This window comes from Argentina silus (genome assembly GCF_951799395.1).
Source record: "Argentina silus genome assembly, chromosome: 18".
NCBI classification, from domain to species: Eukaryota; Metazoa; Chordata; class Actinopteri; order Argentiniformes; family Argentinidae; genus Argentina; species Argentina silus.
This window is the reverse complement of record NC_139672.1, coordinates 12,980,930-13,125,108: the sequence shown is the minus strand read 5'-3', so window position 1 is coordinate 13,125,108 and position 144,179 is coordinate 12,980,930. Positions and strand designations below refer to the sequence as shown.

Sequence of the window (144,179 nt, the reverse complement as noted above, 5' to 3'; positions counted from 1 at the left end):
ATTAACACAATCATTCTTGACAAACCCGACCCGAATCACAAATGTAGCACCATAACACACAGTATTTCAAAACCTGGGTTGAGTTCCCCAAAAGCTTCTTGTCATAGAGTTAAAAGACTAGAAGGCGCACTCCCCTAAAAAAAACAAAACAGTGAACTGTCTTTATCTTCTGTGTTTTGAGTGGGCGTAAATCCAATGCTAGTGATTCACTGATCTGCTGTGCTGGAGACTTGGCTTGCATCGTATTAAAACAGCTCCAGTGTCTCAAACCCCCTGAAAGCCATTCACAGTCTACAGATCGTACATTGGTCATTGTACATTGTTACATCGTGGGCGATGGGAGGCCGTGGCGGGCCGTGGTTTGTGAGTGCTCAGGGACCTACCGGAGGCCCGGGTGGCGGCGCTGCCGTTGCTCTGGGGTCTCTCCAGGTCCATGTGCAGCTCGTCCGGGTCGTTGGGTCCGCCGGCGGCGGCGGCAGGGTATGGGGTCTTCTCTCCCCCATGGGGGTTCCGGTGGCCCGTGGCCACCCCTCTGCCAGGCTCCTTGACCCCCACTGGGGACACATAGGAACAGGCCAGGCCCACCTCCTGCTCCAGGGCAGTACGCGTCAGATAGCTGGAGTCGATCAGACGCAGGTCACAGTACTTTAGTGACCTAAAAGGGGGAGGGGGGGACGACGACAAGGGGTGTAAAGGGTGAGGCAGGGGATTTGTGAGGCAGGCTGTGACCAAACACCAAAGAACTGAGCTGAGAATGCTGATAATGCTGAGAATGCTGAGAATGCTGATAATGCTGATAATGCTGAGAATGCTGAGAATGCTTTGTAGCACTAATATCGTCTTTTGTACATCGCCTACAGTGCAATCATCAGTCCGTCAGTCATATCCGTGCTACTGTACAAGAAGAGCAAGCGTCGGGAGTTGTTACATGAACTGGCCACTAGATGTCAGTATCGTCTCAGTATCATGTCAGTATCATGTCAGTATGTCCTCTCCCCCCTGGCCATAAACATTCCATTGCTGAATTCCAGAAATCAGCCCTAGCCACTCCTGTACGTCTGAAAAGGTTGGATAGGTGGAAGCAACATGATGACATTTCCACCGAGCATACAGAGTTGAAGCTTACTGTATTGTTTGTTAATATCAATCAATCCAATCCTTTTAGATCTACAAAAGTGCCTCAGTGGAAGAGGCTAGTTGTGTGTGTGTGTGTGTGTGTGTGTGTGTGTGTGTGTGTGTGTGTGTGTGTGTGTGGTGAGTGCGTGTAAAGCACCTTGGGAAGGTTTCTCCGAGCGGGTCTTTTCCCGTGAGGATGACGATGCAGGGCAGACCCTCCAGATGTTCATAGGTGTGTGGAACCCACTCTTCGCTCTCACAACCCCGCCAAGCCTGCAGCCAAAACACACACACACATTTTTTTTTCAGTATACTGTATAAGGATTAATGCAGACTATTGCGACATAATGCATACCCTTTTGTACATAACACAACATGTGTTATACAGAGCTGACTCTTCAAATAACAATACATTTATTGTTTCAATAATGACACATTAAACACTAGTGTTGACCAACAAGACTTGATGTTCCCTGGTCCCTGCCTTTGAGGAAGTCTGTCACCCACTAATCTGGTTTGCCAAGACCAATGGACTCCAGACCTGAGTCGAAATAGTATTTAAAATTATAGCATTGAGTCTTCCTACAGGGAAGGAAGACTGTGTTTCCCTACACCATTGGTTCCATTGTACCAGGCAAACTCAATCGAGCAAAGATATCTATTTACAATGATTTGAAATACTATTTGAACCCTGGTCTAATGGGCTCTACCTATGCACTTAAAACACAGTGGCTGTGAAAGACAGAAACAAGAGGAAAACAATGTCCCTCATGAGGAGAGCGGCCTCCCTGCAATCTCTAGATAGAACCATCATGTCATCCACATACAGTATGGCCCCCCCTCTCCACCCTTCATTTATACAATGTTGACCTGATTTGTTTACATTTGAAAGCAAGTAAAACTGCTTGTACCAGTTTACCTGACAAATAAGCTTTGCTTTCTCCTGGTTTATATAATATATATTCAAGATTTCTGTGCATGCAGTGTGTGTGTGTGTGTGTGTGTGTGTATGTGTGTCTTGTGTGTGATTTAAAAAAAGGGTTAGGGTTAGGGTTATAATAATTTTGTGTCCTCACCCTCAGGCGGTTGGCGAAGTGTCGTGGCAGGCTGAGCTCGGCGGCGGGACTCCCCAGAAGCACGGCGAAGCAGAACTGGAGGCCCAGCTTGTCCCTGACGTCCTCCAGGCGCTCACGGGCCAGCATGGCCAGCTGCAGGGAGGGCACCCGCACCAGCAGCATGTGACCCCGGCCCCCAGTGCCCTCCCTGCCCGGAGCGCTGATGAGGTCCTCCACCATAGCCAGGGTCTCAGGGGTGATGTGGTCTCGCAGCGAGGGAGAGGAGGTCAGGGCCATCATGGCCTCTGTGTACTGCTGGATCAGCAGGTAACTGCGGATTACCATGCTGTGCAGGTGGGGATGTCTACAACAGAATGAGTTGGTGTTTGAGTTAACCTTTATTTCTACAGGGGGAAACACACTGAGACCAGGTGCATCTTGTCTCACAGCATCTATAGAATTACAAAACAATACCGAAATCAATACATCATATAAAACCACAATGTTATGTTATACCAAGAGAAACAATCACATCCTTCACCAAAGAGGTACTGACACCGTAAATTGCCCGAGCACCAGACCAACTGTAATGTATTTTATAGATTGTTCCAGCAGTGAAGTGCACCACAACTAAAAGCGGATTTACCCAATTCGGTGGAGACCCGAGGAACCTCAAGAGTTAACCAACTCTGAGAACGAGTTGGTTCTACGGGAATTTAACAAGGTCCAGCCAACCTTTTGATAAAGTATGCAATGACGAGTATTAAACCTCATAATACTTAACATAAACCTGTGATACAGTGAAGGGCGCTATGGCAGATGGCATCCAAGGGAGGGAGGGAGGGAGGGAGGGAGGGAGGGAGGGAGGGAGGGAGGGAAAGAAAAAATCCCTCTCAGGTAGAAACAAGTGAACTATCCGTCTTAAACTTGACAGGTGTATAATCAGTGTTAAACTTGACCTATGACCTTCCCGGGAGAGCTCGTAGCCTCTGGTGACTGACCTCTGCAGAAGTGTGTTGACCATCTTCTCAAAGGCGTCGTCACAGCGCAGGATGGGGCTGGCCACACCCCACTGCAGAGAGCTGCTGTAGTCCCTCAGGCCAAAGTACACCTGCTCCTTGGGAGACGACTCCCCCTGTGGACGTGGACAGAAGTACACACACACACACACACACACACACAGACACACACACACACACACACACACACACAAATACATACACACATCAGCTGCTGAGCTTAAAGTGTGTAAAATCATGTGTTCTATGGGATCAGTGTTTGCTCTGAACTAATTAGTAAATGTGTAAATGAATGAATGAATGAATTATGTATCTATTACTAATTGTCCTTGGGTCCTTAAAAAAAATGCATCCCAAATGCAATGTATTATTATTATTATTATTATTATTATTATTATTATTATTATTATTATTATTATTATTATTATTATTATTATTATCATGATCGATATGTATCAGTATCAGTCACATCTAGGGGTCCTATGTAGTTCTACAAGTAGTGCCATATTCGTACCACCAGGTGGCGTACAGTGCCCTCCATAAGTATTGAAAAGAAGAAGCCTTTTGTCTTCTTTTAGCTCTATACACCAATAGTTTGTTACTATGGGGTCAACGTATAGATTCTCTTTTTTTAAACATACTCTCCCATTTCAGGGCTCCAAAAGTATTTAAAAAATCACATAACGTCCAAATAAAGCACTCATGTTTAGTATTTGGTTGGCAATCCTTTACATGCAATAACTGCCTGAAGTCTGCGACCCATTGACCCCACCAGACGCTGGGTATCTTCTCTGGTGGTGCTCTGCCAGGCCTGTACTGCAGCCATCTTCAGTTGTTGTTTGTTTTTAGGTATTTTTGCCTTAAGTTCCCTCTTCATCAGATGGGGTAGTATGCTGTAAATCTTGGGCAGATCCTTTTTTCACCAAAATGTCTACTTGCAATCTCTCTGGTACATGATAATATTCATCTTATCTGTCCACAATACCTTTTTCCAGACCTCTGCAGGCTTTGTAGGTACTTTTTAGCAAACTGTAATCTGGTCATCCTTTTTGAACTAATAGTTTGCACCTTACAGTGAAGCCTCCATAGTTGGCTGGTGACATATTCTGCAGACGGTCACTGGACACATTCACGCCTACCTCCTGGAGAGTGTTCCTGTTCCTGTGTTGTTTTGGGTTATGGTGACCATTCTTCGGTCATCCACTGTAGAAGCTGTCCTACCAGCCCATTTGCGATGGCTGAGCGCACCAGTCCTTTTTTTCCCCTTTTAATGATGTTCCAAATTGTTGATTTTGGCAACCCTTGGTTTTGTCTATGTTTTGATTTTTTTTCCAGATTTTTCTGCCTAATAATGGCTTCTTTGACTTTCATTGGCACCTCTTTGGTCCTCATGTTGACAGACACCAATAGCAAACTCCAAAGGCAAACACAAAGCCTAGAATCAATACTAGACCAGACTAACCAGAAACACCTGTCAAGCTTTTTCCAATACTACTGGTTCCCTGAAATAGGGGGACTATGTATACAAAGGGTTGTAATTTCTAAATGGTGAAACCAATCTGAACAATGAAAACATTGAATTAAAGCTGAGAATCTGTAGATATCCCATAGTAACCGTTTGATTTCAAATCCAATCTGTTGGAGGATATTGTATAAGTATTGAGTACTTCCTCTAGGCTTAATCTGTGTCTCCTGGACACAGATTAAGCCTAGTCCAGGACTAAACCACACTTTCAATGGAAAATCCTCATTGAAGATGCATTTTAGTCTAGGATTAAGTGTAATCCATTTATAATCTATAGTTTTGCATTTGTACCTCTTATAAGCCGAGCTAACATATGCAACTGGGTTGGCCCACCCTAGATCTTTGCTTGAGCCAAGTGGCTGAAGTGGGCCAGTGCTGACCGCTACACAGTACAGTACCAGCACTTCACAGCTTGTTTCTTTAAAAAAACGACAACTAAACTTTTAACTACAATGAGCACTGGCACAGAATTCTACCAAGTATGGTCATTCTGAAGTGAGTACCTGCATCTTTTATTTCAAATTCGAGCATAAATAACTCCAATAGACTCTTTCTGGAAAGTGCATTGCATTGCATCTGTGTATGAAATGTTCAATATACAGTACCAGTCAAAAGTTTGGATACACCTTCTCATTCAATGGTTTTTCTTTATTTTTAGTATTTTCCACATTGTAGATTAATATTGAAGACATCAAAACTATGAAGGAACACATATGGAATTATGTAGTAAACAAAAAAGTGTTAAACAAACCAGAATATGTTTTATGTTTTAGATTCTTCAAAGTAGCCACCTTTTGCTTTGATGACAGCTTTGCACACTCTTGGCAAGGTGTGTCCAAACGTTTGACTGGTACTGTAAATAAAGTTGGATTTGATTTGGATTGGAGGGCGACATCTACCCTGGATGGGGACGCTCTGACTCACCAGGCTGGCCTTGGAGGGCCAGTGCACCTCGTTGGGGACGCTGATGCGGGATTGGCGCGTCTGTAGGGTGAAGGGGAAACAGCTGACCTGCAGCACCAGGAGGTTCATGGCCTCCAGGACCTCCTGGCAGTTGACCACCCTGTCTGCCAGGCCCTGCAGCTCCCCATGGCACACTGAGCCAGACAGGGCACTGGAGGAGAGGAGGGCAAGGGAAAAAGGGAGGAAGAGACGTTTGGGGGTTTGGAATATGCCGGGAGTCTAAAATCAAGATTGCTTAGGGACAGTATGGGTTAGTCTGGTCAGTTTGGCTTGGTTGGGTTAGTTCTGGTCAGGTCTGTTGTGGTCTGTTCTGGTCTTTTCTGTTCTGGTCTAGTGGCTCTGCTTTGCTCTGTTCTGCTCTGTTCTCGCTCATTCAAGATGCAACCAGGTCAGATTATGTAGCCAGTAGATTCAATAGGTTTAGGGGACAACCTATCAGAACCAACAATATCAGGTACCAGTGTACTCACATTTTGAATCTCTCTCAACTGTCCCAGTTTGTGTGTATGTGTGCGTGCGTGCATGCATGTGTGTGTCCTACCTGGTGAGGTCGACATGGGAGTTGTCGTGGATGAGGACAAACAGGGTGTAAGGATTCTGTTTGACCTTCCTCATGAAGGCCTCCATCTTGGCATGAACGTCTCCGTCCAGACGCACCACGTACTTGTCTGACTTCAGGTGGGCAGTCGAGGCGTCCTCTACACCCAGGTCCACCAGCACTCCTGTGTTTGAGAGAAGAGATTTGGATGAAGAAAAGTGATCACATAAGTGACTTATAAGAATAGTCTAAATACCTCTTCACCCCACTCCAAGTACCTGATTGGCGGATGCGCTGTGCCGTCTGGTGCACCAGCACGTGGGAGGGCGGGACCAGGACCAGGAAGTCCACCTTGCAGAAGCGTCCCAGGTCCAGACTTTGGCTGCCTGAGTCGGCTATGGAGCAGACCTGGGAGAGCAGGCTCCGGGCCACGCTCAGCTGAGGAGGGTGGATCTGGAACACCTCGCTCAACATATCTGCCATGGACGGAGGGGGAAGAGGGACACACAGGCATGGTCCCATAGGCATATGTTAGAAACTTCAAATGCAGGAGTATGTATCGGTAATGTGTTATTTGACAGTCCTATTACCACTGGTAATAATTAACCCAGTATTAATTATGCAATAACTTTGTAACACATGGTACTTTCTTGTAATTTCTTGACATTATTTCACAAAGCTGGTTACTTGGTATTTGTTATAATGGATCTCCAAGTAACTGAAAAGTTATTGTTAGGTAACTACCATGTCATAACGCTACCACAATGTGGTTTCTAAGGAATTGCATGGACGTTTCAAAGCACTTTCAAAGCAACAAAAAACAGGGCCAAAAGCACTCACCAGGCTCAGGCGGTGGCACCATGCTGGCAGCTTCCTGTGAGTGGATGTGGTCGGTGACATCGCCCTGGAAAGGCTGGATGACCTGGCCTTTGCGTCGCCGCTGGTAACGCACCAGCTGTTTGTCCAGGTTGTCCCCTAAGTAACAACAAGAGGCCACCAGGGTCAGTCACAGTCACACTCACAGCCTCACAGACTGAAATACTGCCTCATCAAATATTAATGTCTGTTTGTGGCAGTGTCCTGTTTCAGCCGGTGCCAAACAAAAGCTGGTGGGTATGATTTGCCTGTAGTCATGGAGATGCATGGAAATACACTATTGTGAACTATTTGTAAAATAGATAGAGTTACTGTATGTGAATACAATTGACTTACAGTACAGTGAGTGCATACATTTTAAGTATATATATACACTCACTGAGCACTTCATTACACCTGTACACCTTCTCATGGTGGAGGTGGTGTAATGGTGTGGGGAATGTTTTCTTGGCACACTTTGGGCCCGTTAATACCAATCAATCATCGCTTGAATGCCACAGCCTATTTGAGTATTGTTGCTGACCATGTGCATCCCTTCATGGCCACAATTTACCCATCTTCTAATGGCTACTTCCAGCATGATAATGCACCATGTCACAAAGCAAAAGTCATCTCAAACTGGTTTCATGAACATGACAATGAGTTCAGTGTTCTTCAGTGGCTTTCTCAGTCACCGGATCTGAATCCAATAGAACACCTTTGGAATGTGGTAGAACAGGAGATTCACAGCTTGAAAGTGCACCTGAAAAATGTGCAGGAATTGTGTGATGCAATCATGTCATCATGGACCAGAATCTCAAAAGAATGTTTCCAACATCTTGTAGAATCAATGCCATGAAGAATTGAGGCTGTTTTGAGAGCAAAGGGAGGCCCTACCCAGTATTAGTATAGTGTTCCTAATAAAGTGTTTGGTGAGTGTATACTGGAAACTAATTGCTTGCTGTTCAGCACAGTCTGAGAGAAGCACAGGGTCACACACACATTTTAGAGTCAGACAAAGCTAGTTTTGGAGATCTGAGACCAGCACCCATTCAGTCCCTGCTTTTGTTGCCTGGCCTCGGATTTGAACCAGCAACCTTTTAGCAATATATCCAACTCTTTAACCTCTAAGCTACCAACAGCCTCTTTGACTATGCCATATACAAACATATGTTCTTTTTATATTACAAACTTCCTTAAAGAGGAATACTGTCCTAAATTGCCCTAATACAAAAAGTACACATTGACTTGACAATTGTCTTTAAACCGTACAATTATAGAGGTTCACCTCCACCAACGACCAAGTATATAGAGTTGAAATGACCTTTGATGGAGTGTTCTTTCCGAAGTGTTCCTGTTCCTTGGATGGGGTACTCACCCAGTGAGGTGGTTTTAAAGTGAGATGTCAGAATACTGACTTTCCCAGTGATGAGCTCGTAGCTGATCTCCTTCAGGAACTCATTGGTGGTGAGCATGCCCTCGGCTAGGGCCCGGGCCTGGTATTTACCTGTGGTACACAGACAAAGAAGCTCTTAGAAATAGTACATTAACACACACGCCACCATGTGGTTTCTCTGGGAATCAAGAGGGTTAGGGGCTAGGGTGAGGGTTAGGGTTAGGGTGAGGGTTAGGGTGGGTTAGGGTTAGGGTTAATTCCTGTACACACCATTACTGCATACATTTATTAGTAATTCAATTTGTGCAGAGGTAATGGTACCTGCAGGAATGATTTTACAATAATGAATGTACACAAATGGGTGCATTATCAAACATGAAGACACACCACATCAAGGTATTTGTATGCAACAAAAAGGTGAGATGAACAGAGGAGTCATCTTCTCTATCTCCATGTCTATATTTTATTGATATCAAGTCTTTCTAAACGGGTGCTTGGTAAGACCCACACACTGTCGTTGGTCTAACATTGAACAACAGAAGTTGACAGCAGCCCTAGGCCGAATACATCCAGTATAAGTATTCAAAATGTCCGCATGATTTACATGATTAGACTTCGCAACTATTCTATTGGTTCCGTTGTACCACCGGGCAAACCAAATCAAGCACAGACCAAGTATTTGAAAGTATTTGACTAACAGTGTGTAATCTGATAGCGGACTGGACAGGAAGGAAGCTCTCTTACCCAGGACGAGCACGCAGAACTCTGTACCACTCATCTTGGAGGCGCACACGATCACCACGTAGGTGGGCCGGCGCTGCTGGTGGGGCGGCCCCTCGCACAGCGAGCGCAGGGACTCCGAGATGCCCTCCCCCAGGGAGTTATGGGTAACCAGGACTTGGACGCTGCCCCCAGACACGCTGGCTTCTAGACGGGCAAGCCAGGGCAGCTGTGCGGGGGAAATGGCAGGACCCCCGGGGCAACACAGCATAGCCTTGAGGACTATCTGTTCAAACTCCTCCCTCAGTGGGATCTGCTCCGAGCCTGCGTAGAAGGAATAGAATAGATTAGAAGAGAAAAGAACAGACGATGTTGAATAATCTTGGTCGTACAATGTGGACATTTGCTTGTTGGCTGCAGTGTTTAACATTTCAACAAGGTGTACTGCATTACCAGTTTTACATTTCAACAGGGTGTCATAGTATTGGCTTGAATCTTTTGGTCCCTAAGAGTGTCTTATGGGCATAAAGGGTCTCAGGTCATAGTAATAGTAAGAGTAAGGTCTGTGTGAGTGTTTTATTTTTTCTTATGAGGTAGCATGTAGAATATGAGGAGAGAAAGAGGAAGTGTCGTCAAATGTGATATTCCTCTGTAACAATCAGGTAAGGAAATAGTCAACAGCAACAGTTTTTGCATGCCTATTTATTTGAGTCTGTTTTGCTGGTGAATGCTATATTTGGTAATGCTGACAAAACAACAATGAATTCAAGGTCATGCTCCTTTTCTGAGCCTCAGTTAGCTTCAGTTACGCAACGGTGAGGATGACAGGCAGCACTGAAAAATCACATTGGTTGAAATGGGGGAGGGGGGTCTGCCGTATTACCACTTCTCATCAGGCTTACGAAACTTTAACCCCCTACATAGGGACACACCAGGTCACGGCTTAGCCTGTCAATCATTAGCATGTGCTATCTAGGAGAAATGAGGAGCAATCAATGTCTAATTCAACCACCACGCAAACAGAACCATCGACAAACTAAATAGCTTTTCGTTGTATATAGAGCAAGAGGGGCAATATCATAATTCAACCATTAGGTGTAGCCTCTGAGGGTATCAGTTGCATGAGTTTGAAATGACACTGGACGTTATTTGCATTTGAAGTCATTGTGTGTGTATAGTGTGTGCGTGCGTGCGTGTGACCGTGCGTGTGACCGTACGAGTGACCGTGTGTGTGTGTGTGTGTGTTTGCTGGACTTTACCTAGTCGTGCGAGGTACTGTAAGGTGAGCAGGATCATTGTCTCCACACTGAGGAGTTGGCTGCTGGTCAGGCCCAGGCTCTCCAGGGTCTTGTCTGTCAGCAGGCTGCTCTTATAGCAGCTCGCCAGCAGGGGGCTCACCACAATGTCCCCCACGTTCCCATAGAAATACGGTAATGTGCCGTGTCCTGCAAGCCAAGGAACCCAATGTTAAATACATGTTGGTATACCTGCAATAATCATATGACAATGCAACGCAATTCCTTTTTTCCTTTTTTAAAGAGTAGAATCACAGAGAGGGGAGATAGCTGATTCCATCCCCGGCATGTTGGGGCATCGTTCGTACCGATGAGGATGACGGGGCGAACTCCCGAGGTGGCAAGCAGGTTGTCAGGGACGATGACAGTCTCTCCAGCGGTGATGGGATGGGGTTGAACAACCCCCGCTACGGTCGGTGGAGGGGTAGTCATTGCCAGCCCCGAGCCTGATAGGTAAAAACAAACACACACACACACACACACACAAGTCAATACTGAGATAAGAGAACAGCTGGAGATCTGCTCAACTGAGCAGAAGCTGGAGGTAAGACACAGTTGGTTGACATTAAGTCCCCTCTATCAAGGTCATTCCTCAAGTGAAAAAACACCAAGGAATACTGTATAGAAACTAAATGTTTTGTTGCAAAATGTTATATCCACCATTTTCAAAAATGTACTCTCTTTCCTATTAAATGATGCTATCATGACACAAAAAATCTCTGTGATACATTTGTATCAGAATCAGAATCAGAATCAGAATTATTTTATTTGGCCAAGCACATACAGGAAATTGACTTGGTGACTTGTAAGGACAATAGCCATGTTATGTTTTTTGCTTATACAAATAATCATAATCATGTTATGTATTTCAGTTTTCATCTTTGATCTTGACTATTTAGAATTTTGATGAAAGGCCTAAATGTATTGTAACATGACCAAACATTTAGCAAATGGATATATAGTGTTTTGAAATTAAACTCGTCAATCACAAAAGCCTCCTTACAGCCTCTTGCTACTGCAAGCCTGGTAGAGATACTCCTCTGATTAGCAATTTTGGCTCATATCACCACCGACCTCCGTGACCTTATCTCCATGGAGATACTGAATGAATCACCCCTGACAACAGCGAATGTCACGGATCTCGTGTCCTTATCTCAAAGACGGAGGATAGCGTATCTTGTCAACATCACAGTGGTCCAAGCACAGACACAACACCGATGGTCCAAGCACAGACACAACACAGACACACAACCTACACCTACAAACATATACACACACAGACACACACGCCCACGCCCACGCCCCCGCACCTGCACACACGCACACGCACACACACACACACACACACACACACACACACACACACACACACACACACACACTCCGGCAGACAATGTGTGGTAAACAGCGTGACCTATCACAGGGTGCAATGGAGCTGCTGTTGATATCTGACCTGTGGTGCAGACGATGGGTCGGAGGGCTGGTACAGGGACAGCTGTGGTCGGGACCAGAGAGCTGGGGTGCCAACTGCGATGGCGCTTCTTGGGCGGGGCCGAGGTCATAGCAGAGGAGACTGGACAACAAATACAAAAGGGGGGGGCACACGTTTGAAACAGCAGATCTACAAACTATTAACCTTCACATGAAAAACAGAACGTAAGCTTGCGATACAAAGCTAACAAACTATAGTAGTACGAATATAAACAATTGTTGTACCTCTATATACAGTAGAATAGACACACACACACACACACACACACACACACACACACACACACACACACACACACACACACATACACACCACTAGAATATGCACAAAACAACAGGACATTTCCTTTCATATTTCCAGTTTCAGCGTGATGTAGGAGGGGAGGAGCAGGACTGACCAGGGCTGTCTCCTGGATCAGGGGTTCGGTACCCTTGAGGCCCCATAGAGACCTGGGAGGGGGTCAGTAACGGGGGCCGGGCATCAGCGCCAAGTCCGTTGGTCGGGCCGTTCACTCTCAGAGCGGTGGGCACTGGCCGGACACACAGACACACAACATGTTACTGGAAGATGACTTGAACACTGTTTCATTTCTGAAGATTCAAAACTAACTGCTATTGTCTAAAGTAGGAATGCACCGTATTATTTAAGCCATGATGGCTGATATCGATGTAGAAAAAAGCAAAGCAAATGACTGCAACATCGTTTTTGCAATCATTCTGGGGGCATTATGAACGTTGCACACATTTTCACTCAAAGGCTTACGAGTAAAATTTAACACAGAAAAATATTTCCCCAGAATATCAAATTGATTATATGCTGATCCACAAATATGAGACGAGAGTTTCACACTCTTTCAGAATTGTCATTTAAATCAGTGTAATGTGTTAACTTTATGTAAACAAACCAAAATGCTGAATAATTTAAAAGCTAAAGAAAGCCAATCTCCCTGACAGTCATACATAGATTGAGCAATATATAAGGCTGAGTCAGGCCTAACACTGAGTTATTGATTTCCTATACATGACTGGCGATTGCCAATGATCTGAGGCAGCACTTTCCGATCTCATATCCACTGTGTTACGCTTAAACATTGATTGCTATGTGCAGTCTTTTGCCTGTCAATCTCGCAACCTTGTAAAGAGCTAATGGATAGGAAAGGCTTAAAAAATCATTACAGGATTTTTACTCATTATTGAAGTGAGTGTGTGTGTGGAGTGTGCGGTGTACGCACTGTGTGTGTGTGTGTGTGTGTGTGTGTGTGTGTGTGTGTGTGTGTGTGTGTGTGTGTGTGTTTGAGCATGTGTGCGTTAAAGCGTGTGTGTGTGCATGTGTGTGTGCACGTACGTATAGTATATAGAGTATGTATGTATACAGTATAGAGGAGGCTAATCTAAACTTCACACAGCTCCATCTGCCCTCTGCCCCGGCCACATAAACAAACATGTAGCTAGGCAACACCGTCTACCACATAGGCAAAGGTAGGTAGCGGTCGCCAAGGTGATGGCTAAGGCTAACCCTGTTAAAAAATACAGTACCAGTCAAATGTTTGGATACACCTTCTCATTCAATGGTTTTCCTTTCTTTTTTATTATTTTCTACATTTTAGATTAACATTGAAGACATCAAAACTATGAAGGAACACATATGGAATTATGTAGTAAACAAAAAAGTGTTAAACAAACCAGAATATGTTTTATATTTTAGATTCTTCAAAGTAGCCACCTTGATGACAGCTTTGCACACTCTTGGCAAGTTTGTGTCCAAACTTTTGACTGGTACTGTACATGTTGATTAAAAAATCATGTCATCAATAACTGCAACACATCTTGTCTTTGAACATCTTCACTTATACATGGTATAGTCTGTATGCAACTGGAAATCATTGTCCATATAAGCATGATTTAAAACACCTTAATCACCTGGAATAAGGTGAATCACACTCTTACGGAAAAAAAGTGCTACTATACCTAGAACCTTAAAGGTTGTTTGGCTATCCCTGTAGAAGAACCACTTGAAGAACCCTTTTGGGTTCCATGTAGAACCTTTTTGGGTTCCATGTAGAACCCTTTTCACAGAAGGTTGTAAATAGAACCCAAAAGGGTTCTAAATGGTACCATAAGGGTTTGTCAAAGGATTCTCTACCAGGGACAGCTGAAGAACAGTTTTGGAACCTGTTTTTTTCCTAAAGAGTGTAACTGTGGGTGATGATGGATATTCTACAATGACGCTACAAGTGACATAAAGCCACTCTGGAATTGTGGTGAATGATGTGGTTATAGTTTCAGAAAAATAAAAAGAGACTGCACCTATTGGCAGAGTCTTGGACCCCGGGGTGGAGGAGAGAGGCTTGAGGAAGCTGCAGTCTCTTGACAGCTCCTGTCCCCCGAAAAATACGGAGGAGGAGGACGTAGTTCTGGTTGGGGGGGAGTCTGGGGGGAGAAGCAACAACAGGCATTAGAGCTTCAACCTTCCATCTTTATTTTGAAATAGGATACAATGAATATACTGAACAAAATCATTATAAATATATATTTTATTTTTTTGGGGGGGGACGACGACTTGAGTTGTCCTAGAGGATCTTAACCCCATCCCTAACCCTAAATTAACCCCTAGTCCCTACACCCTAAGCACTTGTGGAGATCTGAGAAGCTACATGATGGTTAGTTCCATCTTACCCTCTAATCGGCTGGGTGAAAATGCATAGCCTGTATCTATCCATTCATCTCAGATCTATATGCAGGTGCATGGGGAGGGTGATTTGGGATTCAAGGGATATAATCTCTGTGGGACTAAGCCACATCTTCTACCCCTCTGAACGGTTCTTTGATCAGTTGAGCCCTCATGTTCTAGAGGCTACCGATGAGGTAACGATGACTCAACAGCAACAAGAGGTAGCATCTGGTTAGAGGTGGGAACTCAACACTGCATTATGTAAAAACAGTCTGATGGTAACGTCAGCCGGACCCTATGATGACGAGTTCATCCCTATGAGGGCTCTAAAGGTCTAAAAGGAAAACAAACAGGTAAAACTACGGTGAGCTCCTTAGGTAATAACAAATACTAAATAAACACCGCTTTATTCCGAAATGCATCCAAACGAATCAACAATAATACAATGCAGCAAGGCATGTAGAAAATGTAACCTTTGGGCAGTGAGAGGTGTATGATTGTTTGTGCGAGCCAAGCCCTACTTCACCTGAGAGGGAGAAGGGAGAAGAGCTGTGACCGTTGGTGCCTCCGTTCTCCTTACTGCTCAGAGAGGATGAGGAGCTGGGCTTGGCAGTGGACACGCTGCTGGAGAACTGCCTTTTACAGTCTGGGGGAATCCAAGTACAATATAAGACACTTTTCCAAAATACATTTGGAAGACATTGAAACTCTACATCAACTAAGGGACTATTTCTTGTTACCGACTGATAGGCTTTTCTGGTCAGAAACAACACAAGTCTACCAATATAACATGTTCTGTCCAGAAGCACTGTATTTTATAATATAGATTAGAAATGACCAATATTTACTTTGAATGTACCGAATACAAATCATATAACAATAAGCTATGAATCCCTTGTTTGTTTCTTTAATTTAAAGGAAATAAATAGCTTAGGTAATAACATTAGCAGTATAAATGTGGTAACAATTTACAAATGTATGCAAGAACGAAACAAATGAATAATAAATGATCTATCAATGGCATATTAAAGAGAGTTATAGTAGAGTGTTACAGTTATAAGTCTCTCGGCATGGACTAAGATATTTTAGAGTAAGACATGCAAGACTATTCCAGATAAAGACAGCACCTTTCCAGCAGATGAGAGGCCCTTTGCACAGAGCACCCTGAGAGTTCTTCACCAGGTAGTACTTTAAGTGCTTCTGCTTCTTGGGCTGTGTGGCCAGCTTTAGGTTGATGTGGTTAGAAAACTCTGTAAAATACCGGAACCCTTTCTCCCCGCAACCGACACAGTTTCCTGAAAACCCTGCAAGAAGCAACACAGTCTGAGTTAGGGAATCCAATGGAGAAAACAAATATTCTATACTGTAGTCCTAATAAAGGGACTGATACTTCAGAGCGCCGACTGCTCTCTCTCCCTCTCTCTCTCTCTCCCTCTCTCCCTCTGTTTTAGTCAGTGAGGGATGCACATCAGCAGCACCTGTTAAATTAATTCCCCATGTGCTCTGTCATGTTCTCTTGGCCTGCTCTCTCCCACCTGACCGAGGGTATCAGATCAATAGATAGTAGAACAAACTGTGATGCATGAAGCCTTCTTTTATGGAGCACTATTGATATGGCATCAATGCGTACACATTACAAACACACAAAACAGACACCAACAATATCTAGCTCATTTCTGGAAATGTATATATTCTATAAAGACAGGTGCGGTAAATATAGTTGTTGACTGTAACTTATGTGAGTTTTCCAGCCTCTCTTTCTCGACTCTTCTCCGCGAGTGACTTCCTCCTCTCCTCACTCCTCTGCGCTTCAATTTTAGTGTTGTGCGCAATATATGGGCTTTTTCTAGAATTCTGGCTTTTTTTTTTTTAGCTTGAGCTCGTAAATGTCTGCGATGTCGTGCTTGGGCCTCATCTCAACAAGGTCGGGTTGGGTCAGGTTTGAATTTTCATGCCCGACCAAAACTCTAGTGAAGTCCAGTCTCTTGCTGATCAACAACACACACACACACACACACACACACACACACACACACACACACACACACACACACACACACACACAGACTAACGCAGACTCAATACCAGTGGCATTGAACAGGCTATCTATTCTTTTTTGAATGAATCAGCAAAGCGCATTTCAGTATCAATGCATCAAATCATTAATAGACAGTAGCCTATGGCAATATGCCCATTTGGGGTAGAGTTGTTTTGCAGGCAGAGTTATTTTACAGGTTCCTGGTTGGGCGGAGTTTGGTCATTTTGGGTATTCTGTAGGGTCCAATTAGTGAAAACATCAGCCACCCGGGAGCAAGACGCTTGCAAAACAAGTCCACCCTTTGATACAGATGGACTAAGAAGTAAACCAATGATGAGGTAGGAAAGTCCCCATCCAAAGCGGTGGGCTTTGGCAAACAGAGAGAGCAAACGGAACATAGCGTTGAATTTTGAAGCATTGAAAGATATTGACATTCCAGTTCCACTGGACTGAAATTGGAAATGCATCCAAATCCCTCCATGTACCCCTCATCATAAATGATTCTTTTTCGCTAGTTTGATAATGCAGTAAATTAATAGAAAAAGGCATAACAGGGATCATCTAATACTCAAACATTGCAGCAAGAATGATAGTTCAGGGATCATTTCAGGGATTTTACTCGTCCCTCTGAGTGGCCAGTGGGCAAAATATGTTCCTATAACCACATCCTGCCTTTCAGAGGCTGGCTTTGCCTCCAGTGTGCTGCTAGTCAGAGTGGTATGGACTGACCTAAAAGTGCATTTTTCCCATTCTCGTCAGGCAGAAAGCGCCGGTCTACGGCACACACCAGGATGTGCTCGGGGACGTTGGGCGACTTGGCGCCGACCAGCTCGAACCCAGCTGGGACCTCCATTGTCTCTGTTGCCATGGAGACCAACCGCAGGTCCTTGCCGGCCTGACAGAACCCTGTGGGAGAGGAGAGACACCTCTGGTTAGTCAGAGAGAGAGAGAGAGAGGAGAGAGAGGGAGAGAGAGGAGAGAGAGGGAGAGGGAGAGAGAGAGAGAGAGAGAGAGATAGAGGAGAGAGAGGGAGAGAGAGAGAGAGAGAGAGAGAGAGAGAGAGAGAGAGAGATAGAGGAGAGAGAGAGGGAGAGGGAGAGAGAGAGAGAGAGAGAGAGAGAGAGAGAGATAGAGGAGAGAGAGGGAGAGAGAGAGAGAGAGAGAGAGAGAGAGAGAGAGAGAGAGAGAGAGAGAGAGAGAGAGAGAGAGAGGTAAACATCCTACGACAACATCCCTATAGTTTACTGAGGTGAAGAAAGCATCGTTACAACCGGACCCTAGGGTTCAAATAGTATTTGAAATGATTACAAATACTTTGCTGTGCATGAGTTTGCAAGCGCAAAGGAACCAATGGATTTGTCCAAAATTGCAAAAATCCCACACATCTGGCACTCCACGCAGACTCAAGCAAACGCTCAAAGTATTTGAACAAATGTGAAGTAGTATTTGGACACAGGTCTGGCTATTACCACTATATGTCCAGCCACAGCAGCGAGCTGAACGTCGTGTCATTAATTATCCACCCCGTTCACGCTTCAATGAAGGATTGTGGTCACAGGAATTTTTTCCGGTCAACAAAGATGGATGCGGTCCCTCAGCCTTACCGTCCATGGTGCAGCATCCATCCGGGGTGGGGCCCTGCAGGTAGGGCAGCGGGGGGCTGTTGGTGTCAGAGTCCTCCTCCTCCTCCATCTCTTCCAGGCCGTTGGAGTTGGCCTGGCCGTTCAACAGCTCCGGACCAGGAGGCTCCGAGCACCGCAGGGACAACTCCAGCTTGGGCTTTATATCTGAAGGACAATACAATACGGTGTTGTTCAATTCGATTCAATACAACTTTATCAACATCCTGTCATGGTCAATTGAGAAGACTATGTCAGAGAACATTTAGATCAGTGATCCTCAATCCTGATCCTGGAGAGTCAAAGTTTTTGTCCCAGTTTAGGACTGACACACCTGATTCAGCTAATCATGGTTTTAAGGATTCAAGAGGTAAAACATTGACACCCGTCACTTGACAAATACGGGTAGATGTTGACATTGGCGGGTAAACCTGTCAATCTTACCAGCCACTTTGGCAGGAGCCAACAAAGGTTTGCGAGTATATGCTTCAATTTAAAAAGATGGTGCGATCTGAAATTATGGTCACCGTTGATTCAACACTCTACTTCTGACTCCTCCAGCTGACTGTAAATACATCTCACTCACGCTTCTCCTGACTTTCAAACAAACCCCTATGACATTTCTTAGTTACAACCAAAAATGCATTTACATAAAGCATTACGCTTAGTAAAGTTAAGCATTAAGTTTAGTAAAGTTAAGTAAAATTCAACTACACGCGACATCACAAGATAGCAGCTTGCATGCGACCATGTGAGAGAAAACATGCATGGGAAAATATTTAGAGATATTTTGACGCAGGGATAAGCACGATAAACCTACTACAGGAGGTTCCTTCTGTGTAGGGAGCAATTTTTAATATGTCAGGAGTCATGCTAATGTTTTTTTTTTGTGATCTCTGCCTTAATATTGCTTTAAAAAAAAAAAGGGTTTATATATATATATTATATAAATTGTGTGCTTTTAAAATGTACTTTTAATACAATGAACAGGACTCACCCTCGATGTTGCCAGGATAGTGGTCTGGCTCCAGATAGAGCTGTGTAAAGATTGGCTGCGGGTCTCCAGTGTTTGAGCGCAGGGAGGCCTCTATAGAGTTGTGGAGGGCCTCCTCAAAGCGTGCAGACTTCAACTGCCCTGCATACGAATTCCCCATTATCCTGTAACCACAGGGAGAGCGTGAACAAAGAACACCCACTCTTAGCACTTTCCATTCGTGAGAGAGGAAAGAACAGTCCTTTCAAGGACTGATGTTAAGATTCAGAAGAGTCTGGAAAAAAATATTTAGAAATCTGAGATTTGGCATACTGTAGATGTATTAACCCAACCATCCGTGCTTGCATGTACATGCGTGCACACCCGTACACACACACACACACACACACACACACACACACACACACACAAATAACTCTCTCTTCCTCCGAGTCTATCTTTCTCTTCCCTCTCTATTGCTCTCTCTCTCTTCCCCTCTGTCTTTCCTCTGTCTCCCTGTCCTGGCCTCCCTGTCCTGCCCCAGCAGCCAGCCCCCACCCCTGGCCCGCTTTGGGACATCTGTTGGGGTCGGCAGCGTGGGCAGTCCTGGGGTTGGGTGTATGTGGCTCCACTGTGGCAGGTGGCAGCTGGACAAAGGGACACACATGCTGCCCGGTGGCTCAGAGATAAGGGGGGGTGGGGGGGTAGAAAGAGAAAAGGAGAGGTAGAGAGAGGGGGTGAGAGTGAGAGAGAGAGAGAGAAAGAGAGAGAGAGAGAGAAAGAGGGTTACAGGAGAAAGAATGTGAGAGCGTGAGAGATTGAAAGAGAGAGAGAGAGAGAGAGGGGAAGAGAGAAAGAGAGAGATGGAGAAAAGCAAGGAAGAGAGAGGAGAGAGAGATGGAGAGGAAGCGAGAAAGAAAGAGAGGGAGAAAAGCGAAGAAAAGAGGAGAGAAACATGGAGAGGTGGAGAGAGAGAAGGGGCGGTTGGTGGTTTAAGTGGCCCTCTGAGCTTAGTGAATAGCCCTTGTTCAAATACAGCAGCGTTGACCAGGGGCAGGGACCGCAAGTTAGGGAGAGGTGTCTGTCATCCTAGAAAAAATAACTGACATATCGCATCCACCAACTCTCATTCTCTCATCATCATCACATCTAGAAAGGTCTCCCTGAATATACATATTCCCTAGTCAGACATTATAAACCAGGATTACCAATGTAAGAGCTTGAAGAAAAAGTCAATGTTCTCCCCTGGCACATGGTCACGATCTGAGAAAACACTCAACCTTCCTGCGTTTATCCTTGGGCTACAGTTGGCTGTTTGCTAAGTGTTGTATAAACGTCAACCCAACAGCCAAGGCAAGCCCCAGGTTGAAGGCTTATTTCAACTGTTTGGTAGCAGATTCCTAACCTTAACCCTGTCTGTCTCACAAAGACCCTGTGCAGCTGTCCTGTGTTCATGGCTCTTTTTGTGCCCAGATTATTGTGCGCTATCAAGTATCATTCTGAGTAGGAGTGGCCTCTAAAAAGATGGGGAAACAAAAGTGTGTCTGTAATAGTGAACAAAAAATATTTTGTGCCAAAGCACATATTATTCAAACACTGCATTTAAACATAAATAACTAATCTGTATCTATCTTTGATGGCCAGCATATTTCAAAATTGCCTTCATTCTAACGCATATGCCCATGTTTAAATAACTTGAGTTGCCTCCAATGTAGCTAACACTAAAACAGACAACACTATGTTAGGTAACCATTATCAAATACAACCAAGACATAACTGGGTCAATGATTAAATCAACAATCTCTGTTGGAGAGATCCTAATAGGAATCAATACAGTCATGATATTTAGGATCTGTTTTCTGTTGATTCCTCTCAAAAGTTTTTTTTTTGTTAATATTTTTATGTTATTATTAATTAGCATGAACAAGCACACAATTCAGTACAAAGCAAAACATATCTAGGCACTATTCAAAGTGACACATTTTAGCCCCTTGGGCATTTTAGGTTGCTCTTAGGTAACCTGGTTACAGTGTTCATGTTTTGTATGAAATTGTATGTTGTCTTTGTTTTTGTTTATTTTGTTTATTTTCTTGTTTGTATCCTATGTATTTGTATCATTTGTATTGTAGGGCTTCCATGAAAAAGACTCAATAAGACTCGCTGTTAAAATAAAGGTTAAATAAAAAATAAACATTCTTCTTAATTGTTCATTACTGTAATGCATTCCTTTCTCTCTGTAACTCAGAAATTGAGAAACCCTGAGCCTATTTATTTAGTCAATAGCAGGCAGACTTGGGAAAAGTTAGAGTGTCCCTCGTCCTCCTCCAAGGTCCTGTTCTGCCCACGCCTGGACAGGTTCCAGGTTCCAATGTTTACCGAAGAATCTTCCCAGAGGGCCGAGGGGGTTGGAGGGGAGAAGGAATCTGCCCCTACCCAGACAATGGAACAAGATTAACCGTTCCTGATTGTGCTTTGACAGAGATAAGCAGCTTAGCATAAAGAAGTATTTCTTACTCAACCAGGGGAGGCTGGTACAGGTAGAAACTGGAGGACGGGCTCATTGTATTGCATGGATTTGACACCGTTCCTTAATCCATTCCAAGCATTACTATGATTTCTACCTCTACCAGCCTCCCCTGTACTCAATTGACGGGAGGAAGGTGGGGAGAGACAGACGTGGGGGAGGTAGAAACACTGCCTGAGGTGTGTTTTAGGTGTTGCCTGTCTGATTGTGAAACAGATTTGTCATGAACCTCTCACAAGAGAGAGGTGAACACGGAGGGGGCCTGTCATCACCCGCCCCCCCCGCCCCTCTTTTTCCCCCCTTCCCCCCTTTTCCCCGCCTCCCCCCGACAAAGCGTGGCGGAGGTCAGAGGTCGCCTAACGGATGGGTCTGCGGTTTGAGCGGGGCAGCGGGCGGTGGCTAAGGTCAGCTCACTACAGGGCCTTAATCTTTTAACTCTGTTTCGGGGGGTAAGGTAACTGCAGGACACATTCTGTTGATTGATGGTCAAACAGTGGCTGATCTGATCTGAGCTCCAGGTACAGGTGGACTCCCGTCTACTGAGGCCCGGGCTGAGGCCTTCACGCTTCTCTGAGGCTACCTCGAGCACAGAACGTGCCTCTCAGAAGTCCACTGTACAGCTTGGGTGGCATCACCAGATGGGTTAGGGTTAGGGTTATGAATTTGACCTCAGATCACAATCTGTCTGGTCCTCTGTCCAGCAAAATTCCAAAGGAACACATGGGCCAAAACCGATATGAAAAATCGAACACACTCACACTCACACTCACACTCACACTCACACTCACACCTCACAATAACTCTGTCATTCACTCTCCTGGTCTTGCAGGGGACTGCAGGAGATGCTGGTGGCAGTTGGATACCATTCCTTATTCCATTCCATGTATTACGATGAGCACGTCCTCTGATTTCGACCTCCACTAACCTCTACTGGTTAACAGAGAGTAAAGGGTAAAGAGTAAAGTGTCCCATTATGGTGAAGTTCTGCTGTGGCAGTGTTTGCTTACTTTGTGTTTGTTCCCAGGCGTGAAGGGACTTGTCGACCTCTGCTACATGCTGGGTCAGAAGAACCGCTGCGTGGAAAGTTCCGTCAGTGACATCGCTCTCAGCAGCACCGCTTTAAACCTACGGAGGAGTTCAAATAAAGACACAAACGTTTAGGAAGCTTCACCAACACTGAAGAACACGAGTCCCCTGAACATTTCTAAGCTGTTGTGTTTTACATTGTTGAAATATTTAGCCTTATTCAGTTCAAAGATGCACATTGCAAGGTATTCCACGCTTTTTAAAGGGACACTGATTCAGATGCTGTGTCAGATGCTTTCAGACATCAAAGGTAGTCCAATGTCAAAGGTTTGCACTGTATAACTTCCTGATCTTATTTGGTGTCAATCTTTTCAATTTGATTGGGGTTGAAGCATATAGCTGGATCTACACAACTGATGACACAGGACATGTACTACCTTTGCCATTAGGCTACCTTTGGGGTCTAAAAGCATCTGACAAATTACCATTTTTGAGTGTAATGTCCCTTTAAATGAGTGGTGTCGTCCGCCAAAACAATTTCACTCATGAAATTAATGACTGCACTCAGAGTTGTTAAGAGTGGCCACTCAAATGTTAAGAGTGGTCGTAACAGATTGCACAAAACCGTGACATATGTAGTAACCGTCTTGGGCGAAAAAGGGTTATGTGATACTACGGCCCCAGGGGTATTTTTGTAAAACACACTGGGGTGTTGAGGGTTATGGTCCCTTCACACGCACACGTGCAAACACACACACACGTGCATAAACGCACACACACACACACACACACACACACACACACACACACACACACACACACACACACACACACACACACACACACTAACACTACTCTAAATGGGTACTTCCACTTTGACCTCTAGCATTGTTTGCCTACTCAGGCCCATATAGAACTGAAGCAAAGTTCCCCTCAAAACACAAACATGACATGTCATGTGTCTATCATCCCAAAGAGTGGGATTTTGTGGGATTTCTTTTTGGGGTATTTTGTGAACTAATCCACCAAGGTTCCAAGTCCTTTCAATGGCATTATATATTATAGATATATATAGACCTATATATATATATATATATATATATATATATATATATATATATATATATATATATATGTCTATATATAATATGTTATATATAGACCTATGAGTTGGTTCAACCCAGATTCTGCTGAGCACATGTTGTGAATGATTACCCGACCTGGTAGAGCCAATCAAACCACACAGCTCTATAGTCAATGAAGGGGGCAGATGACACCACAGAAAATCTATACAGTCATTCCTAGCAGCAAGCTAGCAATGTCAAAACATGAAGTTGGCCATTATAAAATCAATTCCAATCACGTTAATCTTAAAATATGAGTATAACTTCACAACAGCTTTCATAAGACAGTGATAGATCATCTAGTGCTCAGAGTTCTGTATCTAAAACACATGAATACATCAAAAATGTAATCAATCAAAGCATTGGCCTCCAGTCGTTTCAACAGAGAGTAGAAATATGTGGATCACTATCTAGCAGTGAAGGGTGGACAGTGCATACAGAAGAAGACACAGATGGCCACTGAGATGAGGTTGACGGAGCCATAAATCCAGACATGCACTCCCGGGGCACTTTATTAGGAACACCTGTACACCTTCTCATGGTGGAGGTGGTGTAATGGTGTGGGGAATGTTTTCTTGGCACACTTTGGGCCGTTAATACCAATCAATCATCGCTTGAATGCCACAGCCTATTTGAGTATTGTTGCTGACCATGTGCATACCTTCATGGCCACAATTTACCCATCTTCTAATGCAAAAGTCGTCACAAACTGGTTTCATGAGCATGACAACAAGTTCAGTGTTCTTCAGTGGCCTTCCCTGTCACCGGATCTGAATCCAATAGAACACCTTTGGGATGTGGTAGAACGGGAGATTCACAGCTTGAAAGTGCACCTGAACAATCTTCAGGAATTGCGTGATGCAGTCATGTCATCATGGACCAGAATCTCAAAGGAATTTTTCTAACATCTTGTGGAATCAATGCCACAAAGAATTGAGGTTGTTTTGAGAGCAAAGGGAGGCCCTGCCCAGTATTAGTATAGTGTTCCTAATAAAGTGCCTGGTGAGTGTATATTCAGCCCCAGGCGCCTAACAGTTTTTCTGGTAATTACATTTGAGGAGCCTTTCAGCCTGACATGCTGGCATAGATCTTTGCCTAAAGGCATATGGGGGAATTCAAGGCGGTGGCCACTGAGGTAATACACACACACACACACACACACACACACACACACACACACACACACAGACACAGACACAGACACAGACACAGACACAGACACAGACACAGACACAGACACAGACAGACAGACAGACAGACAGACAGACAGACAGACAGACAGGCACGCACGCACACACACACACACACACACACACAAACTTTTTGGAGACCTTAAAAAATATGTTGTACCAACGATTGACATATCAATAGAATTATTCTTTAAATTAGATTGATATGAACATGACATCATACCGTATGTACACTACAAGCTCAGAGGAGTGTGTCAGACATGCCCTGTTTCTAAAACTAAAGTCAATGACCACCAGAACGTAATTTAATTTCTGTTTAGTTTTACAGTTAGTATGTCCAACAGAAGTTGGGCTGCACTGCAGCTAAGCACAGTAAAAACATTTGTTGCAGTACCGACAAAACCATTGCTGTAGAACAGATGTTATTGCACTTTCTTGGGCATATTTCAGAAATGAATGTCATTGTATAGGTTCTTGTAAGAGAATTGCTTATTAACACTGCAATGTCACCTGGCAAAAGAGTTCGTCACATTTACAGAACCGCAGCAAAGTATGAAAAAAAAAACATATTTTTCAGGACACATACAACAAATGTAAGTAATTACTCATTGACCGTGCTTTTGGCTTTGAGAGAGCTGCGTCATTGATGAACAATCAGGTGAAAATGAAGACCATCTTCACAGTGATATCATGGACTGAGATCCTCAGAAATGTTAGAGTTGACCCTTGCTCCCCAACCCTTCCTGTCTTCTTTCTCTTTCCCTCTCTCTTTCGCCATACCAGCCCACTCTTCCTTTTGTTCTTCCTCTCATCTACATAATTACATTACACTGCTGACAATGGTCAGAGTGAGGCAGGATTAAATCTACTTCCCTTCACAATCAGTTTCAGGCAGATTCTTGTCAATCCTGTAGCCTTTACTTCAAAGCACTGGGGCAGCGTTGTAAATTCACAGAAGTGTTACATGTTAAGAAATCCTGCTACTGTTATCCACACACACACACACACACACACACACACACGCAGACACGCATCCACACACGCACCCACCCACGCACACACACACAGAATAGGAAAAAAAGGGAAGCCAGGATAGACGCAGTAAAACTTGACCCTAGGTTACTTTTAGACACATCAGGTGTACTTTTACAGAGTGTACTTTTGTACAGAGTGTACTTTTAGCCACACCAGGTCAACTTTAAACCATCACAATGATGACAGAACATGTTTTTTTTGGAAAACCAAAGCTTGCATTTTGTGTCATTAAAGTAAACTGACATTGATTCTCATTAACAGAAGCAGTTGCAAGTCACTGTAACTTGCAGCAAAGCATAATAAAACAACACTAGTACTCACACAAACCTTCTACAACATATCACAGATTGATAAGGCTCACAGATATGCAGGAACAATGATGTTTTAACATTAGAAAAGCCAGAATGAGGAAGAGAGAGGGAATGCCTATTAAGAGAGGGGGGGGGGGGGGGCTGGGGGTTTAGATGCAAAAGAAACTAACATTTGTAAATGAGGTGTTAAAAGCCCAATTCATCAACGCTATGCTCGGAGCAAATCCTGCAGAGTGACAGACCAAACACTTCAAAACGCTCCCGTTACCTTCCACGACTGCACGGCCAGCAGGCACCACCGACAAACAGAAAAATGCGACGAAATAAATTCCACAACGTAAAAAAAAAAGCAAGTTTTTCAGGAATAGTCCGTTTTGGGTAGTATGTCCGCAGGAGTGGAAGTAATGTGAGAATATCCAAGCAGAAACGGGTTTATGTCTCGTGTGGTTTTATTCCCAAATTACCACCAGGTCCTCGGTCATCATACTCCTCAGTGTGGAAGGAGAATACTGCTGCTTCCCTCAGTACAGCTGAACCCCTCTGTCCTCTCTCTCTCTCTCTCTCTCTCTCTCTCTCCCTCTCTCACACACACACACACACACACACACACACACACACACACACACACACACATACAAACACACCCACACACCTCTCACATACACACACACACACACACACACACACACACACACACACACACAGAGACCCCCCCCCCACTCCAAGTCCCCTGTCCCCTCCCCTGTTTTGTGTGCCATTTGCTGTGGAGGGGTAGAGGGGGGAATCCACTGGGGACTCATTCATCTTGGCCTGCTGACCCCCCTTGGTGACAGATGCTCTTGGTAGGCTGGAGAGGGGGGGGGGGGACAAAGAGAAGAGCAGCATCTCCCTCCTGCCACACGGCAGCAGTGCCCTGACACGCGTGACCCCCACACCACGTCACACACCAGACCCACCGCTGACACTGGAACCATAGCACAGGAAAACAAATCAAACAAAAAACATTTTTTTCTTCCACCCCTCACTCTCTCTCTCTCTCTCTCTCTCTCTCTCTCTCTCTCTTTCTCTCTCTCTCTTTTTTTCTCTCCCTCTCTCTCTCTGCCACTCCCACTTTTTTTTTCTATTTTATTGGGGGCCAATTTAGAGATTGGGAGAACCCTTGGCAAAATGGGGACAAGAATGTCAGGTCAGCTCCAGCATTTTGTCCCCCCCCCCCCCCCCCCCCTTTGCCTGGGATTGACCCCACACTGGGGGCTTTTACTCCCGCTATAAATACCAGGGACTCATCTGGTCAAAATAAATAAACCGGGGATGCGCCGCAAATCAACTGGCCTGGGCAGATGTTTGGGATTACATGTCATTGTACCCCCCCCCCACGGTGAAATGCCTTATCATTACAGTGACGAACGGAGCAAAGAAAGTGGAAGGGTTGACGAAGAAATACAAATATATAACAAGAAATATTTCCCCCCTCAAATACAAAAAAAACCCCAGAGCGCTACATTTTTCAGTGACTTTAGTGACACTATCGAGACTAATCAGTCTCAGAAAATGTTCTTACAGTGATTTCGACCATATCAACCACATACTGAGTGAGAGGAAGAGAAACTATACTCTCTCTCTCTCTCTCTCTCTCTCTCTCTCTCTCTCTCTCTCTCTCTCTCTCTCTCTCAGTAGTGTTATGTCACAGTGTCATTCACACCAAAGCCCACCAAATCAAACTCTATCTACACCGGTCAGATCCTGTTTAGGCTGCAATAATAATAATAGACTTTGTTAATAATTGACGGTAGCCTTGTCCATGGAATAAAAGGTTACTGTGTACAAAAACAACACTTCCCAGTGAGCCTGCAGTCCTCAAGTTTCTGTTTTCTGGCCAAGTAATTAATTTGTCCGTTAAGTAAAGTCAGCAAGAATTTGTCAAGTCAACAAAGAAAGGTTCGAGTCAACACAGCACCACATGTACTCCTCATTCACAAACGGCAGTGAGGTCTTCAGTCCATTTTTCATTATCGATATTTCACCTCATAAACATTAGCCTAGAACACTAGCAGAACATCACATAACCATTTCTTTTTACATTTTTCTTTTCAGTTTTTTTTACTGTTTTCTGTTCTCCGATTTGTTCTTGCTTAACTCCTACAAACATGGCAGTGTTTGTCTACATCTGTCTAGAAACAACATACTGATACTTCATTAAGTTCACACATTACTAATAGAGACCGTTTTGTTAAGCTGCCATAAAACGTATCATAACGAGTCCGAAATAGAAACGCATCATGGCATCGATGAGCATGAGTGACGGACCTTCCAGTTCATTAGGTCCTAGATACAGTCAACAGTTGGTTTAATCTGGTCATATACCTCTTCTCACCTCCTCACCAATGACTATAGTGGGGCTCACACAGTGTGAGGGGCAGCTGTAAACCATCAGGAGCTCCTCTGGTCCTACAGGGTCCCTCTGGCCCCCGTTCCTGTAAACCAACCACCGCTGTCTGGACATTGGGCTTGAGTTTGGCTGTGAAATGTGTCTGCGTTAAATTGAATGAAACCACACAACTTCACGGAATGTAAAAGTAGGAACTCTTAAAGGGATGCGCTCTATTTGAAACGCAGTTGTGAGGTAAAAGAGGTAGATTTGTGTTCTGAGGAGACTGGTTTACTTTGGATTTGCGGACATCTTAGTTAATCTTAGACAGATGAACAAAGTGAAATGGTAGCAGCAGCGGCAGCAGCAAGTTCAACTTGGGGGGGGGGGGGGGTGGGGGTGGCAGAACCATGTCTGTCACTGTCAGTCATGTGATTGATGGCCGAGCCCCTGACTTTGACACGGCCAACTCTAAATAGCCCCATTTGAAAGGGAGATAATGAGTAAACCCAGAGGTTTCTTTGGCCTCAAAAGAGCCCTGCGTGGAAAACAAAAGGAGCCTTAGTCTGAATGCTGGACTGACCCGCTACCCCCCCCCCCCCCCCACCTCCCCCTCATCCTTCAGCGCTGCATTGAGCCCAGGCCAAAGGCCCCCTTGACAAAGGGGAAGTAGCCCTTCCACCACTGCTGCCACCTGATGAAAGACGAGTCACGTGACAGGAGGGGGGCGGTGGGGCGGTGGGGGGGGGGGTTCTCCCCCTCTGTCTTCAGGTTCCCGGAGGAGCGCTGCTTTGTCTTAGCTCAGCGCTGACTCAGCGCCTCACTGAGACACACATGCAGTTGAATGGAGCCGCCGGGGACTCCAACGGAGGTCCATTGTCCTTCAGTTAGATTATGCGATTATGGGGGGTGATTGAGACTGGAATCGATGTTTTCACATGTTTGTAGGCTTATTGTTATGAACCTAAAAACGTTTTATTATTCGTAGAAGGGAGAACCTGAGGGTTCCAATATATGCGGGGACGTAGAGGGTGTCTGCATGCTCATGGACTAGAACACACTTTCAATGGAGGTTGTCGAAAACAGGCGGATTTAATTAGAAGCTCAAATAAACTTTTTGACTGTGAAAATGAACATATGTATTCAGGCGATACAACACCAGCTGGTGTTGGAGAGGTGTGCACCAAAACACCTCTAAATGAAAACACAACACATGTGATATGACTAATATGGCAGTAAAACATGACATTGGAGGTGAGGAATGAGAATGGGGCGGGTATGACAGCAGGAGCAGAGGTGCTAAACCATACAAACATGTGGCCCAACCGTCGCAGGAAAAACAGGAGCAACACAAAATGGCCCCGAAGTGAAAACCCCCGCTTCATCTACCCCAAGTTGGCTACCTGGCGGTGTGAGGACTCGCGCTGTCATTTACAAGCAGGGTAGCAGTCCCCCTGGTATAATTTCCTTATAAATACCTCCTACCCCCCCCCCACACACACCCCTACTACTACCTGCTGAGCCCTGAAGTGCAAATCTGCGCAAGTGAGGAAAGTAGAGGAGCAGAGGCCATTCAGGCCGCCTCTCTCTGTACCAGGCCCAGGCAAACAATAGGCAGCATTCCAGCTGAATGCCATTGCTGAAGTAGGCAGGCAGCAGCAGAGACAATCTGCGCCTGGAGAGACAGAGAACAGCCTGGGGGTAGGTGTGTGTGTGTGTGTGTGTGTGTGTGTGTGTGTGTGTGTGTGTGTGTGTGTGTGTGTGTGTGTGTGTGTGTGTGTGTTTGTGCGTACGTGCATGCATGTGTGTGTGGGGTGTTTGTGTGTGTGTTGGGGGCAGGGGGTATTGGCCCTGGAACTATAAAGGGGGGTGAACCAGGGTTTAAGGCCTGGTGTGATGAGGGGGAGTTGGGGGGGGGGGGGGACACTGGGGTAGGGTGGCTTGGGGGGAGGGGGGGGCAGGGTGGGGGCTGGGTTGGGGGGGTGGACAAAAGGAGCATTTGGGCAGATGAAGAAGTCATCATCATTAACTGGAAGTTTACTGTCCAGTTATAAAACCTAATTTCAAAATTAGGGGCGGTTGGGAGGGAGGTGTGCATGTGAAAGGGGAGGGGGCCTGAGAAGGGCCCTGTGTGGGGCTGGAGGGCCCTGTGTGGGGCTGGAGGGCCGTGTGTGGGGCTGGAGGGTAGTGTGTGGGGCTGGAGGGCAGTGTGATGGCTGGCTACAGGGACCGGGGAGCCAATTCATTAGGGACAGCCCTGCCTTTGTGTTCGCACCAGGTTGATTGGAGTGCTGACCTTGCCACACACTCTGGCCCGGTGGATGAGTTTAAGGGCAAGGCATTTAACCTTAAACTAAATCCCAGCCACAGACAAAGGACAGCATCATTTATTAACAAAGGCCTCTCAAACAGCCCCTATTAGATGCTATACAAATTCAACACTGAGCTCAAAAAACTCTTTCCCCTACGAGGAGCTGCCAGCACATGGTGAAAAGCGGTTTCTGGTTACATCCAATTCTTCAGAGCGGAGAAAAAAAGTTAGTATTTGATGACGGAAAAATACTGATAAGTTTAAAATAGTTGGAGAATACTCTGATAGGGGATGCATAGGCAGCAAAATATCCACAATGGAAAAAACTATAATATCAACAGATTTCCATAATGGGAAAAAAACATAACACATAGATACATAACACAAAAATCCAGCACTTCTTTGTAATGCCTAAACTTGACAAGACTGGCAAGGCTGCTAATATTCCTCATTATATTTCTGTCTGACAAAAAAAATACATTATGCAGATGAAAAAGCGAGATTTGATTTTTGAGATCTGAGAAGGCTTCAGTATGATCTACTATGGACACCTCTTACACACTGCTGCAGCTCTCTAGAATGACAGAAAAAAAAGAACAAACTTCAACATTGCCGTTTTGTTTGCTATTTCAATGTTGCTAAAATGATGGAAATGTCGGGATTCTAGAGAACAAGGCCTGGAGAAAGAATGCAATCGTTGTAAGGAATGAGTGATCATTTACAACGCTGTTCTGTTCATCGCTACGTAATAAAACGAAAGGCCTGCAAGTGAACCCGCTATGCATTTTACAACGTTGCCCTGGGTTGAACGCTAGTTCAACTCCAGCCCAACAACAGAATAGGACACATAGGAACCGTAATGTATTTATGGAGTTATTCAAGGCTGCCATATTGAATTTGTAAACAATAGCTTTCTATTTCATAAATCTGTCAACAGTAACGGTCAATGGACGGTCAATGGACAAGGAGAACGGTCAATGACCAGTCAAATGGAGAAAGAAAATGATACTATTCCTATACTACCTCCTATGATGCTGTAATTGTTTTATTGAATTACATTCTCCACAGTTTCTCCTTCGAGCGACAAAATGTTGTATTCAACAACATCCTCACTTGTCACACAGCTTTACCATAGTAATGCTGCTGATACTACTACAGCATCAATACAGTGTTACTACTAATATTAATAGAAGTGAATGTGAATATAAGTCTTTAAAACATGAATGTACAACATGAACTAAAAACACTAATTATCCGACCAATAAAAAAACAAAACAACTAAATTTTCCATGTCAAACTACCCTACTGGCAAACGTCTAATAATATCACTCACATAACTTCAGTTCACACAGGAGAGAAATCAAATCATTCGACACGCACTTTGGGTTTACGTCCGCTGATAGCATCATCACAGCTAACGTCTTCCATTTGGGCATCTGGTCAACACTTCATGACCCCCCCCCCCCCCCCCCCCTTTCATGGTCAGCCAGTTTGCCAGGCCCCTGGCCTATAGCCTTCAATGGTTATTAAGGCAGGGCCTATTTGTTAGAGGGTGTAAAAAAAAATCATGGTGGGGTGGAGGGGAGCAATACTATCAAAACACTCTGCCTTATCAGATGACGGGTTAGGGTTAGGGTTAGGGTTAGGGTTAGTGAGGGGTCGAGTTCCGTTTCTGTTCGCTTTTCTCCCCTCCTCACATCATGGAATGACGTTCAGACAAGGGTGGGGGTGAGTTGACGAGGGGAAGGCCAAAGAGTCTTCTCCTATTCTATCTATATAAACAAATAGGTTTGACAGACCAATCAACTCAACACTAGTACCAAGCTGTCGCACTGCTGCACGCAGACTACTGCACACTAACTAGAACAGTCTAGAATGTATACAGTTTGTGTAATGTATGTTGTTTTCTCCATGTTTAAAATAGCTGCAACAATTTTGTTCTGATGCCATTCAAATTGTACAGAAGAGCCTCCAAACAGTGACATACACAAGAGCAAAAATCACACAACACCTCTTTCTTGAAAAAGATCAGAGACAAAGAGCTAACTTGAGATTCCCCACATTGGACCACTGTGAGCACATTTAATGAATAAAGGCCTCAAGACAAGAGACTCTTGTGAGGGAGCAAGCACAGAGAGAACCCCTCTCACAATAGGAGCCCTCCATTCTCTTCTCCCCGACCAAACAAAAAGAGTCCCAAAGCCACCTTGAATTCATTTGAGTGACACATGGACAAAGAAGGTCCTGAATGTCCTAAAGGAAAGAGTGTCCCCCCCCCCCCTTTAACTTCCTCGCGGAGCGATCAGCTGTATCCATCATGCCCTTCTTCCTGACCTCAAGGCGCCTCTGATGCATCAGCGACCCCCCCCCCCCCCACACACACACACACGCACACCACCACCAACTACGTCCCCCCCTCCCGATTAATAAGAGCCCAGGTTGCCCACGGTGACAGGACCCACACTTAAATCCCATCAATCCCATGATCCCCCCCCCCCCCTTACATCAGTGAGACCCATGGTAGCTAGGGCAGCTAACAGCAGCAGGACTCTTTTTTTGTCTTTAACAGGACAATAGGAGGCATCCTTTGTGGTGGGGTGGAGGGGTGGAGGGGGGTGACGCTGACACCAACACAAACCTGGTTGATGAGAAAAGTGACAGTAAAAGGCCTATTCAGAAGGCCAGCGGGCCATCACACCCACTAGGATCCTCTCCCGAGACAAGATATTTTCCCGGCAGATGTGTCGGCTGAGCTGAGCTCTGCTGGGGTCTCCTCGTCGTGGATGAGGGGATAGAGACGTCTGTTAATTAGTGAGTGTCAGGAACTCGGTGGCGTGTCCTCTTTGATCGGCTTTTGTTCTCAACTTTTGCTAAACAAAGTTACTTTGAGTCGATTTAGACAATCCATTTGGACCCTGGGGGGGCCACAGCTGATGCTAACTGTTAGCCACGTGGTGGCTGAAGCAAAATATTGAAAGGCTGATACTGTCAATGTTGGTCTATAGACCAACTTGGAAAATACTTTATAGACTTAATAGAAAACGTTGAAGAAAGAATTTCTAAAAGTTGCAGCATGCATAGGCCTATATGTTTCAAACAGCACAGAAGGTACTTCTCCGTTACACACAGCCCAACACCGGAGTACAAACGTGCTTTACTCCAGACACAACTACTTTGTTTACCAAATAAACTCTTGGACTGTTCTAGAGACACGACCGTAAGATTCTGTGGAATTGAAACCAGAACCAGTCTGCGATTGTCTTGTTCATGTCCCCTTGCATCACCGTGGTAACGAGGCCAGATGTCAGCAAAGATGGCGGGTCTGAGAGATCAGTCCCTGCTCTTTTCGGGTCAATATTTGCTCTTGGTCTTATCAAAGCAGGGGAGCTAGGAGTCCGGATGCCCTGTGCAACTAGTATAGAATTTAGGCCAGATGACACACACACACACACACACACACACACTCTCTCTCTCTCTCTCTCTCTCTCTCTTTCTCACTCTCTATATAGTCATAACACCCCCACCACCCCAATCCTGCATCACTGTCCTTCCTTCATCCACAGAAAAGAGTCACAATTGGTGGATTTATCTGCCAATCATTTCAGTGGCTTGATAGACATCAATCAAAAATCCGATGGGTCTTTCTTCTGTCATGCTACTGATGTGTTTATTGATATAATCTGCCAATTGATGGTGACCATATACGCTACAAACTTTAACGTGGGTGTAGGCTGGAAGTCTTCATTCCATCTGTGTTTACGTGTGTGTGTTTATATATGTGTGAGTGTGTATTTACGTGCTATCTGGGTGTGTGTATAGAACTGAGAGGGGAGAGGGAGAGAGGGTGAGCTGACTATCCCAGAGAGGTTGACCTTCCCCAGACAGGAAGAGGAATGTGGCGTCCTGGTGGAGGTGGGGCTGGGTCCTGGTCACCGTGGCCTTGGCCAGTCTGTGACAGCCCACAGCCTTCTAACAGAGCTCTGCTCTCTCCCCCACAGACCTTGGCAGCCTGACTCTACTGTGACCTTGGGCTCTGGTACACACAGAGGGAGAGAGAGAGAGATGGAGGGAGAGACGTAACGTAACATTCTGTGGAATCGAAACCAGAAACAGTCTGCGATTGTCTCGTTCATGTCCCCTTTCATCACCATGGTAACGAGGCCAGATGAGGCCCAGAAAGCTGTTATCTAAGTCAGCCAAGATGGCGGGTCTGAGAGATCAGTCCCTGCTCTTTTCGGGTCAATATTTGCTCTTGGTCTTATCAAAGCAGGGGAGCTAGGAGTCCGGATGCCCTGTGCAACTAGTATAGAATTTAGGCCAGATGACACACACACACACACACACACACACACACACACACACACACACACACACACACACACACACACACACACACACACACACACACACACACACAGTTTAGGAGACAGCTTTATCATAATCAAAGGCTGTGAGATAAAGGGGTGGATCATGGGCTGCATACAGAGGTTTGTCTTTGCACCCACACACCCATACACACACACACACTCTCTCTCTCTCTCCCTCTATTGTCATAACAACCCACCACCCCAGTCCTGCATCACTGCCCTTCCTTCATCTACAGAAAAAAAAGAGTCACAATTGGTGGATTTATCTGCCAATCCTTTCGGTGGCTTGATAGACATCAATCAAAAATCTAATCCGATGGGTCTTTCTTCTGTTATGCTATGTGTATCTGATGTGTTTATTTATATAATCTGCCAATTGATGGTGACCATATACGCTACAAACTTTAACGTGGGTGTAGGCTGGAAGTCTTCATTCCATCTGTGTTTACGTGTGTGTGTTTATATATGTGTGAGTGTGTATTTACGTGCTATCTGGGTGTGTGTGTAGAACTGAGAGGGGAGAGGGAGAGAGGGTGAGCTGACTATCCCAGAGAGGTTGACCTTCCCCAGACAGGAAGAGGAATGTGGCGTCCTGGTGGAGGTGGGGCTGGGTCCTGGTCACCGTGGCCTTGGCCAGTCTGTGACAGCCCACAGCCTTCTAACAGAGCTCTGCTCTCTCCCCCACAGACCTTGGCAGCCTGACTCTACTGTGACCTTGGGCTCTGGTACACACAGAGGGAGAGAGAGAGATGGAGGGAGAGAGAGAGAGAGAGAGAGAGAGAGAGAGAGAGAGAGAGAGAGAGAGAGAGAGAGAGAGAGAGAGAGAGAGGTAAACATCCTACAACAACATCCCTATAGTTTACTGAGGTGAAGAAAGCATCGTTACAACCGGAGTGTATGTATGTGTGTGCGTGCGTGTGTGTGTGTGTGTGTGTGTGTGTGCGTGTGTGTGTGTATGTGTAGAGATGCGTACACGTGTGTGTGTGTATGGTGATCACCAGAATATGGGGGAAAGGAAGGATCAGCAATTTCAACAAGATATCATACTGCTGAAAACCATTTGAAATGAAGCTATCTCACCCACCCCAAGAAGGGCAGAGAAGCTGTTCCTGCTGTCCACACATTTATGAGGTATTCAAAGAATGTCATGAGACTCGAAATTAAATAATTACATTAACAAGTTCTAATACACAGTAACTCCACTTGAGCACCAAGCAAACCATCACTATTGTGATCCTTTAATAGATGTGTAAAACTACAGTTGTATAATATATATCATGGATAAAATAAAGAACAGTCAGGGACATCTACATTAAGGTTGATAGAAATATCTCTTCAAAGGCGGAAAAACATGACAGCAGTTTGAGAATCAGACGTCTGAATGGTCCAGTTCAACCGACAAACCTTTTTCCACTGAAGTGTTGTGTCATAACGTGGGTTGTGCTAGCTCACACTGTACTCGGTCGAAGTAAACTGAAGGCATCACTTTTTGGCTGGAGGGGAGGCTTTGTTCCTTGGGGATTGGCGTTTCTACACAGTGTGAGTAGTACAGTAGAGCCCGCTAGAACGTTCTGTTCCTAAACAGTATGGAGTGAAATTCTCTGCTGGTTACTAATTTGAATTCAAAACCCACGAGGCAACTGTGCTTTGAGGACCTAATTCTAGCTATTCATAAACGTATTGCAGGTGGAGCATGTTTTGTTTTTGTAATGAATATAGAAAATGGAAACACAGCTAATATGCCTAGATTTGAGCTTCTCCCTGCTATACGAGACTGCTATACATGTTGAAGCAATGTTATTTTATCTGAAGGGTTTTAAAGCATTGAAACAATGCCTCTCAATAAAACCAAGCTGACAACAGAAGAAATGTAACGACTGAATAAAACAGAGTAGGATTATAGATTCATCCTTCACCTTGACACACACACACACACACACACACACACACACACACACACACACACACACACACACACACACACACAGAATTGGAATTGATGGGAACCCCCTGCTTTGTTCTGGGGGACACTTCCTGATGGATGACTCAAGGGAACATAAGTTCCTTTAATTACAACTGGAGGGATATTCCAGGGGATCTCCCCTCTGGAAGGTTGCTGGGGGAGGGGGAGGGGGGGGGGGATTCCATTGGCGACAGATAAGCCCTGTCCTCCACGTAACAGCCCAAGAGATAACCAGCGGGACAACAGGAAGTGACATCAATCAACGCCACGCTCCGTGGACCAATCCCCCCCCCCCAGAAACAGACTGGAATGTTCAGGTTTCGGCTTCAGGGATGTGCTCCTCAAAGCTACCACATGTTCTACCATTCTCACTGTATGTTCCCCCTAACCCCACGCATCACAAAAGCCTAGTGTCAGCAATGTGAGAGAGGGGTTGTGGTTAGCAGGGAGGGCTGGTGGAGGTAGAAATCGGAAGACAGGCTCATTGTAATGCATGGAGTGGAATGAGGAATGGTATCAAATCATGTTTAATAGCATTCTCCTAATATGTGTGTTTGATACCATTCCTCATTCTATTCCATGCATTACAATGAGCCAGCCTCCACCGGTGGCTAGCTGAGTTCACAGAGAGGCTCTCTCTCTCTCTCTCTCTCTCTCTCTCTCTCTCCTTCCTCTTCACTCCTGAGCAGGTCATAAACACCAAGGCGTGAAGTGGACTCGCACCCAGGAGAACAACTTCATGGTCAGACATTTGGGAGAAACCTGGCACACTGTGCTGAGGGGGTAAAGTTGTTTATTATAACAACATTAGCATTAGCTATAGTTAGCGACTGGAAACATTGCTGGTTACCAAAAGGTCTACTACCTCATCATCGCCTCAGCTATCAAGCTTGTGTGTTTTAGAACGCAAGTGTCTTTGAGCACCACCCTATGATCGGTTGCGTTCGAGCAAGTTCATACAAAGTTAAGAAAAATATGATTATGATTATTCCCACACTAATCTGATCTCTCTGATAAATGCAGGTCCATACAGATTCATGAAATGTCGAAGCATTATTATTTTGAAAGAGTTAATTTTTTGCACATTCACATACAGTAAACACAGACCACGTTATTTCACATTTATAAAGGTTGCTGTTAAAATACACAGTACTGTAGTATGTTTGGGGAAATATTTGTTACTTTGCTGTCCTCGGTGAAACTAAGATATAACAGCTGATCCTGGAGGGCTTTGGGGAGGAAGCCCCACCTCCAGCAGAGGATCAATGCACATAAATGGACCAGGTCAGCGACCTTTGACATCACCATTCAGAGGGGGGAGGGGATTGGGCCTTTGTGAGATTGGCTTTAATGATTCAATTGTGCAACTGTGTCATACAGCCTAATACAGTACAAGCAGTACAGTTACGCCCCCCCTCTAAGAAATATCTCAACCCCCCCCCCCCACACACCCATCCAGCTGTCTCGATTCATTCCCACTCACTCCCACATCTGTTTAACCTCCTCTCCCTCGCACCCCCCCCTCTTACTTATCCCTCCCTCCCTCCCTCCCTTATCCTTCTCTCCTTCCCTTATCTATTCACTCCCTCTGCTTTCATGCTGCATTTTTAGGAGGGGCTTGGCCGCTAACAAGGCCTGACACGTTTAGATCTGCTCATGGAAATCAACTCTGTTTAATTCATTCTGAGGTGTATTGTAAGATCCAAATTCTTAGCTAATCTTTTTTTATAGATTTGTAAGATGTCTAATATGCATAATCCAAAATGCTTGAGAAGGGGAAAAACATTTTCATGCAATCACCAAAAAAGACCAAAATAACCAAGATGAGCAATACAATTTCCTATTGTGAAAATGACTAAATAAAACCAGCTGTAAGGCGTGAAGGTTAAGGATATGCTACATTGAATTCTCAGATTTAAAACAATAAAACAAATGAAGACAGGAAAAAACCCATAAGAAAAGAGCAAATGTACTCATTCTGATCTTTGACACATCTGGCTTTTACAAAGACTATCAGTGTCAATGTTTTTCTTTCACTCTCTTTTTTCGCCCCCCCCCCTTTTTTCTTTTTTTTTTTACACAGGGCTGACAATGCAGATGGGGTTCCTGGCATTCTTGACCCCCAATAAAAAGGACAGGTTAAAAGTTTACAAGCATCCATGCAGAAGACGGTCAGGCCTGCAGAGCAGCAGTGAAGTGTCGTCAACCACATGACTGATTCTGAAACATTTTGGTGGTGGAGGGCAAAGATGGTTATTGATTCTTGGTGAACGAAGGAAACATCTCGGACTTCACTCAAGATCAGCTGACCTTCCTTGCTTGATGAACTGAAAACAGTCTTGTTATTATCATGTTATTAAATATTGCTGGCATTTCAAGAAGGGTAGGAGCTTCAAGTCATAAAATGCCAAAATGACTACAGCATCGATCACTGACCAACAGAGGTTTGAGTACCAACGTTTCTGTATGTATTATACAATATACCAAACAGCCATATCTAAATATTCAATGATCATACAATGAAAAGTGTTTGATTTTCAAAAAGATTACTGTAAACACCAATTAGGAAGTGTTATTATCTGGTTTAAGAGTGATGAATGATGAAATGATTTTGATGTGCCATTTGTTGTGAAAAAGGTACTACTCTACTCATGTATTATGGAATCATATTGTAAAGATGTTGTTTGTTCACTTGACTAAAATAATGAAAACAAATATTTTTTAAATGGTACCTCTACTAGAAATTAGTTCTACTCTTCCAGAATTAAGCATTTATTATGTACTGATATTGCAATTCCATGATCCATTTCTTTGCTCATCTCTCCACACCTGGTGTGATCAATCCTTCTGCTTAATCTCTGGTTTTCATGTCACTGTGTCACAATTCAAGGTAATAAATAAAAGAAAATACAATTTGATTCCCTGTTGAGAGAATGACAAAAATACTTCAATCCACAATCCATGATTTGCAAAGCCATTCTGACACTGACCAAAGATCTTCTCCTAAAGGTTACCACAGATTCACACAGATTTATCCAAGCTGAGGACCACCTGTTTTCAAGGTGCCGTCAGATCTCGGTTAAAAGGTGTTAATTTCTCCAGCTAACTGGGAGTTTGTCTCTCCTATATCATCTGCACTCTTCAGAAGACTGTTATACAGCCTATAAGTCTATGTTTATGGTTAAGGAGATGTTATCTGGGGGCACAAAAAAGCTTCTTTTTTTATTTGCTTATGCCTTGTTACAGCGTTCATCATTTTGACAATGCAATGGGTCTAGACAGAACGACACAGAGAATTCGTATTAACCATGTTTTTAATCGTTTCCTTATGGCCAAATGGATTTCCTCTTCTTGTTCCTCTGAGAGCTCATTCCCGCTGCAAATTGTTACATGTTCTAGAGCTGGTAAGTGGTACACTCTGTACTCAAACCCCCGCATTCTGGACATCAATGCTAATCAATTGCTATATATGGCCTTTTGTCATGACACTGTGTATCTGAGAGACATATCAAGCACTGGTCATGGACATAACAGATAGTGATCGATGGGGAATTGTAAGTAAAATGGTTCTAATTCAATCCAAGGATTAAGAGCAAGGCAAACTGTGTCTGTTTATCCCAATTGCCGAAACCTGATCAATAAAGGGGTATGAGGAAAGAAAGAAAAGGACATTTACAGTGCAGATGAAGGCCAGCAGACCTTAAGTCCTCATCAAACTGTTACCTTGGTAACAGCGGCCTAAAATAAGCATGAATTCCCAATAATGGTTTTCATTTCAATTAGAGGAGGGTTCTCAATGCTAGAAATGTCAGGCAGATTTCAAATGAACCACTGTCCCTCCTGGTAGGTCTTCTGAAGCCCTGAGAAACAGGGCTGGTTAATCTTGTTGTGACCACTCACAGTATCAAAACCATTGGTAAATATGATTATATCTCTCTATATATAATATAGAGAACATTTCCAATTTGTTCAAACAGTGCAGCAGGGCCTATGCTGTGAGACAGTAAGGAATCAAGTACACCAGTACACAAGTTCTGTTTTTGCATAAAGATGTGTTGTTTTGACAGATACATGGTGGCAGAAAATACTATCAGGCTTGTTCAAGTTCATAGTTAATCAATATATCTGTGCTATTCTGCCATGAATACTCATATGTTTTGTGCACAGTGCTACACGAATGAAAAACGTGTGATTCCAAAATCTTATAACTTTAACTTTAGCAACACAAGCTGCGGCAACAAACAGGCCTATGGCAATTATGGTATGTTTCTGTGTGTCACTAAAACAGGTAGACCTATCACGTAACATAAATCTGATGGTTATGTGAATCCCCGTAGTGATGGATGTGCAGAGGACGATTCAGAATAAAAAAGAATCACTAAGGGGTCAAATGTGTGGACGGAGGGCTGAGGCGAATACTTCTTTCGCAACTTTCAAAGAAAGATATCTCATCTCTGCCTAATTTACCTTTGAGTAACTTGCTTGCTTCTCAAATTAATCCACTCTAAAAGAGGACTAACAGTTCACGATTCGTCACCATTCAGTCAAGAGAAAAGGGGACTTAAAAAGCCCACACAGCCTAACAAAAACAAGAGGTGTGGGCCGAGGCTGAAGAGGAGGGAAAGAGATGTCTCCTTCAAGGCTAGAGGAGAAACCTGTCCAAAGGCAACAGGAGTGTCACTGGGGCTATTCTTATCCCCCCACCCCCCTCACCCGGGATTAACTTCCAATTGTTCCCAAGGAACAAAGGCGGCCAGTGAGGAAGCCAGACCCCCGAGGGCCAGATGGTCAAACCCCCGAGGCCCCCCCCCCCCAACCCCCTGACCCTACCGGGGTCTTGCCCTCTCTGACATGGCTGCACGTGCTCAGACAAGACAACAGAGGCCACCCTGCAAAGTTCACCGTTCACTACACGACGGGCTGAAGTGGGCGCTGTCTTAACTATGAAGTACGCGCTGCAAGCCCGACAAAACAAGCTCCTTGATCATGTGACCTTGGTTTAGCTCATTTTGTTCGTTTTGTGATACTGCTGATTGGCTAGATTTCTGACTGAGATGGTAAAACCGTTGAATGCGCTGGAACATGGAAAATGTGCAGGAAAAAAAGGCAGCATTTTAATAACCATAATTGCCTTAATTAAGTATGCCAACTGCAAGGCAGCAGCCAGTTAGAAATAAAATTGTTGACAACACAATAACACTGATGGCTGGCGGTCGAATTTAAGGGCAAGAAGCTTTTAGCTTCATTTTCAAACACACTTTCAGGGTCTGTCCTTGGTTCTAAACTGTCTGTACCTTCCAGAAAGATTGAAAACAGAAGTTGGGGATAGGGGAGAGGAGGTTCTGTGGAGACACAAGGAATGCAACCTCTGGGACATGAAACATGAGGGACAGGAGATTAGAATCTGGTCTGGATAGACAGGTTTGTAAGGACCTTCTAATTACAGTGACTCCTCACAACACATCCCATGGTCACTCTCTCATCTGATATGACATTATCTATTAGCTGTTCAAATGTCACTCAGCTGTGGGCATCAAACTCAACTGTAGTCTACGTAACAGTCTACATAACAGTTGATAGTTAATGCCGGTTTTATTTGCAGTTTCCAAATTGATTTTTTGGAAATGGCTGGGTTGTATAACATGGGTTTGATAAGCAGTTGGATTTCAACTTATATAACATGGGATCACTGAAATCTACCTGAAATTCAACTTGATTGTTCAACATGATTGTACCCATTCACATTGTTTTTTGAGGTTTGCTATTGTGGATGAGAATGACAAAACATTTTCAACATTAAAAACTAAATTTTTGTTTAATTTACATCATAATCGTTTTTCCAGCAATAACACTGTTCGCACAGGTGTACATTCAAAACCAAGCCAAATCCGAATAGGCCTATTTCACACTGTTTTCAATTTAGATTAATGATTAAATTACACATCATTTCAAAAGGATGAATAGGCAACACAATGTTGGCTGGTGATACGGCATTTGGACTTGGTAATAAGATAATTACTTGAAGTAATCGAAAAATTTAAGACCAAAGCAGAGCCACATATTGAAAGTGCGTCATGTGAAAATGCACCATCACTTCAGAGTAAAAACAAGCAAAATATTGTGAAAACTGAGATGAATAATGTTCTCACAAATACTATATCACTGTTATTTTTACTACGACAATCTTAAACTGTGTGCAAAATCATCAAAAGCTATATTAATTTGAAAGTTGATGTTGTGCCAGTCTATGTCTATCTAAAGCAACATTTCCGCATAGAATAAGGTATTTCGCAAAATACTGAAGAATTAATAATACTTTTTAATGGAAGTAGCCAGCACCATCTCGCATCACCTGCAAATAGGCGAGTTCACAGACATTTGGACGCACGGACGGCGGCAGACGCACAGCAATACATTTGCCCACCTGTTGGTTGTGAACATTCTGTCAAAATGGAGAAAACAGACTTACCTATAACCAAATGCTGTTGCGTTAAGGCTTAATGTCCATCTCGTAATGGTTGATCGGGTTATTTTTGTTCTTGCCCCTCGACTGTGCGCTGCCACGATCCTCTGAGCATTCAGCCAGTGCGGGAGCCTCCAAGTGACGTCAAGGAATTACTGTATGTACCGTTTGGCTTCGGTGGGGAAATTGAGCGTGTGGTTACTCCAAAGAACAGTACAGAATAAAAACAACGAGTGCAGAAAGTTTTGCGTCACTGTCACTTTGTGCAGCTGACGCACATTCATGACAGTAACAGTTTGGTGAGAGGGATGTGCGTTTCTTCGTTGGCTCATAGGGCTATGAATTCCTTAATTGTAAAGACCTAACGATAATGGAGCCGACACTTTAACTCCTATACGGTGAGCAGACATAAGAAATGCTGTACACATCGGTCAAACGGCTGAGAAATTAGGGAAGACGATTTGGTATTTTCAATGGTAAGCGTAACGAAATAATAACTCACGCCAAGCGCCCGATATTTTAGGTTCAAAGGAGTGTAATGACGGTGACTTCATCATAGGGTTTCAAATCCATATGTTGTCGAAAAATGGTGGACCCAAAATAGGTATATAGGCTATATCTAGCATTCTTTACATACGCGAATCTCAAATGTTATTCTGTACACAATCCATGGAAACCTAGACATAGCCTACGTAATGGGTTATATGGATAATGTAAAGAATCATCTTACAGTTTGAGACACACGCATACACACGCGCACGCACACACACACACACACACACGAACACACACGAGGGACCATTTAGGCCTACTCTAAAAGCTTGAGAACACCTCCCTCTGTTGGGTAAAGTGCATAAAATCTCATATTCCCCACTTGTTGTCTTTGACAAAATTGACACTTTGGTATACAGTCTCCAGGGAGACTTCTGTATTTCTGTAGTATATATTGGTTTGCTTTTGAAAATCTAATATGGAGTCAAATGGCTTCAGTCTAAAAAAAAAGCGTTTTTCTACTTAACCGGAAGATGTTCCCCGAAGATCAGATTTTGGATCCTCTCTGGGGGAGAGATGCACTCCCCCATCTACATCAAAGGGGCTACATTGGAGTCAACAGCTTCAAGTTCCTTGGTGTCCACATCACTAAGGACCTAAGGACATGACACTCACTCAAACTTTTACAGATGCGCCACAGAGAATACCCTGCCCGGCTGTATCACTGCCTGATACGGCAGCTGCTCTGCCCTAGACCGTAAGGCTCTACAGAGGATGGTGAAAACGGCCCAGTCCATCACAGGCCATAAGTTCCCAGCCATTCAGGACATTTACTCTGAGAGGTGCAAGAGAAAGGAAAAAATAAATAAATAATGTAAGGCCGGGAACAGCAGCCACCCCAGCCACGCCCAGACCCGCACCAACAGATTCCAGAGCAATTTCTACCCACATGCAATAAGGCTCCTCAACTGACCCTCCGCCCCCCCCCCCCCCTCAACTGACACTACCTCAGTCCCCCCCTTCAACTGACACTACCTCAGTCCCATCCCTTCAACTGACACTACCTCAGTCCCATCCCTTCAACTGACACTACCTCAGTCCCATCCCTTCAACTGACACTACCTCAGTCCCCTCCCTTCAACTGACACTACCTCAGTCCCCCCCTTCAACTGACACTACCTCAGCCCCCACTTCAACTGACACTACCTCAGCCCCCTCCCTTCTACTGACACTACCTCAGTCCCCCCTTCAACTGACACTACCTCAGTCCCATCCCTTCAACTGACACTACCTCAGCCCCCTCCCTTCAACTGACACTACCTCAGTCCCCCCCTTCAACTGACACTGCCTCAGTCCCTCCCGTTCATTGTCATTCTACAAAGACATTTGCACATCATTTACACATCTCACACTCACATGCACTCACACACTTACTCAACGTTGCACATTGCAACATTTGCACTCTCTCACACTCACACACACATGCACATGCACTCACACACACTTACATACTACTCACACTTCCAATATTGTTATTGAGTTTCTGCTGTTATTACTATGCCACCTTTCGTTATTATTATTATTGCATTGCATTGTTAATTGTTGACTATTGCTTTGCTGAGGAGTTGCTTGCCCTAAAACATTTCATTGCACTGTATCTAGTATATTGTGTACTTCACAAATACAATTTGATTTGATTGAACTAATAGAAGAAATGATCGCTCTAATGAGCAGTTGGGTAATGATCTGTACAGAATATTATGAGTAGTTGTTGAGTAAAGAGTATTTTGACTGGGGGTCACATCCTTGAACATAAACAGTTCTTTATCTCTGTCAACTTTTTGGAGTTAGGAAATATATTGTTTAGTTACATGTTCTCTCTGTTATTTAGTCATTTATGGATGTAACCCTGAACACCCCTGACAACATAGTGAGAGGGAAGAGACTGTCCAGTCAGGTCAGTTATCTATGAAATACATCTAGTTGATAGTGTAACTAAACACTGCCATGTTATGTGTAGTTTGTGTACAACATGGGCTCTTTCTGTCCGTAATTTTCACTGAAAGTCATCCCAGCAAATCCCAAAAGAGGTGTGTCTGAGGCTTTTTCAGAAGGCTGCTGAGAGGAGTGGGCTGCTGCTACTGCTTTTACTCCACTGACAGAGGGATGGAGTGAAGGTGTGCTCCTCTGTTCTCCATGGCATTACACACTACCCACTGCCATTTATCTTTTTCCATATTAACACCATATTAACACCATATTTATGTCAACTCTATTTTTGGTTATAGCTTTGTGACGGTGAGCTTCTGTTTCACACTTTATGACAAAAATAATAACTTGAAATTGTGTAAACCTTTTGCAACTAAGCTCCAAGTTAGCATAGGCCTACTGATTATTATTATTATTATTATTATTAATAATAATAATAATAATAATAATAACAATAATAACAACAACAACAACAATAATAATAATAATATTGAATTTACTTTGTATAGCGCTTTTCTCAGTACTCAAAGACACCATGGAGAGAACAAGAATAAATAGATAAATAAAAAGTAAAACAAAAGCAAAAACTTATTTTAAAACACATATGATCTCTTTCAGGAAATATGATGTGCTACTCAACTAAATCAATTTAAATAGACATTATCGGAGGGGTAACATATACCCAGTGAACAATTATGTGTCAAACCAGATCAACAGCATTCATTAACACTGGTGTTTGAGATGGCTGTCAGTCTGTTAATATTAACTATATCATACATATCATGACCATTTTGGAACAATAGTTTCTTCCTTCTGCCTAATTATGTATTTTGCAGTTGGGCTGTGTTGATCATTTTCTCTGACAAACTTTAGAATTCCTTTTCATTTTGAAATGAACCTGCATCAAGCAAGCTATATAGCAGCAAGAAGTAGCCAAGGCAAAGCAAGGTATTTTTTTTTTTTCTTTCTGAAATTTAATGCGATTGATATACCGGTACTGCAACCATTGAAATTCAAGTTTGAATGTTGTTCATTCTCATCTTTCTTCTAAACTGACACTAAGTCTTAGATGGCGTGCATGGATGTCACACACGCTTGGTGAGCTGCATGCAACCATGTAATCGTCGTCACCGCTCAACCCCGTCAACCCCTCGAACGAGCCCTCGGCGCTGCTCATGCGCAGTGCTTGACGTTTCAAAGTTGCTTCTCCGGGGTGTTTGAACAGGAAGGCGGACATGTTGGTCAGACTGTGGGAGAAAATCGGGCATCGTCTGTTTTTCGAAAAATAACAGATCAAAAGCCGATTTATCTATGTATAATCTGCAAGATTTCCGTCTGTATCGGTCACAATTGATGGTATATGACAACGTGAGGTATACTGCAAAAGGACTGCAATGAGATGTTTTATCAAGACCGTGTTTTAAACTGATCGAAATTTGGAAGGAGAAGTTTTTTTTCACCACTTCTACTTTGCAGCTGTCAGACTCGTTTGTCTTTTTTTTTTTCTTGCAAGGGCCTGGCACTGATATGGACACAGGCCTGGAGTAATGTGGCTAGTTTGCAAGCTATCGAGTTTTGCAAACCATATTTAAATTTTTACTTATTGTTTGGATGTATCGATATTTTAAACCCTGCACAACTCTTCGGCGGCATCCTGTGGAGGCAGACTAATCTGTTGCTGCATTTATCTTCTTTTGAATAGCTAGCTAGTTAGCTAGCTGAAGTTGTCTGCCAAACTTAAACTTGGGAAACATTTTTTTCTCTGAAAATGTGGCTTTTGAGTATTCAACGCCACTTTAAACGTTTCAATGTCTGTGAAGAATTGAGAAGAGACACAGCGTTTCTTTGATTGAAACTACAGTTGTACACTGAGTTCACTCAGTCAAGGAAGGAACATTAGGCAGTGGTAGCTAGCTACTAGCTGCTAAGCTAGCTAGCCCTTTAGCTAGCCAATTAGCAACGTTTTGATTCTAGCACCGGCGTGGGACTTGACAGACAGCAAACATGTCTGCTGGAGAAAGTTTGGAGGCTCGGTTTGAAAAAATCGATGCCATGTTGAAGGACCCAAAATCAGAAGTAAACACGGATTGCCTTTTGGTAAGTAAAGAAGTAGGTAGATGGCTAAAGTTAGCTCGCTAGCCATCATTTGCCAGGAACTTTACTGGCCCAGCTAACTTTAGCCTCACTTTGCTAATTAGCGTAATGGCTAGCGGATATAAGTGAGGGTTGAGGCTGAACATGTTAGCTACCTAATTAGGAAGCTAACAACAACCTTACGTTTGTTTACCTGCTGTTTATTGTTGAATGGCGCTTAAGTTACTGTCAAAGTAGCTAGTCTTCATGAACGTCTTTAGCCAAATAGCTAGCTAACGTTGTGTGTCGCTTAGCTAACGTTAACAAACTTACGTGGGCAGTTCAAGTCGTTAGTTATGCCCAACCATCGTAGTAGCATCCCCTTATAAAAGTGTGCTACCTAAATTAGCTGATCAGTGGCACGAGAAGATGTCATCTTTGCATTACTAAATTAGGAATATACACCTCTATGATCTAGCAACATGGATTAATGAATCATGTAGCAATTTTTATTTTTATTTTTTAAATACTACCTGGCTACCTTCTGACATGTCTGGTAGTTGTCCAAGGTTGTGACCCTGAGTTTATTTCTCTGCCTAGATAATTAGACTGACATTCGTTGAAGTGGTTTTTATCAAAGTTGTTTGTGTCCTTGAAGATGAAATCTTCAACCTTGGTCATATGGTGAGTTTGGGCAGTCTATAGCCTAGGCCTGTAAACAATCAGATCAGGAATTAATAGGCTATTCAAAAAGTATTGTGTTCGGTGTAAGTGCAATGTCAACCTGCAGAGTTGAAACGTGTTACCTTTGTCAGTGCTGTGATGAAGTAACATGGTCGTTTTTTTTTTTTTTTTACTGATTTTCCATTTGAAGGTGGAGTGGACCAACTGGGGCATGGTTTTGGGCAGCCTTCCACATTTGACAAGTATAGCCCCCCCCCCCCCCACTTGTAGTTATGGGCATTAAATGTTCTAGATTACTGGGTGTTGCATGTTGAGTTTTCTTTTTATACCCTATGCAGTAGTAGCTACGCCTGTTCTAACCTGCCATCCCAGCTGCATCAGTTCACCTGCTCGGCTCTGCCGCGACTGGTTCCTGTCCTCTGGTTCACGTCACTGCTCATGATGTGACTCGTCTGAGGAGGTTGCTACGTGCTAAACCTCAATGTTAAACCTCCACAGGCACAGCAGTGTTGATGAAAGAAGCAGAAATAATTGTGATCAGGTTTTTCCCAGAGAAGGTATGAGCGGAAGCTGCCTCCACGAGTGAGCATTCCTCCCATGGATGGGGCTGCCATGCTTGTGCAATGCAAGAAATCATCAATCAAATCATCCCACTTGGCCATTGTGTAGATCCCAATTCTCTGTCTGAGAACCTTGATTGCGGGATTGCCCACCATCTAGGCTATCACTGTGATTACATTTTCTCTCACACTGGAATAGGATGGAGTGAGCAAATGATCCACTCATGGCGGTTTTCCCTACGCCACACCTACCTTACAGTACTTCACAGCGTTTCTCCCTGTGGAGGCTGCTACAGATGTAGCTACAAGCTCTGAACACTGCTTAGAACCCATGTTTTGTAGTACTGACCTCCCACCCTGCCGCAGAGAAAGGCAATTAAACTCACCTAATGCGTACATGCTATGCATTTTAATGGCAAAAAGCTGTGGGGACTGTTTCTGCAGGCAGCCACACACAAGGGTGTTGTTCCTCTTTTTTCCTCCCCTGCAATCTCCTCTGATCAATGAATGGAGGCCTTTGCTGAGCCCCTCTCCACCACCACCCTGCTACTCCACCCACAGCTTAATAAAATTCCATGCTAATCAAATAACCTCTTGTCTTTCACTGGCCTTGAGTCCCCTGTGTGTCCCAAAGCTGTTCTGCACGTCTGGAGAGCAGAGACTAGGCAGCTCTCTGAGCTGGGTGTGTGCTCTCTACCCCATAAACCAAAATTATGTGGACTGAAGTCTCTTCAAGACCATTGAATTGAGACATTTAACACACAAAAGCCCCTTCCAACGTGTTTGGCTATGAGCAATCAGTTCCGTCAAAAAGCACAATGGAAGTCTTTTTACTTACTGCATTTTTTACCTGATCTGACTTAGCTTGCCCTGCCACTGCCCTGGCCAAAGCAGCAACTCTTCTTTGCTTGTTGAAGACTGTGTTGTGATGCTGACATTTGGCTTGCGTCCTCCACTCAGGGGTGGCCTATCAAGAAGTGTTCCAGCCCTGTCATTCTTATCTTCTCCCGAAATAATTTCTGGTGGAGAAAGGGCCTTATCTGTGGTGTGTCAACCCCCCCCCCCCCCCCCCCCCCCAAAAAAAAGTCACTGTGCTCCAGGCAGGCTCCTGAGAGCCACTCTGGACAGGCAGAATTCCTGGCATTGTGACGGGAAAGCTCACTGACATTAAAGGGCTGCTATTGTCTATGTATGCTTGTTTCTTTTTCCGTAGGATTTTGGGAGGCTTGGTTCGCATAGGCCTAGTTTTTTTGTTTGTGTTTTTTTCCTTTTTAGAAATTGTGCCCCCGACAATCCCTGAATAGGAGGTTCTGAAATATCATTTAACAAAGTAGTAACACAATAGAAATGTTTCTATTTAAGTCGTAATTGCTAGTCTCCTTGTAGTTGATCACATGTTTGGTAGAGCCAGAGTGAAGTGGCTGAATTGATTTGTTGTAACTTGCCTGGTACGGGCTTTGCCTTTGTTTGGGATAGGAGGGCTTTCTGGCATAGTGTTTTCTGTTCCTTTGACACTGGGCACATGTTGCCCCCTCTTGATCTAAATCTCATATCAAATCTTTCTTTTGAGCATGGTTAACATGTGGCTAGGCAACAGGGGGTGTAGACTCAATCAGAACATTGTATTGTGTAATGTGGATGATTATTTATATGTTTTTAGCTACTTCCTAAGATAACCCTGATATGACACCATGTTACTGATTTTAGGTTGGCTAGGCCCATATGCTAGGCTAGCCAAACCTCTGGAGCATAAGACCTATTTATGAACAAAAGCCTCGCCCACTCTTGGCTTTATGACCGTTGATTTCAGATCTCTGGGGTCATCTTCGTTAAAGACAGCACACATGCATTTAGACTATCTGATAAAGTTAAACGATTTCTTTGATCTTTTTTGGTGTGTTGATGGAATCTGGAATCATTTGATGAGCCATCACATGGCGTGCTGAGGCCTAATTGTCTTGTGTAGTAATCTTCTAAAGCCAAGCTTGTGTAACTCTGCCCAGAGTACAGGCAGCCCAGAGTGGACTGTGCCCTCATTCCAGTGCCCTTTCTTTGACGAGAGCAGACAAACCTCACCTGGGAGGTGCATCCAGAGCTGATAGCCCAGGTGGAAAAGATCCCCATGTCACCTATCTGCTTGCTAAAAGTAGCAGTGTGATGCTAACATCCAGCCTCAAATAAAAAAACTTAATACTGATGGGTTTGAGGGAAAGAAATATGTACTTGTGGTAAAGCTGATAGTCAGCAGCAATGCATCTGTCCCCTTTGTCAGAATTGTCCAGGGCTGTCAGTTGTAAACTGCCCTCCTCAGCTATTCAGTGACGAGAACAACAATGGGCCCGGCTATTCATAGCTCTGCATTCCCCCAACTGACTGATCATGTGCAGGAATGCAGACTAAAATGATCCAGCCCTTTTTTAATATATGGGCAACCTCCTCCCTTGATTTATGCATTTAACCCCACTGCCTCCTGTTTTTGTATCCTTTAATCTTCTCCTTACTGTAGTTTTACCGTATCCCACTAACCCAGGAATCTCCCCCTAGCGCTCCGGCAGAGCTAGTCGGCCCGCGGAGACCGTCAGAAGCGAGCAGAGCCTCGGGTCGGGTCAATGTTTAATAAGTCGGTTATCTCTCGGTGAGGTCAGAAGTCCTGGCTAAGGCAGGCATGGTCGAGTTTGCTCGAGACTCCAGGGCTCAGTGGGAACACGTGAGCGCTCCTCCGTTGGAATAACTCAATTATATTTTGACATGAAAGCATTTATGACAGTGAGTCTCTCACACTGGGGCCTCATAAGGAAATGGAATGCCCCGCTTTTGCCATGCCTGACTTCACTGTCATTGCCATTTATCCACAAAGGGTTGTTAGATATGCAGTCTTTCTAGGTAAGTGGGATTTCCTGTCAGTAGGTATTATGCACGGGAGGCGTGTGTAAAGCTATTGGGCCAATAGTTCTGTTCAGGCATGGGAGGAAAAACCCAGCTAGGATGGACCTTTCACATAGACACAGACAGTTGCCCGAACCTCTGGCCTACTGAGATGAGACTCTTTCATGCAGGGGATTTAAGAAGGGCCCTAGACATGCCCATTAGTTGTTTTAGCTCATTGCTCTAGACATGCCCATTAGTTGTTTTAGCTCATTGCTCTAGACATGCCCATTAGTTGTTTTAGCTCATTGCTCTAGCCTTGCCTATTAGTTGTTTTAGGCCATTGACCATCACACAGAAGCATGTAAAAAGCAAGGTCACACAGTCTTCGGATACAAGGTTTTTCAACTGGGAGAGCCTGCCTTATGCACAGTTGTAGATAGCAGCCCATGGCCATTTGCATGGTGAGCTGACGGCGTTGCTCATATTTGGTAGGCACGTCTTTAAGAGGTGGCAAAGGGAAGTGAGAGGTAAAGCTACACTTAGGCTACTCAGCCTGCCCAGGGTCGGCTTCTCAGAAAGAAAGATGCGGTCGGCCTGCCCATGGAAAGTTTAAATTCAACCTAAATGTGTGGAAAAAAAAGAGGTTGTGTGGATATTTCTCTCCCCCTGAGCTTAATAGAAATAATTGCCATGTGTCATGTCATCCGCGGAATTTTTTTTTGTATAGCTAGGCTATGCACTTATGAATGCTTTTTTCATTAATGGGAGGCTGCTTTTTGATGTTGTTTAACAACTCAGAGATGTCACCCTCCCCTGCGGCAACATCCACAGAAGAAGGAATAAATGAGGACTGCAGACGGCGCTCCGTTGGCTCGTCTTGCCGGTTTCCTGAGAGCACCATGTGTGATTTGTTGGAGGTTTTAGTGTGTGACGTGAAACACGGCCTATATTCCTGCTACACTTCACTGAATGAATTTGTGCATGACAAGTACTGTGTTTCAGCGGCCTTGTATCAATGTCACACGGAGCAGCCTGTTTCTGTCCTGAATTTAATGAGTGTGGTCAAGTACATGCCCAATTAATTTAGGCCTATCATGTAATGAGCAGCACAGTTTCTCTCCAATAGGTCGTATCAGAGACTAACTAGTACATTCTCTCATGCTGGGAATCCTACAGCCTGTAAAGCCCTGGTCTATTATCACTATTTGACCGCACTGCATTAGCCTAGTACCCTAGTCGTTACGTTTTCCATTTTGCATGCATTAACGGTTGCTGCTCAGTTCCCTCCCTGGAAAGCAGTTGGCCTACACTCCTCCTGACGGTGTGTTTTCCTCGTGGTCGGTCCCATCTCTAGTACTGGCATTGAAAGCGAGGAGCCGTCTGTAGAGGAGTTCTGTTTGGCCCTCTGTGCTCCATCTGGCCCAAGGCTGCCACAGCCATTTGCCTGTAAAGCAGGAGACAGATTAAGTCAGGTCATTGACCTCCGCCAACTACGAAACTGCAAATCACTTGATGGTGATTTGTTTTTTTTACACAAGCGTTGAGGGTCTGAGCTTTCATGACTGTGAAGGCAGCACATGTACATTGAATGGTTTTGGTGAGGATTGTTAGTTAGAGGTCTGAGAGTGTTTTTCCATGCATGACCTCAACGATTGGCTGATTTGTGCGTTGTATTCCCTTGAAGACCAGGGATGAGCTTTATCCCCTGGCTCTTCAGTGTATGACTTTGACATACCTCGACACCCTACCCAGTCTGAAGACATCCGGTCCTGAAAACATCCTGCTTGTATTGAGTCCATCATGTTCAAGTTCATTTTGTGTGTATGTTTTATTTGTGGAAGAGTGTTTTGATTGAAGCTTAATACTCATACGCATGTTCTTTCTCAGGTAAACTTACCATTTATAGTTGGCTTTAAGTAACTGGTTTCACTTGCTCCTCACCCTGTGCTCTCATTATTCCAGTGCCATGTTGGAACAAATTCCTAAGATGGCTCTCTTTTAGCTTTGTCTTTGTTTTTTCTTTCATTTGTTCTCCCATCCGTAATGATGTTAAGCACGAGTGCTAATTGAAAATAAGGCTCACTTTGTGACTTTGTATTAGTACTTCTTTTTTTTTCCCTCCACATTTTGTTGAGAACTTGTTTGGCCACATACTTAAAATAGCTCTCTGACGTGTACAGTCCTGTTAAGGAATGTTACTGTGGCCGTCCAGCGTTCTCTGCGGCAGGAAGTTATGCAAACGTGCATTGCTGAGCACAGAGCTGTGTGATTAGGGTCCTGGAGGACTAAAGAAGCTCTGGGCTTTTTTCCCTTATTGCTGCCTGGTTACAACTCTTTGGTCAACAAGGCCCCGTTTTCGCTTCCCTCTTCCAATACATTCTCCTCTGTATCAAACACTCTGCCGCTGACAGAACTGTGTTAATGTGTGTTGACTAGTGAACAGTGAAAAGTGGTGAGGAAAAACATTGATCTCCCTAGCTCAGCCATGTCTAGTGGGTGTGTTGATCTGACCGACTAGCCTCTCCCATCTGTCTCACTCTAGTCTACACCCCCTCCCTCTCCTCCCTCTCGCAATGTTCAGCTCCTTTTTCCACCCTCCCACCCTGTTTTCTTCTCCCTCCCTCTTTCCCCCTCCCTCCCTCCTTCACCATCCCTCCCTCCCTCCTTCCCCATGAGGCGTTCACTTACTTTATGCCTCTTGGAGGGGGAAGACTGGCCCTGACCTCTACAATGCAGCATGAGCAGCAGAGTTACTTAAGAGGATTCCTCTCTGCTTGTCTGAGCTGCTGATTCACCATGTGGGCTGTTTTGTTTCCCTCTTAGACTGCCTGATCTGTACTATCATCTTTGTTTTCACAAAGATGCACATTCTTTATAGATAATTCTGACTTGTTATGGTACAAACAAAATTACAAAAAAAAGTTTTTGTAAACCAACGTGATTGTGCAATAAGTAACATTCAAGCCTTTTAAAAGCTTTATAATGTTGTCAGGACTATGTTTAGTCGGTACCGATCAGGGACTCACCACCTTTCTGTCTCTGGTGGCTGCCTCTTTGATATCCAGGAACACTGCTTTTGGATGCAAATTTGAGATTATTGTAAGATTTAGCCTAGGCTATCCCATCTTTTGTGCTGAAGTCCTGGTTTCTTCAAACAACAAGGTCAAAAGATTTTATTGGGTATAATATGTATAGGCTAATTATTGTTTACGATTTTCTGTGTTGTGTTAACCCCATAAGCCTAGTCGTGTACATACTCATGTGAATGTCCAATCAACTTGAACTTGTAACAGAAAGGTCACTGCTAAAATGTGACCACCGACATCGATCTTCCAGCACCACGCTGGCCTCAGAAGGTCCCTTCACACCACCGAGGAAGGAACCATGTTCTGGAGTACAACTACTCTTTGTGATGATGTGCCCTCTTTGTGTGAGCTATCCTGGATTAAGGACGATTAGGTTAAATCCCACCGGTGGCATGGCCTGAGACTCTCTGGCCCTTATGTTCACAGCTGGTTGATGAATGGGGATTAATGTGTTTGTGTTGGAATATGGATGACCTCACCGCACATTTAAGGGACTCCAGGTTCACCCCCCCCCCCCCCCCCCTTTTGTCACCTTTTGAAGCCTTGGTTCCTTAGCCATGCCCATCCTTTGCAAAAGCGACCGGGTCTCCCCTGTATTATGTCATTTAGATTTCAGTGTTTTCCTTGTGTCCTGACAGGGCTCATGGGATGATGAGCAGCCTTTTGGGTGTTTTCTTATGTCTATAAAACCCTGTACCAAAATCTACCCGGTGTAGGCTGAGTGACAATGTGAGGGTTTCCCTTATTCTCTGTGGAAAAGTGCTCAGTGACTTAGTCCCAAACAATGTATCATAGGTCAAGAGGTTTGAGAGCAAAGGATTTTAGAGGCCTTTGCTGTAAGAAACTAAGGTCTGGGGTTGGGATGTTATGTGCCATTACTGCTTGTTTGAAACAGGAAGGCAGACAGTTTGCATTGCAGTCCCGAGCAGAGGGAATCCATCCAGGTCTCGATCATGATCCGCCATCAGCAGTTTGAGACAGCATTTTTTATTTCTGATGAAGCATTGCCACATTCAATTGCTATGCACAATAGTTGTGCATCTTTTTGATACTCATGAGAAGAACTAATTCATGTTTAGACTATCCTTTCTTTGATTTGAGACAGGTATTTGACTGCTGCGTTTGTAGGCTTGCAGGCAGTTTCTTTTTTTCTCTCTTTTTTTTAATATTTAGTTCTGTTCTTGTTTTTTTTGCCGTGAGCCAAGTTCTCACAAAGGCATTTACATATCAGCTGTAAATGTGGGTCATCTGAGGTGAACTTGACTCCTTTATTCCCACAGTGTGAGTTGGTCAACGATCAATGAAGACACGATTACGTCCGATTTGAATTCTGACATGTCAGACTTTTTGGTTGTGGTTCCTTTCTATTCGTGTAGTATGATATGTGCTACTGTGCGATTAAGAAAGTCAACCAATGGGAATCTAGGATGTTGTGCACAGTGGCAACGCGCGTGTTGCATTTGGGACAATACTTACAGAATACTTCAAATAATAGCTACATCATACATTCTAATTCTCGGATTGAAATGAAACTTGTGAAGCTTTGGCAGGACTCTTTTATTTTTTTAGGCTTTTTCTTGCCACAGGAGAGAACTATGATTACAGCTGAAATATCTTACTATTTCATTTGAGACCTACCATTGGGTTATCAAGACAGTGTGACGTGGTGAATTTGTATTAGACCCACTCATCGGTTGGAGACGTCTACATTTGTGAAAATCGCAGTGTCCGTCTGGCTTAAATGTGGATAAAGTTATGGACTATACTAGAGTTGGGCTGCTATCAGAATTCTCAAACCGCTATACTTTCCCGCCAAAATACCTGCTACATGGTAATACCATGAAAAAAAAGATATAATGCAACCTTTGTGCCACCTGGAACAGCGGCACACACTGTGTCCAGGGTACTGGCATCGTCTAATGAACGCACCCAGACTGAGTGACTGCACAGGTTTTCCCTCCTTTTTTACTGCATCTAGTGGCCTATTCAATTAACACAAGTAATCAAGGTGGTATTCTGTTGTGCTTTGCCGTTAACATTGAAATACGTTTTTGAAAAGCTTTTGTTTTTACCTACAGAGGACTAGCCTCTACATTGCTAACAATGCTAACTGGCTAGACACTTAAAGCCAGCTCTGCAGTTTAAATTCTGTCTGGAAATTATAGGTCCCTATTTTTGTCGTCTCGTTTGAATAAAAAAATCCATACTCTGGAGTTATTTATTATATTTATATATATATATATATATATTTATTATTTATATATTTTTTTTAAATCGAAATGACGTGAGTGTAATTTGATCCCATCATGCTAGCTCGAGAAGCGCAATCAGCGTGTGCATTTGTTTATTTTGCTTCAGAACCTATTTTTCCTCCCTCTCTCTCTGCCTACCGTAGCAGACTCAAAATCTTCCACAGTGTCACTGATCATGCCATGAGTGTTGCATATGGCATTTTATTCATTTAATAAACATCTGCCCCTGCGCTTTGGAGGGTGTAATAGAATAATAATGGTGTGACTGGAATTACACTGGCCCGACTAGACTAAACCCTTTGAAATCCTTCATTAGGGTCAGGTATTAATCGGTTTAGGGAATTGTAACCGTTTACAGTGGCACTGAAATCGGATCTTTTCTTTGTGATTAATCCTGATTGAACACCCTTGCAGCTTTTCGTGTGAAGGTTGGAGCATATACAGTCCCAAGAAAACCTGTGTGAACTCCTGTACAGTTTTCTAATTTATTTTACATTGGAGCCTGAAATTGAATAGCATTTAAAACATTTTTCCCCAATCTATTCAGACAACATTGTCCACACTTTCCAAGTGAAAGTGATTTATACTTGACGAGTGTGTGAAACCCTGAGTCAGTCAGTGGGCAAACAATGGAGCAATAGGGAAAAAGTATTTATTTTCCAATGAAGGTTTTAATCTGGCCTCTTTCATATAGGCCAGTATTGAGGAGTGACTGTGCACACCTATGATGTTTAATTATACTCTGGCTGTTCACTCTGGAGGAAGGGCCTGATCTATGTACAATGTACTATCCATTTTTAATGATGGACAGGAAACTTTCTGAAATATGAATGTTTTATTAAGAAATAATAATACACTATTTTTGGGCACAGATGGAGTCCATCCAACTATTGTGTAACTTGTTATGGTTATTTGAGTGCTTTGCACTAATTTTGGTTTACCATTGCCATGGGTTCACATACTTATTCACACAGGAGATTTTGTTTTTTTAATTGATCAATTTCTACATATTTACATAATTAAATGCATGTAAATTCAGGCTCCAACCCAACAAAATGTGAAAACTGTGTAGGGGTTCACATACTTTTTCTTGGCACTGTATGGCTGGGTAGAAAAACCTTTTAAAAAAACAACTAGCCAGGAAAGCCTGAAAGACATATTTGATCTGTACCTAATACAGATAGACCGGTCAATAGTACCAGGGACAAACTTCCTCAGTCCTGGCCTCATGTCTTGTATTTAACTTCTAACGTTTGTTTTTCTCCCCCCAGGATGGCTTGGATGCGTTGGTGTACGACCTTGACTTTCCAGCCTTGAGGAAAAACAAAAGCATCGACAACTTTTTGAATAGATGTAAGTAGCCCCATATAAGACTCCCCTCCTTTTGTCCTCCTTTCTCCTGTGTGCCACTTCCATCATATTTGTAGACCACCACACATCAGCCTGGTAAGGCTCAGGAGAGAGGTCTGTTTTTGGGTCACTGCCTCTATCCAAGCCCGGGCACAATTGTGTCTGCAGCCCAATGTCTCCAACAAAGGGTCTTTCATGAATAGCTGGTGACCCACATGGTGTCTATCATGATGGGTTCCCCCTCACCATCAGCCCCCACCCTCCCCCTAGACCGGGGGACCACCATAACTATGGCTGTGATGGAGGGGGCAATGGAATTTTAACTAAGTTTTAGGACTTTGCAATGACATCAACAAACTGCAACTGAGGCTGTGGCACTCATTTATTGGTCTGGCATAGCCATACCTCCAAATCACGTTGTTCTCACGTTGGAATGGAACTCTGGCAGCGGGAGGTCACATTTTGATTGGCTTTGAGCAGAAGTGATGTTTCGAACAACAATCCTGTCCCCCTTTTCGTTACAGTTGAAAATGAGTTTTGAGGGGCCAGATGTGTTACCTTCCACATTGTATATGCTCTCCCAGCACGATGTCTGGATGCTTATTGCCATCAAACTGAACAGACAGATAGGGAGGGACCTGCACGCGCAGGAAGTCCGCTTGTCCATGTTAGTCTTCCCACGTCTAACGTCAACGTCTCTTAAAATGAGTCGCTAACTTCTAGAGGCTTGCCGATGTTAGCTGCCTGCATTAGTTATAGATATGCATTTTGATTCATAGAGTGCGATTTCCACCTTTCCGAGCCTCACCTACCCAAACTCATGATTGGTCAGTAGAGGTGTCTGTTTGTAAAAGACCCCCCCCCCCCCCCTTTACAAAGTTCTCAAAAGCTGGAACCTGTTTTTCCAGACGTACTGCATTAGCTGGTATCGACTTAAAAACAGCGAATTAGTCAGTCTTAGCCAATCAACTGAGCTAATGTTTCTCAAAAGCTATATTAAAAGCTATATATTAAATATATATAAAATGGACATTGCTGAAGTGTACATTTTTCCTGGAATTGTAATTTTGTTGTTGGAACACTACCCACATGGGGGTCAGTGAAAATGATTGGCTGTTCTGTTTTGAGCTGCCTATTGACTGGCAGGGAGTGGAGCAAGCACATTACAGGTGTCTTTAATGCACTTTTGCCTCGAAGTGCATTAAACAGGCTTTGTGAACAAGGTTCGAAGAAAGACTGGGAGCCTAGGTTACTCATTTATGAACATGGCAGTCTGCTATTCTGAATGCCTTTGCTGTACCTAGGCTGTTCTCTTTGCATTTCTGTCCTCTTACTCATGATTTGGTGTCAAGCTGCCATAGGCTATTTGTTCAATTAGTCTCATTGGTATGTTTTTGTGTTCACCAACCAAGTGTTGAAAGTGCATTGATGGACACATTAATGGACTGGCTGTCTTGTGAGGAGAACTGGTTGCCAATGGCATGCGTTGCCTGAAGGGTTTCGTACATTGCTTGTACTCCTAGTGCTTTCCTTCTTCCAAGCTACCTCATGCAATCTAATCATGTTGTGTCTCACCAGTTCTTTGCTCCAACTCTATGCTTATCACACCACGTGACCCCTAAATATTATCTGGAGCCCCTTCCGCATACAAAAATGAACACATCACATTTAAACACTTCTAACAATATATCTAATCCGGCTAGATTTATTCCGATTTATTCCGAAGTCGGGATCATGTTCTCTGAAACCCTGCAACCCTGTGACTGGAAATGACTCACACTCCAAATGTTCTTATTCTACTAGGCCTTGGCTTTTATTTTTAGATCAATTGAACTTGGATGCCTCTGCCGGCCCCCCTTTTTCCATGCATTCTTGTGCCAGTTGTGACCCATGCGAATAGAAAATTATCCCTCCTGTTCAGCTATGACCAAATTTGGCTGAATACAATCTTCCCTAGGGGAGCCAGAATTGTTGCATCAGAGAGAAGCCAGCTCTCAGCAAGGAACATATTGCGTTGAAGCAGCTTCTCCCAGCGGTGGAGAAGTCCTGTCGACTGAGGGAGCTTTCCTTGACTGCTTTGTTTTCCAACAAACTAAGACTAGGACTAATATGATGAGTTATGTTATTTGTGTCTGGACACGGCATGCTAACCACATGTGTTGAGAATTGATATTTAGGAACCTCGCATACGACAGTTTTACACTGGTACCCCTGCTTAGTAGGAGTTTTAGACACCCTGCCCTGCAGAATATGTCACAGATTTTCCTCTCCTTCTAATTTTAGCATCATTTCATAACTCTCCATAATCAAACATCAGCCCAAGTTTGTGGATAATGCTCCTTTTGTGTGAATCAGTGAAGCCAACCCGAAGCCATTAGCCAAATGTTGAAAGCTTGCGCTTCTTTAATGACAGGCTTCCTCTTTAATGTAATTCCTCCCCACCAGATAAGGACACCATCAGTAAAATCCGGGACCTGCGTATGAAAGCAGAGGACTATGAGGTGGTCAAGGTCATCGGTAGAGGGGCGTTCGGAGAAGTCCAGTTGGTGAGTTTTTTTTTTTTCTGTTTTTTTTTTTTTTCTTCTGTTGCTTGCTTTTTCTAATTAGTACAAGTAAGTAATGCAATAAAGTCCATCATCTGTCTTCATGATTCCTGTCCCTCAGGTAAGGCACAAAGCCACAAGGAAAGTGTATGCCATGAAGCTGCTAAGCAAGTTTGAGATGATCAAGAGGTCGGACTCTGCTTTCTTCTGGGAGGAGAGGGACATCATGGCCTTTGCCAACAGCGCCTGGGTGGTGCAGGTATGACCTAGTGGTGTGACCTAGTTGTGTGACCTAGTAGTGTGACCTAGTAGTGTGACCTAGTAGTGTGACCTAGTGGTGTGACCTAGTAGTGACTGTTATTCCTCTCTTAGCTCAGCTGCTGATTCAAGACCACTGTTTCACCACATGTTAGGCCCTTAACGCCTTACTCCCTGCCACTTGATTAAGCGATATGAAGTGCAGCCAGACACCTCGTCTAAATCTTACACAACTGACAGAAACGATGAAAAAGCTGTCTCTGTTACAGAATATTCATAAATTGCCGCTTTTTTTTAATGCCGTTTTGTCCTTCTGTTCCTTCCAGCTTTTTTACGCCTTCCAGGACGACCGCTACCTCTACATGGTGATGGAGTACATGCCCGGTGGGGACCTGGTCAACTTGATGAGCAACTACGACGTCCCAGAGAAGTGGGCCCGCTTCTACACAGCCGAGGTGGTGCTGGCGCTGGACGGGATCCACGCCATGGGCTTCATCCACAGGTACCGTGAATGCCTCAGTCTCCTCTCCCCTCCCCTCTCCTCCTAATCCAGAGGTACTGTCAGCCCCAGTCTCCCCTCCCCTCCTAATCCAGAGGTACTGTCAGCCCCAGTCTCCCCTCCCCTCCTAATCCAGAGGTACTGTCAGCCCCAGTCTCCCCTCCCCTCCTAATCCAGAGGTACTCTCAGCCCCAGTCTCCCCTCCCCTCCTAATCCAGAGGTACTGTCAGCCCCAGTCTCCCCTCCCCTCCTAATCCAGAGGTACTGTCAGCCCCAGTCTCCCCTCCCCTCCTAATCCAGAGGTACTGTCAGCCCCAGTCTCCCCTCCCCTCCTAATCCAGAGGTACTGTCAGCCCCAGTCTCCCCTCCCCTCCTAATCCAGAGGTACTGTCAGCCCCAGTCTCCCCTCCCCTCCTAATCCAGAGGTACTGTCAGCCCCAGTCTCCCCTCCCCTCCTAATCCAGAGGTACTGTCAGCCCCAGTCTTCTGTCCCCTCTCCTCTTCTCGTCTCTAGTCAGGCCTCTCAGATCAGTCCTGAGTGTGGGTGTCATTGTATGATAACTAGAGCCCAATCGATGCTGGATTTTTGTGTCCGATGCCAATTTAATTCACAATAACATAAGAAAACAATGGCAAAAAGGTCCTGTTAATGCTCATAAGGCAAAAACCCATATCTCAATAATGACCTGAAATTATCTCCATTGATGAACAGAGAAACATTTGTTTATTTTATGTGCACAGTTACCATGCCAAATGAGAATTTCTCATTGTTCCGTCCACTGCATATTGAACAGCAAATCACTGATATCAATCTAACTTGTTGTGACAGTTTGATCACCCACTGAATTATTTTTGTTATATTGCATTTACAAAAACATAAAAAATGCACTGTGAAAAGTATTCTTAAAACCTACCGCTACAAAATACCCCCTCGACTTTCTGCTTGACAACCACTGTAATTTCCAGTAATGGTTTATTCCAGCCTCTCCAAGACTAACTTTGTAACTTGTGACACCTGCAACAACCATTTCCTACAATATAGAGCCTTGAATCCTAATGTATAGTAGCCATATACATCACCAAAGATACGGATCCCCTATGCCTAAAGTATAGCCCATAAAATAACTATTTGAGCCGTCATTGTGAATCTTCAGACAGTCACAAATAGGCCTACCTGTCTGTCAAACCATAGCCATGAAGTTTGTTATCTATTCAGAGTAGATGATGGTGGCATGCGAGAGAAAATGAATCTCCTGTCATTGAGCCCAGTCAGAAGCCTATATGCTGCTTTCTTGTCCTTTACCAATCCGGCTGAAACCTAAAACCCTGACTCCTGTCTCAATGAAAATTCCTCTTTTTTATTCTGTTACAGGTTGCATTACATGTCGCACCTATTATCAAAATACCGCTAAAACATTTCCCCTGCTTCTCCACGCTGTTGTGTGTGTATAAAAGCTGCCTATTTTACAGATAAGAGCAGTGTGAGGGTAGATAACGATATCTTTAAAAAAACGAGTTGGACCAAGTTTATGTCTCTCTTTATATTTAAACAACTCCCTCTCCTCACCTCTCCGTTCTTCACGAGCCGGTCTGCTACTCTCCCTCCTTCCACTCTACCACATATCCTTTGTGTTCCACAAGCTGCAGTTTGCTTTAGGGCAAACATTATGTGGGGGACATTGTTTTTATTGTTGTGTAACTATACTTTCACGTTCTGATCAAACCGTTGTAGAATTTCACCTGATGATACTGCGCACACAAGTTCACTTCACGCTTATATTGTTTTCACCGGGCTGCTCGAACACTTGAGCAACGAGCAGAGCGGCGCAGATTTCTTCTTATATCGCTCGCGTTGTGATTGGCAGTTATCAATGGATCATAACGAGTGAATTAAAAGTAGTTTACGAAGTAAAAAAAATGGCTGATAATGAGTTGGTTAGTTGTCTTCTCGGCTCCTCGCTTGCGGAACACACTGGTTCTAGCTTTAGCAGCACATTGAGTTAGTAACACCAGTGAAACGATAACCTTGCAGGATGTGAATTCTTTCTGTATCATAACCTTATAGTTTACCGTAGGACCGGTGCACCGTGACATCCCTAGTCCTCTGTTTACAGATTTCCGCCCGTGTCGGAATTCACTCCAGCCTCAAGGTCTGAGCCGGATAGTGATGCACGTTCTCCTGACTTGTCGTTGAACGAGTATTTTGCTTCAGTTACTGTTTTGAGAGATGTTTTGTCATGTTTTGGATTTGAGAGCTCCTTTTGTTATTTAACTGTGTGTGTTTTTTGTCTTGTGTTTTCAGGGACGTGAAGCCAGATAACATGTTGCTAGACAAAGCAGGCCACTTGAAGTTGGCAGACTTTGGGACCTGTATGAAAATGAACAAGGTATCGGGTCTAGTCTCCAACGTACCATGACTGATAAAGACAGATTAACAAATTATGAAACAATATCATATTAGCAGTTGTTAATGCATGTTATATTGAAAATGACTATGCTTTAATGTTCTAGAACAGCGATAGTCAGACCTGGATCAAGTACATATGTACCCGAAAGTATTTGAGGATATACATCGCAACTATTTCATTGTACCCTTGTACCAGTCAAACTAAATCAATTGCAGCTCAAGTATTTGACATGTTTGACCCCACGTCTGGTGATGGTTAAAGCTCAGGCAGAATAGTTTTGATATGACGCTGTCCTCTGTCTCAGGATGGTATGGTACGATGTGACACAGCCGTGGGAACGCCTGACTACATTTCGCCCGAGGTACTAAAATCCCAAGGAGGAGATGGATATTATGGCAGAGAGTGTGACTGGTGGTCAGTTGGAGTCTTCCTATACGAAATGCTTGTTGGTAAGTTCCAATATGACCGTTTTATTATAGCTGCACAATATATGGCCCGTATAGAGTTGGTCGTTATATTTCTGATACGAGGAGAAAGCTCCCTGCCTTTCTCATGATTACAATGGAAATAATTGGTCATATGAAACCATTGTTCTGGAGCACAGTAGTGCCGTTAACTTGCAGCCAGCAAAAATATGATCCAGCATAGTGTTTTAATTCTCTTGACCTCATGTTTGACCACATGTTAGCACAGCATGGAAGATCTTCCCTTGATTTCTCATGTTTTTTTTCCCACTGGGCTGGACATAGCATAAAAAAATATACAATGATGAAGTCGGAAAGAATAGTATCTCGTTGCTCCAGGATTTACAGTATCCGGTGTTTCACATTGGCCACGTTTTTGTAGAAAAGCACACATTGATAAGGTTTTTGGACACTGAAACATCAGAGTTATCCCCAGGATTTTTTAACAAGGTGGCACTGGATTGCATTATCAAAACCGACTCACGTTTATTCATGTCAAAAAGTGCCAAAAATGCAGCTAAAACGCTGAATTAACTTAGGAACGTAATAATGCCTTCTCATTCGTTTTTGCTTCAAACAACAATGTCATTGGCAATCGAAGATAGTTACTCTCAGTTTCATACGCACTGAAATGTTTACATAGTGGCTAAATAAAGTCGACAAGGTGGCGCAGTGACCCTCTTACATTCTTTGGGGGGAACCCTGAACATGGGTGTGGAACTCTGGAATGGCTCTTGACTTGCAGTACGTTTTGTAGAAGTGCGTACTTTTTGAGTAATGGTTTCAGCCCGGTTATTGCGGACCTTGCGCTAATCCATGGCGTTGGTTTGTCTCTCTGTCTGTGTAGGCGACACGCCTTTCTACGCCGACTCGTTGGTGGGGACGTACAGCAAGATCATGAACCACAAAAACGCCCTGACCTTCCCTGACGACAGCGACATCTCCAAGGATGCCAAGAACCTCATCTGCGCCTTTTTGACTGACAGGTGAGCTGGTGACAGGCGTTGGTTGTTTATTAAGCCTTTCGTTGGTTCAACATTGACCTCATTGATTTGGAAAGGGAATAGTGAAATAGAGATTGATTCAATGACAGCGTTCAAGTGTTCAATTACTGAGCTGTAATCTTTGTAAGAGACATCCATCATGTCTAAATGCGTTTATCCTGTCGTATTGAGAGGGTTGGTGTCAAGTCTTCAGGGATTGTAGCGTCGCTCGACTGTTTTCTACGGTTTGTACCTACACAGGGAGGTGCGACTCGGTCGGAACGGGGTGGACGAGATCAAGAGGCACCCTTTCTTTAAGAACGACCAGTGGACCTGGGAGAACATCAGAGAGAGTAAGTTCTGTTCAGGGCAACAAGATGATTCATTTTTCCTTTGTGCTTGTAACTCATCTGCTTCAGTATTGTTGACTATAGATGGACTGGGGATATGTTACAAAGAAGCTATGAATATTCGGGATTACCCAAAGATCACTTGCTTCGATTAGGGTTGGTGAAGCAGCGAGAATTTTGATGATGTTTTAGCACATACACTTTTGTTTGTTATATTGAACATGTTTTTTCTTAATTATCTTCTGTGCAATATCAAAGGGAAGGCCTGTAATGAAATGAGGCGATTCCTTGAAAGAGGAAGGGGATTTGATAGGTCCTTGGTACAAGGCATCAGAGTAATGTAGAGTAAGCCAGCCCCAGTCCAAGTTACAGCTTCAAGATAACTGAGCCTTTTCGCACTTTGTGATAGACCCCTCAGTCATGCCACAATGCACATTTTCCAATTGACCTACAGTGGACAGTTGCAGGAAATTCCAGAGAAGTAACCATTCATTCAATATCCTTTTACAAGAATAAAAGTGTACTCTCTCACTTTGCAAAAGCAAACGGTAGTAGACTGTTGATTTGAGGGCGAGAACGAGAGAAGCAGTCACTGGCAAATGTTGCTGTGGTTGAGCACAGAGAGATTAGAAGCGCGGGGCTAAATCCAGCGGCTGTAGCCTGTTCTTTAGTGGGTTTATATTAAATACTCTGCATGGCTGCAGTCAGCAGTTTGGCTTGGCCGCCCCTGCAATGCCACCAGCTGTCCTGCTCCCCTCACTGGCTGGCATCTCTCGTCTGAAAAGAGGCCTGTGAACCAGAAAACGATCACCCCCGGAATACCCATCAACTCACTTAGACCCCAATGCTAGGTTATATTAGTCCTTACCCACGAATTTGAGATTAAGATAATCAAGGGGCTATATTTAAAAGGTAATGGCAGAAATAAAGATCAACATAGCTGACACTGCATGTATAGTGAGTGTTGCTCACATTTTTATCTCCCATTTCCCCAGTGGATAATCTGTTTGGCCAAAGGCAAGGTTCCATGAAGAGACAGTTAGACTGGCCTTTTTCCCCTCAGCGTTGGTGTCTGAACTTGTATGCCCCTTAACCAAGTTGTATGAATGTGTATGTCTTTTTTTTGTAATCGCTTCCCCTTGCAGTTAGTAATGTTTCTCTTCAATGTTCTCCTCTTTCCTGGTGATCTGTCTGGTCCAGCGGCCGCCCCGGTGGTGCCTGAGCTGAGCAGCGACATTGACACCAGTAACTTTGACGATATTGACGAGGACCGGGGAGACGAGGAGACCTTCCCCATACCAAAGGCCTTTGTGGGCAACCAGCTTCCATTCGTGGGGTTTACTTACTACAGCAGTCACCAGTGAGTCTCTTAAGTTGCAACGGTACCGCAGTCGACGTAGTGAAGCTTCACCTGCTGTTGTCGACAGTCACATTTCACATGCTTCTCACCTGCTACAGCAATCAGCCAGTAGGCCTAAGTCTTGAGTTGCAATCAACTTGAGTTGATTTATAGTATTTGATAGGTGAGAGAAATAGGCTTACAGCTCCATCACTTAATCCCCGATGGCCTATTTACTGAAAGGTTGGTTTGTGGGATCCAGAAAAATGATATTGTGTAGAATCAGCCGGGGTTACCTTTCTTGGAAGTATACATCTCCACCTTTGACACCTGTCCAGGTTTCCATGTCCACAAGTGCTACGGATTGACTTGTGATTGGGGCGAACTACAGTCTATAGAATTCTACTGTACCTACTCCAGTCAACTTAGTTAGGCTTCGCCTACCACAGTCAACACAGGTTTGACCCACTACAGCAATCAGTAGAACCCTCAACACTGTTGTCTTAGTGTGATTGTGGAATGGCTGTATTTGCTGCTGCTATCTGGAACAGTATAAACACTCTAAGCGATGTTAACCATGCACACCGTTGTCCGTTCTTTACTTCTAAATCGACTATGTGCTAGTAGGATGTGGTGAACTTAAAAACATTAGGCCAGTGAGTTGTGGTCCGAGACATGTCTATTTGATGAATCTGATAAAGCTGCTGTGTGGTCTGGCGCAGGTTCACCCGTAGCCCGAGCACCAAGACCAGTGACAAGCGCAGCAGTTCCACAAAGGAGGACAAGAGCCATGTGAGTACTGGGTGATGGGAAACCACAAGTCAATCTGGAAGAGGCTACGCTGCGTTAGAGTGTATGATGTACAGTATCTTTTTGGTCCCTGTATCTTGCGGTCTTGAATGTGTACATTGTTTGTGGTCAGCTGGAGAACCTGCAGAAGAGGGTATACCAGCTGGAGGAGCAGCTGCACAGTGAGATGCAGCTGAAGGATGAGATGGAGCAGAAGTGCAGGTATGGAGGGCAGTCAGTCAGTCAGCCACAGAGTCAGTCATTGAGTCAGTCAGTTGTTGAAGGCATGATGGTTTTTGTTAAAAAAGTGTTTTCATTAGAACAAAGCAATTGACCTTGAATACTAAACAGGCTGAAATGCGAGTTTAAAGTCCACATGTTCTCCCCAGGACTTCCAACACCAAGCTGGACAAGATCATGAAAGAGCTGGATGATGAGGTGAGAACAATCTGTGTTCTACAGCGCGTAACCAGCGCACATGTCACACAAACGCATTATACAGGGCATCCTGACCTACCTACATCACATCATCAAAATTGCCTGTCAAGCATGTCAGTAAGTAATTATCCCAAAACTGTCTTGGTGACCACAGCCAAGGTATTTTAGGTGAACTGTCCCTTTAATCGCAAAAAGATCATAATGGATTGGATTTATGCAGTGCTTCTTCAGTGGCTCAGTCCTTTACCAGGGGCTTAAACTGCTTTACTGTGTGTGCGGGGAGTGGAATCTCATCACTGACCTCCTGGCCTCTCTGTCCTCCCAGGCCAACTTGAGGAAGAGCGTGGAGGCCAGCGTGTCCCTGCTGGAGAAGGACAAGATGATGATCCAGCACCGCTCCACTGATTACCAAAGAAAGGCCGACCAGGAGGCCGAGAAGAGACGCAACCTCGAGAACGAGGGTAAGGAGCCGACCTGGGGTCAAAGGTCATGTCATAAACACGGTCAACGATTTGAGCTTGAGCTGGTCAGAGACTCCGAAAGTGACCAACTCCTAGCTAAAATCAAACACGCATCAAAGACCCCCGTATTTAACGTGTGTGTTTTACCGAGTTTGGTAAGGATTTCCTCCTCACTGGGAGTCTCATTCAATTTCTTGCCTCACTCTTTCTAAACCATGAATTGCAGTGGGTGTGGAGTAATGCTCTTCCACTTGGTTCGCCATAGGTCACGGTGGTGTCATATTGAGTTCTTGTCAGACGTAGTAACCTACATCCGAATCAATAGATTAGATCATGTCATTTCACATACTAAAATGCCATCATGTAGTCGGTTGTTTCAAGGACTAATGGATGAATGAATTGGCACCCGTCCTCCTTGTGTTACTGGATCTGTCCCAATGAGATTAGTCCTGTGCGATGACCTGGTTGCAGCATGACCTGGTTGCCTGGGGTCCCCTGCTGGCATACAAGCCCTCTAAGACTGGCCATTCACCTGGACCTCAGGATAGCACTAAGTGGATTCACACGCATTAAGTGGTTAGAATACCATGTGCATAAACAGAGTATTTAACATGCTCTGTGGTGAATCTCCAATGCTAACGGATGTGTGTAGTTTTGGTTTGTTGTGTGATGTGGTATGGGGAGTTTGACTTGATCTCCTCCTGTATTTGTCAGTGTCCACTCTGAAGGAGCAGCTGGAGGACATGAGGAAAATCAGCCAAAACTCTCAGGCCTCCAACGACAAGATCGTCCAGCTGCAGAATCAGGTATGCCAGCCACACACACACCTGCATGCGCAGACATGTTTATATACACACACACACGTGTGATTGTACACATGCGCACACAACATGCATACCTACACACCACTTACACATGTACAGTACACACACACCTACGCATGCGCACATACACACACGTGTGCACAACACACACACACTGACGCGCGCACACACACACTTGTGGTCTGTATTGGCTCAGTAGGGCAGGGGGTGAAAGATAGTGGCATGGGGGGGGGGGGGGGTAGATTGTGTATTAGGATGCGTGAAAGAGACAGGTCAAGGAGAGGGCAGCACAGTGTTTGGAGAAGTTGGGTTGTATTCCGTAGGCTGGAGAACAGAGAATCATTTGAAATTGAAACCACTAATGAGCATTCTGTTTGGACAAATTCAGGTCGTTCTTCCTTTTTGTTCCAAAAGGTTGTGTTTTCAAAAGGTCATACAGTACCCACTGAACACAACCAAGTCCATTGATTTTTTTCAGTACATTTTAGTCACATTTTTATGTGTGAGCAATTCAGGGGAACAGATTAATTGTGTGTGGGGGGGGGGGTGTAAGATAAGGAGAGTGGAATTCCACTCTTTTTAGCTTTTTATTTGGTATTTATTGAGACAATAGGAAACGTAGACAGGGAAACAGACGAGAGTAGAAGGTGGCAGAGCTGGGACTCTGGGAGATGGCGTACATGTGCAGGGCCACTAGACCAGCGGGTGCCACACCTAATGTCGACCTTAACCTCCCCTAGCTGGAGGAGGCCAACGACTTGCTGCGGGCCGAGTCAGACACGGCGGCGCGGCTGAGGAAGAGCCACACGGAGATGGCCAAGTCCATGAGCCAGCTGGAGGGCGTGAACCGGGAGATGCAGGAGAGGTCGCGGGCAGCGGACGGAGGCAAGGCCCAGCTGGAGAAGGAGCTGCTGCAGCTGCAGAGCACGCTGGACTCTGAGAGGAGGAATTGCAGCCAGGGCTCCGAGGAGATCCGCGAGCTGCAAGGTAAAGTGTCCTCTGGACCGGGGAGGAGCAGGCCCCCCAAAAGACTGCATTAGTTATTGAAGCTAATGGTGGTTATGCCTTTGTGTTGATCTGGAGATGCATTGAAATGGCCTTTACCTGATGCACCCTGTTATGAAGCACACACTCACTCATCGGCGGTACACCTTGCTAGTACCGGGTTGGACCCCCTTTTGCCTTCAGAACTGCCTTAATTCTTTGTGCCATAGATTCAACAAGGTGCTGGAAACATTCCTCAGAGATTTTGGTCCATATTGACATGATAGCATCACGCAGTTGTTGCAGAAATGTCGGCTGCACATCCATGATGCAAATCTCCCGTTCCACCACATCCCAAATGTGCTCTATTGGATTGAGATCTGGTGACTGTGGAGGCCATTGGAGTACGGTGAACTCATTGTCATGTTCAAGAAACCAGTTTGAGATGATGTGAGCTTTGTGACATGGCGTGTTATCCAAATTCTGACCCTACCATCTGAATGTCGCAGCAGAAATCGAGACTCGTCAGACCAGGCAACGTTTTTCCAATCTTCTATTGTCCAATTTTGGTGAGCCTGTGCGAATTGTAGCCTCAGTTTCCTGTTCTTAGCTGACAGGAGGGTTGGTTGTAACGAGTGGTTATAACGAGTGGTTATTTCAGTTACTGTTGCCTTTTTATCATCTCAAACCAGTCTGGCCATTTTCCTCTGGCATCAACAAGGCATTTTCGCCCAGAGAACTGCCGCTCACTGGATATTTTCTCTTTTTCGGACCATTCTCTGTAAACCCTAGAGATGGTTGTGCGTGAATCACAATAGATCAGCAGTTTCTGAAATACTCAGACCGGCCCGTCTGGCACCAACAACCATGCCATGTTCAAAGTCACTTAAATCACCCTTCTTCCCCATTCTGATGCTCGGTTTGAACTTCAGCAGGTCGTCTTGACTGTCTACATGCCTAAATCCATTGAGTTGCTGCCATGTGATTGGCTGATTTAGATATTTGCGTTAACTAGCAGTTGAACAGGTGTACCTAATAAAGTGGCCAGTGTGTGTGTATATATCGGTGCATTCGAAAAGTATTCTTACCCCTTAACTTTTTTTCCACATTTTGTGATGTTACAGCCTTATTCTAAAATGGATTCAATTCATTTTTTTCGTCACCAATCTACACACAATACCGCATAATGACAAAGCGAAAACAGGTTTTTAGAAATGTTTGAAAGAAAAAAAAAACTGACATCACATTTACATAAGTATTCAGACCCTTTGCTATGACATTCGAAATTGAGCTCCGGTGCATACTGTTTCCATTGATCATCCTTGAGATGTTTCTACAACTTGATTGGAGTCCACCTGTGGTAAATCCAATTGATTGGACATGATTTGGAACGGCACACACCTGTCCATATCAGGTCCCACAGTTGACAGTGCATGTCAGAGCAAAAACCAGGCCATTGTCTGTAGACCATTGTCTGTAGACCTCAGAGACAGGATTGTGCTGAGGCACAGATCTGGGGAAAAGTACAAAAACATTTCTGCAGTATTGAAGGTCCCCAAGAACACAGTAGCCTCCATCATTCACAGCTTGAAAGTGCGCCTGAAAAATCTGTAGGAATTGTGTCCATGTCATCATGGACCAGAATCTCAAAGGAATGTTTCCAACATCTTATGGATTCAATGCCATGAAGAGTTGAGGCTGTTTTGAGAGCAAAGGGAGGCCCTACCCAGTATTAGTATAGTGCTCGGTGAGTGTGTTGAATTGTGGATAATGAGATTCTTGTTTTTAGTTTTTACCATGAAATCTTTATTCAACAGGTTTATATTTACCAATTACATATGTTGGTTTAGAGGAAATCATGCGTGTAGTACAAAAACTAAATTATAAAGAAATTAGTGCAGGTGCAAAAATAAGTGAACCCCAAGTTCCATTGGTTAAATCAAGTAGGTAAGTAGAATCAGGTAGGTAAATAATTGGGTACCAAATGAACCAATCAAAGGAGAGAGTTTAGGCGGGACTCTGATAAATAGAGAAGAAACCTGTTCAGTTTTGTGTTACTCATACAGATGAATGCAAAACACCATGCCGAGAGGAAAGGAGACAGGGTAGCGAGAGCACATCAATCTGGGGAAGGCTATAAAATCATCTCAACAAGATTTGAGCTCATCAGTCCACTATGAGGCAAATTCAAAATGGGAGAGCATTTAACATGACAGTAATTCAGCGTAGAAGTGGACGCCCTTCCAAAATATCCCCAAGAGCGAGAAGAAAAATAATAAATCAGGTAAAAGCCAACCCAAACATAACATCTAGAGATTTGCAGACCTCCCTTGCTGCATCTCAGGTAACTGTGCATGCTTCAACAATCAGAAGAATTCTGAATTGAAATGGCATTCATGGGAGTGTTGCTAGGAAGAAGCCTCAGCTGTCAAAAACAAAACAAACTGCTCGTCTTAACTTTGCCAGAGACCACCTGGACAAGCCTGAAGGTTTCTGGAAGTTTGTTCTCTGGACAGATGAGTCCAAAATTCACCTTTTTGGTCACAATCAAAACCACTAAGTTTGGTGAAAACCCAAAAGAACCTTATCCCAACAGTAAAGCATAGTGTTGGGAATGTCAAGATCTGGGGCTGTCTTTCCTCCTTTGGACCTGTACAACTCCTCATAATTAAGGGAACCATGAATTCTGAGGTATACCAGGAGATTCTTGAACAGAACGTCAAGCCATCAGTCAAGGAGCTAAATCTGGGCTGAAAAGCATTTAAGCATATCTACCAAAGAATGGCTCAGGAGAAATAAGATTTGTGTTTTGGATAGGCCAAGTCAAAGTTCTGACCTAAATCCAATCGAGATGCTGTGGCAGGACCTGAAGCGGGCAGTTCATGCCAGACACACCACGCCTCAAACCTCACTCAATTGGCTGAGTTCTGTAAGGAGGAGTGGGCAAAAATCCCTCAACAGATGTCAGAGACTGATTAGTGGCTATACGAGACGTTTACTCCAACTTATTGCTGCTAATGGAAGTGCCACAAGCTATTGACTGAAGAGATTCACATCTTTTTGCACACATGAAATCTGAGTATTTAATGAATGGTTTATTTCACACAAAAAACAATGATTTTTTATTTTTTTTTGTGTCCTTTATTTGGAATATCTATTACGAATTGGGGTTTAGATAAAGATTTTATAAGTTAATTTTAATATTCTATACACAAATTATGATAATTCCTGTAGGGTTCACAAACTTTCAAGCAGCACTGATAAACACTGTATTGCTTCAAAACATGATAACTAAATGGTTACCTTCCTCCAGCCCCATCCCTCAGCTGTTTTACCAAAAAAGTGGCGGGTTGACCATTAAGTTCTATTATTACCTATCAATAATCACTTTTTTCTTTCCAATCTCCCTTCAAACTCAGTACATTGAACATGTTGAGTTGAGGGCAATAGTCTGACTCTCTTCCAAGCAATGTAAGGGACAGTTGCTGGGAGTTACAAACATTACCATCCATCATTCACCCGGTCATATCGAACGTGCCCAGGCGCTGACGACGCCCAAAGCACTCTCATCAACATCAGATTAATCTGTCAACCAGCCATCTTTTATCTGTAGCAAAGCACTTTGATCGGACTTCTTAGGGATAGGAGGGGGGAGAAGGAGAAGGCTATTTGGTGGATATAATTCAGAATTAACCTGAAATAGACCAGAACAACAAAGGCAGCCTTGATGCGGTACATTCATTTGAACAGATAAAAACGGAGCTGACTCTTCTTACAGAAGAGTGCCTCAGCGTCCTTGTTTTGTTCTATTGCTGAAACCCCATGACCAAAGAGCACCTTTGTCACTCCTTAAAACATTGCACCCCAAGGCAGCGTACCCCCTTTTGCATTTTCTTTTGCTTGAAAGTGACTAGTTTTCCTAAACTAATGGCTATGCACAGTGACAACATGGGGTTAGTGATAAAGTACCCTCAAGCTTCCTACAGATTCACTGTTATAACATTCTTCTTCTGTGTATTTGTGCCTCAGCACGGATGACGGGGCTGCAAGAGGACAACAAGAACTTGAAGTTCAGCCTGTCGAAAGTGGAGGCCGATCGCAAGCAGGCCCAGGAGAGAAGCAACAACTTGGAGAAGGTCATACAGTTAATGTCAACAGTTGTTAGAAGTTAGGCCTAAATGTTTGTGCTCTACCTCTTTTTCATAGCCAAAGCTATGGCCCTGTCAAAATGCATTCTTCCTTCCTCTTTTCCTTGAAGAACTCCCATAATCTCTCTCACACCTTGATTGGTATTCCAATGCAGTGGTAAGGTTCCTTTAACCAATCCCAGTCGTGTTCCATCAGCTATTACTTCAAGGAAGGGAGGATGGAAGTCTAGTTTCCTCATTTCCTTGTGTCCTCTCTTCCTTCTCAAAACCAATTGGAGAAGGTCCGAGGGGTGGAGCCTCGGGCCATCTCCTCCAATGAGTTTTGCGGAGACGGTGAGGATAGAGGAAGCAAGGAAAGGCATTTGAGATTTGGCCTATATCTAGTTGCTATTTTGGTTGGCCTGTTGCTGGTCCTGAGGCTCACCCTGTCCCCTCCCCTCCCTTCCCACAGGAGAAGAACAACCTGGAGATTGACCTGAACTACAAGCTGAAGACGCTGCAGCAGCGCCTGGACCAGGAGCATACGGAGCACCGGGTGACGCGGGCCCAGCTCACCGACAAATACGAGTCCATTGAGGAGGCCAAGTCAGCCGCCATGCATGGTATGTATGCCTGACTCCCCCGTGTCAGAGCATGCCCCAACCCACCGCTGTTCACACACACACACACAGTCTCTCTCTCTCTCACACAGGATAGGAGGAATTTATGCAACTCCAACCATTTGTGCAATAGCTCTTCCAGTTATGAATTCAGAATAACTGGATAACATTGTTTTATTACAAATACATTGATGGAAGGTTTTCTGGACCTAGGTTAAGCCTACTCTTGGACAATAAAGCATCAATGGAGATTCTTCATAGAAAGCACTTTAGTCCACAGCTCCGTTTAAGGGGAAACAAACTCTTGAGTTGTATGAGTGGAATAAGGCACTTACAATGTATTTGTCTATGTTCAGTGTCTGTGCATAGCGCTGGCATATAGGTATACATATGTGGGTGTTGATTCTTCCTTTGTTGATATTTGCTACTTTATGTACATATATTAAAAGATGTACCGTTTGTACTAACCGTGCAAGCTGTAAGACATTTAAATCAAGTCATCAATCTCTCTCTCTCTCTCTCTCTCTCTCTGTCATTCCAGCGGTGCAGCAGAAGGTGTCAGAGGAGGGTGGGGCGAGGATGCGAGCGGAGAGCCGTGTGGTGGAGGTGGAGAAGCAGTGCTCCATGCTGGAGTTTGACCTCAAGCAGTCAGTGCAGAAGATGGAGCAGCTGATGAAGCAGAAGGAGAGGCTGGAGGACGAGGTGAGAACAGCACCACGCCGCCACCCCCGACCTTTGTGGTGGACACCGTTGCATTCTTTTGGTTACTCGTTCATGGACTCAACACCGGCTATCTGGGCTACTAACCCAAATCATCACATTTAAGGGTGCTTTCCTGGTCATAGATAACCTTTTGGACCAAAGACACAACCTCCCGGTGTGATGCATATAGGTTACGAGACAAGACAGTGGACTACGTATTTGTGTTCTGACCACTCCGGTTCCTCCCTCCCTCTCTCTCTCAGGTGAAGGCTCTGCGGATGCAGCTGGAGCAGGAGTCCAGCAAGCGTCTCCTGGCCCAGAACGAGCTGAAGAGCCGCTCGCAGGAGGCCGATCGTCTGAGGGGCTCGGAGAAGCAGCTGAAGCAGGAGGTCAACACGGCGCTGGAGAGCAAGCGCTCTATCGAGTTCCAGCTGGCACAGCTGACAAAGTGAGAACCCACCCGCCCCCACCATTTTGCACTCACACAGTAGCCCCATTTCCCACAGCTTTGCCAATGTTGTGCGTGCCCAAGGCCAATCGCTTTTCCAGTCAGCCGCTTCGACAGCACTTACTCCGGGCCTTTTCGGTGCCTAAAATGTTGAGCCTCCTCCATCCCCCCCCGGTCCTCTTCAGGCCGTACAGGGCTTTGGCCACGATTATCATCAAGGGCGGGTTTTTCTTAACAACCCAGGTGCTTTAGTTGGCTAGCAAACGCGGTGAGTGGCTAGCGTATTCCAAATGTAAAGCTAGCTGTGACTGCACAATCAAATCAATTTAAATAGTCCTTTTTAGCACTTCACTTCAGAGTGACCCGAACCTGTTGGGTAACCGGAGGCTATTTGACACGTTGCTAATGTGTCCTTTATAGCTATAGTTTGTAAACAAACTGGAGGTCATACTATGGGGCGGGATATGAAGACCCAGCTGTGTGAATTTAAACAGGCTTGTTCACTAGGCTTGAGGCACAGCGCCTTTAGCACCGGCTAGCCGCTAGTTAGCCTCACCACTCACTGGCACCACTGTGGAAACCTGTATATGGTTGCTGATCAGTGGTTAGAAACGACTTCTACCTCTAACCCTGAGTGAGAGGCTAAGTAGACTGTCACAATGCTTATGCCGCACGTCCATATGAACAGCCCCTGACCACCACACTGAGCCCACTTCATTCAATTCACTACGAACCGCAAATCTACAGCACTAGTTTCTTTCCTTCTACTTGCCGCTAATACGCTTTGGGAGTCAAAGCCTAAATGGCCCTACAATTGCAAGTTATTCTGTTAAAATAGGCTATTATTCCAGCTTAGAGGGTGACTGTGCCAAAGCCGTTCTCCGACAATGTTTACACCACAGGATTAAGGCTTACCCTGGGTCCAACTCCTCCCACCCCACCGTTAATCCGCCTGTGTAGCTCTGCAGAGAGTGGTGGTGTTCTCTAGTAAACTACAGCCCTGTAAATACACTATCACTCAGCCTGAATGTCCCCATCAACAACATTTGATTTGGATGTTTCCCGTAATACCTCTAAAACATCTGATACATGCTGCTGTGTGTGTGTGCGTTTTCTCCAGGCAATACAGAGGCAACGAGGGACAGATGAGGGAACTTCAGGACCAGCTTGAGGCCGAACAGTATTTCTCAGTAAGTAGGACGCGCTACTTCCCCTCCTGACCTGTATCTGTGCATCAGTGTAAGCGTCACTGGCTAACAGAGGACACCTGTCCTGTCTTTCCCCTCAGACGCTTTACAAAACTCAGGTCAAGGAGCTGAAGGAGGAGATTGAGGATAGGAACCGGCAGATCCAGGATGTTCACAAGAAGGTGCAGGAACTGCACAGCGAAAGGTAACAAACACACAGTTGGTATTATTGTTACGATATCAGACCCAATAGTGGTATTTAGATTTTAAGGTTCCTTTCATACACTGCACCCAATATGAGGTGGTCCCTTTCTCTGCAAACACAATTGATCTTTGAGATTCTCAGTTATTTTTGACACTGCATTTAACCTGTGTGTGTGTGTGTGTGTGTGTGTGTGTGTGTGTGTGTGTGTGTGTGTGTGTGTGTGTGTGTGTGTGTGTGTGTGTGTGTGTGTGTGTGTGTGTGTGTGTTGCAGGGACTCCCTATCTGCCCAGCTAGATCTAACGGTGACCAAGGCGGAGTCGGAGCAGCTGGCGAGGGCGCTTCAGGAGGAGCAGTACTTTGAGCTCAGCCAGGAGAACAAGAAGTCCATGTCCCGACACAAGCAGGAGAACAGTGAGAAGGAGGCCACCATCACACGGGTCAGTACCGCTGGCCACTCCCCCACCTGTCTGTCTCGTCATACTGCATAACAATGTATTCCTCACTGTTTTACTGAAGAAATTACTGGTCTGGGCTCCATTTTTTTCCTTATTTTTCACCAACGCACGCAAAGTAACATAACATTTTTGATAAACCGGATGCGACAATTGGGTAAAAAGCGGTCAGATCACAGATTGCACATTTTTGTGCCGTTAACTTTAAATGCGCTTTAGTAGTAGTCACCCTCTCATGGACATTGTTTGTAGAAGAGAGGCTTACATATACTTCCCACTACAAGTATTGCTGTGCTCTCGGTGTCCACTGTCAAACTGTATGTTTTGTGTCTGAAACTTTGGGGAAACCACTGAATATTTCTCCCCTTTTCTTCCAGCTTGAGGAATCCAACAAAACCCTGACCAAAGATGTGGAGAACCTCAGCAAGGAGAAGGGTGATCTGGACGAGAAGCTCAACACTCAGAAGGAAGGTAAGGGTGACTTTATTCATCAAAAATGCATCAATGATGATGCTTCATTTTGTAGCCAATCAAAGTGTTGTTGCTAGGTAAATACCACATAAAACACTTGGCACTCTAGGTGGTGAGTATTCTGGAATTCTTTGGCAATTAGTGAGTTAAAAAATTGACAAATGAATGGTGTAGGCAATATGGTGGAATTTCCAACCATGCTTGCACTAATGTTTGCACATTAGTTTGCGCACTTGCTAGATGAAGGATAGGGAGAATCAAGGGCTCTGAGCCCCTATAGTACTTAATTGTGTCTTCATGTTGTACTTTTCTCCCCTGCAGAGTATGCCTCCCAGAAAGAGGAGATTGCAAACACAATCAAGGCCAACTACGAGAAGGTCCTCAGCACAGAGCGCACACTCAAGACTCAGGTGAAACATCAATCCCCTTTCATGACATCACCGAACGATGCAAAAACAACTCTGATTTAGACCTTAAAGATGGAGAATCAAGTCAGGCTTTATTGTGTGTGTGTGTGTTACTCCAGGCGGTGAACAAGCTGGCAGAGATCATGAACCGGAAGGACATGAAGCTGGACCAGAAGAAGAAGGGCAGCACGGCCGACCTGCGCAAGAAGGAGAAGGAGAACCGCAAGCTGCAGCTAGAGCTCAACCAGGAGAAGGACAAGTTCAACCACATGGCCATCAAGTACCAGAAGGAGCTGAGCGAGACGCAGGCGGTGAGTGTTTAGACTGACACCAATCACTAAGAACATTGATATGAGACGGGGCCTGGTTGAAATAATGTTAGTTAGTGGTTATTGTTGTGCTCAAGTCAAAGAAATTCAGTCGTACTACAGGTGGTGTGTTGAGCCTGGAATTCAGTGGAGGGAAATTAAGACACACTGCAAAAAAGGTCTTTGGACATTGATCCGAGTCTGAAGACCATTTTTGCAGTGTCCTGTCCTTTTTGTAATTGACTGTAAGGAAGAATGCTACCATATTGTGAATATTTACAGAAATATGAACATGATCATAGGACAGATGAACAAAAAAACAGAAATTAAAATAATCTACCGAACACAATAGGTAGATGCTCCACTGAGCCATACGCCCCCGATTCTGTTTTGCCAAAGTCTGATTGGCCGCTTGCCTCCCTTAACAGCAACTGTCGGAGGAGAGCACGTACCGCAATGAGCTGCAGATGCAGTTGGACAGCAAGGAGAGCGACATCGAGCAGCTCCGCGAGAAGGTCAACGACATGCAGCTGCGCATGGATAACTCCAGCGTCACCAGCCTCCAGACAGACGAGACGGACAGCAACATCGCTGGTAAGGTCTTCCGTCCCCCCCGCCCTCCACAACTAAAGGGATGCCATTTCACAGGAGAGGGTATAGTCCCAAGAGCTTATGATATCCATTGAGATGATAGAATGAACTCTATTTCTACGACAAGAGCGAGCAAATTCGTGCCTCGAGCTATAAATTAGCTTCACTGCATCAGTTAGAATGAAGAAGGCATACCAGCCTGATAATGTGGACCAGAGATGACTCTGGTATGAAAATTTAGTGTCAATCATGACAGGACCAGTTAATCGTCTGTCAAAATGACGGATGGCATTTGGAATTTTCCACCAACACTTCTAAACATTGGAAACTGACAGACAATTGTGGAACCCTTGGGTGTGAGCTCTCAGAAGTGAGGTGATAATTTCAGCCATCTGCTTGGTTCAAGGGTCTAGACTTGAACTGCCTCTTTGGAAATGCCAAGGTAGATGTGCAAACATGAACCCGTTTTCCAAAGTATTGAGTTGTCTTGAGTATTCATGCAAAAAGATGAAAGATGAAGGACTCCTTATGAAAGCCAGTACTCTCACTGTTCATATGAGGCTCATCAGTCAATGTGTAGAAGGATACAAATGAAGGCTGTTCAGAACGGCCACACAGGAAACCAAGAAGAACAAACAAGGGAGCAGCGCTCTTTGTGTTAGACTTTTGATTTCTGCAGGCTTCCTTGTTTTTGTAACCTGGTTGAGCATTTAGGGAAACTGTACTGTACAGATACATTTTGATACATTCCATTAGAGAGCGCCACCTAGTTTGTTTTCAATGGCTTTGTGTGGAACACTTAAGTGGAAAGTTTGTTTTAGCAGAAAGAATGATTTGGTGTTGGGTACTTGGCAGGTGGTATATGGTGTACATTGAATGCCTGTCTGTGTTTAAACACCTCTCTCATCTCTTATTCCCCCCATGTCCAGTTGGTTCTCCTTGCTCTCCTTATCTTTGTATCTCCTATTCTTTTCACTCTGTGAGTAACTCGGAGTCTGGGAACCCCATTATGCCCGGCCTGTGCTACTGTGTGTCTTTTGCCTTTTTGGGGGAGTTATTTTTCTTCTTTTTTTTTTGTTTTTATGTTGTTTTTTGGATGAGAAAGGTATCCCTATTGTATGCTCTCACATGACACTTTTGAAAGAAGCCATTTGGAGTGATGAGCAGATGTAACTCGATTTAGTGTTTTTAAAGTTTAGAGTTTTTCATGTAATGCTGTGCAAGGGGAATCGCTGACCTTTTGACAACATTCAGACGAGTCTCCTGGACGGCGAAACCACATTAGTTTAACATAATGGACAACAGATTTTGATAGTGGCATAACTTACTCTTCAAGTTAAACTATGCAATATTTATACAGTTGATGATAAAAGATTACATTTCTTGTATGCTTCTACCAGATTACAATTATTTAATTGGAGAGTGTCAAATCACTATGCCTGATGATTGACGCATTAGGTCAGCAAGGTCTGTAAAATATTTAGATTTGTCAACTGTGACTTAAAAGTTACTTAATGAATTACCATGGCAGACTCTAAGATGCAATAATTTTTTTGCTACAAATGTATTTTGTGGCAGGAAGGCAACCATAACAGTATAGGGACTAAGTGACTGCCTCAGAGGTTACAATGAGACTGGAGAGACTACACCCTGTGTGATCTAACGCATCACTCTGCGCACCTTTCAAAACGTGTCTGGAAACCATCAACAAGCCCCTTTTTGATTTCCTGTCCCTTGTGCTTCAAACACTCACCGTTTGTATGTTTGGTTTGCATGATCACATCAGAAGTAGCTTACCACCTTTCAGAACCAAGAGACTCACTCACACCGGTAGTGAAGCCGTTTTCTTCTTTTCGTAGCTTGTGTTGTGCTAAAGAAAGCATGCTATTCAAATTGAGTTGGTAACACTAACATAATGGACGCATATTCCCAACCATATACAGCACAGGCTCTGTCTTCTTGGAGGTACTGGGACACAGTCACTATGAGCTCCATGTAGGATGGATGGAACGTTCCTTCTGTCACTCATTGACTGAACAAATCCCAATGGGAATTGCTCTCCACAACAGAATTGTTTAACAGCGCACATTAGCTCCTCCACCATGGAATTGAAGTTTCCTAGTAGACCTACAGCCTATCTAACTTGCTGGAACAATAACCTGATCCTGCTTTAATGATTTTTCATACTGCTCATGTGTCCCTCAATGTCCCCTTGTGTGTGGGATCTAAATCTACAGAGCTTGAAGTTAACAGCATGGGACAGATTTAACTCTTGTCACATACACTTACTTACAACAGTTATATTAAAGTGTGACCTGGGCATAGAAGCGCTCTGTTGTTTGAAAAGACAACAAAAAGACATATTTTTTTCTTTTCTTTTTTCCTTTTTTTTCCCCCTCTTTTTTTATTATTATCTCTCTAGTTGTTTGAATTGAATCACTGCATGTTTGGGGGAGAGCATCAATTTAAGGCTCGGTTTTTAACTTGCGTCACATCCTGCATCTCTCTGCAGAATCCAGGTTGGAAGGATGGCTGTCTATTCCTAATCGTACAAACATCAAGCGGTACGGCTGGAAGAAGCAGGTAAGTCACCTGGAATACTTATCTAACAATTTGTAATTTGAACAAAAAAATATGTAAACGAGGTGAAGAGGAGCGATGCATTGGAGGAAATGATTACTCACATACTCTAATGCTCCCAAATATTTACAATTTACAATGTGGTACAATTTACTGGACGCAGGTAGAAATAGTATTTGAAATCATTTCCGATACTTAGGTCTGCTTGATGGAGTTTGCCTGGCAAATAGTCCGTTAAAGTGACAACCTTGCACTCTTGTGCAGTTTCAGGCGTTATGTGTTTTGAATACATTTTGAACAAGGTCTTCGATTTATTCACCAACTTGTATTGGTTCCCAGTGGCACGATGCATGTTTTTGCAGACGGTGTGGTCTTCCTCAAGGGGCCAGTATGAGTCTTCCTCATCCTCACGTTATCTCACCATTCCCTCCTTCTCTAGTATGTGGTGGTGAGCAGCAAGAAGATTCTGTTCTACAATGATGAGCAGGACAAGGAGCAGTCCAACCCCTCCATGGTACTAGATATCGAGTAAGTATCCCGTGAGCAGCTCGCTTGCCGGGTAGATGTTAGAAATGGTCTTTTATAAACATTTATTAATTTATACGTTTGTTACACTTGACACCGTGCCTTTTCAAGTCTAGGAGTTTTCGTGTATGCCATCATGGTCATTGTTTAGTTATCAGGCAGGTGTTATACAACTGTCATGTAGTGGTGTCTCTAAGGCCCCCTGCCGCTAATGGCTTTGTCGTCCTACGCAGCAAACTTTTCCACGTGCGTCCGGTCACCCAGGGTGACGTGTACCGAGCAGAGACGGAGGAGATTCCAAGGATATTCCAGGTAGAAGCCTCCTGACTGAGCTGAAGTCCACTCTGTTTATATCCCAACTCAGCTTTACCAAAACATAAGTCAATAAGCAAACATAACCATTGTTTTCCAGAGAGAAATGTCTTACGAATTTGCAGTGTTACTTATCAAATCAAACTCTATTTATATAGCACATGTCATACACAGATGCAATGCCATGTGCTTTACAGGGGAAAACTGAATAACAACATGGCCATGTGGGTCTATAAGACCTAGCGATGCCTTGTGGATATCCAGCCTCTGATTGTGTCCTCTGTGTTCCCCTGATCAGATCCTGTATGCCAACGAGGGGGAGTGCAGGAAGGAGGCGGACATGGAGGCTCTCCCGCAGGGCGACAAGTCCAACTGCCTGCCCCACAAGGGCCACGAGTTCATTCCCACGCTCTACCACTTCCCCTCCAACTGCGAGGCGTGCGCCAAGCCCCTGTGGCACGTGTTCAAGCCTCCTCCGGCGCTGGAGTGCCGGCGCTGCCATGTCAAGTGCCACAAGGACCACCTCGACAAGAAGGAGGAGGTCATCTCCCCATGCAAAGGTACAGCCCACATTCAATCATTTTTGTTACAAGAAAATGCTAAATGTATTAAAAAAATAAAAAAAAAAGATAATTTCACTTATTACATTATAAAGGAAAAGCTTTAAGGTGGAAATAAAGTTGTTTCTCTGATGTAAGGGGTGATTGATTTAAAAAAAAAAAAAAACTAAAAAAAAAACATTTAAAAGAAATTATATAAGGGAGATGAACTTTTTCAACCTGCACAGGGAATATGAATTTCCTGAGTTTGTTTTCTCAAGGTTTCTTTTGTGTCCAAACCTTTTCCCTCCGCAGTAAACTACGACGTGACCTCTGCCCGAGACATGCTCCTGCTGGCGCTGACCCAGGACGAACAGAAGAAATGGATCGGCCACCTGGGCAAGAAGATCCCCAAGACCCCGCCCTCCTCCTTCATGAGGGCGTCGCCGCGCACCATGTCCACCCGCTCCGTAGCCAACCAGTCCTTCCGCAAGAACCCCAAAAGCATCACGGGCAAGCCAAGGTAACCTCCTACTCTCTGTCTCTGTCCCACTGGGTCTTTCTTCCCTTATTTGAAGAAATCACTGATCTGAAATGACTTGGTTGGTGAAAGCGATACAGTGGGAAGCTTGTTTGGACATTGGATCAGTGGTTTACTACAAGGAAGGGAGGGAGGAAGGATGCATCTCTGAGGTATTCAAACAGGCACAAGTTCAAGTTGTTGTGTCCTCTGGAGGCGTGAGCAACAACTCATTGTCTAGGTCTATACTAGCTTGAGGCGTTGTAGTGGGATATGGGAAAACACTCAGGAGTTGTGAGGCTTCTGTTCCGGGCAGTTGGAGAGTAAGTATGGTCCAGATGCACATTAAACACCTCTTGGAGAGTGTGTGGGGGTGTGTGGAGGTGTGTGTGTGTATAAGATTTGCATCTTAAAAGCACCGGGGGTGTTCTCCAGCTGCTCCTCCCTCCTGGTGGCCTGAGGTGTAGCCCCAGTCACGTGACCTGCTGTTTGTCTCCTGTGTTGTAGCAGGGCGCAGTCCAGCCTCCAAGCAGCAGACACAACATCCAGCACTTGTTGACGACAACAACTCCTCCAGACCAAATTTTCTGAAGAAAGTCTTTTGTTTTTAGACTTACGTTCTATTTCACGATCTACTTTCGTACTATTTTGGCCTGAACTATTTATTAATAACTGTGTTGGTGTATCTAACCGTAGTGACTGTTGCTCTGTTGACTTCTTTGTGGTTCTTTCGGATTGACCTGGGGACTCTCTTTGGCTAATGGACACTAAAGTGTTGTTGGTTTCGTTGGCTAACTCTTATCCGCTGTGCAACCTTCCCCTAAGCAGGTGGCCCCCATATGGGTCTTTGCATTTCCTCAACCAAACATAACTACAAACTATCAGAGACATAAATGAGATGCAATGACTACATATGTTAACCCCTGGGTACTAACCAAGTGATACATGTCTTGCATTCTTTTTACTGGACACCTGTTTCTCTTCTTTCTTCCAGCTAACCATCTGAACCATTGGATTCTATTTGGACTTTGTATCCCCCCCCCCCCCTTAAAAAAAAATGGAGTATCCCCTTATTTTATACAAAAGGCAATTGAAACAATCTGACCAGCGCTGGAAATTGGGACAAATAGCTGACACAAGGCATCAGGGACATTGAGAAGCCTGTTATTCCCCTTCCCCCTTCCCTTTGTTCCCCCCAACCCACCCACACCTCCATCTAGGCACCACCTTCTTGCAACTCTTCGTTTCTTCCAGAAGATGGCGTGGTCATCTTATTCCAAACTTTTGGACCTGAATGGGGAGAGAGGCTCATACCGTGGGTACATTATTCCATATCAGTCATGGTTGGAAAGGGATGGTTGAATGGGGGTTTTGCTGGGACTCGTGCATGTACATGGTCAACATGGAGGTACTGTAGTCCAGGGATTGGCTTACTCTGCGGTGAATGGGTACATCTCGGGGAAACGGAAATGTTTTTTTTTTTCTTCTTTTTTTTTTTAACTCCCCGTCTGGGAACAGATATTACTCTGTAATTACTCTAGCTTGCGAGCGTAACTCTGTTTCCATCTAAATTGACTTTGATGCCTTCACCTGACAGACTCTGGTGGCCTTTATGCTTCTATCCCTATGACTCTGCCAGTCAATTATCAGGGTCGGGGCAGAGTTTTGGGAACTGAGTATTAGATGTTTTGAGTATTGAGTGAGGAGCATGCAAGATCATCATTTAAATCTATGCATTATTATTTTTATTATTATTATAATTATTGTTATTGCTCCAAGCCATAAGGAAATTCCATTGTAATGGCATATAGGAGACCTAAAACTTCATTGATTTTCTCTGTGTTCATTGGGTACATTGTTCTCTGTAATATTGTTTCTTTTTTCTTGTATTGTTTCTTTTTTGTAATGTATTGCCTTACATTGATTCCTAGATAAATGGTTCAAAAGGAAAACATTAAGTTAACAAATGTAAAACTGCACTGTTTGAATTGTAAATTATTTGTAGAAGACTAAACAGGTGTAGCATTTGGCCCACCTAGTGCCTTAACTTTTTGGATAACGATTTTACTGCCATATCTGTTTGTGTTTATCTCCAAAACAAGACAAATCTTAACTCTTCCATCACTTTCTTTTTTAAATCTGCCACTCTGTGGTTTTATCAGAATTGATCTCTCTCTGGTTTGAGTGTACGGTTAGCCTCTTTATGAACACATTGCAATAGTGTGTCAACACAGTTCCCAGAATACAGTAGCCCATGACAGTTTTTGGATGGTGTATCTTGACGAAGGCAAAGACCTGTGTCATAAGCTCTTCTCGTTAAAGATAGTTATAGTTATATTAGTATGGTAACGTCCCATTAATGCAAACCCCCCTCAGTGTACATAATTAGAAAGACATTACAGATCATGAATACCTCCTCAATAATTCAAAATGTTTTTTACATTTTTGTTCAGTAAAAAGAAAAGCACTGGAACTATGATCTACTCTATTTTGTCTTGGATGACTTGCATGTTTAATTGCATTGGAGGCCGCACTGATGGATATGTGTCAATAAACATATCTTTATCTATCATCTACAGTCTTGTCTTTTGTTATACTTGTGTGTATGACAAAGATTAATGTTATATTTTTGATTCTGAGCAAGAATATAAGAATACAGTACAGTGTAGTCTGAACAGTGTAGTCTGAACAGCATTGATACCTACTGCAGTACAGTGTAGTCTCAGCAATCAATGTACAGAACAGCACTCTTGCACTGATGATACACACTTTTCAAGTGTCCTGATCAGGTAGAAGTCTACAAGGTTGGATAGGCCTAAAGTAGATGATGCACAGAATAATCATTTTGTGTATGATAAAGATTTTTGACTATTTTTGACTATTTTATATATAGATTATTTCTGCTTTATGCCTTACTGAATATGCTCCTGATGGAGGCAACAGCTTGGAGCTTGGGGGCTGACATGGGATGGGAAAGAACAGCTGATTCACTAAATGGTTACTACACAATAAGGGGTGGCCACAATTAGGCCATGTCAGTGTTGACTAAGATACAAATACAATGCTTCTAGACTTCAGGTTGAGGGTCTGAATAGCCGGTCAATCCACCCGCTCTCATTAGAAATATTTGTTTGCAGTGACGATGTCAAGTTCATCATCACGGCCACCTGGCTCAGGACCAGGCTGGGTAGCTGCTGCCGGAGCGCATCGATGTGTGTTTCAGCGTGCAGTTGCAGCGTCATTGTGAGGGCTGTTTGAATGAAGTTCGGTGTAGCCAAAGCAGACAGCGAATCCGCGCCCCGGTAACTGGAACTGGACATTAGCAAACAACACAACTGCCTAAAAGATGCCCGTGTTTACAGGTAAGTAAGCGCTACGATGCGAATTGTTGCATTTTGGAGACTCATCAGAAACATTTATAACCTACACGTGTGTTTTAGAGATCACAGTTAGCATGACGTGCTAGTTAGCTAGCACTGTAGCGAGCTAGTTAGCTTGATAACATAACGTTAGGCCGTAATCATAAGAGTCACCAAGCTACCCGGCATCTGCGAATGAACAGATTCGGGATTGATATTTGATGCAGGGAAGCTTGCTACCTAGCTAAATATTTTGTAGACAAAGTTGCGGAAGCTACATTGCTAGCAATCTAGATTAGCCAAACTAGCCGGCTAGTTGAGCTAGTTTGGCTGCTAACTTTCCTGCACTCATGCCTAGTCAACTAGCTAACTTCTAGCTATCTAACTTAGATAAAATGTTTCACTTTGTCCAACAGCATAACAATCGTTGCAACTAGTTAAGTTGCTAACACTGCTAGCTAAATCGGTGCATTTAGTCACATTCTAGCTAACTAGATAACGCTAGCTAGCAAATAACACACTTAGCAGGTAGCTAGCTAACATGGATGTCAGTGTCAGTATTGTTGTGTACGGCAGAGTTGTCGCAGTATTTCACAATAATTCGATGGTGGTCCAGATTAATCTCATCTTTTGAGTTGGTTTTCTGATTCGGTTTTCTATCTAAATTGTCCCGCAGGGTAACACATCATCCCAGCTTAAGTTGGCTAGCTAGCATGCTAAATTGGCTAACGTTAGTTAACCAACCTAGATTTTTGTATTGTAAACATCATCTCCAAAACGCAGCTAGCAGTTAGCCACCAGGGCTTATTAAAACATTTAAAAACGTTTGACTTCAGCGGTTTGTTAGATTCTATCCTCAACATATGATCACTGTAGCTATACGTTATTATTGTGCTGTGTCATTCATGACTTGACAGCACAGACATTCTTGAGAGGTGCTCTCCACCCCGTGATGATCATAATAAAGAGATCTGACTATTCTGTTTGTTCTTTTTCCTCAGTGAATGTGAAATGGGGAAAGGAGAAGTTTGACGCAATAGAGCTGAACACTGAGGAACCACCCATGGTCTTCAAGGCTCAGCTCTTTGCTCTGACAGGGGTACAGCCAGAGAGGCAGAAGGTTATGGTGAAGGGAGGCACTCTGAAGGTACACTTGCACTGTCACTGTTTAGAAAGCAATCATTATGTCTTCTGGGCCCAAAGAAATTCATTGTAAATGTGTATGGGTTTTTTTCAGGATGATGAGTGGGGAAACATCAAACTAAAGAATGTAAGTATACGTATTTTTTTGTCTTGTTCATTGCGTGCTATTCCATACACATAATAATGGTGTCCAAGTGTATTCTAATCGCCTAAAAGATGCTCTTATTGGTTGGATTCAAACCCCAAAACACTGCAATATGGCTACAGGCGCAAAACACAGACATTGTTTGTCTTCTTACAAAATAAAAATGTTTGAAATCATAGAGGTTAGTTAGATTTTATCAGGGGACACCCCATTTGACATCAGGGGAACCCAGATGGGGTTCCAACCCCAAGTTTGGGAACTGCTGGTCTATGCTACAGGCTGATGTATATATCCCAATCCATGGATTACCATAGTGAAACGTGTTGTGCCGTGTGTTAATTGTAACGAGGTCCTCCTCTCTTTTTAGGGTATGACTCTGTTGATGATGGGCTCTGCAGAGGCCCTGCCTGAGGAGCCAGCAGTGAGGCCCATGTTTGTAGAGGACATGACTGAGGACCAGCTGGCCTCAGCCGTAAGTTCATGTTTACTAGCAACTATTAGTTTCTTTGATTTCTGATGTCATCCCTAGTTCTAAGTTCACTGGTGAAAACTAGTGATCTCTTACCATGCGTGACATTTGTCTATTTTGTGGTTGGTTTGTCGAGTTTTGCCATATTGAGAGAAAGAAACCCTTCTTTGCGTTTGTCATCTCTAGATGGAAATGCCTTGTGGGCTGACCAACCTGGGCAACACCTGCTACATGAATGCCACAGTGCAGTGTCTCCGTTCAGTGCCAGAGCTCAAAGGAGCCCTCAGAAGGTAGGTTTCCATGGTATCACTGTGATAGTACCAACAACGTCATAGATCTGCACTAACTGAAATATATTAAGTTTAGTCACAATCTATTTGATGAAGATTTAGCTGACATGTTACGTTTTAGTATATAATATCCCTTGTACTTTCTCTTGACTCAATTTTCGATAGATTCTTGACAGACTCTTCACTATGATATATAGACCATGTGTAATTTTCACTTTCTGATTGAAACATGAATGTGACCAGGTCTTCGGAGTGTGTTTTAATGTTAGGAAATGTATAGATTGTTTTCACAGTGAATGGTACATGGAACATGGTGTTTTTTGGCCCTGCTCATGTTGTTTGTGCTTTGTCTCCCCCTACAGGTATGCGGGTGCTCTGCGATCCTCAGGGGCTAATGCACCATCCCAGTACATCACAGCAGGTCAGTGGGAATTCCTACACAGCGTTAGAATCAGTTTTATTGTTCGGTGGGGTATTAAAGTTTTTTCCACTCACCTAGGCGTCGTCCTAGTTTTTGAATGCATAATCAGGTTATTAAAGGGACATTGGATTCAAACTATAACAAAGCGTTTTCCTCGCTGCTTTATTTGGTAAACAGCTGAGGGATGGGGCTGGAGAAATGTAATCACTCTCTGATACATAGACGGAGCTATGGATGCAAGGGCTGACCATCCATGAGATCAAAATCATAGTTTTAACCATAAGCGATTCAGTGTTTGTTTACAATTACGTTGTTAACAACCGATGGAGTAAAACAGGCTTGTATTTTGGGTGCAGTTGAACTTAGCTCATGAGGCATTTCTCAGTAACATTCTTCAAGAATCAAAGGCTATATATCAATAATAATAAAATCCCTCAGCCCTCCGTGACCTATACGAGACCATGGACAAGACCTCCTCCAGCATACCCCCAATCATCCTGCTGCAATTCCTGCACATGGCTTTCCCGCAGTTTGCCGAGAAGGGGGACCAGGGCCAGTACCTCCAGCAGGTGAGCTATAGGACCCCCTGGTACCAGTCACCTCCCTGCCCTGACTAGGCCTAGACTCTAGAACAGGCGGTAAGGAATATGGTCTGATGACCAACACATCCAGAGATGGGAACGGAATGCTTTAACTTAATGTTTGCGTCCTGTCTGGACTAGCTTGAGTGGTGAATTTCCCAGCGATATGACTCTGAATATGGAAAGCACTTTGGCTGAAGGGACCTTGAATCTCTTGAGAGTAAGGCTTGTAATTTGACCTCCCCAGGATGCCAACGAGTGCTGGCTGCAGATGATGAGGGTCCTTCAGCAGAAGCTAGAACCGCAAGAAGCAGAGACTTCCATGGAGGTAAGTCATTACATTGAATACAAGTTGAATACAACGCAATGAAATGTCTGAGACAGAGCAGCTCTACAACATCAACAATAGAATCTAATAAGGATAAATAGATCAAATAGAAACATCAACAGTAATAACATTAAATGCAGTAAAAATATATAGAGAGAGTTTTCGGAGCAGCAGTAAACGAAGTGTAGAGACAAAAGACCTTCCCTTTATAAAGGATGTTGTTGTACCTCTATGTATGTATTAGACTTGACTCTTTCTATCCTAGACTGAGCCTGAGAGTGGAGCGGTTGCCGCCCCTGTAAAGAAGAACTTCATTGACCAGTATTTTGGAGTGGAGTATGAAACCACGTATCCTTGCCCTCTGTTTTGGTCTTCTAACGATCTAATGATCATTGACGATATGGAAAATATGTCTGACGCGAATGAAGGAATGAATGTCGAGGGAACATCGAGTATGGCTTTACACATATCTTTCCATCCTTAAACCAGTATAGTCACCCGTCCTCTGTGTCAGTGTCTTCCTTCACCTCCCTCCCAGTATGAAATGCTCAGAGTCTGAGGAAGAGGAGCCCACCAAGGGGACGGAGAGTCAACTCCAGCTCAGCTGCTTCATTAACCAGGAGGTCAAATACCTGGCCACCGGGCTGAGGCTGGTGAGTAGCCCTGCAGGGAACACGCACACATACACACACGCACGTGTACATACACACACACACGCTCATGAAAGCTCTGTCCCCATGACAACACTGATCTAATCATGTCTCGTCTCGGGTTTGTCTGTGTATCTCTCCAGAGACTGCAGGAAGAAATCACCAAGCTGTCCCCGTCTTTGCAAAGAAACGCCCTGTATATAAAATCTGTAAGTGTCTGCACACGTTCCCCAACTTTCATTTACTTGTCACCAGGTGAAATTAGTATTACAAAGTCGTGTCAGTGACATGACTCCACCTTTTGGGGGAGGCACGAAGCATTTTTATAAATCACTTATTCGGTTTAATAACAGTTCTATGATGTCATTGCTCAAAAAGATGAAATTGATTTTTTCTTTTATCCTCTAGTCCAAAGTCAGCCGTCTCCCTGCCTACCTGACTGTTCAGATGGTCCGCTTTTTCTACAAAGAGAAGGAATCTGTCAATGCCAAAGTCCTTAAGGTAGGCAGCTTGAAGTTTTGGTGAAGGGACTTATCAGGAAGCAGCCACAAAAGAATATTGTCTATATATATATATATATATATATATATATATATATATATATATATATATATATATAGATAGATAGATAGATAGATAGATAGATAGATAGATAGATAGATAGATAGATATAGATATTAATTAATAATATTTTTTTTCATTTCATTTGACAGGATGTCAAGTTCCCCCTCATGCTGGACATCTATGAACTCTGTACCTCTGAGGTTCAGGAGAAGATGGTGGGGGTGAGATCCAAGTTCAAGGAAATGGAGGACAGGAAACTGGAAAAACAGGGACAGAAGGTAAGAACCAATGCTATTTTAGTGTTTTCCTTCAAGAGCAATGCAATGGCACATTTGTAATATAACTCAAAGAGCGTAAGCGTGTTTCATGTAGCTTACCACCGCTCCTTGTGTGCACACTACAGGAAGACAAGAAGGCGGGAACACCAAAAGACGTGAAATACGAGCCCTTCTCATTTGCTGACGGTTGGTTGACACACACCTTTTGATCCCTGCCCATACACAGAAACTGCCAGTCACTTGTGTGTGAGGAATATGTGTCTAAACCAAGGTGTGAATCAGTTGATTGTCGTTGGATCGAGGAGCAAGCTTCCAAAGCATTTCGCTCTTATCTATTACGGCTGTATTGCGATGTAGGTGACCAAATAAGATTTGATTTGATTTGACTCTTCCCTGCAGATCTGGGCTCCAACAACAGCGGCTACTACGACCTGCAGGGAGTCCTGACCCACCAGGGCCGCTCCAGCTCCTCCGGTCACTACGTCGCCTGGGTTAAGAGGAAAGAAGGTAAACTATAGACGGACCTCTCCCGCACCAGACAACACAAGACGCATAGAAACTCCCTTAGCGGCGAGGGCGAATAATGTTTCCCAAATTGTCAACATTCTGAGTGGCCAAGGCTGACTTTATTCACTCACGTGTGAATTATGATGCTTCTTTTTGTGGCCAAAGTGTTGTTGCGAGGTAAATGCCATGTAAAACACTTGGCATTTTAGGTGGTGAGTGTTGCAGAATTCTTTGGCAGTTAGTGAGTTAAGGATGCTTTATGGATGGAGGATTGACATGCTGAGACAATTGTAACCTTCCATTCCATTATCAGCTTGAAATGAAGCTACAGCTTGATGCATGTAAAATACATCAAATGTATCACTCTCTTACCAGATATGGTTGTTTGAATGTGCATCTTTTAAAGGGATTGTTCAGCCCAAAATCAGATCTACACAGCAGATGGTAGATTTAAACATATATGGACTAGTTGATGTTGGACCCGTTTTGGGGTTGAGAAACATTGAGCAAACTTTGCTTTTGGAGTGAACAATAACTTCTTAACAAGGTGTGTGTTCATTGAGGGGGAAACGTCGACATAGCAGTCAGAAATGAAATGCATATACTGGCCGATTCGATTCCTTCGACAATCCACATGACAAACACTCCTACTGTGTCTGTTCTTCTCAACACATTGAATGTTTACCTGAACGCCGCACCCTGTAGGTTGAAGCGAAGGACTTGATGTTGTTCTCTGTATCTATGATTGATGTGTACAGATGAATGGGTGAAGTTTGATGATGACAAGGTGAGCGTCGTGGCTCCTGAGGACATACTGAAGCTGTCTGGCGGAGGTGACTGGCATATAGCATACGTTCTACTCTATGGACCCCGGCGACTGGAAATACTTGAAGAGGAGAAGTAACTGCAGATGACGAAAGATTATACAACCAACCACAAAAAATGCCATTTCCAAGCACTGTCTGCATAGATGTGCAATAAATCTGGGTGTCTTTAAAATTGATTACCTTAATTTTCTTGTTTTTGTAACTGACAAGGATGCTTGTAAAAACTCATCCTGCATCAATTCGAGTGAGGTATGCTATCGAAGCAAGGTTTTAAACGGATTATTAGAGGCAATCTCTGGACTAGATCCTTGAAAAACAGGTTTGAAATCTAGCTGTGCAGTTTCATTACATGTTTTATACACATTGTATATTTTTTAAAACCTTTTAATAAGGTGCTCATGTCATGGTAGCAAAGTACTCCTCTGTAGTCATAATTAATCTGCTTGTACAGAAATTCTGGGCCAAGTTACAGATGGTCTAGGTGTCCTTTGAGATATCCTGCCTCGTACCTTACAAAATCACATGTACTTCAGAGACCCCCCCCTTTACCACAGTTACAACGCTTAAGCCCATCACTTGTCAGATCTCTGGGAAACGTGGTTTGAATAACAAACCAGGGTCATGTTCAGGAGGGTGCAATGTAGTCGACATTGCAGATAGAAATGTCATGAATAGAGTTCACACCATTCCTTACTGGTATTCTACAGGCATGTCTGTTCTACATAATATATTTGAGCACTCTACAACGTTGTGCCCCACTAAACGCGGCTAATTATTGCACATTGCTCTTGTCCTTATTGTTGGAGTGATCTCATCAGAGCAGCTACAAAATCTCTGCTAACATAATATTCTTCACTTTCTCTCATGCGGTCGTCCTGACAACCCTGCCACCACATGTTAGGACCTGTAACGGTCAACACTGTCTGTAATAAGTTATTGACTGACTGGCTTTTCATAAATGGTGAAAATAAACTGTTATACCAAGCTCTGACCTGTGTTTCCTTGACTCTTTTAACTCATTTCTTAGATGAACGGAACAATATTTATTAGGAAAAAAAAACTTTAATGACATTTCTACAGAAGAAAAATGACGAGTCCCTTGAGCTTGAACATGTGTTTGAAATCTTACTTTTTTTTTTTTTTTTCTTTTTTTTAACGAAAAAAAAAAAGGCCTTGACCAGCCAGTGGGGTACATTTAAAAGAGAATAGAAGAATGTTCTATGTGGATGTTCTATGCCTCATTGAGGCTGTCGGCAATGGCGGAGAAGCCCGCGGCGTTGAGGGAGATGACCAGGCTCTCCACCGTGGCCTGGGTCCCTTCGCGGTCCTGCCAGGCCACCAGCAGCAGCTTGGCCTGCATGTCCACGTCCTCGCTGTCCGTCTCGATCTCCCGCACCTCCGAGGCCTTCATCTCCAGCTGGCTGGCCAGGGACTTCCACTGAGCTCCCAGCTTGGCCGCCATTTCATCCATCTGCTGGTTGGACACCAGCTTGCTCTGCATGCTCGGGCCTGGATGTAGACAATCGAGAAATCATGGATAAATGAGTTGTTGTTTTTTAAATCACAGTTATAGTATTCAAATACCCCATTGGATTGTGTGTATTAGAAATATTACTAAGTAAGATGGCCGACAGCTCACATTTTGGCACGTGCATATTGGAGCCCTAGTTGTGTATTGCAGAATGAGGACGTATTGGTAACTGGCATCTTCAGCCATTCACCCCAGATTTTCAGACCAGCTGACTCGCGTCTCCAAAACATTTTGATTTGACAGAACCGACATCAGTTTCAACTTACTGTCGTTGCTCTCTTTGAGAAGATTGTCACCATTATCATCGTCGTCTTCCTCTCCGGTCTTGATCTCTTCAGACGGGAGGTCCTTCTGTGTGGGGGGGGAAGGAGTAGATAACATTTTTAGAAAATTACACTTAATCACACATTTGAAAAGATGTACTGTATATATTTTTAAACGGCAACATACATCACATATGATAACAGTTGTGGGTCATGCATACAAATCAACTGCCTCATTTCATTAATCATCACATTACTAATACTGATTTAGCCATGTAAACATGTTTATACAATATTTCGATCATCAATAAAAAATGTCTCCTGCTGAGTTGATGAGAGTACATGTGAAACTAAGCTCAACAACCTTCTATAATGGTGTCATAATATATAAAGGCTCATTCTGATTCAAACAAATCAGAATGGTGGATCACCCACCTGAGGGATGGGGTTAGAGCAATGTAACCGATCTCAAATTCATATGAGCTATGGATGCAAGGACTGACCATTCATGAGATCAAAATGATAGAAGCTGTACAGCGTTTGTTTACAATTACATTGTTAACAAACAATTGAAGTTTATAGTTTAGGGTTTGATGGGGTAAGACAGTTAAAACAACAATTTTTACCAACAATTCTTTTTACAATTCTCACCGGCAGCTCTTTGGCCAGTTTGATGACCATGCTCTCTAGATAGTCTGCCAAGCTCTTGAACTGCTGGTTGGTGGGCTGGAAGAAGTGGGGACTCCTCCTGGAGAGCAGCCTGAGGGCTCGCCAGCCGTAGTTAGAGTTCCTCACAACCCTTCAGGGCACAGAGGGGAGGGGTTGAGGAGAGAGGGGAGGGGTTGAGGAGAGGGGGAAGGATGTCATAGACAGGGTTACCATTGGGTCACCAAGGTTGGGTCTCTCCATCACTGTTGAGAAGCATTTCAGGGCAGTGGGCATTTTGACATTTACCAACACTTGAAAGCATATACATACTTGTACTCATCTTCCACCATGTTGGCCGGGTCAGCCTGTTCAATGGCCTCCTCAAAGAATTCCTCCAGTGAAGGCATGAACTCCCTTAAGGTAAAATGTCACATGTAAGATATTGAACAAGCTGAAATAAAAAATAAATTGAAAGAAAGTGTACAGGTAGGTACAGTGATTATTCAACTTTGACCAGCTTCACCACGGTTCAAAACCTTGACCTCACCTGTGATCCGACTTGCATGCCTCCATGTTATCATGGTTGAGATTCCACAGCCTGGTGAGCTCATCGCTGCGAGAAAAATAAATAAATCTAACTTGAGCATGCATTAGCGCACATAACTCAACGTTCGGCGCAAATCTCTCTCTCAATGCCTGAAAGTCAGAGTTACGCATGCAGATCTCAAGGATTAGGATTTCGGCCTGTGATTTGCACACTGTATGACAACACACTTCCTAAATTAACTCATTCCTCTGTGCCTGTTGCTGAGGACAGGTTAGGGAGGGACTGCTTACTTTCCCATGAAGACCTTGCGGTCGGGGCCTTTGCCTAGGAAGTCCTCTGGCGCTTGTCTTTTCCTCGTGGGCCTCTTGGGTTTGTCATCTACAGGTCTGAAGAGAACAGAGACACTTCAAGGTGAGGGGGAGAGACACTTCTGAGAGAGCTCCAATTTCACCAGAGTCACCAGTCATCTTTTACAATGTCATACATTTTCAGCATTCGTTCGTGACTTTCATACTTTCGTCAGCGAAGCATTAGTGAATGTTGATGCCGTACCGTTCTTTAACAAAGCTGGGGCACCCCTCATTTTTCCACGAGTTCCAGTTCTCCTCTGTGTTCAGGATATGCTGTCAAAACATGAGAAAGTATCACATTTTTCATCATTCATAACCTTTCATCATCATATACAGTAAAACTGTAATTGTTTCGTTAAGCGATAACTTGCAATGTCGGGAAACACAAAGACATTTAATTGACAATATCTAATTAGCTGCAATTACTGAATATTCACTTAGACCAGGCTTACCTCAACCATGGTGGCAAACTTGTCTCCATCGGGGGGGATCTCTCTGAGCAGCTAAGGAGGGGAAAGAGAGTCTTATGTTTCTCATAACACCACATTTTTTCCAAAATCAACTGTGTGAACAAAACACGGAACACGGGACTAACCTGGTAAACCAGTTTGGTCGTCTCTTCCATCCACGCACACTGGTCGTCGTTCAGGGAACAGCTGGAGCTGCGACAGGACAGGACAACGGTTACTGAAGATGTCAGGCAAAGTGCATTAAGTATTTCGGTATGTATGTTTAGTGTAGGAAATTGGGCCATTTTTTTTATTTTGGGGGCATTTCCAGGGCACTGTAATTCGTGGACAATGAAACTGAATCTGTAAAAGTGTCGGGCAAGCATTCACTCAATGAATTATTAAATGATTACTTATGAGAAATTAAAATTAGGCGACAACGTATGTAGGCTAAATTCACGTTCTTGTTATTCATTTTCCTAAATGTGATGCAGGCTTTACAGATATGCATGGTGAACTTCTTCTCTCCCCACCGCACCTCACAGGATTGGCAGGGACCGACCCAACCGGTCTTGTTTTTCACTGTTGTTGACGTATTGAAATAGCCTACCTGTTTATTAGTTTGATTTCTTCTAAAAAGTTGCTATTTGATTTTGAGGGCTTTCCCCCCCCTCGTCATGGCAATTTCCCCATCTGCCTACACATGAGACTACATTCAACCTAGCCTATTGCATGCAGGGACAAGAGCTGCTCTTGAAGGAACGTTTCACTGATGGTCACCACGACCACAAGTTATAAGTGGTCTTTGTGGTCTAAATAGCCAGGAAATATTTAAATATTTACGCAAATAAGCGAGAAAATAGCCTTTTATCAGACCAGGAAGTAATATGTCAAATGATAAATGATAAATCCTACAACGTCCATAATGCTTAGCGGTTCCAAGCCATCAAGGAGGCACGTCTAAGCTAAGAAGCACGTTACCAAAGACAAGTAATGGATGTATGTGCTAGCGCAGTGCTTATGGACGTAAAGAAACCAGGCAGTAGCTGAGTCAGGAACGGTGAGCTCTCTCCTCCATAAAGCTCCTTGTAGTTTTCAAAAACAGGTGATTACTCGCAAATACGTCACTCAGGGTAAAATCCTCAAACTACTGACACCTAGCTTTTGATTGACAAAACTGCTTCCAAATATGTTATCACATGCCCACATGTCCATAAGGTGATCTAGACAACAACGTGTTTCGGTCAAATACCCCTGAAGTGTTCTTTTAAGACTGCCTCACCTTTTAAACTTGACTTGGCCCTTCAGGTACTGAAACAGGATGAGGTACTGCAGGAGAATGTGCCGTCTGAAGTTGCTGTCGCTGAGCTGTAGGTCCATCAGCTAGGGGGGAGAATGCGAGTGTCAACTGAAGACATGTCCAGCAGGGAGCACTACATTGATATGTATTATTACATCGAATGTGACTACTAACAAATGTAACTATCAGAGATAAAAAAAAATGCAAAAATGTTGGTAAGCCCCTTCCAAAAATATGGATATGACACTGCTCCTTAATGAGGAGAACGGTGAGATATTCTACCTTCTCGCTGGTGAGGAACTTGGCGAAGTAGACGTGGTCTCCTCCAGAGGTCCTGAGCTCCTCCAGCTTCCTCTTAGAGGCCTGCATGTCATCCAGCTTGAAACTCTTAAATACCGCCAACGTCTCATCCGAGTACTACAGAGGACACAGGGGAACGTAAATCAACTCAACAATCTTCTTCTTTCTCTCTCTTCTTACAGAAACATTTCAAAGCAAACTATAATTTTCTGTGATACCTTGGTATCGATAAGATAAAGAGACGGCTGAAAACTATTTTGGGGAAAGGGGCAGAAGGGTCACCTTGAGGAAAGTCATCCAGGAGAACTTGTCGTAACACTGCACAGGATTTCTGAAGTAGTCCTGCAGGGTCCAGAACTTTCTGTAGAGGTTGTAGTCAATAGGGATGGAGCTGAAATGAACAGAGCAACATTATTGGTGACAGGCATTTCTGATGTGAAAAGACCGACAAATCTCTAGTCTACCAGATTCTATACCGTCCATCTTGCTGCTGGTGATTTCAAGCATTGAAAGATGGACTTGATGCCTCATGGAACAAGGATGCTTACCATGGTGCAGGTGCATCCTCATCTCCCATTTCCCCCTCTTCTACCTCCATACCATCCTCTTTCACCTCGGAATGCTAGAGTAACAAAAAAGGTTGAGAGAGTGTCGGGGGACAAGTCCCTGTTACATACATTCAATATAGTCAACTCTACCTAGAACAGGCACATACCGTTTGGCCAAGGGTGCTCTCTTGCTCATTTTTGTTGAACACAGTGATGTTTTCAAGGTTAAACTGGCTCTGCAGGTTGAGGCCTAAACACAAATAGAGAATATAAGGACACTTCAGGAACAGGATGGTGGTCTGGCCATAACTTCACCCGTATGATAAAGCATGAGCGCCTAACTAATTTAGTGCCAAGGGTGAATAAAGTCGCCCAAATTGTCAACATTCTAGAGTGCCAAGGATGACTTTATTCACCAAAATGCATATATTACGATGCTTCACTTTGTATCCAATCAAAGTACTGTTGCTAGGCCAATACCACATAAAACACTTGGCACTCTAGGTGAATTATTTGGCAGTTAGTGACTTAATGAGTATTCTCACCTGATTTCTCAGACAGGGGGAAGAGGCGAGCCAGGAACAGCTGGATTCGCCCACAGAAGACCGTGTTCTGAGACTTGGACAACCTCCTCAAAAGATCTACGGGGCAAAAAGATAGCAGTGAATGGAGGAAAGTAGGATCTGGTGACATGATTACGGTCAATTATACCAACAGTTGACTTAGTCCTCACCATTGCACATCCTCAACAGATAGTTCTTCCCAGCAGTGTAGAAGGAATTCTAAAAAAGGGAAGAGGGCACAGATCATATAACAATCACATGTTAAGTGTTGAGGATGTTACTACCTCACTTCAACCATTAACCAGAAAAGGCAAGTGTCTTTGACAATAATAGGTCTATATTTATATTGGCTAATAATCCCAATATCTCAATATCATGAGTTCCATTGACTTCCATCCACATTGTAGGAAGAATACAAGCACAAGAGCCTCACTGATTTCCAGGTGGAGACATTCTCCTCAACAAAGGAGAATATCTTATCACACTGATCCAGAGGAAGGCAGTCCAGCACATCTCCTAGGAGGAGGAAGGGGGTTGTGGCTGAGCAGATACCTGCACAGAGACATTGGCACAGATCAAACACTCAGGACCAGCAAACTTCAGTTGTGCTGAATCACTTGGCCAAGATACAGAACACTTTCCGTCCCTACAGTGAGTTCAAGTTTCAAGTTTCTTGTTACGTCTCATACAGGAGTGCAGGGAGTAAAATTCTTTGATTGATGACAATGCAGCATACAAAATACAAATAATAATACAATAATACAAATACACAGTAGTGCAAATAGGGTCAGATCCTCTGGTTAGCATTATGTAGGTTATATAATACATTATATAACATACGTTCTACACATTATGTGAGTTATATTCAAGCTTTTTGTGCCAACTACTTACCCTCTGTGACTCCATCAATGCTGAGGTAAATGAGGGATAAGAAGTCATCAACACATGACTTCTTTTCCACCTGTAGAAAATAAAAGAGAATGTTGTTCACGTCTCTTTAGCTCTAACAAAGTCATTTAAAATGTAAAGGAAAACCACTGCCGGTCAACACGTTTGGACCTGAGCATACCCACATGACTATCTACTGCTGTCTACAGACGTATGGTCTGATGCAGGACAAACACTTACGATCTGCTCCTCCAGGACACCCCTCAAAGCCTGGTCAAGGGTGGTTTTCTTCTCCGTCTCACTGTAGGGAGGGTTTCAGGAATCAAGTGAGGTGGATGAGATAATGAAGGAATAGTTTAGCGAATAGTTTGATCAATCAACTAAACAAGATGTAACTGGCCCACTTTACCAGCTCGCTAGTAAACAACACTTACTTCCCAGTGAGTTGATTGAATGCATGTATTAACGGTTTGCTGGTTTTACTGTCCAACGCATTTCTGGTCGAAGCCTGTGTGGGTGACAGGAGGAACAGTTCAACAAAGATGATACAAACAAATACGTGATGATAACCTGCTTGCTAGCCTCATTAGCTAACGTTGGCTAGCTAGTAGCTAGTTTAGTTAAGTGGTTACCAAACCCAGAGGTTTCTATAGATATTTTAGTAAACCACGTCAAATGGGCAACCGTGTAAAATATAGCATTATAAACAATCTAATACCGTGAATTTATCTTTGGCTTCGATAAAATTGAATAAGATCGGAGACATGTTTCCACCTAAACGATGTAACCCGGACTGGTGTTGTACTTCCGGTTCAAACTACTGGGGGTGCGTTCATAGTCTGGGCAGAAATAAACCCTTTATGTTATGAATGATCATATTATTCTAATAAATACTTTGCAACTTTGAGCAGAAAATGAGCCACTTCATCAAAAGGTGCTTTATCCACTATATCTGTGCCACCATGGAGCTATTATACATTGTTTGCGATGTATTTATCTGGATAATCCGATGGTTGTAATTTCCATGAGACCAGAAGATGGCAGCTAAATGCCATAATGTCAGGTCATTTCTTAAATTGAATATGGATAACAAATTTAAAAAAAACTATGCAATTCAGTACAATTTGGGATTGGAAAGAATCTGGACCAGGCAGCTAATTTCATTGAAAACATGTCATCCTGACCTGAAAAAGCCTGAAAAAGTCTGAATGCATTTTTGTGCTCTCTGAATATAAAGTACGTTGATCCCACGTCTCACTTTACTTCTTGCTGAGGCTGACTAAAATCAACATCCTACAAACGCTCCACTCCGCTACCACTCCTTGTCATGAAGAAACATAATAATGTTCACTGGTAAATGTGGAATGTGCACTCATGCAGCCACAATGGTGTTGACCGCAGCAAAATATCATGTTTTTGAATGTTTTGACTGACATTAATCATTAACTTTGATATAATACATTTGATAAATGATTATAAATGATGATTCATAAATGACATGGGGAGTGTTCCATTCTTTCTGGTCACTGGCCAGCCTCTCTGCCACCCCATTGGTGCTGATCATTTGCACTTGCACAGTTCCTCTGAACTAACTCTTGTACTCTTGGTGAGTCCACCAAACCTCTTTCGCTCCATGTGTTCAGTATTTGCTCGCAGCACCAGAATCATGTATGAGGGAGGTATGCTTATGTCTGAAAAGACAGGACACTTTTTTGTAGGTTTCTGCAATGTCAGCTGAGAAGGATAGACGGTTAACATAACTTTGGGTGTTATTCGCGTCTGTTTGAGCGACAAAACTGTGAAAATGTGGGCAGGGAGTGTCGATATCTCACAGAGGCAAAGAGCTGAGAAACCATTTACTTTACTTGTGTGGTCGGGGGCAGTCAAAAAAGAGGGAAGTCATAGCTGCTTGACCCAGCAGTTTTAAGTGGCACCTCTTTCGCTTTGACTGTACACAGAGTTCTCTCACTGGCCTCGCAATGATAACCTGATCCAAATGAACACCACCTCCATTTCAAAACAATTCACGATATCTCAGTACAGCTCCCCCGTCCACCACAGCAGTTTCTAACCCTGTTCCAGTAACTGACGAAAAGCAGAAAGGGAGTGAACGTGTTAAGTCCCTCTGGGGTCACAGATAAGGGCTCAACATCGCTCAGCACAGGGAATGTGGAGATGGGGCAGCACAGGGGGGCTGGTTGCTACCTCCTCTCAAAACTCCCATTTAGTTTAATTTCAACTCTGGGTTAAGCTGAACTAACCTATAACGTCCAGGGAGGTCTGCTGGAGAATGCAAATTCCAAATAAACATTTTAGACTAAGGCAGAAGGAGCGTCCAGTCAGAGGTTCTATTGAATATTGCTCTTTGCTCAAAATGAAATCTACATGCATGGGCATACATATACAGTAAATACACTATGAATATAGACACAATTATTATATTAAATGAAATTAAAAAATGCAAGGAATAGGAGGACGAGTAGGAGAAATATAAGATCGATGGCAAAAGATTCAGTTCTCCACAGTAGAAAAAGTGAAGTCCCATATGGAATAGCCTCAGTTCATCAAATAAGGAGCTGAAATACATGAAAGCCAGTAAAGTTTTATGAGAGGAACTATGAGATGAAACGATAGACTCCAAAGGGACAACAAAAAGTGCATTGTCCATGCAGTTGACGGCAAACGTCAAAACAAGAGCCAAACACAATGTGTTGACCTCAGAGGTTAAACATACAAAGGAAGTAGAGGCTTTGGATGGTCCCATCACATGATCACAGGACAGAAAGATACCATCAGACAGATCAGTTCTAGGAACTCCATGCATCTTAGTAAGGTCATCGCCCACACATCTCCATCCGCTGCAATACCAACACAAATTGTACGGTATTGCTGAAGCCTCAGACTCAGGCTTTTTTCACCAATTTGCACCTGTTCTTCGTGAAATGATCCATAGCTAGCCAAGGTTCTGTCTGTTTATGATACAGTATTTTCCCTCACGCAGACTAACTAATCCAATCTAGGAGAAGAAGAGGAACATTTACAAGATGAATTGCACTCATTAGTTTAGTTGAACTGAGTACTCATGGACTGTAACTGTAATCCCCTCAGCTATGTTGTGCATTTACAGCGTGTTGAGGAAGCATGCTTGGCACTATATTCTTACCAGGCTTGGGCTCAGTTGAATTTCAATTCAGTCAATTCAGGACAGGACAGTAAATTGACATTTCGATGATTTCCAATAGGGCATTTTTTTTCAACTAGTCCTCAATGAACAGAAAAACATTTATTTCCATTTTTGAATTGAAAATTAAAATAACTTCCTTAATTGACTTAATTGAAATCAAATTGACCACAACCCCCTGATTCTTACATCACTGACTCTATGGTTTTGCTAAATGCATTAACATCTGAGCTGTACTATTCATCTCAACACAATTTCAAATATGCCACAACATGTTGTAGACCTTGATTGCACTATCCTCCGGGGGGAGATTCCAACCTGATTTGGGGGTTAACACATTTGAGGTTAATGATCATCTCACACAGAGCAGGATAATAGCAGCGATCAACGAGGGGATGTTCATCCAAGCAGAGAGGTTTTCCTGGCTCTCATTGGCTACCTAGCCAAGAATAACTCACTAGTATAAGTCTAGGGCCTGGGTGGCCTTTCCCTCCCCCCCTCCAACTCTGCAGTATCTGTTTAGATTAGGTTGTCCTGTGGAGTCAAAGACATTTGGTGGTTACTCAATGATTAGTGCAGGGTGTGGGGACCATTAAATATCCATAACAGGGTAGGTTAGAGGGGTCATGTATACTGCTGTAGGAAGAATAGGTCTTGTGACACAGCCAAGAGGAAATTAAAACTCCCTGATCTCTACTTTGTCTGTAATCATAATTTTTGTGCGTGTGCTTCAATGTTCCATTAACTGATTCACATCCTTGTGTTGTTCCTATGTAGTCTGACACTTTTTGGACTTCCTCCAAAGTGAGTATTTTTTTATTCCTTAGAATTACTTGTGTGATGGCTTCTTCCGATGACATTTTGTCAAGGTCAGGGTACTTTTAATACCACTTATGTACTTTTTAATAGTATTTACCATGCATATTGTAATGAGTGGATGACGTAGGCTGGACTATGGGGGGGGGGGGTTGGGAATATGGCAGCATGAAGGTTGCATGTATGAAGCAGTCTTATATATGGCAATATACCCGTCTGTGTGCCCTCAGCTTGTGTCTGGTGTGGAAGATGGTATCTTCCATGATACCGGGTCAGAAGGTATACCTTCCCATCCTTATGTTGACAATGAGCGATCTCCGCTTGGAAGCTGGTCTATTGTTCACAGCCCTCCTCAGAGACTCACTTGTAGTGCCTTTCAGTCCCAGGAAATTCAAACAAACGCTTGTTGATTATATATTCTTTATTAGAATATCATTTGCATATGCATTTGTTTAATAAAAAATGATATTTTTAGAAGGAAAGGAAAAAGGGTATGTACCAAAGGTGTATGACAAACAAAAGCGTTGATAAAGGACAAATACAAAGAACATTCAAAGATTTGTATGTCACTGCAACAATTGTAGATAACATTTAAATGTACAATCTAGTTCAAATAGACAGTTGAAATGAATCCTCTCTCAACGTCTGGGCCACTGACTTGGTCCAGGGCTGCTTCTGCCTTCCAGGACAGGTTCAGGGGCAGTGTTCTCCGTCTCTGTCCCACTGAGCAGAACATGCCGGAGCGTGCTCATGTCCTCCCGTCGAGGATACAGGAGGAAGTCGTAGATAAGGGCAGCCGCCACGCCTCCACACATCGGCCCCAGCCAGTACACCTGATATTGGAGCAGAAATGTCTCCAAATGTTGTATCTGTGCTAAATTTAGAGAGTAGTGATACTGTAGATTACAGCATGGGCACTTAAAAATGAGGGCTATGACAGCATCTTTATCTATTTGTGAAACACAAACTGAAGTAAACGATTACCCAATGGTCATCAAAGGCTTCCAGAATGACTGCTGGGCCAAACGAACGTGCAGGATTGATACCGCATCCAGTGAAACTGATCTTTGGATAGAAAGATCACAAAAAACAACACTATTCATACATATGCAGTATCACATCAAGAGCATAAACAAATGCATGCACAGTTACATCAGAATAGTTAATTAATTGATAATATGTTGGCAAGCCAAATTAAACATGCTCATAGACAAGAATCTAAAGCTTCTTAGAGGGGAGTGATTTTCTCTTTCTCCAAGTTTGGGACTAGGAATATACCAATGCATATTCACTTCGAATTTAACCCTTGCATTTCATCTCATGTTTATACTTTACTGTTCATTAAAAGTGCATTTTCACACTGCCTTTCCTGACCCCATTTTTTTTTTTTTTTTTTTTTTTTACATTTTTATAATCTACTAGAGCATAAAACATATGTTGGAGTCAGGGTTGGGGTCAATTCCATTTTTATTCCTTCAATTCAGGAAGTGATATGAAACAAATATTCCAAAGTTGTGTTTTTTCAATTTTCTGTAGAGTATAAATAAAGAACTCAGACCCAGACAGTTAACTATTGGAACATACAATTTCAATTAACTGAAATATCATTGAAACTATTACCTTTTTTCAAATATCTAGTCTAGGAATTCAATTCACTTCCTGAATTGGCAAAATGTAGTGGAGTATCATAATAACTTACAGCTACAAGGTGTCCCAGACCCACTGAGAGCCCAATGGCCAGGGGTGCAGAGCCTGTGACATCATTCCGCCTTTTATCAGTGACAGCAATGACACACAGGACCAGCTGGAGAGTGGCCAGAAACTCAATTCCAAAGCCTTGACCTGCACTGATATTATTTAGCTGGGAAATACATTGGAGTCCATGAGCTTACAGATACGGTGTGGCATGCGAGATCAGAGACACTAAATAAGGAATTTCATAATAAAAGTCAGCTTGGAGCTTGATTAAGCACATGTTGTGCAAGGCACAAATTAAAAATATAACATATTACTTATAACAACGTTTTGTCACTAAATGTTTCAGAACTCAGCCCCATGAAAAAAATGAGTATTTCAGCACCTCAGGTAAAAACAGCATGGAAAAACATCTGGCAAAAAAACCATCAAATCTCCACTTATGAACAAAATAACTGCATATGAATTCATACATATGAATGAGTTACTTTCCACTTTGGGTCTGACGGTTATTAATGATATTCAGAATTGACCGACACGTAATCTGACAATAAGAACAGACAAAAGTGATGGCCACTCACCCGATTGACCCCTAGCCCCGAATTTGGCTTGATTCCATATACAATAGCACTGGCCAAGACCGCCCCCAGCATCTGAGCCAGAGTGTAGAACAGAGCTCTGAAGAGACTGATCTGGCAGCTGACCAGCAGACCCAGGGTGATGGCAGGGTTCAGGTGGGCTCCACTGATGTGGCCCAAACTCTGGGCCAGAGTGGCAATGGCTAGCCCAAACGCCAACGCCACCTTCACTTCCTGGTCTGGGTTGCCATTATTCTTATTCCCTATGGCAGCAGAGAGGCCAATAAAGATAAAGACAGTCATACCCAGAAATTCAGCAAGAACCGCCCGCCAAAATGCCCAACTTTTGAGTTCTTTCATAGCTTCTGTAATTGTGTGTTAGTCTTCGTTGTCATAAACAGAACACTGGCTAAGCAGCATTTTATACTGCAGGGTACCGAGTGAAAGTGGGAGGTGACTCACATTCACAAATGTGCAGTAAAGAAACATTTAAAAGAGCCTTTCACCACTTTTCACACTGGCCACAAAAGCCGTTTAAGGAGTCAACCTCAAGACTGAACAGTTAAAAGGCAAAATGGCCGACCAGGAAATGCAATACACAAGTCTACAATGATGGTGCAACCGTGTCCAAAAGGTAAAGATCTGAACTGGCTAGTTAGATTAAACAAACAAACACTGAAATGTATTTCATGCTTTATTTCAGACAAGAGGGCTGAATAAGCTGCAGAATAAATCACATGCAAACCGATTGATGGGTTATTTTTCTGCTACATCAGATATCTTGCTTGGTCCACTCAGCATTGCCACCCCTGCCCAGCAGAGGCTCGTGGTCTGGTCCGTCGACCTCTAGGTCTGGCCCGCAACACAGAACCTTGAGTCGCTCAGTCATCGCCTCGGACTTCGGTTGGAGGAGTAAGTCATAGATGAGGGCTGCCCCCACACCGCCAGTCATAGGCCCCGCCCAGTACACCTAGAACATACAGTAGTGAAGACACAAGACAAGGATGATTGACAAGAAAGGATGGCCATTTTGAACAGAATGATCAACCATCCTTTGTTGCTGCAAACTGAAATAAGCTTCTGGTTGTGTTCCAGGTTGCCCATTGTAGTCATGCCTCGATAAGAGTTTAACATCCCAGGATCCAAATCAATTTGATGGCAATCTGCTGATCTGCCTGGCTCAACTGCAACAGACAATTGGAAAAGCAACCAGTCTGATCATATTTGAACATACCCAGTGGTCTTGAAAGGAATCCAGAATGATAGCAGGACCAAAGGATCGCGCCGGGTTGATCCCACAACCCGTGTAGCTGATCTGTAGGAATAATGCCAGAGTTAAGAGGAAAGACAGTCACATTGGATTAACAGCAACATTTAAGTGACATTAAGGGCCTCAAAACTAAGTTACACTGTTGAGGCCCAGTTTATATACGGTCAATTCAGCACTACAACTGCAAGGTTTTTAAACCATTTCCAGGCGGATGAAAAACAATGGGCAAGCTTTGATTTACTCACCCCTGCAAGGTGTCCCAGGCCTACAGATAGTCCAATAGCCAAAGGCGCTGAACCATTGACATCACACCGCCTTTTATCAGTGGTTGCTATGACACACAGGACAAGCTGGAGGGTGAGCAGAAATTCGATGCCAAAACCTTGAACAGGGTTGATTCCATTCAGCTACGACAGGGAGAACAGGAAAACATGTATTAATCTCTTCCCCATAACCCCTTGGAGAGTACAATGTAATTAACATAATTCAGAGGACGCACTTAAACAGAGGGAGTCGGGAGATAAGCTATTGCCGTTTGAGCTCCTATAACATCTGCCAGAAATGGATAGTTTATTGTAAATGCTGAAATCAGAGGCAAACACATTTTCAAAAGTTGATACTAAATTCTCAGAGCTGTTTGATGTTCCCTTTGGACTCAATACTCAAACAATGGAGGAAATCACTAATTCAAGTCTTTGTCAACGTTGGCAATTCCCTTTTAAGGACTGGGCAGTTGCTGAAAACTCTCCATCTTAGATTCAAAGGAAAATTGACATGTAATTAAGATGTTGGCATCTCAATCTCAAGTTCACTTGTTAGGCCATTGTTCAACATCATCCTTTCAATAACGAGGCATTACCCAGCAAACCGGAATCACATGGACATCCTTACCTTATTAACACCGAGCGAATCTGTGGTGTTTGGCCTGACCCCATACACAATGCCACTGGCCAAGACCGCCCCCACCATCTGAGCCAGAGTGTAGAACAGAGCCCTGAGGATACTGATCTGGCAGCTGACCAGCAGACCCAGGGTGATGGCAGGGTTCAGGTGGGCTCCACTGATGTGGCCCAAACTCTGGGCCAGAGTGGCAATGGCTAGCCCAAACGCCAACGCCACTTTCACTTCCTGGTCTGGGTTGCCATTATTCTTATTCCCTATGGCAGCAGAGAGGCCAATAAAGATAAAGACAGTCATACCCAGAAATTCAGCAAGAACTGCCCTCCAAAATGCCCAACTTTTGATTTCTGCCACCATGATTACACCTATTCAATAAGAATAAAAAAAAAACTTGGAGCCAATTCAAACAGCATAAGAGATTGTGTCGCAAGATATCTTTTAGAGGTCTTAACAATCCAGCTAACACCAAACTAAACAGAGCATTGTGAGTATAATGACCACCAGGTTCCAGGTGTGTCTTTTAACCGTCCTGCCTAATTGGAAACAGCTGGTACCTATGCTACAGTAATTGCAATGACTGGCGACATCACTGAGCCATGGCCTCTTTTTCTTTTCTTTTTTTCCTCAGTACCTTTTCAAACATAGGAGCCAACCACAGTTATTGCTAACTACACAAACAACCTGATTAGAATAGCGCTTTTTCAAAATAATATATAACAATAGTATGTTGTGAAACCATTGCTCTTTCAGGGCCCACATAACTTCCCTGGATCTGTGCAATAAACAAACCATACAGTTCTTCTCTATGGAGGATGTAGTGATTGCATTGAGGTTGTTTAATAGATGCTAAGGCTTTTCAATAAGTAGAACAGCAATAGAAGTGAGAACTCTTTGATGTGCAGTTGGGAGGGGAAATGAGGGTCTTTAAAACCTGACAAGGAAAACAACCTATCCATCCCTTCCCTGTGTCAAACAACAGACAGGTCAGAGAGTTCAGACCATTTGTTGTCGTGATCTCAGATAAATGTATACATACAATTTGTTTTGAATAAATGTGTTTTACATTCAATCTCATTGCTACAGTAACTATTATTGCTTTTGTAAACAAGTTGAAAAGGTGATAAAGTCATTCCTCAAGTTGAAATACGCCGACTCACGCCATCAAATTGCTAGCTTTTTGTTGGCGTAGCTCGTTTCCATCGCGTATTCCGGTCATGTGTATTGACAATACAGAGAATGCAGGTACGAGGAAGCAAGGCTGTTTTCAGCAGCATGAGCCCTGTTACACTTTCACATTTACATTTACATTTATGGCATTTAGCACACGCCTTTATCCAAAGCGACTTACAACAAATACATTTGTTTAAGTGAATCATCTAACAGGAGAGAAATTTGTACAGGGGGGTAGTGGGGGTGAAGAGGTCATTAGGAGGGACCGTTAAGCCTGAAGAGATGGGTCTTCAATCTACGGCCTGTTTATATGATAGATGTATGTATCTCCCTACATCTGCAATTCATTTGGCTGACATTTCACTTAAAGGCATACGAGAAATGTTACCACTCTGACACATTCTCCGGCAACAGAAATTGAGGAACTACCTCTGATTACGATAATGGGAGGTCGGGAATACTGTGTGTCCATATTGCTGCATGGTTTACTGTAGGTATGGCTTTGTGGGAGATAGATGACCATTTCTTGAGAAGTGTTCCTCAACTATGTGTGTTTCTCTTCACACTTCATATTATTTGTCTTGACCACAAGGAATGGGTCTGGATTATGTTAACCGTTATCCATACGGTAAACTCACCCATGACCAAGCACTGTGGCTTCCAGAAAGGGGGGGTGAAGTCTCAGGGGAAAACATGTGTCAACAGAACTTCATGGTTAAAAAACAAGCTGATGATGTGGTGTCTTCAGGCCCAGAAACCAACACAGGTGATGCTATATTCTAAATGTACAGGTAGTCCTGGTTATTGGAAATATCTCAAACCAGCATGAAAATGTGCCTCCATAAAGTTGCCCTGAGCTCCAGTCTTCTTTGAGATTACAGTTCTGGCATGAGACTACCTTTATTGAGAAACATCTTGTTTTAGCCCCACCATAAAAAGCATACCATTCGTACACAGAATGAGAATAGATCATCTTTACATTGTGGTGGGAACAAAAAGATTCAGTCTGTTGATGGAAAAAATTTAAGTATTACTATGAAACGACAAGAGTGACAATTGTTAACAACTGGTGTTTTATTTATTTACTTACAAAAGTGGAAGACAATCCAAGAGTGTGCACACAATACATATACATCAAGGAATAAAAAGTCATACATAAACAAGTACATAGAAATATGTATACAAAAATGTCTCTACATATGGAATAATGATATGGGGAATCATTTAATACAGACAGAGATGTTTAACCTCTCTCACAATCTTTAGGAAATGAAGTGCATGCTGAAGAGACTGTTCGATATGACTAATCTGTAGTCAACATAGAAGTGAATTTGAACGATATAACATTGACACTTTTTCACAACTATAAAATAAAACCTATTTCAAATTCTCTGTCAGTATTTTGAAATATTACAATGTATCTGCCATCCTATACAAAACTGCAAAAGTCTTTACAGAAGTATAGATATGTATCTATGTATCTACTATACACTATGGTGCTATTCTGATGACACTACTTGGTTGATGACATTTCTACCGCCGCGGCGTCCTCTGCTCCGTTGACATCGTAGTCTCCCACAGGCCCGCTGACCAGCACCTTCATCCGCTCTGGGAAGTCGTCAAATTTGGGGTACAGGAGGAAGTCATAGACCAGAGCTGCTGCCACGCCTCCACACATTGGGCCCACCCAGTACACCTGCAATGGGCCAATGACTCAAATCAACACCAGGCACTATGGTTGATCACATCTGATTTGACTTTTACAGAGAAATTGATCGACTTTTACAGAGAAATCGACACAATGAAACATCAGCTTACAAAGATTACAGTGCAGGGTAAACTTTGCTCTCAATGCATAGATTTGTTTTCATCCCAGACTAATAATAAAACAATAGAGATGCTGTCACTCATTAACTTTTAACGTGGCTCAGTTTTGGCGATAAGGTTTAAAGGTATTGCACAAAGCATTGATATCACACGAAATATCACACGAAAGATCACACAGAAGCTGCACACACAAAAAAACAACGACATGGTCTCAGCTCCGACTTACCCAGTGGTCTGTGAATTTATTCATGATCAAAGCCGGTCCGAAGGATCGAGCAGGGTTGATACCACAGCCCGTGAAGCTGATCTGCACACAACAACATAGACATCAGGACAACATGAGGGATGAGAGGGATTGATGTGTGATCCAGAGCGATACAGTTTAACGTAACATGTTGTTAGAACATTGTCATTTGTAAAGGCACAGCAACAAAACTTCAGCTTATCGTTGTTTTTCACAATTGCTTTTGTTCAATCCATGGGCCTTCCCGAATAACATGCATAGATGTACTAAATAAAGTACATTGGCAGTCTATAAGTAACTTACGGCTGCCAAGTGTCCCAAACAGACAGAGAGTCCAATGGCTAGGGGTGCAGAGCCTGTGACATCACGCCGCCTTTTATCAGTGACAGCAATGACACATAGGACCAGCTGGAAGGTTGCCAGGAGTTCGATGCCAACGCCTTGGCTGGGAGTGATGTTGTTGAGCTGTGGGAGTGAGGGGGGACGGAGGAGGAGGAGGAGGAGGAGGAGGGGAGGGGTAAACAAAAACAATTTGTCAGTCTGCATCAGTGAGATGGATGTGTTTTTCAGCACTACCAATGCTCATTTAGAAATTGCTGGCAGAGAGCTTAACTGATGATGAGTACAAATCTAATTAGACTAGGTCTGATAGCTTGGCAAAGTCTAAAGTGTCAATTTGCTCAATCATTTTACTCTTGAGGAAAGACTCTATTAGACTATTACTGATATTTCGACAGACTCAATTCAGATAAAACTTTTCAACGACAGTAGATGTGATGACTTTTCACATCAATAACTATTTGTTAAGATGACTGACATGAGCATTCACCCTTCTTAGAGGCATGAATGTGGTATTGTTGACATGAAAGAAAGACCACACAGCAGTACTCCAAATATTCACTAGAGGACAGCAGAAGCAGAAGGTTAGGGTTTGTTTGCCAAATATTTTCTGCCGGTGCATCAAAGTGGGCTCTAATTGTGCATCAATGGCATCCAATTTGTGACATTTTTAAGTAATTACATCTAGACTTGCACAAACAATGCTCTCTCAAAACGTTATCAACGCAGTATACACAGATTCACATATTGTTTACCTACTACTGTGAGGTATAACTTTTAAATAAACTTCATGCTACACACACACACCATGAAATACTATTGCAAGCTTAACATTCTTATGAAAAACATCTGCACGTCATTTCATTGAAAAAAAAAAAACACACACATCAAAATCATATCCATATTTTCATTCAATAAAATGGAACTGAAGAAAAAAAATTGAACCACTTACAGAGTTGACCCCCAATGCATCACGCGAACCTGGGCGTGTTCCATACACAATACCACTGGCCAAGGATGAGCCCAGCATCTGAGCCACAATGTACATAACCGCTTTGAAGACACTGATCTGGCAGCTGGCCAGCATGCCCAGGGTCACAGCCGGGTTCAGGTGGGCTCCACTGATGTGGCCCAGACTCTGGGCTAGTGTGGCAATGGCCAGGCCGAATGTCAGTGAAACCTTCACCTCTTGGTCCGGGTTTGTGTTGTTTGTGTTCCCAATGGCTGCCGAGATGCTGAGGAATATGAACAGGGTCATGCCCACCAGCTCGGCCAGTACGGCCCTCCAGAACGCCTTGCTCTTGAATTCTCTCATGGTGTCTGGCTGAGGCTGGTTTGCTGGGGGGCTGTGGTGGTCCTCTGTGGTGTGTGTGTGGTGTGTACTCACCAACAAGAGCAACAGGCTGCATTTATAAGGCTGGGGATCTGATAATGGCAAGGAGGCGGGTTCTAAAAAAGTGAAAGGGAAGGGCATACTGAATTAATGAGAAATCCAAAAGGCTTTTCTTCCCTCTGTCCCCCCCCTCCCCCCTGCTCTCCCCCTTGTTTCCCCTCCTCCCTCTGCATTTTTACCTCTTTTTGCTCTTTGGACTTTTGTAAGAAATGGTCTAGTAGTATAGAGATGAAGATGCACCCACCAGCTGCATTCTTTCCATTCATAAAGTAATCAACAGTAGAATAACTTTATCACTACTTTGTGAGGTGAAAGTCCACTAAATACAATACTTGGCTTTGAATGAATAGAACTTTAAAAACTAATATTTCACTAAATGTTCTGACTGTAGTATTTAATTGTTGGCTGCTTTGCCAAGTTCAATATGTTCAGCAGCAAGTGCATCACTAGTGTCAATCATTTCATTCGCCACATCAACTTAGTTGACCAGGTCATCTGAAAAACATTTTGGGCTACTGAATAAGAGACAATAGACAACCCCGCCTTTCCCCCTGCTCTCCAGAAAAGACTTCCCCAAACTTTTCATTGCCTTCCACAGACCTGTCAATCAAAGGACATCTTGCACGTGAGTTTTAGTTCCCATAGAAGCAAAAAAAAAAGAGAGACCTTAATTCAGAGAGCAGTGTATTGTAGCTATTTATAGCAGCCTAATGAAAACAACAGTATGAGAATAGCTTTATTGAATTTGCTTGGAAAGAACTTGTTTTGTGGTGTGCTGTGTTTTGTTGTGTTTTTATTTTGGGGCAAATCGTGAACCTTCTGAAATGTTCTTTTCTAAACAATAAAATATATCCTAACTAAACTGAGAGTGGAAAAAAACAGAAAATACATTGGAGTACATGCTTGTTAGATATTAAGTAATACATAAGCATTACCGGGTAAAACATCAACTTAGAAAGATGACCTTCTTGTTCTACCTGACCCCTTGAATCACGTGTGCCAACACAATCGACAACACACAGTGAAGGGAAACAATATTCAACAATCAGTCTAGTAAACATCATACAACTAATTATGAATTGACTCATTGAATTACTCAATGAGAACATATGTGAAGTGAAGGTGATTTGGAATCACGCTCTCAGGATGAGGTAGCCCAGAATGTCAACTCAAGGTGCCCACAGACCTTAAGGATGGCCTCTTGGTGTAATGGTAGACGCTTGGGTTTTCCATACGTTCAAATCCTGCCTTTCACATACTGTATGGCTATTTTAAGTAAAGAGCAATGGAGACTTGAAGTTTCAAAGTAATACATTGTATTGCTCTTAAAGGCCACTACAGACAGGAATATATGCCATTTAGCTGACGCTTTTATCCAAAGCGACTTACATTGCAGTGAGTGCATACATTTCAGTATATATGGTCCCAGCGGGAATCAAACGCCCAACCTAAGCGCTGTTAGCGCCATGCTCTACCAACTGAGCCGCAGGAAGAGGTAATGAGTGAAAGTGACCTCTGGCGCGACATCACTGACATCACCTGTCAATAAATAACTGTGCCACATTGTAATGAGAAAACACACAGTCACACATTGGATTTCTTAGATGTTCGTGCTTGCGGCCTCGTTGTCTTGGTAACCAGGAAATGTATGACTGGCCATGATAAGTACAATTAATTTGTATTAATAGATAAAGGAAGGAAGTATGATTTGTCCTCACTTGCCCTGCTTATCAAAGATGCACACAAGTGTCCTTTGCTGAAGTCTTTTGGACATTCATTCACGGCAGTCATTCAAGTGATCATCATGTAATTTCTCAGTTAAATTTTTTTCTAGCAAAATATTGCAATTATCTCCACTCATACAATTCTCATTAAAGTTTGCTTAACAAACACATTTTCATGTCCTTTTGAGGCATCTTATTTGATTTTGAATAAAGTAATAGGCTATGTATTTGAAATGATCTTGATTTTCTCCTCAGCAGAGTGATATTGAAGTGAGCAAGTGAGCGAGATTACACAAAAATGATCACTTTTTTTTTCACTTTTCCGCTTTTGCACCTCAAAACCTATGATGTTTCCAGACAAGTTCTAGGTAAAAACCCAAGGAGAGGCACTCTTCAGATCCCCAAAATACCCACAGTCAAAGCTTTCACCCCTCTGTCCACCCAACTTAGTACTCATAAGCCCACATCTTTGCTGTGTTGAAGAGGGCACAGTGCCCTCAATTCTCACAACATGACTAATGCTATCTGTGAGAGATTGTTCAACCTAAGTATTGATTAGTGCTTTGCGTTGTTGTCAGCCATTAAATTGTGAGAGAAAGTAGTTGCCTCATCTTCAGTGACTGACGTTTTTATGTAAATGTGAATGGAGATAGGATAACATTGATTTTCAATGTATGCAGAGGTTTCAATGTGGAAAACACTGACTTGACACATTTTTCAGCAATCAGTGTCATATTGTAAACCACCATAGGAGTTCATCACAGAAAACATAGAAAACCAGTGACCCATTGAAACACATGTTATGTCATACAACTTCCAAGTGCTCATAGCGTAAAATGTACAAATGCTTTCAAGCAAATTAAAGTAGGCTATCCTGAACATATTAAAGGAAATTTACTATCTGTTTCTCTCTTGTATAATAGATTGTTTTACCATGTAGATTAGGGAAATAAAAATGATAAGAGCATGAATTACAACCTGCCTGATCCATAGATATACAGTAGTACTGTATATTTAAAACATGTGATAATTTGTGGTTTTCATATCAATTACATCTGTATACATCACAATAACATGTTAACACAGAGCGGACGTAACTGCACCGTCTGAGGCATATTTCATAAATGTATATCATTATATGCATCAGAAGATTGACTTTAAACTTGATGCTTGCCATGATAGTTTCTCACTTTACCTTAGTGCAGAAAGACATTACATGTTTTATGTTATTAGGATTTATACTATACACACTGCACTTTGTGTATATTTATCACTTATCCCAAATGGAAACACTGGTGTGAACCTCAAAACAATGAGTTATCTTCAGTTAAAGTGAGTAACTTTGCCCAAAGGAGATAAAGGACAAACCATCGTCTACATGGTAGTGACATCTATATGAATAAGGATAAACAATGGCATATGTTTTAGGTGTTAAATATGGATTCATGATGACTGTAAACATCGTATATGAATCACTCCTAAAAAGGTTGTTGGATCGTTTTCATTTTTAAACAATCCTACAACATTGGCATAAGACCATGACGTGCCTTTCACATGCCGTATGATCACTTTCCCTGATATCGACAAAGATGGAAAAGACAGAGAGGACTAAAGATTAACCACAAACTCTGACTTCAACCTTTTCTAGAAAAACAAACATACAGCTACTGCAGAGGAGCGAGATTCCTGTTTTTCATTCTCTGGATTTATGAATGGTTAGGGGGTCGGGTTCAGTCCTCTGCTTTATAGCTCCCAAAAACCATTTGTGCGCCTCTTCCAAATGTTCCATCAAACTAAGTGTTCATCTTGGTGGGGGAGTGTTGACTATGTGTGATCCACTAGTACCACCACTAGTACCACCACTTTATTTGGTTAAACCCAAATACTAGAAGCTGAGGGTCAGTCTATGGTTCTGTATCTTATCAAACATAACACTCATCGGCCACTTTGTGAACTCATTGATATCACATATGACACCAAACATGATAATAGGTCTTCTCCCAGAAGGTCTAATGTACTCTACAATGTAAACCCATTTTGTCAGCCCCACGATAAAATGTAAAGTCCTTTTAGAGCAACAAAAGTCACCAGAAGCCTTTGCTAGGAAGCAACATAAAGAGGTGCAAAAGGTATGGAATATTGATTGTGAGGGGTCAAACATTTGGTGGAGGAATGTGCAGAATGTTCAAAAACATCCATTTCGAATATTCCCTCAGTGCAACGAACACACACTGCAAACATATGGGAGTGATTCATTTCAACAGAGAAATGTCTTAAAGGCTCTCCACGGGCACATTCAAACTAATGAGTCTGGGCGGACTAGTAGCATTATACAGTATACTGTAGATAAGGCTTTGGGAAACGTAAAAGTGTGAAATTATGGGATTGATTGATTTCATCAGAGACATTTTTAAAGCTTTCCTACTACAGATCATTCAAACTAATGGGCTTTTGGTAGACTGGTAGCATTATATAGATTAAGCTGCTACTTAGGGAAAATGTATGTGAATACATAATATATATAATATATATTGTACTAAAACCAACAGAGATGGCGTCAAACCATATTGTGAATACTGGATGGATCTGGAGCTGGTGGTAGAACAAACATGTTGAAGGGTTAGGGGATGATAAACAGGCACAACACAGAAAGTCATTGACCCATGAAACTGTTTGTGACAAGTGAGGAACTCATTTTACTAATTGCTCTTTTATCTAATTGGTTCAAACATTTTTGTCTCCAAAGAAAGAATCATGTGACACTCACAGTTTGTGTCAAAGAAAAAAACGGATCTGTTGAACACATTTTCTTTTAAGGGATTGAACTTGTTACCGAGTTGAACACGTACTGTAGATTTTAGTAGAGTACTAAAAGATATTAATTTGGCAAATGGTCTTTTAGAACAGATTTTAAGAGCAGAAAGAGATGTCTTTCACAGTGACTTCACACCGACAAGGAGAGGAATTTCGCTACAAGCGTGTGAAAGTAGACAGAGACAAAAGACTTGAATGAATGGAATGGATCCTCTTGATCATAAAGCAGAAAGCTGTCTTAGAATACCACATATCAGATTGTTCACAATGTCCGGTCTCAGCCTGGGTACGACTGTCATTATGTGTCACAGAGTGTATGGAGCTCATGGATCCAGAGAGACCAACATCACGAAGATGGCCGAGGACCAGTCTCCCTCAAAGGCTTCCATTCAACTCCAGGCAACAGTAACATTAGGTTCCAAATCACAATCATGAGCCTTTTTCTTAATGAGGGGGCCAACTCAGTGCACTGCTGACCCAGACAATTATGTAATTGTCACATACCAGAGACGGAACCATTTCAAAAAACCCAAAATAAAATGGACTCGACCCATGTTAGGCTATTTTTCCACTGCACTTTTGCCATTGTTTAAATATTTTTTTTAAATGTACCGCATTTTTTTGGGAACACACCAAAAAGGGAATAATCTCAAATTACTATAAAGTAGTCTTTCGTTAGAGCTAACCATACTTCTCAAGGTGTCTATTCCTAGAAAATGTATTTCTTCGAATTAATACAACTTTTCATGTGGAACTTTTGCAGTTTTTTTTGGTATAATTCTGAATTTTAAGATTTATGAAGTTCCGTCTCCTGTTCCCTAACCAATTGTTTACAAAACATCCTAGGTATAGGCTTTGGTGTGGCTGCTCAGGACAGGAAGTATTAACAATCCTTAATGTTTTTTTAATGGTGTTTTGCTTATCTGACTTCCACGATGGGAATGTCATTAGCCAGCTACAGTGTGAACTGTTTATTTTAGCAACAGCCGTAGTAGGACTACCTCAGATCTTGCGTGTGGCTCAAATACGTCACAGACAATATTGCCGATTTCTGCCAATGTATATTTTTATGTCATTTAATTTGTTACGCAGCAACCAAAATGGAATATGTCATACATAGCTTTGCAGCCTCTTACAGTTCATGTGTAACCAGAGGACTGTGTTAACCATTGATATATCCAAGTTAATTTAATAGCCAGAAATATCAAACACAGTGCCATGAAAAGGTATGTGATACCTTACACGGTTTTGACATTGTGTTATATTGGGGCCTGAAATAAAATAAATAATTTAATGTAGAATGTTAACACTGAGCTACACAATCTAGAAAATGTAGAAAATGTATAGAAATAGTAAAAAATGAAAAACCAAAATGTTCTGTGTCAATGAGTATGTGAAACCTCGGCAATGGCAAACCAAAATGAATGCAAAGCACTCAAATTACCCAAACAAGTTACGCAACAGTTGGATGGTTCCTCTCTGTTATTAAAAGTGGAATAAGTTTAAGTTAAGTTTAAGTTTAAGTTTAATTAAGTGCGTATTAGATCCTCCAAAGTCAACAGCCAGAGAATAAGTAAGTGTCTTTGAAAGAGCCACAGACTTCAAATATAAAAATGGGAGAATGCTGTCCATGGGTCAACAACATCCCTGTCACTCCTCAAAACTGGTCTATATGACAGCGGCCAGATTAAAACCATTACTGAAAAATAAATTCCTGCATTGAGTTTGAGCCATACAGCATTTGAGTGACACTGCTTAAAGGGACACTTCATTGTCCAGATCACCTTACTGGCTGTCTCTTGTCCATTGTCACCATACTGGTTTGTTGTGTAGATCAAAAGCTAGGTATTGCTGGTTTGAGGATTTAACCCTGAGTGATGTATTTGGGGGTAATCACATGGTTTTGAGAACTACAAGGAGCTTTATGGAGGAGAGGGCTTTCTCTTTATGGAGGAGAGGGCTTTCTCTTTATGGAGGAAAGGGCTTTCTCTAAAGCCTAGTTTGCTTACATCCATAAGCACCGCACTTGCGCATACATCTATCACGTATGTTTACTAACGTGCATCTTGGCCTAGACATGCCTAGGGACGGATTTAATTAATTAGGGGCCCATTTCAAATTGCCATTGTGGGGCTCCTACTTCACTATATGAGAATATACCAGTTTTTTGGGGTGCGCTGTGTTTCCACCACCCATGGTAATTCGGAGGACTTGGGGAGAGCAGGGAAGAGCAAACTATTGCTGTTGTCAGAAATGCATTTCCAGACAAGTATCACCCTCAAACCACCATGACTATTCGTAACTGAAACAATAAATCTGTCAATCATTTTCAGGTTTTTCCTCCAGTGATTTCACCGGTGCCAAAAGTGACAGTGGAAAAGCGCCATATTTCATCACTTATTTCAACACTTTATGTGGGAGTCAGTCAGAACAGTGGCTGCTACGCTACCTGCAGCGCTACCACCAGTCAAGTTAATATCAGCTCTGACTCAGTGTGATGTGTGCCGCTGCTGTCCACGTAGACGGTGCTGAAATAAAATCACAGTTTCACCATTACGTCTGTAGGAAAGGCAACAATAAAACCCTGTAACTGCATCATAATAAAGCAAAACACTTTCATTTATATTTATTTGAAATGCATTAACATTGCAGAGCCAGGTAAACAGTATAGGCTAAAGGCTAGCCAATCTAAAAGGCCTTTGCTATTTGAAAAACACTAGGCCTAAATTTCATCTGTAGCTGTTACCATTTTTTTAAATGCTATTTTCTCTCTTATTTTTTTCCTGTCTATTTAGGCAACAAAAACAACTAATAACTTGCTGTTGAGTGACAATCTGTGAAATGTTCCTTTTAATGTAGCCAAAATAACTTTTTAGTACAAAATGTTTTGGGTCAAATCAGAGAGAGAGAAAGGAGATTCTCTCAAGTCCTGAATAATACTTCACACAATAATTCACACAACACATCTCAATTTAATTGTTTAAATCTGTTTATGTAAAATGTAAAATAAAGAAAGTTGAAAGTGTGGAGAACATTGTCTGAAATGATTGGAAACAAATCTAAATCAATTTCAAGATTCAAGATTCAAGATTCAAGATTCTTTATTTGTCACGTGCATACAAATATACAGTGAAATGCAAAAGTGACAGAGTGGTGCAACAATACAATAAGTTTTAAAATAGAATAAAATAAAATAGAAGTACTAAAAAAGGCTCAATGCAACAAAAAAAAAACTGTGCATGGGTTCACATATTTTTTCTTGGCACTGTATATACAGTATATTTGAAATAACCCCACTCAAGTCTGATTATTTTTGGATTTGAGGAGAGATAAACAAGGGCAGATTACATTTCATCAAAATGTATTATTTTCAACAACTACTGTTGGTTTGGTGCAATGTCAAAAGTTTGACCTGGAGATTTGTAAACATACACTACATGTTGACGCACGGCAGAAGGTTGGAGAGATTTATAGTTCCATAACATGTGTTGGGACCTTCAAACTGGCAGACTCACAGACATATTTTGGCCTTTTATTAGTGCCCAAATCCCCTCAATTGTCATGCGGGCTCCTGGCTCTTTGTCTCTTTATAACCACTGGGAGGACCCCATGCGTGTCTGCCCCACCTCTAGAAAATGTGCACAAAAACATTGTTGAAAGGCTTGGACAGGGGTCACGGATGCCATGACAACTGCTCAAATATAGACTTGTGAGACCCTATAATGTTTTAGGATCTCTGTGATGAGATCACCCAAGAGGGCTCGCCGGGTAACCACCATGGGAGGGGCAGTACAACAGAGGCCAAGCCAGACTCAATCAGTTCAATGGCTCATGTGGGGACTTCTTTGACTGATTGTGAGGAGGGGAATTGAGGATGTCAAGTTGAAACAGAAAGTTGCCGCAGAAACATTTCAGAGATCGAAAAACCACGCACACACACACTGTATACCCACACCGTGCGCACGCACGCACACACACACACACACACACACACACACACACACACACACACACACACACACACACACACACACAGTCATGCTGAAGCTCAGTTGCAGCAAGAAATGTTGGCCATGACAGTAGTTTATATCCAATATCCTGTTTTGTAACATACTGGACATACTTGTTGAACATACTGTTCAACTACTACTCCCCTCCTCTCCTTTATGATCCTGGATCATGTGGCATCACATGCAGTTCTTGAAGTATGCAAATAAGTATAAACCAATAAAACTGATAAAGGGGTGGACTTAGAACTGCTAGGCAGGATGTCATCCTGGGCCTACTTCCAGTTTTTCATTTTCCTGATTAACCTCCTTGTCATAGTCTCTTTTTATTTAAAAAAAATCTATGTTGCTAAGAATTTGGGAAAATGATGTACTGGTTACTGCCTCCACCTTCAATGCATGTGCCCATTGAAACCCGATCCTACTGCCCTTCTGACACACACCTCTCTTCTCCCCTTTATATTACCTCTTACTTTCTATCTGTCGAATTAAAACACAAACTCTGTTACATCCTCATCTAGAATTCATGAAAAGCAAGAAAATGAACCCCTGAAAACATACATAGAATGACCAGGTACATAACATAGGCCTATACACAATACACACACTCTCTGGTCATTCTCAGTTTGTTATAACTGAACCTCATCATATGGGAGTAGGTCTGTTATTTTCCACCTCGTCTCACACGCTGAAGCCTGGATTGTGTCATCACTGTCAGGTGGTTGTAGTTGCCTGCTGTCAGGGAAATACTGAGAGCAGCCAGATCCTCCTTCATTGTGACATGGTTAAGAGCTCAAGCAATTTGGAATATTGTATACAAATAATTCATGTTATCCTCTGTGGTTCAGTTGGTAGAGCATGGCGCAAACAACGCTTAGGTTGTGGGTTTGATTCCCGCTGGGACCATATATACTAAAATGTATGCACTGACTGCAATGTAAGTCGTTTTGGATAAAAGCGTCAGCTAAATGGCATATAATATATTATAATATTTAGGGCTGTCAAATGATTAACATTTTTAATCAGATTAATCACAGCTTAAAAATTAATTAATCATGATTAATCACCATTTGATTCGGTCCAAAATATGCCATTTACTTCTGTATATTGTTGCGGGAATTGAAAGATAAATGACAGAAGGCGGATATATACATTTAACATACAATATGTATGTATGCATGTTTATTATAATAACATCCACAGTGTGGTATTAATATTGAAAAATATACACCAAACTGCTGTACAATGACAACATTGTTATTGCTATTCCTCGAAACAAAGTAGGATGGTGTTAAGAACATTCTTTTTGTAACACACTTACTTGGCCATTAGCCAAGCCATTTCTCTTATTTGAATGAAACCTTTTTCTTTTCTTTTTTACAATAACAAACTCTTTCTTGCAGTATGTACACATTACTATTTGTTTATTCATTGTTCCATCTTTGTTTTTTTTAAACTCAAACCCATCCAGAGGGCCAACCTGTTCGTCTTGCTCCATGCTGTGACTCCATGCTGAGAAAAAGGTCTCTAAATAGTAAAGATGCCACTGTCTTAGCTAATCATTATTTAGTATCTATTACATTTTATTCTGTGGTACAGTAATTACATCTTACGTATCATTACATCTTCTACAGAAACAAACACTGAGATATGAAAATATCAATCACAAGGAGAGACCAACACAGTACTTATGAGTGGAACATAGGATAAATGTTGACACGTGGAGCTTGAACAGAAAACTGAATCCCTCGAGAGTGATCCAAAGCAATAGCTCTTCATTAGCATCTTCAGCTAATGCCAAAGAGAGAACTTACTCAAGACATGCTAACCTCCAAACCACTGGGGGACTCCTGATGGTAGTCATTAGCAACATAGATTTGTCAATCAACAGCGAAGGGATTTCTTGTGTAAAGTGCAAACAACTTGGAAAACCTTAATGCCAGCTACATGTGTTGCTAAGCTGTGGCACTGTAGGTATCAAACAAGGCATCATTCTTAATCATGATTGCTTACGTTGATGAAATGACACTGTCTAGCTAACAACCAACATAACACATTAATAACATCTGACATAAACACTTCATAACACATTCCGATTTAATCTGACATTCTGTCCCACATCTATATCATATATGGCATTGATGTTATATAAATATGTTTAAAAAGGCTGACACAACATGTGTCATGTGTTATGAAGTGTCAAATGTTAAATGTTATCAATGTGTTATGTATACCCCTTTTGTATAAAGTCTTACAATGATATTCCAAAGATATAAAATAAGGAGACATGTATAAATAGTATCAAAATTTATTTACTACATTCTACAAACGGTAGCTGTATATGGAGCCAACAGCTGTTGGTTGATTTGGGATTTCATTCAGAATGTGTCCAGAATGTATATTAATCTATAAAAGATAATGAAAAGCTGGTTGCTATATTGTCTAAAAAGCTATATTGTCTAATGACAGAAAGACATTTCAAGCGAACAGATCTGAATGTACAGTACATGTGTGTGTGTGCATGCTTGCCCAAGAAAGCATGTGTGTATGGGTGTGTGCATGCATGTGGCGCCTTAAGTACCTCTAAATCTGTTCTCAGACTGATAAGAAATCACACCAGAGAACCACAGCCATGAAACTTTGAGGTGCAATATGTTACATTCAAACTTTCTAAAAGCTTCTAAATGGTTGTAATGACTATATTAATAAAGTGTTCAGGGAGTGTATTTCATTTACGAATGTTGGGTTTTGGTCCCAAGGTGGAGTGTCCTACCCAACATTAATTTGTATAGAAACATGTTGTTACTGGCCAGGGATGTTTTAGGGGAGTGGACTCACCAAAATTCTCTGGTGGCTGCCTCTTCCAATCGTGCTCACGTGCAGAAACACAACATGTCCTGCAGTCCAAGTCCATTTTGGCGGGATCTATTATTATTCAAGAGGATGTTGTTGTTTGGAACTTCGAATATTGCCACAGATTTCCGACAGATTCACACCCTGGTCCTTTAAATTGGTACCAGAAGTTACAGTAATACAATTAGCTTCCTCATTGTACAGTAAGCTAATAATACATACAGTAGCCACATATGCAATTGTATTTTTTGCATATCCTTTCTGTGCACGTGAATGCTTCAATCAAGGAGGAATGCAGGCTGCAGACCCAGCCTGGGTCGCCCTTCGCATGTTCCTGACACTATGATTTGATTTCCTGGGAGTAAAAGTGAGACAATGGCTGGAAATGCAGAGGATGACAACAATAGTTTAAGCCCGTGTTCTTCAGTTTAATACTAATTACACAAAGAATGTCTGGTGTTCAGCTCGGAAGCAGACCCAGAGCCAATGGTCCATAAATTACAGCAGATAAGGTTCCCAGGGTAAAACAATATTTTCACAATGTGCATACGATGTGTCTAATGAAGCTTTCTTCATTTGCTCATGGGCCAGCTCTGGCATGTTATATCTGGCCCTGATATGTTCCTGTACAGTAGTTACTGGGCCATCTTTGGTCTAAGTGTGGTTGACCAGTTCTGGGTGAGAGTTGGCATGTTGCTCATGGGCCAGCTCTGGCATGTGATCATTGGCCCTGATTGATTCCTGTTGTTACTGGGCATGTTGTTACTCTACATGTTACTCTGTTTTGGTCTAAATGTGGGGGACCAGTACTGTATGAAGACCTGGCATGGAGACCGCTTTGTTATTGTTTGACTCCCAGATTGCCCCTTTAATGTTTATTACTCCATTGCTTATAAACAATTTAATCATAAACAGAAATTGTATAGCTTCTAAACATTGTTTATGAGTTTGAGAGTGGTTACATTTCTCCAGCCCCTTCGCACAGCTGTTTACCAAAAAGTGGGATGACCACTTGCGCCTTTAAACAAATAATTAACAGTCAATAAACCCCTTACAAACCATATGACAACCTCCATATAAAATCTAACAGCAACAGTTCTGAAAACTCCACTGAAATGCATGAAGCATTTTTCCAAGTTGAGAAAGATTGTATTTGGCATTAAGAGGGAAAATAAACCATCTGGTAATACTATCAACATGACTGGACAAATGACATAATTGAATTCCCTTATTCAAGAGAGGAGAAGGCTGTCCTTGTTATGTCTTGTCCTTGTAATGGCTTTAATGTCTCGTTATGTGACGTTTTCGGTGACCTTTAAATGAGCCATGCCCTCTTAGAAATTAGTTAATGAAATCTGTATGACTTCAGGACTGTTACTGACAACAGAGCAGTAGAAAGACAGGTGAATTAAATGTAACACGATTGTTGTTGTTATTCTGTGTCATTTTATATGTGCTGCTTGTGTGATGTCTGAGAAGAAATCTTACATCTCAAGGTTCACTATCTCAACAAGGTTGATGGACACAAACGTATATTGTACTGTAGTTTTAAAGTTAATGCATGTGTTGAACAACGAAAACATAGATTTTGGAAATACTAAACTGATCATTGGTTTTGTAATAATGTGGGTATACATTTTTTTAAAAAGACTATTGCGCTTTCTCCTGTGCATATCTTTGTGATTGTAATTTTCTACATTTTTTGGCATTCAGGGTGGAAGAGGGAGGCGGTGAACAATGTTGCCAAATCATTGTTGACCATTTTGAAATGTTGGTATGAATGTTGCTATGAATTGTGAAAGTAACTTCATGTTCCGATAAAAGACAATTCTAGGAATTGGGATGGAGTTGGGCATGACTTCACATGAGACCAGCTGGCATCAGATAGAGTGGAGGTAGATAACTCAAGAGAGTGCTCTATGAGAGTTGGAATGGGGAGCGGGAAAGGTAGGGTCTCACGCGAGCTGACACAATAGGGCCTGACCGCGCAAAACCCCAAAAGTGAGGATTCTTATCTCCAACCAAAGGAAATGGATTGACACACTTGTTTATGTTGAGGCGAGGAAAGGGAGTCGGACGTTTGGGATTCCATAGCAGATACAACTCACCAGGGTGTTGGTTTTAAAACAACGTTGTCGTTTCCCACTTTGTTCAACACCAATCTCGTTTCACCACATGAACTTTACAAGTCACAATCTGCAGGAATTGGAATTGGAATCGGAATAGGATTTGGAAAGACACCAACTTCTTGGCAACTTGCAGACTGGCCAAAATGATGTCATCACAAGCAATTGAATTTGAGTTTCTTTTCCTTTTTCATTAAGAGGTCTAAATAAGAAAAACATACATTTCTAGCACGAGTCAACAATTAGAGTGGTGATATCAGGTATTTGTATGACTCATTGAAGGGAATCAGCTGTATCACTGACCACATCAAAACCCTGAATAGTTAAAAAAAAAAAATCTATATTGATGTACAGCACCAAGCTATTTTGTAGCATCAGTAAACAAATCGATCAGTCCTTAACTGAGGAATTGTATCCTCTCTTTCATAAACCATCCCGAAGTGACAACGACAAATATTTTCCTTGGCATATCACGGCCACTCTGACACCCATTGAGAAGGGGAGGCCACAATCAGTGAGAGAGCATAATGGCTTCCCTTCACATGCCCACGTTGCCTTGTGGAACCCAGCTTGTGTGTAAGCATTTTGTGTTGGTGGTTGTCAAAGACTTTGATGTGGCGAGCAACCCTGTTCAGGAGCTGAAACAATGTGGGGCGATTCTGGAGAGTGTTGGAGTTGACAATAGCACACGTCTACCTCCCACTGCTCCTGATCAATGAGCCAGCCTTGGATAGACGCAGACATGCTTTCACGGTGTGTGAAAGGCGGTTTTGAAATGCGGCCGTCGTATCTCACAGCCACAATCTCTCTCTCTACAGTATTTCCCAGGGATAGATATGATGAGGATTTTGCTGTTAAAAAATAAATGTACTCGAGCAGTGCTCATCTTTTAAATTAAATAAATCGAACACGCTGTTCATTGACTGAAAGACAGTCTTCTGTAACTATTTTTGTAAATATTTTAAAAGTGTCAGAGATCATTTATTTTCTTTTAATGATGGCTATTGTGTAACTTAGCAGTATCGAGTCAGCCTCTGTTGTTTGAATAATCAAGAAACCATTTACGCACCAAGATGCCCTCTTTCACCCATGTTGAAGGTTGTGTCAGTTACTTCACGGATGTCAATGTGTCAGCTCAATCCGTTTCCAGCACAAAGCAGTGAGCATATCCTGAGAACAGTGGTGGAAACCCAGCAGGAGTCTGTAATCAGCGGGAGGTGGATAGGGAGGAGTTCATCAGTGGTGATGTGGCAGTGTCGACTGAGAAAGCACAGGATCTCTTCTCACACAGGTTTCATCCCCGGAGGGAAACAGAGGACTCTTATGTCTCCCATTCTGTGTTGATCACTGCCTTATCATGGGAAGGAAACAATTTGGGAGCTGCTTCCCTTCATTGTGTGTATTTTTCCCAAAGTGAGAGCAGGTCCTCATCATTCAGCAAGAGAAGAAGAATGCTCATTGGTAGTTCAAGGTAAATTTGCCAGGGCCCACCACGGAATACCACCTGTATGATCGAGTACTGACATAATATATAAATAATTCAGAGAAATGACATGACATGCTGTATTGATATCTATGATAAAGAATAAAGTGCAGGCAAAATATTAAAAATGATAAAAAAAATATGAATATAACATAATTGTAACTCAAACCGTATTTTGATTGCCTGGGTAAATCCAGCAGTGTATGGGAAGTGAATCTGTGTCTCACAACATGCTTACATTGTAGCGAACAAACCGCACAGAAAATACATGCAAAGTTGCTACAATTGGCCCCAATGAAATCCTCTGGGTGGGCTAAAACACTTGGAAAACACATTTGAGTTATTTGACTGCGAGTGAGAGTCCTCCTACCTGGGATCCATTGAACGGATGAGTTGTGCATCCGCATAGTAAAAGTCTTGTTCATTCACTTTACTTGGCAATCAACTGTGCCAATGGAACACACTGCCAACTTGGCACTAGAACAGAGATTTTAGCCGTAGAGAGGCATAGCCTGTTGCAACTGTTAGTATGACAGTATACATTATGTTTTCAAGCTGTTGTACATCATTTATACACATTTTTTATCCCAGATTTTCATCTCATCCACAGTATCTAAAAGAGTTTTTTTTTTTTTTTTATATATTTTTGCAAACATACAGATACATGTAAGAGAACACAAATTGTATAATCTATTAATTTCATTCATCTTTAGAAAATCTGATGAGTAAAGGGGTATTTTCAGGACTGCTCACACAGTGGGCTGCTCCACTATATTGTAGCCCCTCAAGGACATTCTGAGCCACTATTTGGCAGCCTAGATGGAGGCCTTCTCACAAATCAGGCCTGGAGCGCGACCAATACTCCACAAACACTTCCTTAGGCAAGCTAGCCCATTGTACATTGCTCTGGCCCTGTCTGGGTTTTGTCCATCAGCCACTGGGCGTTCGTCATGCAGACTAAGATCCTTGACAATTAAGTACCTCATCATCTTTATCCACAGAGTGCTCCGAATAGGTCTTAGATAGCCACATTAGCAGTGTTGTTTTAAACCATCAGATTATTGCTGACAACTCTAAGCATTCACCTGGTGCCTTCTACTCATTTTCAGCCAGTTTGTCACCAAACAAATCTGTCTTGATTTTCGTTAGCCCAAAAACAACTATTTCTCACTGTTTCATGATAAGCAGACATGGCTGTGGACGTATTACATAACTCACAGCCCTGTTAGGTAGGTATTATAGAGGTATCTTAGAGACATATACGGACACATGTTTTGTCATTGTCAGTGTGCTTATCTGGGAAGGGGGAAGATAATATTCAGATGCAATAATTTGATCTGTCCAATTTCAGATGTTATTGTCTTCATCTCAGGATATCACAAGGTCTAAGGAATCCATCTCTCAAGTATCTAATGCAATTTAGGTGCAGAGCAACAATCTGGAGACTAAGATCTGGCGATCAGAATGTACACTTATAAGTCATGCTTTGCATGTAGAGTACACCAGGAGCTACTTGAAGAGGATCTATATTGCTTCCGGTCAGGACAAGGTAGCAAAACTGTAAACCCCCATCATATTTGACAATATAACTGTCAATTATACATAATTACATTAATTTTGTATATTTGCATCCAGTGGGAAAGTTCTGTCTGAATTATGTGTCCATTGAATGGTATCACTGTGATCATCATGAAAAAGACCATGAACAACAATCTAGAAACATTTCTAGAGAGAGAAAGTAGACCATAAGTTGATATTGCTTACTAATCCAATTATTCACAGATATACTATATATATATATATATATATATATATATATATATATATATATATATCAAGCTGCCCATGCATACCTAACCAATTATTTTGATCAAGAGAGCTCACTCACAAAATCACTCAAAATATCACTGAGTATAACATTGCAGAGTTCTTTGAAAAGGTCATATCTTTCTTTCATTTAGAACGCTGATCTCAATTTCACACCCCATTGAAGGTATTATAGCCCAAACACACTGGTAAAATTTTGTGGGAAAGGACAGTATGCATCTTTTCGTGATGTTGTCAGACCACAGGGAGTGTTCTTTCCCAGTAGTTTCACAATTTCTTACTTTCCATTATTGCATTTCACATATTGCATTTCACATTTTTGTGGTCCAGTTGTGCCAACCCTCTACAACATATTTAAATTGCATCTCCTTTAATTCTTCCCAATTCAAATATGTATCGCCTCCCTGGGGAGTAGGGAGAGCCTGGGATCACACGGTGACTGTCAACAACCTCTTGTACACCTTCCAATTACGTGGAATATGTTTCCTGATAACTTACATTACATTAATACAGTATGCATCACAGCTAACTACATTCCAGGAATTGCTACTCCCCTCAGCACATCCTGCAGGCCAAATAAATTATTTTGTCGACCTGCAGATTTCCTACGGTGACCATGCAGAATGACTGAACTAGATTTGAACTAGACTGAACCATTTCCTAGTATTATTATATTATTATTATAATGTTTTGGACATGCCATGGACAATAGGATTTAGCAACAATCCATAGCAAAGTGGCAGATTTATACCACAAATCAAGGCCTATCAGGCATCGGGCCAATCATTGTGACAGCATATCTCTATATTATAAACATGAATCTAGACTGGAGCGCTTGGCTTGTTATTCTTAGCTAGCCAGTCCCTTTCATTGCATCCTGTCTTGAGCAGTGGTCCCTATGTCTTGGTATTAAAGGGGCAATCTGAGATTGGTACATCCATTTTCTACTTTTAATGAATAATATACAGTATAACCATTGATTGTTGAAGAATATAACTTATAAATGCCTCATGAGCTTAGTTCAACTTGTTTTACTCCATTGTCTATGAACAATGTACTTGTAAATAAACACTGTATAGCCTCAAAACATGGTTAAAACTATTATTGGGATTTAACGGATGGTCTGTCCTTGTATTCATAGTTCCTATTATTTTTAGTGGTTACATTTCTCCAGCTCCATCCCTCAGTTGTTCCTGTGGAGACTGCTTTGTTATTGTTTGAATCCCAGATTGCCTCTTGAATGTTTGTTTTTCAACACATACTTGATACGTGTATTTCACACTGAAAACAGAATGGTGCTGTAAATGCCTTTAAAGGTGCTCTGTATAGACAATTAAATAAAAGCCTGCAGTGAGCTTGCTTGTATGTAATCATCACACATTGTACCTGCACGGTAGTTACACTGTACTTACACTACCTAAGCAATTTTAGAGACCATGAAGTGGGAAAACACAACTAAATAACGTGTATGGCAATGCGTTGGCTTCAGACATAATTGGCCAACAAGAGAAAAATCTGTTAAAAACGATTACATTCTGGCAGTCAGCTCTGTAATGACAATTTCATATGAGGTGCAAATATGAGTACATTTATTTTAGCATTCGTTCACAATCTGCTCAAAAAGGACGTTTGGAAAAAATTAATAAGGGAGGAAACAAGGAGAAAAGGAAACGTGACTATTGACAAAAGCACTTTGTACAAACATTAAACATAACAGAGCTGAACTCAAAATAAGGAAGGTGCATGGGCCGAGTGTTATTCTGACCCTTTATCCTGTCATTGTAAGATAGGCCTCAGCGTAAGAGAGGCACCAGTTCCATCCAGTATTCTTGTTTGGTCCCTTCTTACGAAAATGTATTTGAAATGTATGGCTGTAATGGAATAGCCCCTATGAACTGCATACACTGGGGAAGATACAAGTGCTGCCAGGGGAACTCTGATGAATGTCACTCTGTAGTCAGTCTAGTGAAGAATGACCTCCTTGTCCTCAGGTCAGACTAGACAATTAGAGAGACAGCTTCATGTAGGTCCTGCCTCCAGCTCCCAAACATCACCATATGGGCCTCTGGAGCAATTATGTGTAAATATATACCTTTCCATATCAACTGTGATATTCAGAAGACCCTTTATGGGTTGCCTAGAGGTCAGAATGCCTATAGATATCAGTTTGTTTTATCTGGGTTCAAGGCATACCTTGAATTTACAAGAGGCCACCCAAGAAGACTTACATTAATGGAGGGTTTGGAATATGAATGTATATGAACTTAATTGCAGCAGATGATGTTGATTGTTTATCTTCTTTCTGTTTTTGTTTTATTTTATTTTTTTACAAAGGACAGACAAGTAATCAATCTCCTGTCACATTTAGGACTACACTGGAAAAACAATGCAAACTAAACTTAAAAAGGTTATGTACTTGGCCTTAGGTACAGTCTAGTCATGGAATAGGGAGATTAGGAAAACAGCATGCAAACCATTTTCCCATTGTTAAAACATTTGACCTGAGAGTAGGTTGTTTTTATAGAAGCAAAATCTGTCAACCTGTCAGCAGTGATGGACTATGTATGCCCATGATACCTGACATCGTCATATGTCAAACAGAACTTAAGAGTACTAAAACCAACAATACACTTGTGGTTCAGTGTACTGCCACTGCAGGGGAGGCTGGTGGAGGTAGAAATCGAAGGACGGGCTCATGGAATGAAATGAGGAATAGTATCAAACACGTGTGATACCATTCCTCATTCCGTGCCACACATTACAGTGAGCCTACAATTACCTCTACCAGCCTCCCCTGTGCCACTGTCAAAGAGAGAAAAAGTGCTTCAGAAAAAATGCTAAAAGGTATCACGAAATGTAATGATGGTAGGGTGGATTATCAACCTTGCTGACGCGTAAGAAATTGACGTGGGGAGAACAGACAATGTAGCTCCTGAAAGGTATCCTTTTACATACTTTGCTGTGGTAAGGTAAATGTGATAAACTCTTCTGAAGGGTTACGCAACAGTGCAGTATCAGACCATGTTCATAAGGGGGGATAGTGTAATGACACTTGCCTAGATTCAACTGGCACAATCTCGATTTGGTGCAGGGGTTAGCGACCTTGCTAACGGGCTGGGAGACCTGGGTTCTTTTCCCACAAGGGGAATTACACTATTACCATTCATCACAATCTTTGTGTCTGTGCTGAATTACCTTTTTAGAAGTTTAGGAGGACCTACAGTATACGATTGTGGAAGTGGAAGAAGTGGAAGAAATAACAAGCTTAAAGTAAACTTGTGTCAAAATGTGATTGTTACATTATTTAGAAAGTTGTACTGAAAGTTGATACTTTGTAGACCTGCTTCATCCCCCAAATTGTTTTCTGTAGTTCTGTAGTTCATTTTATGGGAGTTTATCCTGACCAACAAATGAAGCATTTCAAATATTCCCAGTGCAGGATCTGTTTTCAGTGACAAGACAAGGGGTTTCAAAACAAGAGGTTTGTTATTCCAACTCTGTCCAGTTTTATGAGTTTACGAGGTGGTCAGGTCACTTTGGCAAGGATGACGCAGAACCTTTATATACAGGTTGCTAAACGGTCCATTCATCACCTGGCATTTAGAAAAATACTACCATGAATTGTTCAACTTGACAGGTTGATTATTTGAACAAGGCCAAAGCTTCAGCTTTTACTAGGCATCATCCTCTGTTAAAGTAATCAGAAAGAGGTAGAAGGAATCCCAATTACAGTGCCTCCGAGTGTCTGATAGTTATCTCACGGGAGATGCTGTGTGCTATTCTCCGCCGACTCGTCTCCCTGTCCACATAACTGGAGAGCATAAAAAAGGCAGATTATCAAGGAGCAATGCACGGAATTCTTCGTTCTTTTTTTTTGTTGCATCCTCCTCCTCCTCCTCCTCAAGGAAACGCACAGAGCCTTGACCTTCTGAAAACAGTACATTGGGGAATAAGCAGGAGGGGTGGACTTGTCCCCCCCTCCACCTACACCAGATGGTCTAGCCATTTGAGTCCTGGGGGACATTTATAGCAACAAGGGTGGGTCGGTCTAAAGTGTCAACGAGGTTTGAGGGGGTGTTCAGACACAATGACTATTTCTGCAAGGAGCAGTCACATGGCCCCTCCACATGACACAGGTCATTTTGACCTTATCATACTCAAATTCAACATCGCCTAAAATTCTCTTAATGGTTATATTTCATGGTATGTTTTGATTTCATGGTATTCTCTGTATTATACATCTTTATCATTATTATACTGATCTATACTCATTTGTTTGATGATTATTGTGACAAGAGGTAAAAGTAGAAAACACAATAGAAATAATAGATGTGTATCATATCAAGCCAGGGGACGATCATGAAATATTGTATTGGACTAAACATAGGCCTACAAAAGTTACTTTTTGGAATCATGAGAGCAACACTTGGAAATGAATCCTTTGCATCCCTGCAAATAAATGATCCCAAACTGCCCTGCCTGAAAAAACTGTTAGACTAAAAGTCTAAAATAAAAGTCCTCCCCAATGATATAAAGAATTCCAAACATTCCAGATGTTGATAATATCATGCAAAAATAACCACTGTGTTCTATCAATGAAGATAACTCCTCTGGTGCTTGATTTGAGGCTCACTTTCACAAACTTCAGACATCTCGCTAATGCCCCCTTGTGAATGCAATGTGAAATATGTTCTGTTCATCCCACAACCACCTGAGACTGGAACAGATTTGTGACAGCATGAGGGGCGCCATGTAGTGAACTAGGATACTGCTTACACTGCACTACTTATACTATACTGCACTACTATACTGCTCATATATACTGCACTACCTGTATATACTGTTCACACTGCACTACCCCCCTGTGCAAGTTTCTCTTCTGTTAATAAATTTAAAAAATTAAATAATAATAATAATAATTCTTCCTTTCTTCTAGCATTGTGACTGTCAATAGCCCCTGGTCCTAGCAAGTTATGACACTATGTTTGTTGTTTTTTATGTATTGTTTTTAGCACATGTTCAAGAGACTGGCTAGAACAAACATCCAGGAAACTGTAATCATGAACACTAAATTTCTAGAAAAAGAAAAAATCCAGACGGAGAAATGACAGACCCAGAAGTGACGACACAACTTCAATCCCTACCCTTTTGTTAAACAGACAATGTGTGGACAGTCAAAAGCAACAGACAATGTGTGGACAGTCGAAAGCAACAGACAATGTGTGGACAGTCGAAAGCAACAGACAATGTGTGGACAGTCGAAAGCAACAGACAATGTGTGGACAGTCGAAAGCAATTTTTTCGTCCTCCCTCGTAGCTCACCTGGTCACATGATGTGTGCCCTCTGCTGCCACGGCCAGAGGAACTACAGGTTTTTACTTGAATGGGACAGAACCGGCTGTCCTAAAAGGGCTGTGCTAGGATTTAATAAATTGCAGATAGCATCTGTCCATACCACTCTTTCAGGAAATTTGAAATGGTTTCAAATATTTAAAAAACCTGAGGTGCTTGATTTAGCTTACCTTGCATGCAGCGTTTGCGCTTCTGAGACTATCAGTGGTTCCATTATGCCTGATAAGGAAATCAAGCACACCTCATGTTTTTCAAAAAATATTTTAAATATGCCATTTTGCCCAGGTCTGTTATTTCCTTTGTGTAGAATGACTTCCCAGCAGGTTCACCTTCAGCACTGAACAGATCATGCCATGCCATGCCAAGTAATGTAGCACTATTCAGTGGCTCAAGCAGGATCTTTAATGTCAGATTTAATTAACCAATTGGAACACTATTGATGGGGCTGCTGGGTATTGTAGTTAAAAGTTTTTCTGCTAAGGCTGGACTCCCACACTTCTTCTATCTACATCAAAAGTAAAATACATTTTAGAGATTTCCTCCCAGGCCGACAAACTGGTCTCATTTATTGGTGTTTGTCTCACTTCTATTCAACTCCAGCAGAGCTTTCAAAGCAACTAAAGCAGTGATAATTAACCAGCAAATGGGAGAAAATGTATAATCTCTTCATGGATCTGATGAGCTCTTTTCGCCAAATTATCCAAAATGTGGCTTTTGTAGTTCACCAGTGCCAAATTAATTTATTTTCTCTTTCCCTTGTTTTGTATAAAATTTTGATTACTGGGACTACACATAATTGGAGATTGTAATGGAACATGTTTTGCTGAGGGGAAATTACTTTCTCATTTCATTCATCTTCTTTTCAACTTTTATGTTGAATGCTCTGAATTCACTACAGAGGAAAACATGGAACAACTTAGGCAACAGAATGACCAAATGTGAACAATAATAGATATAGACAAAGGAACACTCTTCAAAACAGTTTGGCATCTGCATCGCACAAATTTTTAAGTAGGTATAATAGCCACCCTTTCTATTGGAAAAGCTTTGGACAACAAAAGCTCACTCTCATCATTCTCTATTGAGTTTCAAGTGTGTGTTCATTTTCCAGGTGTGTTGATAGACGTCCTCCTTTACTAAACATTATAAAACAGGCGGTCTTACTTGCTCATATTCCCATCTCAGGAGTTTTACCCATTGCATTCTCTTACCTTTCTCTTTTCTGAGGCTGTTCACTGAATCCAATGACCAGTAGATGGCAATGATGGACTGATATTGTCCTGATATTGAAAATGAATAGCCTGTTATGTGCCAAATTATTATTATTATTGATAGGCACACAATAAGCTGCCATTTGGAATACTGTTGCTGCTTTTTAACAGTTGATGTATTGTATATACAGCGCCCTGTGTAAGTAATGAGACAGTGAAGCATTTGTTTTGGCTCTACACTCCAGAAGTTTGGATTTGAAACTACTATGAGGTTAAAGTCGTATCCATTACTTGTTGGGCACTGTAGTATCAGTCATGTTACTCAGTAGTTTACAGAAAATGTTAGATCTGGGCAACATTATGCTAATAGGGAAGTCAAAATATGCAACCTAATAGATCATGATATCACAACAATTAATTTGCACTTAAATAAGGGGATTTGTTGTCTGAGGAAGTTCCGCTATGTAAAAGTGCATCCGTACAAAAACTGAAATGTTGTTGATGTTCTCGCAAATTACATTTCAAACACTCACCCCTGAAAGTATTATGCCATTACCCCCTCTCTGTAGCCCTTGAAGCAACCGGCCAGAGAGAGAGAGAGAGAGAGAGAGAGAGAGAGAGAGAGAGAGAGAGAGAGAGAGAGAGAGAGAGAGATGAAAATAAAAAAAATGATTTCATTCTATGTAGAGCATGTCAGGTGACATGTTTCAGCAGCTCATCAAAGTGTGAAGATCACACGGAAAGGAAGCAGCAGATAGACGGCCCACATCTCCCTCCTTTCAAAATGCAGCTTCCCCAAGGGGTCTGGGGGAAGAAAAGGGGGGACAGACAGACACACACACACACACACACACACACACACACACACACACACACACACACACACACACACACTTTTCTCTGTTACAATGCAGGTCCTTATTCTGTACTGGTGGTTGGTGTTTCATGTGTGATGTGAACTAATGTGAGACAAAATCTTTAATGAGTCTTTTTTTTTTTAGCAATCCTATTATGATCAGTGTTTTGATGATGGAAGCATCCATGGGTGGTAGGCAATCAAAACAGGGCACCCCTATAACAGTTGAGAATACAAACGCCAAAATATTGATATTGTTCCAACTCACTTACAGTTGGGCACCCCCAAGACGCAACGTATAATTAGACCCCAGGGATCATTGCTCTGGAGTCTTCCTGGGGCAGACATTTCTTTCTCTCATTTTTGTGCAAAGACAAACACATAAACACAGGCTGTATTTCCACTAGATCAGCCACACATGGCTTTTATACTAAGAGTGAGGATCTTTTGTTCTACTGTGATGGTATGAGAGAGGAAATTCTAGCATATTTTTTTTAGTTCAGCCACCATACGTCTTTTGTTCTCTCTAAAATCCCACGTCAGGAGACACGTTGCTCCTTGATCTCTCTCAGAGGTGAGAACGCTGTCACTGTATCTCAGCTTGTGCACCATATTCATGCGGCTGGCATACGGTTTATTGTAATTACAAGTTGAATAGGTTATTTCTATCACTGATAGAAGAGGACAATTAATATGGAAATAACATGTGCGGCCCATCAGGATTATTCATATTTGTGCATGCTTTGGGGGCCAAGAATCAAGCGAGAGTTTTTGGTTTGACTATTTTACACAAGATCTTAAGATCATATCGAAAGAGCTTTTTCAATTGCTGTTGGCAATTCGATAAGTCTAAGCTGCAGCATTAGGCTAATCCTTAGACTTGTGTGTGTCTCTAGGACTGGGGACAGCTAACTGGAGACAGGAGGTTAGCGGGACCTATAGACCTACTGTTCAATCCCATGGCTCAGTTGTGGTTTATCCATCTGGAAAAACAGTAGGCAAATCAAATCAGCTCAAAATAGGATTCACTCCCTGGAAAGTTCACTGCCCACAGCTGTGTGCGCATCCTTTAACATAGTCAAAGTCAATGTGTTTACTGGATTGTTCACCATAATTGACGCCACTCAGGTGAGTACTGTATCAAAGGCACTTGACAGAGCGTTGCAGATTACATACACAGATAGACAACAAAAGGGAAGAGTACTACGACAAGACAAGGATGTTCTCCTGGGAATAAGAAAGAGTAGCAGATGAACAGCACCGTATGTGGGTTACCCAGTTTTCAACAAAATGGAGGCAGCTCACCCACCCACACATTCTTTTCTAGTCTTTAAAATGTACTGTATGTGATTCACTGAATTGTAACTTCCTGACTCGATATGAATCACAAAATAATAAAAAAAATATATATAACAATAAAAAAGAAAAGGGCACACAATGAAAGATTTATTCATCTCAAGACATGGGTTGTTATGACAGATCTCCACTGCCAGACATGGCAGGATATAATTTAGCAGCTTTGGTTACTTTCACATTGCTTCAGCATACAGTCAATAAGCTTCAAATAACTTTTCCATTACAATAAACTAGAAGAGAACACACAGCCAAGATAAAATAGTTTTATGTAATAAATAGACATTTAAATCAAATGAGACAAAATCTGTTAATTTATCATCAAGAGTAAACAGTATATGTAAATCAATCCAGTAACAATGTGCTTAATCTCTTGTTAGTTGACAATACACCTGTAGCAAATAAGTATCGACCTCATTTGCTAGCTCCACCTTCAGTGATATTGAATATATTGAATATCTGAATTCAGTTTATTAAGCAGGCTTCACATGTTCTAAAGATGCACTGCATTATGCAGAGGATGTGTAGATGATGATAGTGAATGGCATTTCACAAAGAGAACACACACAAGTAGCAACCGCAGTATAATGGTGTTTCTCATACAACAATTCAAATGTTAATCGGACATTTGCACAGGAATATTCAATTCAAACCAACAACACTTTATCTATCCACTTGTCCGTCGATATGAGCTCCGTATGAAAACAATTAGTTTCCTCCATTTCTTATTGTATCAACCGAGGTTCACACTCGTCTGTCTGTCACCCTGCAGGTACTCCAGTGAACACTCTCCCCATCAAAATGAGATCTGTTTCAGAACGGAAGCTGTAAATGTCATTATCTGACAGCGTTAGGGTTCCATCAGGGGGAGTGAGGAAACTGCAGGCGATGCATCAGCTAGTGAAGAACTGCAAATGGAAATCTAATCAGTGTCCTTGCGCACATGGGTAGTTTTGATTATTTGTTTAGACAGACTGGATGGAAACTTTTGATGAACGACAGCATGAGAGAGAGAGAGAGAGAGAGAGAGAGAGAGAGAGAAAGAGAGAGAGAGAGCGAGAGAGAGAGAGAACTTGGAGACTGATGATAGGAGGTCACAGTGGATGGCCTATGGTGGCCAGATTGGCACGAGAGATAATTGGATCGTAAAGCATGCACATGAAGACAATCTTCTAACCAGAGATGCTTATGACATTCGACCTATACAGAGAAACACAAATGACTGTCACCAAACTTTGAACCCTGTTAATCAACAAAGGTCCTCTCCACAGACCCAATAGTTACAAATTAAAATTGAAAGACCAAGTGCGGTACATTTTCATCACACAGTATAGCCCAGAAAAATGTGTATGATAATCTGCCTGTGAATCTTTAACCACTTTGCTGCCCTACCCGAGGGGTTGAAGGGTGAGTTTCCCGAAAGCTTCGTAGCTAAAGCAGTACTCCTCTACTATCTCTTTTGACAATCCAGGCACACGCCTCTCCTAGACCAGCAAAGTTCTTAATTTAACAAATTACATGAAACCAATTCACGGATTGATTCAAGATTAACTTGCAAACAATGATTTTACAATTGTGACTGGCTTAAGGCTGGGTTGTCAGGAAAAGTCCAGTACAGTTTTCCCTCCAATTTCAATTACCTAGATTGGTGGTATTGACGTTCCATTAGCATATCCGGTCTCCATGTCTCACACAGGAGTGAGGGAAAGAATCACATGCAAGGCTTGCCGTAGGAAGTGAGATGCACAACACAGAACCAGTGAGAATAATTCCTCACATGCCCCAAATTCAAATACATAATCTGCTAAACATGGTACTGTATCTGCACAAAAACAAACATTTTGTTATGAGCAAACAAATTAATATATGAAACACAGTTGCCTACTGTACATGTTGTTAAATGGGAAATCCATACATTTTGTGTGAATAATAATCAGTGTTCTACAGTATATATCATATCGATATACTGTATCTTTACGCCCCCCCCCCCCCCCCCCCCCAAAAAAAAGTACTTGTCTGACCTTGCTTTGTTTTCTATTCACTTCACGTGATAATCTGATTGGCATATTTCTCCTTAAGGGCAAGAAAGCTGTTTAGTAAATTACCAGTCGTTGTTGGATGACTCAATTATGGATTTAGCATATTTGAGGGTAAGCTCTTAATTTGATCACCTATCTTTAGCCACTGCTGTGCATACAAGATTTTCTCTTGAGATTTCAAGGGCAGTGATGATAAAAGGATCAGTTGTGTACCAAAGGATCTGATTTGGCCATACAGTGTACAGTACATTATTTAGAATACTTCACTAGACATAGTATTGAGTATTCACGATAAGACATTGATTCCTATATATACCTGCACTTTTACATTTTGTAGTCATGAAAAACCAAAGAACATTATAGTTAGAGTACAGTTAGATAAAGTTTTTCCTGCCCAGGTCAAATGGTTGGGTAAAACTCATGGCCCAAACTGTAACCAGGTAAGAAAACAATATGTATACTCATGTTATGGTACAGTAAGTCCAGTACAGTCCATAAATCCAGTTGAACAGTATAATTGCATCTCCC

The 144,179-nt window shown here is 42.7% G+C and overlaps 7 protein-coding genes across 8 annotated transcripts in view; 2 read left to right on the top strand and 5 right to left on the bottom strand.

Annotated features, from left to right (window-relative positions):
• greb1l (GREB1 like retinoic acid receptor coactivator) overlaps nucleotides 1-19,455 on the bottom strand; it is a gene marked incomplete at its 5' end in the record, with an annotated part of 29,578 nt that extends 10,123 nt beyond the window's left edge. The window contains 20 exons of the mRNA XM_083690316.1: nucleotides 384-655; nucleotides 1,274-1,389; nucleotides 2,193-2,535; nucleotides 3,173-3,306; nucleotides 5,640-5,829; nucleotides 6,220-6,400; nucleotides 6,495-6,692; nucleotides 7,057-7,191; nucleotides 8,450-8,578; nucleotides 9,212-9,511; nucleotides 10,447-10,632; nucleotides 10,791-10,928; nucleotides 11,936-12,055; nucleotides 12,372-12,503; nucleotides 14,281-14,403; nucleotides 15,171-15,290; nucleotides 15,772-15,948; nucleotides 17,412-17,588; nucleotides 18,287-18,469; nucleotides 19,299-19,455. Of these exons, the coding sequence (XP_083546442.1) occupies nucleotides 384-655; nucleotides 1,274-1,389; nucleotides 2,193-2,535; nucleotides 3,173-3,306; nucleotides 5,640-5,829; nucleotides 6,220-6,400; nucleotides 6,495-6,692; nucleotides 7,057-7,191; nucleotides 8,450-8,578; nucleotides 9,212-9,511; nucleotides 10,447-10,632; nucleotides 10,791-10,928; nucleotides 11,936-12,055; nucleotides 12,372-12,503; nucleotides 14,281-14,403; nucleotides 15,171-15,290; nucleotides 15,772-15,948; nucleotides 17,412-17,588; nucleotides 18,287-18,469; nucleotides 19,299-19,455 (3,511 nt within the window). The remainder of the gene's footprint in view (nucleotides 1-383; nucleotides 656-1,273; nucleotides 1,390-2,192; nucleotides 2,536-3,172; nucleotides 3,307-5,639; nucleotides 5,830-6,219; nucleotides 6,401-6,494; nucleotides 6,693-7,056; nucleotides 7,192-8,449; nucleotides 8,579-9,211; nucleotides 9,512-10,446; nucleotides 10,633-10,790; nucleotides 10,929-11,935; nucleotides 12,056-12,371; nucleotides 12,504-14,280; nucleotides 14,404-15,170; nucleotides 15,291-15,771; nucleotides 15,949-17,411; nucleotides 17,589-18,286; nucleotides 18,470-19,298) is intronic.
• Nucleotides 19,456-47,668: 28,213 nt separating this feature from the next.
• rock1 (Rho-associated, coiled-coil containing protein kinase 1) lies at nucleotides 47,669-88,216 on the top strand. 2 transcript variants are annotated; one of them, XM_083690077.1, is made up of 33 exons: nucleotides 47,669-48,534; nucleotides 59,232-59,313; nucleotides 61,756-61,856; nucleotides 61,975-62,112; nucleotides 62,438-62,613; nucleotides 64,913-64,997; nucleotides 65,323-65,467; nucleotides 66,330-66,468; nucleotides 66,727-66,818; nucleotides 68,016-68,175; nucleotides 68,877-68,946; nucleotides 69,077-69,165; nucleotides 69,333-69,381; nucleotides 69,707-69,842; nucleotides 70,557-70,648; nucleotides 71,407-71,653; nucleotides 75,680-75,786; nucleotides 76,250-76,400; nucleotides 76,939-77,099; nucleotides 77,363-77,547; nucleotides 78,668-78,737; nucleotides 78,836-78,939; nucleotides 79,211-79,376; nucleotides 79,769-79,862; nucleotides 80,184-80,272; nucleotides 80,389-80,580; nucleotides 81,006-81,171; nucleotides 83,681-83,751; nucleotides 84,188-84,276; nucleotides 84,507-84,585; nucleotides 84,884-85,145; nucleotides 85,440-85,647; nucleotides 86,639-88,216. In XM_083690077.1, exons 1-33 carry the CDS (start codon nucleotides 48,442-48,444, stop codon nucleotides 86,640-86,642), a joined length of 4,092 nt encoding a protein of 1,363 aa, XP_083546203.1. In that variant the 5' UTR covers nucleotides 47,669-48,441; the 3' UTR covers nucleotides 86,643-88,216. The 2 variants fall into 2 exon arrangements, with proteins under 2 accessions (XP_083546203.1, XP_083546202.1); XM_083690076.1 differs by having other exon boundaries at nucleotides 86,152-88,216.
• A 676-nt stretch (nucleotides 88,217-88,892) lies between these two features.
• usp14 (ubiquitin specific peptidase 14 (tRNA-guanine transglycosylase)) lies at nucleotides 88,893-96,191 on the top strand. The gene is made up of 16 exons (XM_083690079.1): nucleotides 88,893-89,006; nucleotides 90,005-90,150; nucleotides 90,241-90,273; nucleotides 90,659-90,763; nucleotides 90,947-91,050; nucleotides 91,413-91,471; nucleotides 91,910-92,040; nucleotides 92,300-92,380; nucleotides 92,646-92,728; nucleotides 92,919-93,033; nucleotides 93,174-93,239; nucleotides 93,439-93,531; nucleotides 93,744-93,872; nucleotides 93,998-94,058; nucleotides 94,272-94,379; nucleotides 95,138-96,191. The coding sequence occupies exons 1-16, from the start codon at nucleotides 88,991-88,993 to the stop codon at nucleotides 95,281-95,283; spliced, it is 1,476 nt and encodes a 491-aa protein (XP_083546205.1). The 5' UTR covers nucleotides 88,893-88,990; the 3' UTR covers nucleotides 95,284-96,191.
• A 52-nt stretch (nucleotides 96,192-96,243) lies between these two features.
• On the bottom strand, nucleotides 96,244-103,388 carry thoc1 (THO complex 1). The gene is made up of 21 exons (XM_083690078.1): nucleotides 103,312-103,388; nucleotides 103,028-103,101; nucleotides 102,834-102,894; nucleotides 102,597-102,666; nucleotides 102,139-102,257; nucleotides 101,876-101,924; nucleotides 101,688-101,783; nucleotides 101,310-101,392; nucleotides 101,143-101,216; nucleotides 100,877-100,985; nucleotides 100,577-100,711; nucleotides 100,277-100,377; nucleotides 99,141-99,207; nucleotides 98,998-99,048; nucleotides 98,748-98,818; nucleotides 98,486-98,581; nucleotides 98,196-98,261; nucleotides 97,979-98,062; nucleotides 97,652-97,799; nucleotides 97,004-97,088; nucleotides 96,244-96,715 (listed from the first exon to the last, which is right to left on the bottom strand). The coding sequence occupies exons 1-21, from the start codon at nucleotides 103,357-103,359 to the stop codon at nucleotides 96,438-96,440; spliced, it is 1,965 nt and encodes a 654-aa protein (XP_083546204.1). The 5' UTR covers nucleotides 103,360-103,388; the 3' UTR covers nucleotides 96,244-96,437.
• A 3,685-nt stretch (nucleotides 103,389-107,073) lies between these two features.
• On the bottom strand, nucleotides 107,074-109,223 carry LOC310818961 (aquaporin FA-CHIP-like; the record flags this gene model as incomplete). Its single annotated transcript, XM_083690086.1, has 4 exons — nucleotides 107,074-107,423; nucleotides 107,575-107,655; nucleotides 108,290-108,451; nucleotides 108,867-109,223. The coding sequence occupies 4 exons, from the start codon at nucleotides 109,221-109,223 to the stop codon at nucleotides 107,229-107,231; spliced, it is 795 nt and encodes a 264-aa protein (XP_083546212.1). The 3' UTR covers nucleotides 107,074-107,228.
• A 412-nt stretch (nucleotides 109,224-109,635) lies between these two features.
• On the bottom strand, nucleotides 109,636-111,390 carry LOC310819296 (aquaporin-1-like; the record flags this gene model as incomplete). Its single annotated transcript, XM_083690539.1, has 4 exons — nucleotides 109,636-109,833; nucleotides 110,098-110,178; nucleotides 110,379-110,540; nucleotides 111,025-111,390. The coding sequence occupies 4 exons, from the start codon at nucleotides 111,388-111,390 to the stop codon at nucleotides 109,636-109,638; spliced, it is 807 nt and encodes a 268-aa protein (XP_083546665.1).
• A 1,890-nt stretch (nucleotides 111,391-113,280) lies between these two features.
• Nucleotides 113,281-115,980, bottom strand: LOC310818960 (aquaporin FA-CHIP-like). The gene is made up of 4 exons (XM_083690085.1): nucleotides 115,566-115,980; nucleotides 114,578-114,739; nucleotides 114,257-114,337; nucleotides 113,281-113,899 (listed from the first exon to the last, which is right to left on the bottom strand). The coding sequence occupies exons 1-4, from the start codon at nucleotides 115,926-115,928 to the stop codon at nucleotides 113,717-113,719; spliced, it is 789 nt and encodes a 262-aa protein (XP_083546211.1). The 5' UTR covers nucleotides 115,929-115,980; the 3' UTR covers nucleotides 113,281-113,716.
• Nucleotides 115,981-144,179: the final 28,199 nt, after the last annotated feature.

What these genes read in the sequence shown, in the direction of transcription:
- LOC310818960 (XM_083690085.1), bottom strand. Translation starts at nt 115,928, where the DNA reads ATGAGAGAATTCAAGAGCAAGGCGTTCTGGAGGGCCGTACTGGCCGAG. An exon ending in GTTTGGGACACTTGGCAGCC is followed by an intron (nt 114,338 to 114,577) that starts GTAAGTTACTTA and finishes TGTTGTGTGCAG; the next exon opens with ATCAGCTTCACGGGCTGTGG. An exon ending in ATAAATTCACAGACCACTGG is followed by an intron (nt 113,900 to 114,256) that starts GTAAGTCGGAGC and finishes GGCCCATTGCAG; the next exon opens with GTGTACTGGGTGGGCCCAAT.
- rock1 (XM_083690076.1), top strand. Translation starts at nt 48,442, where the DNA reads ATGTCTGCTGGAGAAAGTTTGGAGGCTCGGTTTGAAAAAATCGATGCC. An exon ending in CTGGGAGAACATCAGAGAGA is followed by an intron (nt 66,819 to 68,015) that starts GTAAGTTCTGTT and finishes TGTCTGGTCCAG; the next exon opens with CGGCCGCCCCGGTGGTGCCT. An exon ending in CAGGAACTGCACAGCGAAAG is followed by an intron (nt 78,940 to 79,210) that starts GTAACAAACACA and finishes TGTGTGTTGCAG; the next exon opens with GGACTCCCTATCTGCCCAGC.
- usp14 (XM_083690079.1), top strand. An exon ending in TGGCCACCGGGCTGAGGCTG is followed by an intron (nt 93,034 to 93,173) that starts GTGAGTAGCCCT and finishes GTATCTCTCCAG; the next exon opens with AGACTGCAGGAAGAAATCAC. An exon ending in TCAATGCCAAAGTCCTTAAG is followed by an intron (nt 93,532 to 93,743) that starts GTAGGCAGCTTG and finishes TTCATTTGACAG; the next exon opens with GATGTCAAGTTCCCCCTCAT.
- thoc1 (XM_083690078.1), bottom strand. Translation starts at nt 103,359, where the DNA reads ATGTCTCCGATCTTATTCAATTTTATCGAAGCCAAAGATAAATTCACG. An exon ending in ATGTCTCCACCTGGAAATCA is followed by an intron (nt 101,925 to 102,138) that starts GTGAGGCTCTTG and finishes TCCCTTTTTTAG; the next exon opens with AATTCCTTCTACACTGCTGG. An exon ending in TCTCAAAGAGAGCAACGACA is followed by an intron (nt 96,716 to 97,003) that starts GTAAGTTGAAAC and finishes GTCTACATCCAG; the next exon opens with GCCCGAGCATGCAGAGCAAG.